This window comes from Haliotis asinina, chromosome 11 (genome assembly GCF_037392515.1).
Source record: "Haliotis asinina isolate JCU_RB_2024 chromosome 11, JCU_Hal_asi_v2, whole genome shotgun sequence".
Taxonomy (NCBI): domain Eukaryota; kingdom Metazoa; phylum Mollusca; class Gastropoda; order Lepetellida; family Haliotidae; genus Haliotis; species Haliotis asinina.
In genome coordinates this window covers 40,203,712-40,329,491 of record NC_090290.1, presented here as the reverse complement: position 1 = coordinate 40,329,491, position 125,780 = coordinate 40,203,712, and the positions used below count along the sequence as shown (strand labels likewise).

Genomic DNA, 125,780 nt, shown 5'->3' with positions numbered 1-125,780 from the left:
TTCCAGGGTAGAAAATTAATTTGGACCCGTCCCAGCCCTAATATGTTGGTTGCTTATTGGTGTGTTCACGGATGTATAAGCTGTGAAGGAGATAACGTTGCCTGTTTTGAACGCGAGAGAGGTGTATGCAGAACTGAACAAGCTCATGCACTTTTTTTTCTATATTTGCATGTTTTATACCTAATGCGAGTTTTCCTTTTTCTTTTGGTTTAGTATGGAGCAGTGTTGAAGCTGTGTTTCCTCGGTTTTGTTACGATTCAGTAGAAAGCAGTGATGGGATAAGTACTAAAGTTACTGAGTGACCGGGCTCGCGAAGGTCCGGGTTTAGACTATTGACATCCAGTAACCCATGCTTGTCTCAAGAGGCGACAAAAGGGATCGGGTGTTCAAGTTCACTGAATTGGTTGACACATGCCATCGGTTCCCAATTGCGCAGATCGATGGTCATGCTGTTGATCACTGGACTGTCTGGTCCAGACTCGATTATTTACAGCCCGCCGCCACATAGCTGGAATATTGCTGAGTGCGACGTGCACCTAAATTCACGTGCCCACTCTTGTGCAGGTTACGGAAATGGGCGAGTGATGTCGATGGCGCTCGTCGCAGAATTTCCGTATTCAGACATTTCAGTCATTTAGATTTGAGACGACCCGTGAAGGTCCCGGGGTAGAATAGGCCTTCAGCAACCCATGCTTGCCATAAAAGGTGACTGTGCTTGTCGTAAGAGGCGACTAACGGGATTGGGTGGTCAGACTCCCTGACTTGGTTGACATATGTCATCGGTTCCCAGTTGCGCAGATCGATGCTCATGTTGTTGATCACTGGATTGTCTGGTCCAGACTCGATTATTTACAGACCACTGCCATATAGCTGGAATATTGCTGAGTGCGGCGTAAAACTAAACTCACTCACTCACTAGATTTGAGACCGACGGAAGTTTGTGAGATGTTCAATGCCATCTCACTGACTAATGCTTGCATGTCTGTGATGGGTTTATAGGGGTTTTAATTTACTCCCAAGAAAACTGACTCGGAATCTCCCGTAGCCGCCAGAATAATATTGTGACAGAGTCACTTTATGGCTTTCTGTTTTTCTAGATTGTAGCATTACCACTGCTTCACTTTTATTGATTTCTCGTGGGATAATTTAGTTTCCTTCACATTGTGTCACGCGCTTTAAGACATTTCTAACCTTAACTGGTCACCCCTGTCTGCCATGCCATCAATTAGCCTAGGCCAGTTCTGTTTCTGTATGTGTTCATTTACCCTTGTCGAGTCCAAATCTCATGCCAATATAATTCGATATGGACTCGACTAGGAGATCCTGTTCTTTGAAATTGGTGTCTTCTTTGGCTTGCAGGCCATCCTGTCACTTTCGGACACTCAAGTACGTGTAGTGTGTTTTAAAGACGTTTGGACCATGATAGTTTTGGTCGGACTGTGCCCAGCCCCATGTCAAATTGGAAGATGATTTGTTCTATGCTTGTCCGTAACGCACTAAGAGGATGTGTGTGTGTGTGTGTGTGTGTGAGAGAGAGAGAGAGAGAGAGAGAGAGAGGGAGAGAGAGAGAGAGAGAGAGACAGACAGACAGACAGACAGACAGAGACAGAGACAGAGACAGAGACGTAACTTGGTGATGTACGTTTGATAATGATAATTCCCCTATCTGTGAGCGTATGCCCACCACAGAGAAGTTGGCATGCAAATATCTATTCACGATTTCCTTGCCAATATACTGTACCGTTATGTAGTTGAGCAACTGAAAGTGTATAGAATGTATGTGTGTCCCAAGCAGATTCACTGTTTCAGTTGTCACAGTATTGTCGTCACGGGTCATGATCAACGACTAGCACCAAGCGACCGATTGGATCATAAGGCATGAACAGTTATCCAGGATATTTGTGAAGTCGTCAGTCGTTGGGGACTGTTCAGCACTGCCGTTGGAAGGAAGGTGAGACATAACAAATGTTTAATTATTTTAAGTTGATAATACTTACTCTTCCTCAAGCCGCATGCCACCATTGTCTATGATACAATAGTGCAGCTATGAGATATCACATCTTTCAAGTTTTAAACTATACGGAAAACATTCATCAAATTATTATAATATAACGTTTTGGTTGGAATAACCTACCGATCTCGAAGCGTTTTAGTGACAACATGAACATAAACTTGTAGAAACTAGAGACCATTCCCAAACATGGCAATTAGAGCGAATTACTTTGCCTTCCTTTCATAAATTACCTATCGTTTATTTATTATTATGTCAGTTTTCATTTACTCTTGGTTTCCCAACATGAAAGCACCATGACTTTCACGGACCTGAGAAGTGAGGGAGTGAGTTTAGTTTTACGCCGCTTTTAGCAACATTCCAACAATATCCCGGCTGGGAACACCAGAAAGAGGCTTCATACGTTATACCCACGTAGGGAATCGAACACCGGATTTGGGCGTGACAAGCGAACTCTTTAACCACTAGACTGCTCCAAAGCCCTTTGACCTGAAGGGGGAGTAAGATTACACTCTTCAAAGAAGAAAAGAAGTACATAAACCATTTTAGAAGATTTTCTTTGCATTAGTTTAAGACAAATTACTGTATGTAATTTAAGTGATAAAGAGGCGGGAATTCACACGTATATAGATAAAGATTCTACTCTGTTTACCTGAGTCCGTATGGTAAGTTCAAAGTCTGTACTTTGTACAATCACTGCCCGGCATTGTCTCGACAGAGACTGGATGAATGAAATTCTTAACATTATTTATTATTATACATCGGTTCTAATTTTCTCTCCGATCGGAGAGCGTAAAGTCGCAGGTTCGATCCCCGGCCACGTCAGTCCTAAATATGTTAACCTATGGTTCTTGTTGTTCGGCATTAATGGGTCCAACAAGGACTAGTCGGTTTCATATGTAACGTGATCACGATTAACTGTAGCATGGTATTTCAGTTGGCACTATATAATCAACTGAAACGAAATATTCTTATGCGCGAAGTCATACCCCATTTCACTTCACCTCTTTTATGGCTGTCCTACATAAAAGATCCCAAGCTTTCATTGACCTGACGAAGGAGTAATATTGAAATATGCAAGTGGAATGTCGCCTCTGTGCCTTCAGTGTAATGGCGTATTTCCTCTGGCTCGCTCAGCCAATATATCGATTTATTGATGAGTACTGCTGCCGTTTGAATTATATATATACTGTTGAAATAGCTGAAAAGGATTAACATATTCCATACTTGCACAAGTGTTGCGAGAACCTATTCGCCCATGCAACTGACATTGTCAGGTCTGTTCGTGACCCACTTGTGGCCACTCTGAAATGTGTCATGCCTGCCTGTGAACACTAGAAGCACAGTACGATAATCAATTTCTGAGCTTCGAAGTAGCTATATTGTAAGGAATTTAGTCACGTGCCTTTAAAGACTGTCCCATATCTTGTGCCACCCGCCGTGATATTGCTGGAATACTGCGAAAAGTCAGGTAAAATCATAATCACTCATTAACTCATTTACGCATCATATAAACATTTATGTTTAGTTACTTCTATTACTGCATAAATATATAAGGTAAAGATAGGTGAGGTCAGGTGAGGTCTGCCGTCTATTATAAATCTGTCCTGCAAATTGTTCTCTGTAGTGTCGAGTGAAATCACAAAAGACCAGACCCGTGAACGTCCCGGGGTAGAATAGGCCCCCAGCAACCCATGCTTGCCATAAAAGGCGACTATGCTTGTCGTAAAAGGCGACTAACGGGATCGGGTGGTCAGACTCGCTGACTTGGTTCCCAATTGGGCATATCGATACTCATGTTGTTGATCACTGGATTGTCTGGTCCAGCCTCGATTAGTTACAGACCGTCGCCATTTAGCTTGAATATTGCTAAGTGCGACGTAAAACTAAACTCACTCACTCACTCACTCACTCACAAAAGACCAAATGTTGTCGAAGTGAGAAACTATCACGTTTACTGAAATCGAATTTTGAGCCTTGAGGCTTGTGTCCTCGCCATTATTGCTGGAATATAGTTTGAAGCGGCGTAAAATTACACACACTCGGTCTCTGTCTTGAGTCAAACGTATCTTCGCTCAAACATTTCGTCTGTCGTATGGGAAATAGTTGATTTAAAGATACCCTTATATTGCAGAGTGTGAAAGTGGACAAAAATGGCTTATTCAACGACATATCGAGGCATGTTTCGAGCCTTTAGGAACCTTGCCATCGAGGAGGATGGCTATTCTGAAGACCCAGAAGGATCAGACTTGAAGTATGCCACGTTAGATTTGAGGACGAAACACCGAAGTGTGAAGCAAGCTCCACCAAAAGTAACTACTGGAGAAATGTGGACAGATGAAGATTTTCCTCCAAGCAGAGCAGAAACTGGCTGTGTCACCCGGGCACTTATGTGGTATAGACCGCATGTAAGCTCATTTGAATCATTTTAGAAGCAAACACGTACTGTGATGTAGGGTGGCTATACCTATTCTCGCTAGGTGCTACTTCCACTACTAAGCTGGTTTTCGGCTTCTTATGCGATACGAGAAATGGGGCTCAGCTTACATCCGGTACTAAAGTATGTTCATGAACCAGTTCTGGTTCCAAAGTGCGCGACCTCCTGGTCTGCCGTTGTCAAACCTGTAGAACCATGACTGGTCGTTTAAGCTTCTGAGGAGAGTATGAAGGTATGAAACGTTGCTTGTTTGAAGCACTAAGATCTCGCGTAGTGCCGTGGCATACTTATTAGCTCTACTTTGAAACATATCCGTGACAAAACGTCGACGCATAGGAGATGCGTTCAATATGCACCGTATAACATTCATTTTCAATTTCGAAGCCTTATTTAGACTAGTTGTTACATGTTTGTTTCCGTACTTAATTTCTCATGACGATCCGGGTTAAAACGCTTGTCGTAAGTGGAACTAACGGGATCGGGTGGTCAGACTCGCTGACATGGTAGACACACGTAATCGTATACGAAATGTGTAGATAGATGCTCATGGTGTTGATCACTGGACTGTTTGGTCCACATTCTAATATTTGAAGTGTTTGCTTTCAAATGTCTCGATAGGACTACACATGTGGTGGTGGCGGTGAGTGAATGTTGGGGAAGGGTCAGGGTGAGTGTGAGAGTGAGGCTCTGTCCTGTCCTAATTGGAAGCTGGTTCTGTCATTTCAGGAATTTATCAAGAATCCACAACTCTTTGTTGATGGTACAGAAAGGTATGACGTCATGCAATATGGGTTTGGCACGTGCTGGTTCCTAGCCATTCTGTCCAGTCTTGCTGACAAGCCCCGACTTTTGAATAAGGTAAGTACAGTTTGTATATATACATTCCTGATTTGAAAAAGTCATAGTCAGAAAACCTAGTGATAATTTCGTTATTTCACATGATTAACATCGGTGGCAAGTATGCCCCTTTCCATAACCTCCAAGCTATTTGACTTGTCACGGAAAAACCCGAGGTGGTCACGAATGATGACACTCATATTCCCCGAATTTAGAATGATTGTGAACAAATCTCATGTTGATAAATGTTATAAAAGCCATCATGATAATCATAGAAATGCTACAAACAATTCTTGCATTTAAGTTGATCAACACCGAATCATACGCACCTCGGACCGACGGAATCTGCCATTGCAAGCTGTGGAAGTTTGGCGAATGGGTTGACATTTATATCGATGACTATTTACCCCTGTTTCGAGGTCAGACAGGTCTTGGGCTTTACAGCGCACAGTCTGGGACAGCCTCCAACGAACTGTGGGTTTCCTTCTTGGAAAAGGCTCTAGCGAAGTATGTATGCCCCAGATGCTCACCTTCCTGCTCGCTAATGATATTTGTACTGAACATGATAACCGGGCCTTATACCTCTGCCAAAACATAATGGATGAATCCACGGAAACTGAAATGTATATTGGAACGCAATTGAAATTTGAGTGTCATTGAGCATTTCCAGCAATACAAGTCTCCTGTTGGTTCTCTTTTCCGGAACAGAACTTTAAAAACGTTCAATGTTTCTTGTCCAAACTTGGCACATAGCTAGATCTAAATGTGAACTGGTGCCTTTCGTTAGTTTCGATAGCTGAATATAATATTTTTGGCGTTCTTATGGCAACAGGTTTGACTGTTTGACTTCGACTGTATTGCGGCTGGTGCGCTTTTTCCGGAATATGCCTTTAAAACTGCTAATTTATTAAAAGAACTATTTAGCACTCCCCTTCCACTTTGTGGCTATTCAAGAACCTAATGGCATAAATCGACCGTATGCTTCTGTGTCCAGTATCAACATAACTGATGTACATCAAATTGTGGAAGCACGCAGGCAGTTTGTTGTTGACACAAGCATGCTAGTAAACGAATAGTTGACACAGATATATTTTCATTAGATCAGCCTGAGGAACAACATTTCACATAGTCGTAACGAGTTGACATATTCATAAAGAGTGTTTTGCAATGGCGGTGGATATTTAAGACTTTAAGACTTGTTGTAAATGTGACGTCCGTACCCCATTACTTGATCGCTATTTGATGTTTGGTTTTATCTGTTGTGAAAGCATTCACCCCTCAGTTGTTGCATTGACGCCAGTACGTACGTTATCCAGAGAAATGGGGGACGTTGGGGTACCCTAGTGTTTAAGCGTTCATGCGAAAGACCCGGGTTCGATTTCTCACTTGTGAAGCCCGTTTGTGGTGTCCCCGTGATATTCCTGGAATATTGGTAAAGCGGCGTAAAATAATACTCATCCAGTCACTCAGAGAAATACAACAGGCCATTTAAAATAGGATGACGTGATACGCACATGTCGACAAGCGACGTGTTGAAGAACTTCACCAACCCGGTTAGCCAAGGGGATTTGATTCTGAAACAAATAACTTCATTAACAAATGTGGCATTGGTTAAAATCAGTGGAAATACACGTGGCTATAGGTTTTTAGTATGTACATGTTTTGTTGTGTAGGATGTACGGGTCATACTGTGTGGTAAGTAAAGGTGGTTGGCCGAGCGAGGCGTATCTGGCCCTTACGGGAGGAGTTACTGAGACTGTGTTTCTTGCATATTACACATCCCGTCCCCACGATCTCTTCCAACGACTTCACAAGGCACTACAGGCTGGCGCAACTGTGTCATGTGGCATGCGTGTAAGTAACATCTCAAATGTATTTATAAATATAAATATTTTTGGTTCCTTTGTCTTCATTGTACCTCTTTCGTCATTTAATATCAATTTCAGTCTTCATGATAAAACACTTTCGACGTTAGATGCGACTAAATGTATCAGGGGAACAGGCTGGATTACATGTACTTTATAGTGAACACGCCTAACAAAAAAACAAAACAAAACAAAACAAAAACAAAACAAAACCCAAATTACAAAAAAAAAAAAAAAAAAAGTAAAAAAGAAGTTTGAAAAGTGAAAAAGTAAGAAAGTGAGTTTAGTTTTACGCCTCACTCAGCAATATTCCGGCCATATGGTGGCGGTCTGTGAATAATCGAGTCTGGACCAGACAATCCAGTGACCAACAACATGAGCATCGACCTGCTCAATTGGGAACCGATGACATGTGTCAACCAAGTCAGCGAGCCTGACCAGTCGATCCCGTTAGTCACCTCTTACGACATTAACAATTATGAGCCTGATGGGGAAATATATAGTTATCAGATACAAGTATTTTATTTACACATTAATAACAATGTCTTCTATCTTGGCCATTATGTATAGTCCGTTAGCACGTCTGTGAAATCACGTGACATTTTTCTCTCTTGACGTCATACAGTAATGTTGTCGGTATAAGCATTACTCTGAGTTTATTATTATTTTTATCATTATTTTTTCTACAGGAAATCATGTAATGTAATATAAAGTTGACGAATTCAGCCATACACCAGTATACAAAGTTTAACTGAAAAGGGTGAAAAATGGGTTCAAACAAAGGTTCAAACAAACAACTTACGGTAACTTGACCCAAATTTTACCAATTTGCTGTGGTCACAATTGGAGTATGTTATGGATTTAGTTCTGAAATAACTAATTATAATTCTTTACTCATTATAATGGTTTCTTTAGTAAACTGGATACACCTTGCTATTTTTAGCCTGTTTGGGACTTTAGTCCAGACTGAGTTCACAGTTTCGCAATTTCATAAAACTTGACAAATTTCGGCTATGACCTTCTCACAAACTGTACAAACAGGAGCGTTTATGTATCCAAACTTAAACAAATATTTTCCAACAAGAAGGATTTAGTCAGTGATTCTAAACTGAAGCCACCGAAATTAAACACTATCAGTTGATTGAAATGGAATTTCATAAATAGTTCTCCATTCGGTATCTGTGTATTGTTTTACAATATTTTTCTCCTGTTGCTGATTGGCTGATGTCTTTGATCCTAATGAAATGTTATAGAAAAGATGCAACTTAATTGGTAAAACTAGTGAGTAATATAGGATAATATCAATATCTTTTAATCATTACTTCCCCCGCGCAATGTTAAATAATTACAGGAAATATTGTATTTATTCTTGAAAACGTGACCGGAAACAAAATGATCACCCTCATAATAATCGTTGATACATTTTACCCCTGCTTCATCCCACTATGTAAGTACACACACACGCACGCGCGCGCGTGCGTGCGTGCGTGCGTGCGTGCGTGCGTGCGTGCGTGCGTGCGTGCGTGCGTGCGTGCGTGCGTGTGTGCGTGCGTGCTTGTATATATCATTCTCGTTACCCAATACCAATCCAATACGTGTTTCCTTAATCTTTGTTCAGGTTTGAAACTCTGGATGATAAGATATCTTGCTTTAAGGGATTTCTCATGTCGTTAACGATATTATTTCTCAGATAGATTCCGCAATTTAGGATGATGCAGGGACGGTAGAAAACAAATGATTAAGTTTCGCTAACACTCAGGATCTTAGCACTGTGTTACTGCGAAATGGTGTTAAAGTTCTACATTTAGGCATGTTCTTGAAATTTTTAATTACTTTAAATCTTCCGATGTAATTATTGTCAACCATATATCAATGATCGATGCCAAAATTGATACTCAGTAACATAAATGTTTCAGTCCATGCACATCTGCACTTCTTTTATAGTTTAATACGCGGGATGACCCGCTTGCAGCTAAGATAGATCCTAACTAGTTAGGACCTCCTCTTGTTAGGACAAGACCATTCTCGAAACGATCTTATTCTTGTCCTACGTTGAGTTATCAGTCCTCGCTAGGATAGCGTCCTCTTCAGCCTTAATTAAGTTGCGAATTCCTCTAAATATTATCTATGATTTATGACAATGCTATGAAAAACATGTTCTTCCAGAAAATAAGTATATATATAATAATGTTAATATTTTCAATATTGCCAACACTTTATAATAGTTACAGAAGTTCTAGAAAACGGTTTATTAACAAAAGAAGAAAAAAAGAAGATATGTGCAAAAAATATTTTCATTTCATTTGTTTGTTTATGCAAATCATGACTTGAACTCTCACAATGTTCGCCTATTACTAAACAGGAATTACTTCCATTTCCATGCTGGCCTTGACGTTGAAATTTCACATCAATATTACAGAAAAGAGCAATATTATGAATCAAAAGAGATGGAATAGGTAAGAATAAAACAATTCTCTTTGGTAGATCTAAAGAATGTGTATTGCAACACTCATGTCAATTCCTCACTGATAAATTGATAATATAAACTAAAAAAGGTCTTCTTACCTCATCAGAAGTACATTCAAATGTATTTTAGGCGAGTGTCTTAAAATCAGAATTGATGACCAAACAAGTACCACACCATGTTGATTGTCTACTGAGATATACTTAGGACAGGTCAGAACATACCCTAGTATTTGTCGTAGGTTAGAATGTCCTATCACCGGGATACTTTGTGAGAATAAGAAAGGACACCTATCTTTGACCCTAGGGTCAAAGTTAGGACATGACGAGGATCATTTCAAGAAAGAGCGTCCTATATGCTTTATGATGAAATAATCACGGACAAGCATGTCCGGTTTGACTCTTCAATTTTGCATCACAAGGATTCAACATTTCAGTGTGAGCAGAATGAAAGATCTTTTTAACACAATCTATTGTTATTGCACGGACTTGTCACGGAGAAACATTTTTTCAAATGACTGAATTATCATGATTATGACTCTCATGTAAAGTCCACAACAAACGTTGTCACTCTTCTCGTACATAACAAGCAACAATAACATCGGCCAGCTGACCTAAGGAGTCCAGTCAGTCAGGCCGTTGTCTGCACATGTTCGATATGCCTTCAACAGACACATGTGTCTCTCAGATATCGTCAGTTACTAAGAGTCGTGTCGTTTCAGAAACGTTATACAGGTGACCTGGGCCTGATTGGACGACATGCCTATACACTGAACAAAACTGCCAAGGTAAAGACAACTATTTCAGTTATAAATCATAGATCATGGACTAAAGTCAACATTTACAATCTTAGAAATGTCTTGGAAAGATGCGGTTTCTTGACACTATGACCTAGTTTGGTTCTTTAATTTCCTGTTTCCATTGCTGTACAAAGACCACCATGAACCTCTGCTGGCGGTAGAGATGTGCATTGTACATGAGGTGAACTATGTTACTTCATTCCTGTTGAGTAAAGTTCTGTAAGAAGAGTCGGCACTAATCATAGTGCACTACCTCTATATGTTGACTCCACGTACATTTCAAAATGTGAAATGTTGAACGTTAGTGTTCTCAGTTTTGGCGTCAGAAGCAACAAGAGTAACTACAGGATCTGTTACATTGTGGTTTGCGCTGGGTGTCAAATAGACAGGCGAAACATGTCATTGATGTGTTGTAGTGTTTTGTGCATAGATATTCCGACATCACTTGGGTCTGAAGTAAACGAGGAACAAATATCGTTGATGTTCTGTAGTGTTTTGTGTTTAAATATTTCGATATGAACGGATCTGAAATAACAGAAAACAAATATCGTTGATGTGCTGTGGCGGTATATATTTAGAGATTTCGAAATGTGTCGGGTCTGAAGTAAACAGACAACAAATATCGTTGATGTTCTGTAGTGATTTGTGTTTAAATATTTCGATATGAACGGATCTGAAATAACAGAAAACAAATATCGTTGATGTGCTGTGGCAGTATGTATTTAGATATTTCCAAATATGTCGGGTCGGAAGTAAACAGAGAACAAATATCGTTGATGTTATGTAGTGTACATTCTAATGTATTTTAGGCGAGTTTTTTAAAATAAAAATTGATGACCAAACAAGTACCACACCATGTTGATTGTCTACTAAGATATACGTAGGACACGTCAGAACATAATCTAGTATTTGTCGTAGGTTTGTGTCGTAGGTTTGTGTCGTAGTATTTGTCCTAGCGCGAGGATACTTTTTGAGAATAAAATAGGACACCTATCTTAGACCCTAGGGTCAAAGTTAGGATATGACGAGGATCATTTCAAGAATGAGCGTCACGTGTGCTTTATGATGAAATAATCACGGACAAGCATGTCCGGTTTGACGGTTCAAAGAAAAAATGTCTTTCATGGGTAACGTTTTGTGTTTAGATATTTCGATATTGGTCGGCTCTGAAATAAACAGACAACAAATATCGTTGATGTGCTGTGACGGTATGTATTTAGATATTTCGATATGTCTCGGGTCTGAAGTAAACAGAGAAAAAAAATATTGTTGGAATGCATAACGTTTTGTGTTTAGATATTTCGGTATTGGTCGGCTCTGAAGTAAACAGACAAAACTATCGTTGATATGATGATGTTTAGTGTTTAGATATTTCTATTTAGGTTGGATCTAAAGTGAACAGACAAAAATATGGTTGATGTGCAGTAGTGTTTCGTGTGAAGCTTTTACGATATGGGATGGGTCTGAAGTTAATGAATCTGAAGTTTTGTATAGACATTTCTGAATTATAATTGACTATAAATATCTTTGATGTGTTTTACCGCAGTGTCTTGAACGTCTGACATGTGTCTTCTATGTGCAGGTGCAGAGACACAACGGTGAAGTTGTTAATCTGATCAGATTGAGGAATCCTCATGCTACAAGTGAGTGGACAGGGAAATGGAGCGACGGGTAAGTTTGTTTTGTGTCTCTCACCGCTCTCAACCTTTCTTTCATGGGGTGTTTTACATTTTTAACTTATAGAGAACATGTTGCCCAATCGTCATAATTCACGAAGAAGTAAACGTCTCTTCAACGAGTCCAGTGTTACCGGAACTTCCCCGAGATAATAAAGCACGCACGCACGCACACACGCACGCAGACAGACACAGACATACACAGACACACAGACACAGACACAAAGACACACACACAGGCACACACAGACACACAGACAGACAGACACACACACACACACACACACACACACACACACCACTGCATCCCCTCTTCGTTGAGTAACGCTCATTGTATGAACATATTGAACATGCTGAGGAACACAAATATTTGATAATACTGCTTCGTCACAGTTTTCCTTTACTTATTCTCACCATAGGTCAACATAAGCTTTGCAAAGAGACCTGGAAAAGAATACATGGACAAAAGTACATCAGGGATTACATTGTTTCCTTGTGATGACCCATGGAAGGGCTCGAGGACGTAGTCTGATTCGAAAAGTTAAACTTTCGTTTTACAGGAGCCTTGAATGGAAGACTTTGGACAAAGGCGGAGATCTGAGACAAATGAAAGACGATGGAGAGTTCTGGATGAGTCTATCAGACTTTATGGCAAACTTTACTCAGACGACAATTTGTTCCCTGACACCTGATTTCAACAAAGATGGAGTGTCCGATCCTTTGAGTGAGTAACCCTTGAACATAAGTATCTGTAGCTGTACAGGAAATAGGATGGCCTGAAATGCTATGTAAGTGACATCGGACTGGTTTAAGCTGATCCTGACGCTGCGTAATATTAAAACTTAACACTAAAATATACTCTCTCTTTCAAAGTTGGGGAACGTGAACTTTTAATTTGCAGAGGAATTATATTAAGCATTAAGAAACATTTCAAATCATATAAGCGCACGGCCATTCATCTTCATCGCAGGATACACTAGTCATCTTGGAAGTGAAGTTACAAGAAGAGAGTGATTTTAGTTTTACTCGGCTTCACACATTGTACCCATGTGAAGAATGAAACTCTGGTTTGTGGCATGACGAGCGGATGCTTTAACTACTAGGCTACCTTACTGCCTTAAGTAGCATTTAATAGTATGATTGGCAGATGGTATGGTGAAGGGGAACACGTTTTGTGGATGGACTATTCATTGCAATATATGCGACGTTTCGATGAATGTCCTTACAAAGTCGTCAAGCACATTGTTATATATTAAAAACGGTGTTCCTGGCATGGGTTGCCCTACATCCTAATGTAGAAAGGTAAGTTCAGAACCATCCACACGCTTGTGATTACTTGACGCATTATGTTATGAAGCATTTGACAAATCTTTTCAGACTTGAAATAGTATATTTCAGACTACCCTTTAGCAACGGGAAGAATTGATGGTAAATGTGTACAGCTCAGTACAGCTGATGCCGGTACCCGATTCATCAGATGGGTACAGTTGTGTGAAGACAATTTCTGGTGCCTTTGCCATGATATTGCTAAAAGCAGCGTTAAGCAACACTCACTCATTCGCTCGCTCATACATTTGTTTGCTTTCATTACTATAAATGGTGTATTGATATCATATGGGTCAGTCTTGCATAAGTCATGAACTATCCAGCTTGAATTCATCTCTAATGTTGGACATAGTTTAATGGGATTGATATTCTGATTAATGTGGTATTCAAAAGTAGACGTTATCATATCCTTGATTTTACGGTTACATTTCACGATAATTGTATCTGAGAATCTGACGTGAATCACCAGATCAGGTGTTTTGGGTGAGTAATTTGCTGAACGGCATCATCGGTGTTCAGAATCGCCGTGACGGTATGGATCTTTGCTCAGTTTATCTGCCACATTCAGAGACCTCTGTCACAGATCAGTAAACAATCAATAAACGAAAAAACGTTATACGTTTATGGGTAGAAGTCGCAGGGAGCTGAGTCGGGTAAATTATTACCCTGTTTGGGTTGTTTTCGTGTTTAAAAGTGCCATTTGTATCAAATGTGTTAACGTTTCTTTCTTTTGTCAGACTATGTGTGGAGCATATTTGGAGAGTGGGGAACAGCAGTGAAAATCAACATCCCAAAGAACTGTAAGAAGCCTGGGTTTTCAGACAAATATAGAAGTTGTAGTGCTCATTAATTCTCTTGCTGTGATATCATTGTGTTGTGTCAAACTAACAACAAACGATAAAATGTTTTATGCAGTGTTTTTCGGCGGCTCAAAAAGACACCAGGATCTCGTGCCCATTACGATAAACAATAATATTACCGACACTGAGCGTCTTCAATCATTTGACGTTTTTTCATACATAAAGCTTTGTTGCGGAAGTGACGTCACATTTTGCATCTCTCAAACGCATAATCTCGCACGTGACCTTGAACTCAACGACAAATGCCACTTCTGAAAATGAGGAATTATTATAGATTTACATTCAAGGTATTAGTCTCGTTCTTAGATCTCTCAATACATTTCCCCCCGAGTATTCCTTATTGGAACATATGTTCTCTTCGGTAGTAAAACCGAGGGAGATGAGCCCTTATATTGTCATGTGTTTGCTCAGAGATAAAAAGACGAAGGAATGTTGTCAGGTCTAATATGTAAGAGAATATTGTTGGATGACACTATTTCTATATTTTAGATGCAGTTACACTTCAAGGGTTGTTAATGAAAGATTATTAGTATGAGTAAATGTAACAGAGCGAGAGTGTTGAGATATTACGCAATGGCTCTTGGATAATAGTTACATGAAAGTGGACGAGTAAATGTTTCTGTGACCTTGAACATCATACACTGTCAGATCGCACACGTCAAGGAACTGTCCCGGTAGTGGTACAAGTCATACAGGATGAACCCCAGCGCGGCAACTACAGCAACATCAGCTGTGACGTGTTCACCGTAAGTGATAGGAGACCTCTGGTCCTTTAAAAACGAATTGAACCGTGTAGGTCCGGGGTAGAATAGGCCTTCAGCAACCCATCCTTGCAATAAAAGACGACTGTGCTTGTCGTAAGAGGCAACTAACGGGATCGGGTGGTCAGACTAGCTGACGTGGTTGACTCTTGTCATCGGTTCTCATTGCGTAGATCGATGCTCCTGCTGTTGATCACTGGATTGTCTGGTCCAGACTCGATTATTTACAGACCATATGTTTGGAATATTGCTGAGTGCGGCGTAAAACTAAACTCATTCACTCAGAACGAATTAGCAAGACGACGTTAGTTACTGGTTCAGTAATTAACCATCCTTCTGTTGCTTGCAGAATGAAACTCAGTGGTCTGATTAGTTTCTTTTTAACTCAAAAACATCATTATAATTAAATGTTTGTGTTACATAAATTGTTTATGCAGCACATATGTTGTTAATTGCATTGTCAAACACATCGCTCCATTGCAGTGGGGTGATCGTGCACGTGTTCCAGATATTGCGGGAAATAGAGGACTGGTTTTGGAACTGCAACGTGTTTACCGCTACATCCTGTCACATGGGACGTACATTTTGCTTCCTTCAAGAGATGAACGTGGGAGCACCAAGGAGTTCCTTGTACGGCTGTTTTCACCTTGTCCAATCTATGCAAACAAGTATTAAGTGTTCTTGAGGCACTATTAAGTAGTCGGTGGATTGTACATCGAGGTTTCCACGACATTTCGGTGGAGACATGGTCATTTGCAGTATATGACGTGTCAAATATTTTCTTATTTTTTGAGATATCATTGCACTGCCCAAATCGGCTCTTCGTATAATTTAAAACGCTTTAAGAAGCAAGGCACAAGGTGCCGATACGAGGCACTTACTTCAGTGTATTTTCCTTCAATTTGACACATTTCTCAACATAAACCTTCTATTGTCTTTTGTTTGTGAAACAAAACATTCCCAGACATTGATAACAACGTTCACACTGAGTCAATGGACAGTAGAACAAGGAACATTGGACCAGAGTTTTACACCAGTTTTAGAACACTCAAACGATACGACTGGAATGTTTTGACGCAACATATAAAAACGGCTACTGTTCACCAGGAATCACAGTCTGAAGACATATTGTATCTGTGAACAGCAATGCCTTAGAATACCGAGCCACATGTGCTTCCCAGACAAGAGATAAATGTTAAACGCACATCAGTACCTATTTCTGACAATTATGTGAAAGGATAATCATGATTCTTGTGTGTCCTTGTTCCTTCGAAAGATTACATGGATGACATAGTCCCAGCCCCAGCAATTCGCTTAAGAGTAGTGTCCCCTTGGTGCTTCAGGAACATGTGATTGTGTTTTCGAACCAACATACCCACCGATTAAACGTGAAGGTATAACTGCACAGCAGGAAATAGAAACATGGTATTTGATGGTAATTTTGATGTGTTTAGGGGCGAACGGTTTAGCAAATATTGCTCCCAGCACTTTGAAGTTCTACTCATGACAAGGAAATTTGTCAGCTATAGACTTAGGCATTGTTATTTTCCTAAATCTTCTTCATGACACCTTGAAATTGTAATATTTTCTACGTGCTTCATTTCCTAATACAGAGGAAGCTCTCTAAATCGGCACTAATTCGAAGTGAAGAAATAATCCGGTTTAGACAAAGTGATGGAGTGTAGAGCTGATGGTAAATGTACAAGCCATGGATGGGGCTGAGATTTTATGCCAGTGTTGACAACTTGTTGGATTGGATAGATGCCGGTTCTGACAGCTTCCGTTGTACTGTCTTTCAAATTATGTTCATGTTTAAGGATGTTTACAGGTTAGCAAGCCGCCAAGCATTAACGTGTTATGATTGAATACTATGAATGATATAACTACTGCATTCTACACAGGACCTTTCTAATTTCATTGTATTTTGATCCTACTGGACACTATACTTTCTGATGGTGTACATTTGCATTTTAACGTTTCCTACATTCTCTTAAATTATTGCATGAAGATAACAACTTGTGCCCACTGTAATTTCGGCGTGTCGTGATTGCAGACAGTCCTGTGCGGCAGTGTTATTCATTGTAAATCGGTGTTCTCGTTGACTCTGTTCACATTCAGAGAAGGGCAGTGGTGTGCAAGGTATAACAGTTAATCTTGGAGAAAAGAGTATTAATCAAGAAGCTTCTGGAGTACCTGATAGTTATTATCAGTGACTGTATTTCTACAGTCTCTGCATTGACCTTACATACAATGGAAGCTGTCTAAACGGGCACTGAAAGAAATAATCCGGTTCAGAGAAAGTGATGGAGTGTATAGCTGATGGTAAATGTACAAACCATGGATGGGGCTGAGATTTTATGCCGGCGTTGAGAACTTGCCGGATTGGACAGAAGCTTCCAGTGCAAATTGGAAATCTCTCAACTCTTTTCAGTCTATCAACTCTTTTCAATCATAATGTCACGTGTAGATTTGTCTGAATCCCTAGTAACTGTAGGGGTGATGTAAATCCACCTAGGGTTTGAGCAGGAAGAAGATGTACCGTAAGTCCCCATAGTCTCTAGTATGGTGATCTACTTTGAGTTGTCGGCAATATGTAGTCTGGTTTCATATTGTAGTGTTCACTTTAATGATATCGCTTTAAGACAACATGCTGGTTTCACCTTGCTATCTGTGAAACACTAGTGGTGTTACTGTTCTTCGTCAACAGACTTTCATCTTGAAATTTTATTGGCAAAGGGTACGTGTAGGCCACTGGCCTATGATACATTGATTGTATAGTACGCATACATCATTGCCCACACAATTTTACATAATACAGTCAGGGCAACACGTTTCTTAGTTTTAACATTGGTAAACATATATCATTGGTTAACAAGGTTTCAATATTTGCTGGCACATAGTACAATCGTTGCAGCACGTTTCATAATTTAATAATTAGTTTAGGCCATGGTACATACTTGCATCATAGCTCAAGGTGTTTCGATATTTACTTGCTCATTATACACACATTACAGCACGTTTCACCGTGCACATACCTATGTGGTACAAACACTTTTCTAAGATTACTGTAAGCTTTAACTACAAGAAGAAAATAAAATCATCTAATTTCTTGGAATATTACGAGGAATGAGAACTACAACTACAACGCCAATGCTTTTCTAAACTTTTCGATGTTTAGTGATTGTGGATAAGGTTCAACAATGAAAAACGTCTCGAATTGAAAATGCAAACGCATTTTGGGCTATTTTCCAGCGCAGAATGCCAATTTTTGTTCGTAAATAGCTTTTAATCTAAATTCGAATTCTGCCAGAAACGAGTCAGAGAAATCTACATTTTGTCCTCCCCAGTTATAGCCAACCCATAAGTATAAAGCAAGGATTTAATTTTAGATGCCCATTTCGTCTTCGCACGAGAAGCCTCGAGAAACAACATATCATACCCTTTCCTAGGATACTGAGAATAGAAATATTGAAAAGTTTACACCAGCGTCCTAAACAACATTTGAAGAGTGAAACATAGATGGAATATCCTCCATACTCAACGCGAACACATTGGTCGGCTGTAGAACTAAAATAACTTGCAAGTCAATAAATGAACTAATTCTATTCTATTCTCACTGTTATCTAGTCCCCATACTTCAGTCCCATATAAAAGGATAGGAACAATCTTTGAGACAAATATCTTGAACAATACGTTATAATCTATCGGTTTAACATTATTTAGTGACCAGTTTACACAGAATAAAACTTTTTGGCCTGCCGTTAAACATCAACATGATGCTTATTCCTGCTCAAACTTGGAATCTTTGGGCACTGTGCAATCAACTGGCATCCTATTTGATGATACTTATTACCAAGTCCAAGTATGCGCTAGCTAGGGTCTGTGATGGTACCAACGCTCTCTCAATGTGGCACTAAAATGCATTCATATAGTTAGGGTTGATGGAATACCACGGACTTTCTCTTATTCAGGCAAAACATCTTTACAGCTGTGTTAAATGTTTGCAAGAAGGTGGGTATAGCAAACCCCTGTGTCACTGTGTCAGTACAGTATGGTGTTTGTCAGTTTTTTGCACTTAAATCTACAGGTTGTTCAGCTTGAACTGATCAAGTGAATACTAATGCATCGCGTGACCGTGCCACAACTGGATTGGTCTATTATATTGTGAAGGGGTGAACACCCTGCATTGGTTGAAGCGTTTGATTGGGTCTATTTCCCATGCAGTACACAATGTGCGGCTCATTTCAGCAGCGTGATGTTGCTGTGAAAACAGTGCAATGAAAACATGAAATGGTTGGGGTTTTTTTCAGAGAGTTGTTTTCCGAATCCATATGCATGTTTCACACCTAACGCAACAACAATATTATCTGCTCCCCTTTTTAATGACGTTAACTCGACCAGCCGTTTGTGCCATTTGATCCCCGGGTCATGCGTATGTACATTCGCTCAGGTCAAGCTGAACACCGTGCACTCTACAACGGCAATTCGAGGAACCAGTCAGATTACGAATTATATCGTAGGGAATGTTCACTCACTTTTCGTAGTACTTGTGATCTGTAGTGTTTTGGCAACACGCATGCAATATTTTTTTCTTGCAAGTCACAATCAAACAAAACATTTTGCTAAATATTTACGTTGTTTTTGTGTAGAAACAAGGGCGCTTTCCTTTGAACGTCATTCTATGTTAATCTTCAACGCGTGTGTCTGTATTTAATATAGGTATATTCCCGTTGTTACTTTGAAATCTTAAACATTAATAAATCTGTGTCTTTAAACATGTATTAAGGAGACGCCAATTTTCATTGGATAAATTTTGCATAATCCCGGTGACCATTCATGTCAATAAAATACATTTAAAAAGAGAGACGCAAAACAAGCAAAAAGCCCAACAACAAACAAACAAAACACACGCACACACACAAAGTAAAGACAACAAGCAAATCGTCTGAATGGAATGTTATTCAGATTAATTCAGGAAAAGAAGTCAGTGAGATCTTTTTCGATGTATTGTTTTGCTGAATATAGAAAATATGTAGCAATTAACTATACTGAGTCAAAAAAGAAACTTCACATGCTTTCTTCAGGGCACTATAAAAGAACAAGAGATGGTAAGATGGTTAAACTGTTATTATTGTATTGCTGGGATCGGTGTGATGTACTAGATGCACTTACAGTGCGACAATCAGTACCTTTAGTCTACACCGCCGTTCCAGAAGATGGGTATACAGAATGTCAAGTCACAAGAATAAAAATTACAATGGAGACTGGCAGCCCGCAACCGATTTCGAATGGTCTGTGAGGACAGTCGGCCTCTAAACATCTCAGCCCTGGTTCGTGTAGCCGGCAGAAATCTGTCAAGTAGGTGACGTAAGACGGTTTGACGGTCTTCTGATCGTGACGTCATACGGGGACGACCCGACCTTGGGCGATCGGATGTGGTGCCAGTTTGCTGTAGACGATCTCGCAAGTCAATCACAGTACAACGGCTGCATCCCATTGCTCTCGCGACGTCAATAACTGATCTTCGCGCTTGCAACATGCCAACGGTATGTTCACGTTGCACATTTGACAGTCGTGGTATTTAACTGTGGTTTAAAAGTGTTTTTCAATTCTTGAGGCAAATGCAAACACTAACGGAACTAACGTCATTTACGCGACGAATGGATGGGATTGAGTGGGTTTTGCGAACGTTTTTCTGGAGTCGAAAGATAGCGATCCCATTTCGGACACATAGATATATTTCAGGGAAAAACTATTCATTATTTTTAAAAATTATATTTTGTGAAGTTTCTTTTTTGACTCAGTATAGATAGACCGTATTTCATATCTGAAATTTCACAAGATGATACAGTTGTGGTATTTCTGAAATTTTAGAATATTCAAATACCTGAAGAGTACTATCCAGTCACTATTTTTCACTTTTTACTTTATGTATAGTAACTTAAATATACCATTGAAAACAAAAATGTGCCCAAGAAACACTTAATTTTCTTTAAGCAACACTACGGGTTGGATTAATGTTGCTGACAAATACCATCAGTGTTGTTATTGCTGCACACACTCCTCTAAATTTGTACTGCATTTTTGTTTGTACTGACATTGTGTATTGTCTGGATGTGGGAATACAACTGTAAATATATAATATATATTGTATATTGTTGGTTTTTAACACACACCTAGTTCTTTTACACACTGATTCAAGCTAGGAACCAACATCTAGCGATAATGTTTGAAAAAGGGGTATACGTGGGGAGTACGGGTGAGTAGTGGCGGCTACATCAGCATATGAACCGGATAGCGATAAGGCTCTGGATCTTTGACACAGAAAACTTACTTGCCATGTGGCCAACCATATAATCAGAGTTTAAAATAATAAAAAAACAGGATTGGAAAGCGGAATTAGGCTAATGTAGAGGGTGTAAAAGTGGGACTACGGAATCGGATCCACATTAAATGTTAAAACATTCGGGAGCATTTACGGAGTGCAAACTCTGTTTCATAATATTTTCTTCTCCTTATGTGTACATCACATTATCTTTAATGGAGTGTATCTGATATCATAGTATAATTATACACTGGAAACAGATTACATGGGTATTGGCTCTAAGCAGTTATAACCTACTAGTATAACCAGCTCTTTATAACAAAATGACAAATCGCATGCGTAAAATGCATTAGCATTTATCTACATAGAATGATTGTGGCGTTACACTTCCGTCACAATAAACTATAACAGATGATGAAAATATTTGTTTCTATTATTATTATGTATTAAACATAGTCTGACTGCGGTAGCTTTCGTCAGGTACAGATTATGTATTTGTATAAGTGGCCCCGAGGCCAATAGTACATGTGTAAAATCACAACAGGAAAATCAGAAAGCACAGCTACAGTTGGATTGTGTTTTGGTTTATGAGGGAAAGAACTTTTCAACATATGTTACCAAATTAAGAAGATACAATATCATTTATAGATATGAATCCATATGTTTCTCGACCAGGCAGGGAGTGGTGGGGTGCCCTAGTGGTTAAGGACGTTCTCTCGTCACGGTTTCGATTGTGTGAAGCCCATTTCTTGTTCCCCTTGATGTGATATTACAGGAATATTGCTAAATGCAGCGTAAAACCCAACTTACTAACCCACTTGGTCATGCAGGGTAATTTGTTCGTTGAGATAAATTTCTATAAATGATTTGTATTTTATGAGCATTTTATGAGAATCGGTATTCTAAGATATATTGCAAGGAGTCTAAAGTATATTGCATGAGGTACAGACAATGTGGGTGGTAAATAAATTATTCTCACTCTGAATATGAACTGGTCGGTCCCCAAAGGCCGAACCTGCAGCTCAAAGCAAACGTTTTCGTCTGAAGGAAAATGTAAGACTCATCAATATCTCTTTCATAAACCACAAATCTTAGGTTAGATCAGTATTATATAATTACGAGCAATTTTGCAATAATAACTAACAATATAAATAAATACAACGTATGGAACATAATATACAGTCAGCAAAGTAAAGCTCTCCAAACAATTTAAACAAAAACACCTTTGAAATTTATGTCAGAGTTGTATGTTCCGCATTTCGTAATAAACATACGGAAACATATTACAATAGTTTTTCTTAGAGCTTCATGACCAAAACATACAAGTAACAAATATCATTCCTAAACTCCTCCGGGTCCATCTTCGCAATCATCATGGTGACAGTAGCATACAATTCATCGATAATTTCCTGCCATGAAGCTGTGGTTGCTCCTGTTCCGGTGGGCCGACACCATCATTTCGGCAAAAGATGTTGCCCCAATGCCAGGACTTGGGATCCCTCAATTTCAAATGGTTCTCGTATTTGATCAGTGTTCCTCAAACAGCATGGGAAATTGGTATTGATAAACTCATGTCTTGCGATTTTACCAGAGATTGTAAAAGATTTCCATACGTCTGTCATCAGAGTCACTAACTTCTCTCCATAGTGTCTTAGTCGACAAGTCTTTTGATCCATATAAGCAGCAGGCGATCCAACAAAGAGTACCCCACCTTCTCTCAGTTCCCTACTCCTCATCAACAAGAATTTCTCCCAGTCAGCCTGGGCTTGCCTCCTTAAAGCTACCTTTTCTTCCTTAAGACTCTCGTAATAAACGTAGATGGAGTCCCTGTAAACTGTGGGCAGTTGAGATAGCCAGTGCACGGACATCATGCACATGATGAAATGCATGGAATTAGAAGGTACACATTGTTTGTAGAAGTCCGTTCCACAAGCAAAAGCATACACGTTGTCCATTGTCAGAAGGTAGGATGGTGGCTCAGGAATAATTCCTGTCAAGCGTCGGAAGAGAGAGTTGAAATCATTTTCACCCTGATCTTCATGAATAACCTGAAATTGGGCATCTGCTGCGCCATAATCCCCTATGGTGAACACTGAACCTTTTCGAAAAGGAATAGACAGGGCTAATTTGAAAACCTTTGAGTGTATTGGCTCTATATATCCAGCATGATGTTTTCCGGGAGTAGCCCCAGAGCTTCCAAATCCACCTTCTGCAAAGGGAACAAACACGGCCTCTTTAGCTTTTGTTGGAGAACATTTTGCAGACGTTGATACATTGACAGTTGAACTGAGAAATCTTGCAGACATGTCCGATGCTTGTACTGAGCGACACACACACTGTTGATTTGCTTCAACAATTTCATAAGCTGAAAATGAGAAATGTTACATGTGATATGGATCACAATTGCTTGAAGAATAACCAGTGGAATTCATATTTGGGTACATAAAATAACGATAAAGGTACAGAAGATACAATTATACCTCTGTCATTTACCTGGCTTGAACGTCTTGTCTGTCGCTGTGACATGATATGTGTACTTACATGTTTATAATTGAAACATCATTGAAGATCAAGATTACAAGTGGTCAAGAGAAGTTAGCAGTAAAAGATCATTTATTGGGGCATTTGCTCAGTCTACGCAAGACACTCTACAGTTGCACAGATCAATTGCTTGTGGTTGTCATTCACAGGTCGCTGTCACAATTACAGCCTTAGTATTGGTGATTGCTGTTTTAAACTGTTCAAATGTTTAAGCATGTCAATGTCTGAATGGCAAGCATTTAAATTTAAAAAATGAAGCTAAACTAACCTGTTTCTCTGGAGGTAAGTGTAGACCTTATAACTGTGCATATATGCCGTGCAGATGTCACAGACTAGTTATTTGCAATCATGAAATGTGATGCACAGTCACGTCCAGAACTCTTGCACAATGTATACAAAATGCATAGTTGTAGTGTTCTTTAAAGGATAGATGCATGATCTTCAAATACTGTTTATTCAAAGAAGAAGAGTATTTAGTATATATAAGTATGTCATGTCGTTTCATTGAGTGGTGTGTAATTAAGTGATTGCCAAAACACACCGTCGTTATGAATATGGACACGCCCTACTGGTATTTCCGATAGTATGGGAAACATTAATAAAAATCATAAATATCCGACAACTACTCAACATTGGATTCAACGTTATGCAAGGGAAAATATATCGGCATCCTGACAGCGTCTCCTCATCGATAGCAGGAGTTTACGAATAAAGGCATGGAGAGATTGTTTCATGGATCTAGCACGGCGAGTTTTCGAATGTTGGTCACGCCTAGGTCCGGAAAAGCGGAAATGTGCCCACCAATCGCGCACCACACGTGCCCTATCGGATTATGATCAGATCTAATGCTTGACCAATCGAGTTAAATGTCCTCGTAAGGTTGTTAATGACCCAGGCACGACGAGGGCGTTCATTGTCGTCCTGGTAGATGCGCGCAAAATGAAGATGGCATGCACAAAAGGCTTGCTGTTTGGGGTCAGCCAGAAGCTACTAAAATCTATGGAAGGTGCAGAACACGGCTGCGAGTATCATCAGTCAGATTCCCAAACATCAAGGCAAGAAGTGACTAAAGAGTCCTCTGCTTGACCAACATGGCCCTTCATGGTTTAGCTCCCCAAACTCCCAACCTGCTTACTCGTTACTCAAACAAACGCTGCCTTTGATCATTTAATCAAGAGCTTCTGTTTGTGCCAAGCTTCGGGATTAAAACTTTGGGAAACCGGACTTTGTCACATGCAGCCCCAACCTTGAGGAAGTCACTCCGATACAATTTTCTGAGAGTAAATCAGGGCCCAGCACATACCTGTTTTCAAAGTATTATTACTAACTCTATTTGGAATGTGTACATATTGCTTTAGGCTCTTTTAATCTGAGTTTGTTGCACCCTAAGCATATGTGCTGACGTGGAAAACGCAAGAAAAACATATTTAGAGTTATCTCCCTAAGATTTGCATTCGCAAAGTGGTGATGTCAGATGTTGTTTTGGATGTGGCAGTGGTGGTGTGGATGGTGGCGATATTTTATTTTGTCATGAAAAATATTTTTTGAACTGAAGCGAGGAAAGTACGTTGCCACCCTTTGATCACTTTGCTCGCATGTAAGAAGACTGGTCATTTACTCTATGCTGCGCAACCCTACACTTTGCCTGTGCAGCAAAACAGCAGCTAGTTAAGGACGGCACACTCTGTGGCCCTAGTCTTTTTCAGCATCCCCGAGTAGGCCCAATGCTGACTGCACTTGACTGGTAGATTTAGGTGGTAATGATGGGGATAGGCCCCCTCATGCATGCCCTGCATGATGCGGTCTAGAGATGGCATAATTTAGTGCTTACCCACCATTCCGTCCTTCTGTAGGTAGTTCCCAGACAAGACAACTCCTGCATGGTTACTTTGAGAGGCAGTGTACTGGCCAACTGCGACCACCTGCTGGTTAAGTATTTCAGTATTTCAGTTTAATAATACTTAGATTAAATCTTCCTTTCACGATCTGACATAGTTGTTTTGCATTCAGATTTGTGAGGATAACCGAGTGGTTCAAGAGTGGTTCTTGACGCTTCAAACAACCCTCTTTCGTACCCATATGGGTACCATGTGTGAAGCCAATATTTGTTTCCCGCTGTGATACTACTGGAATACACTAAAAGCAGTGTAAAACTACATTCACGCAATGTGGGAAGAATAAATGATGTAAATTATTCCTTACCTGTTTTAGTAGGAGCGTCGCCCAGGAAAGCAGCTCTTTTTATTCAAACTATCTTTTGAAGAAAACATAAAATGCCTCCTTGTTTACCAAGACGTGTATTACAAAGTTACAACTTGTGTTTCAGGTTTGAAATTTTTCAACTGTAGGCATATATCTTGCATTAATGGACACAGTAAGTACCAATGATGTAAATATGTATATACCTTTACTATTAGGACCGTGGACATCCTGGGGTCAGAATTGGACCCTGAAGTCACCCAGAAGCATGACGACTGCCAAGAAGACATTCCATGTACAGAAGTGGAACAAGGACTCTTTTGGTGGCAGGACGACAGTGGACTAGGCAAGCAGATTTTCAAATAATCTTTTGAACACAGCATAAAACATATCCCTGTTCACCATGATGTTATGTTCATGTTACAAGTTGTTTCATTTAACAGCGTCTCTCACGAACAATCATATACATGTACTTTTGCCATGCAGTATCAATGTAGTGAGTATGAATGATGTGAAACATTAAGGTATTCGTTATTCTTCTTATTAGGACCGTGGATGCCGTCGTCCTGGCAGTAGAATTGGACATTGAAGCTTGTGCTTGAGGTTACAGCTGTGGCTTGCGATATGTGATATTTCATCTTGGCTTCTCGAAGGGATAAATAGTCTGATCGGATCTGGGCATAGGCTTCACGTGATAGTTTGGTTCCGGGCATTTTTGGTTATGCCATATACCTACAATATCTCTAATATCACTTTTGCTGGGTGATAAAATACGGCTCATAGTTACTACACATCTGGTTTTCCATGTAAATTTGTAGGTCATACGGCTTTGCAGATGCAAAGGTCTTGAAGCTCGTGCTATAAGTTACAGCAGTTTTCAAGAATAAGCATATGCTTTTGGCATCCATTAATTTATGTATGTAGTAAGTATCAATGATGTGAAACATAAACATATTGGTTATCTTTACTATAGGAATCGTGAACATTAACGTCCTGTGTGCAGAATTGGTCCTTGAAGCGCCCCTGAGGCAAGACGACTGCCAAGAAGACATGCAATGAACAGAAATGGACCAAGGCATCTTCTGGAGGCAGGACGGCCGCCACGGAGCTAACAGAGCACAAGGTAGGCAGGGAACTTTTGAAGACAATCTTTTAAGACAGCATAAAAGTATCAGTGTTTAACGATTATGTCATGTGCAGATTACATTTTCTGGTTTAGGTTACAGAGTTTCTCACCAACGAGTATATACATATACTATTGGTATTCATTATCCATGTAGTTAGTGTCAGTGATTTGAGATATCAAGCAATTTGTTATCATTACTATTATGTCCGTGGACACCAACTTTCTGGGGGCATAATTGGGCCTTGAATGCCGTCAGAGGCAGGACAACTGCCAAGAAGTTATTCTATAGACAGAAGTAGACCAAGGACTCTTCTAGAGGGAGGACGACTGCGTGAGGCCTACAGAGGTCCAAGCAGGCAGGTTTTCAAACAATCTTTTGAAGACAACATGAAAACAACATAATATTGTTCACCAGGACGTCATGTGCAAGTTACAGCTTGTGTTTTAGGTTACAGCGTTTCTCACAAACGAGCACCTACATGTACTTTTTGGCATTCATTATCTATGTAGTAAGCATCAGTGATGTGAAAGACTAAATGCCACATGCAACTTTGGAGATTCTGATACCTTTTGATATGGACTTATAGTGAGAAATCATCAAAAATGCAAATTCTTCTGATAACTTTGAAATATAACGTGATGAAAAAGCCCCGCGAAGTTCAAGCGATTCACAAATTTCAACCCAGCACTGGGATGAAAAGTGGTTTCAGCAGCTATTCTCTGCTGCTCGCATAGCACATGCGCAATGATTAGGTTCGCGTGACTTGAACCAGGATGCCTCGATGGTTTATTCCCAAGACGGCAACTCGTAAAAACATAGTACGTGATGCTTGCAAAGATCATCGCTGTGGTTGAAGTTGGAGAACGAAAGGTGTTTCTTGTGATTACAAGCATCTTTGATCTGCAGTGAAAAGTTACAAAAAATACACTGATCCCACACTTTTACTTATTTGTTACACATTTTGAATTTGAGGAGTTGGTAGATTTACAACAACGTTTCCAAGAATGTTTAGCATTAGAAATACTGATATCATTATTAAAAAATGCTAAGCTTGAACACTGAAATGGTTTCATTCATGCATATGGAAACGTAGAAAACAACAGCCTCTGTCAAAGACCAAACTCAATGTCGGTTGTATTGACACCTATGTGCTTAGCTTTTCAGAGAAATGAACGTCTGCATGTGCGCTGACCTATTACCTATTACATCCTCCAGCTGATAATCTTCTGCCTACAATAGTGTCAGAAACGTGTTTCAACATTGCAACTAGTGAAACAAAATGAACTTAACTTTCTTCGTGGTTTCGCTTCTGGGTATGCTGCAAAGGGTGCGTTTCCACTTTCCCATCGAAGGCTGAACTCTTGGTCAACATTTTTTTAGGTTCCTAAGGGTTAAATAAATCCGATACATGATTACCTCATAGTTAAATTAATTTGATAGTGCTCTCAGTTGATGCGTCACTATCTGACCAAGTTAGCAGTGCCACACAACTCCTACACAGGAATTCCCCTTGATCCTCTGGGTCAGTCGGGTACTCTGGTGGAGAGGCCGTTCCCCCGTTATGCTGAAGACCTTGATTTCCCCACTTGGGTATAATGTGTGAAGCCCATTTCTAGTGTCCCCCACCGTGATGTTACTGCAGTGTTGCTAGAAGGGGCTTAAAACAAAGTTCACATACCCATTGAAACTTGATACTAAACTTGGTATATTCTGTCGGAAACGTTGAGTGAGTGAGTGAGTGAGTGAGTGAGTTAATATTTAACGTCATATTTAAAAAGGTCCATCATAGTTCTTCATTTGAAATAATTGTCCCTTGTGATGGAATATTCAACACAGTCAAGTAAGACATGCTGGACTGTGATTCTTTCATCACTAGGGATGCAGAACGGAGGATCCTCGCCTTTCAATAGGTATTCATGCGTATACCTGGTGTGGCCAATACGACACCGTCGTATAATGACCTCTTCATATCTGGACCGACAACCCAACTAGGTGTAACCGACATATGGTTTCATTGCATGTAATTTATTAATACCTACCAGGGTGTCCCACTTCTTCTGCATCAGATCACGGATGTAAGATCTACTGGCAGCTTTATAATCTGAATATGGAATGAGAAGTGGGGTCACCGATTTGTTGAGTACTGCCTTGATAGCAAGATCAGCCATTGTGTTCCCATAAATGCCAACATGGCAAGGTAGCCAACAAAAGACGATGTCGTATTGGCCAGTAGCAAGATTATTACACAGTTCAATAATTTCTTTTAAAAGTCAATGTTGTCAAGAAGCATTTTTAATAGCCCGAAGGCAAGAAAGAGAGTCTGAATAGATTACATACTGTTTATGTTTGGGGTGTCTTTCAATATATTTAGGAGCTGTTAATATGGCGTTTGCAGTATGGCTTTAATTGATTAAATTCTTGTTTATATTGTAATTCACTAGTCTCTGATTTTTTAAATGATGTCAGTGTAAGGTCAACTTGTGGCCTCACCAACTGCCAAGGAGGAGAAGACAGTCAACGGGAAAGAGCTATATTTTCTAGCTGAATGCCAGCAGCAGAAAGGAAAGGTTTCACTCTTATGCCGAGAGGTGGAACAAGGGAAGACTTCTTTTTTATACAAATCACCATACAAAGGATTAAAGACACAGCTATATACAGGGTTTGATTTGTTGGGACACAATTTTGTTACATACTGTAAAGTTAATTTTATACGGCTTTGATTAAGAGATGGTTGATCAGCCTCGACATAGAGGCTGGCGACAGGTGATGTTCGAAAAGAGCCAAGGCAAAGTCTGAGACCTTGATGGTGAACAGAATCTAAAAGTTTTAGGAAACGCAAGAACAATAAAGTCATTTATGTACGCAGTCTTTGTCTGTCGACAAACAGGCATGTATGATGAAGCTTCCGCGATTGTATAAAACAATTGGGGGAAACATGATAAGGTTCATGGTTTGAGGAGTTGGGATCAGGTGATTTGGGATCATCTCTGCGCTCGGACCGTCACGGCCATGACAGCAGTGGCAGTCAGCCGCTCCTTATTCCAACTAAATGCCAGAGAGACTGAAAAGTCCATGATCCAGACATCTGTCATCTGTATATATCACATGTATGTGGACAGGTATCACTCTACGTTTCTTTGCAACTAACTGGATCGGTTGGTCAGGCTTGTTGACTTGGCTGAGACGTGTCATCGGTTCCCAATTGCACATATCGATGCTCATGCTGCCGATCACTGGATTGTCTGGTCCAGATTCGATTATTTACAGACCGCCGCTCTATAGGTGAAGTATAGTTGAGTGCGGCATAAAACTAAACTCACTCACTTACCCTTTTATATACGTATAGATTTAGCAATCCCCATGGTTCATTTTTACCTTTGTCTCATAGTGACCTCATGAAGACGTGTCCGCTACAAAAGTTGCTACTTGCATTCCTGTTGTGGAATTATTTTCTTGCAATATGTAAAATGTCTTATGGCACCAGTAGACCCGGGACCTACTTTATTGTCACAGCTTTGACATCTTATTACTTTTGTTGTCCTCACATATACATAAACCTAATGAAGGAGTAATAACATAATCCAAAACATTGGGTTCTGGGTTCCCACCACAGAGAAGTTGACATGCGAAAATCAACTCGATCGCCGTTTCCTTGCTAGTACACTGTGCCGTTATGTAGTTGAATAACGAAAGGTGGAGAGTGCATGTATTGAAGGTCTGTATGTGTGTCGCAAGCAGATTCACCGTTTCAGTTGTCATTGTATTGTCGTCAAGGGTCGTGATCAACGACTAGCCCCAAGCGACCGATTGGGTCATAAGGCATGAACAGTTATCCAGGATATTTTTGAAGTCGTCAGTCGTTGGGGACTGTTCTACGCAGCACTGCCGTTGGAAGGAAGGTGAGAGATAACAAATGTTTAATTATTTTAAATTGATAATACTTACTATCCCTCATGCCGCATGCCACCATTGTCTGTGATACAATAGTGCAGCCATGAGATATCACATCTTTCAAGTTTTAAACTATACTGAAAACATTCATCCAATTATTATAATATAACGCTTTGGGTTGGAATAAGCTACCGTTCTAGAAGCGTTTTAGTGAAAAACATGAACATAAAGTTGTAGAAACTAGAGAACATTCCCAAACATGGCAATTAGAGCGAATTACTTTCTTTAATAAAATACCTATTGTTTATTTATTATTATATCAGTTCTCATTTACTCGTGGTTTCCCTACATAAAAGCGCCATACGTTATACCCAAGTAGGGAATCGAACACCGGTTTTCGGCATGACAATTGAACTCTTTAACCACTAGACTGCTCCAAAGCCCCTTGACCTGAAGGGGGAGTAAGATTACACTCCTCGAAAATGAAAAGAAGCACATAAACCATTTTAGAAGAATTGTTTTGCATTAGTCTAAGACACATTACTGCATGTAATTTAACTGATAAAGAGGCGGGAATTCACACGTGCATAGATAAATATTCTACTTTGTTGTTGTGTTTCTGTTTACCTGAGTCTGTAAGATAAGTTCACAATCTGTACTTTGTGCAATCACTGCTCGGCATTGTCTCGGCACAGACTAGATGAATGAAATTCTTAACATTATTTGTTATTATATATCGGTTCTAATTTACTCTCCGACCGGAGATCGTAAAATCCCAGGTTCGATTCCCGGCCATGTCATACCAAATTATGTTAAACTATGGTTCTTGTTTTTGCCTGCCTGGTGTTCGGCATTTATGGGTCCAACAAGGACTAGTCGGTTCCATATATAATGTGACCATGATTAACTGCGGCATGGTATTACACTATAAAACCAACTGTTGGCACCATAAATCCAACAGTTGGCACCATAAAACCAACAGTTGGCACTATAAAACCAACTGTTGGCACTATAAAACCTACTGTTGGCACTATAAAACCAACAGCTGGCACTATAAAACCAACTGTTGGCACTATAAAACCAACTGTTGGCACCATAAAACCAACAGTTGGCACTATAAAACCAACTGTCGGCACTATAAAACCTACTGTTGGCACTATAAAACCAACAGCTGGCACTATAAAACCAACTGTTGGCACTATAAAACCAACTGTTGGCACTATAAAACCAACTGTTGGCACCATAAAACCAACAGTTGGCACTATAAAACCAACTGTCGGCACTATAAAACCTACTGTTGGCACTATAAAACCAACAGCTGGCACTATAAAACCAACTGTTGGCACTATAAAACCAACTGTTGGCACTATAAAACCAACTTAGGTCTGGGCTGGTACATACCGCCACACATAAACACGCATGCACGTCGTCAAGTGAACGACATATTCTTAAGCACGAGGTCACACCCTATTTCACTTCACCTCTAATTTACGTCTGGCTTTCCTACATAAAAGATCCCAAGCTTTCAATGACCTGACGAATGAGTAATATTAAAAGTCACACAGTGGCAAGCCGCCTCTGTGCCTTTATCATAATTGTGTATTTCGACTTGCTCGCTGAGGCAAATATCGTTTTATCAACGAGTACTGCTGCTGTTTAAATTATTACACTCTTGAAACAGCTGAAAGAGATTAACATATTTGATCTCATACTTACACAAGTGTTGCAAGGGCCTATTCACTCATGCCGACATTGTCAGGTCTATTCCTGACGCACTTGTGGCCATGTAGAAATATTTCATGCCTGCCTATGAACACTAGAAGCACTTCAAACAGTACAATAATTTATTTTTAAATAGGGGTGGCCAAATGTTTAAAGCGTTCGCTCGACACGCCGAAGGCCCGGGTGCGATTCCCACATGGGCATAATGTGTGAAACCCATTTTGGTGTTCCCCTCCGCCATATTGCTGGAATATTGCTAAAAGCAGCGTAAAACCCAACTCACTCTCTCACTCACTATGTCTGAATAATTATTATAGAAGAGTCGCACATTTCTGGAGGAAAAGGACGCATTTACTACGGTTCGTTTCGTTTCGTTTCGTTTCGGAATATATAATATAGCCATCTAGCATAAAAAATGCATAGTTGTGGACAAAGAGTCGATTTCCAGACATTTTAGAAATGTTTTTAAAAGGATAATAAAATGATAAGAAAACCGAACAACTGAATTTGGAGATTGGTTTTCAGTATACAGAACCGAAGTCAAAATACCGCACTTCTACTAATACCGGGTATACAATTTCACACCTACATGACAATTTCATAAACGAATTAAACTTCTTTAAATACTACATGAACAAAGTATGTTGAGAAAACTGTTTGTTGAAAATGTATTCTATCGTGATTATTCTCAGATCTTCGTGTTTTATTTAAAAATGTTTATGTAAATAATGTCTTAAAGAATAAAATACGTCCATTCAGTATACAGTGGAATCTGTCTAATCCGGCACTCACTGGTTGTGGGGAAATAATCCGTTTTAGACAACGTGCCGGATTGCAGAGGTGATGGTAAATGTACAAGCCGTGCAAGAGACTTAGTTTTGACAGCTTCTACTGTAAATTACTTTCATCAATTTCCGTTGCCATTTAGGTATCGCGGATGAAATATTTGTCCTTGAATAGGCAATTGCTATGATGTTAATTTTAGATGTGGTAGATCCAAATACAGGCCACATTTGTCAATGTAAGACGAAATAAATGAAAAACATTTAGAATTAGTATGTTCTGAGTTTGGAATTACGGAATGGTTTTCCAAGTGCCATTGGGTATTTAAGCCTAAAAGCAATATGAAACCTGCCACTGTCCTGATGTTTGAATTTCCAATCGCTTAACGTCATAAACGCCCGAAAAAATGTTTAAATGTCAGTTTGTAAGATTAGCGGTTTTTGATGGAAAATAATGTACTCATAAAAACCATGTCAAGGAAATGTGTCTGATAAACCTAGATATCTGTATACATGTATTTTCTTTGTGAATCGGGGATTCCTCAAATCCGTAATGTTTATCTATGATGTTAACAAAGCATCATTTAAGCGGCTATTTTGTAGTATGGCTTTAGGAAAACTCTGGAATTGCGTCCCGTTATTGATCTGGTAATGAGCTCGAATTAGTAACTGTCTCTCATACTGTTTATATATTGCTTCGAAATAAATATATTGTAAGAAATTTAGCATTTTTCTCTCTCTGCTTCCTTCAAAAAGCATTAATGCGTAGAACACTGTTAATAACATACACGTGCCTTTAAAGACTGTCCCATATCTTGTGTCACCCGCCGTGATATTGCTGGAATACTGCGAAAAGCCAAGTAAAATTATAATCACTCATTATCTCATTTACACATCATGTAAACATTTATATTTAGTTACTTCTATTGCTGCATAAGGTAAGGTAAGGTGAGGTGAGGTGAGGTGAGGTGTGTTCTGCCGTCTATTATAAACCCGTCCTGCAAATTATTGTCTGTTATGTCGCGTGAAATCTCCAATTATTGCTGGAATGTTGCTTGAAGTGGCGTAAAATTACACTCACTCGGTCTTTGTCTTGAGTCATGCATAACTTCGATCAAACATGTTTCCTGTCCAATTGGAAATAGTTGATTTAAAGATTCCCTTATATTGCAGAGTGTGAAAGCGGACACAGATGGCTTATTCAACGACATATCGAGATATGTTTCGAGCCTTTAAGAACCTTGCCATCGAGGAGGACGGCTATTCTGAAGACCCAGAAGGATCAGGCGTGAAGTATGCCACGTTAGATTTGAGGACCAAACACCGAAGTGTCAAGAAAGCTCCACCCAAAGCAACTACTGGAAAGATGTGGACAGACGAAGATTTTCCTCCAAGCAGAGCGGAAGCAGGCTGTGCTACCGTTACACTTATGTGGCGTAGACCGCATGTAAGCTCATTTGAATCATTTTAGAAGCAAACACGTACTCTGATGCGGGGTGGCTATATCGCTAGGTGCTACTTCCGCTACTAAACTGGTTTCCGGCTTCTTATGCGATATGAGAAACGGGGCGCAGCTTACTTCCGGTACTGATATTATGTTTAAGAACCAGTTTTGGTTCCAAAGTGTGCGACCGCCAGATATGCCGTTGTCAGACCTGACCAAGTGTAGAACCATGCTTGGACGTCTCAGCTTTTGACAGTCGTTAAATTTGTAACTTGGGGAGAATATGAAAAGGTATGAAACGTTGTTTGTCACCGGAAGTACTAAGGTATCGCGTACTGCCCTGGCATACTTATTGGTCCGGCCCTATTTTGAAATATATCCGTTATATATCCGTGACAAAAGGCCGACGCATAGGAGATGCGTTTAATATGCGTTTATTAACATATAACATTCATTTTTTTATTTTGAAGCCATATTTAGACGCGTTGCTACATGTTTGTTTCCGTACTTTGCTACTCATGAAGATCCAGGTTAACACTGCTTGTCGTAAGAGGAACTAACGGAATCGGGTGGTCAGACTCGCTGACTTGGTAGACACACGTAATCGTATCCGAAATGTGTAGATCGATGCATATGGCGTTGATCACTGGATTGTCTGGTCCAGACACGAACATTTAAATTGTTCATATATGATATCATTGTTTGGTTTCAAATGTCTGGATAGGACTGCACATGTGGTGTGGCGGTGAGTGAAATGTTGGGGAAGAGGGGAAAGGGGGTGTGGTGTGGGGGTGGTGTGGGTGGGTGTCCGTGCTGTGAGGTAGCCCTGTGGTTAAAGCGCCGAAGACCGACACGGGGGTAGGTCTATTGAGTGAAGTTGAAACTACTGAAGCATTGCGATAATCTCACTCACTTGTATTGATATAACTACTCCACGCAATCGTTTGTTATCTCACGCACGTTCATCCTCTTACAATAATCAATTCTGTTCTGTAGGCGTGGCTGGATAATACAAACGGAAACACAGTCGACGGGAAAGATTGTCAACGATTATCGATACAAAACCTGTTTTTTCAATAATATCGTATATTAACGTATGTGATAGAGAGTTGAAATATTTTCACACAATATACCAATTTCCTCAAGGCCTGCTCCTAAATTATGCTCAGCGCGCCGTTACAATCCATTACAATCAATAATCCATGCAAAAAATGTCACCACTCATCGATGTGTAATGGATTCATTTCTTTAAGACATTTGGCATTCGGGCCCAAAGTTATATCTCCGATATTTATTGATAATCGATATTTAGTGAAGGATTATTTTGTTTGTTTGTGTATCCAAGTTAGTTCTACGATTTCAGAACAATCTCCAGTATCCACAGCGTGTTTCACATGTTTATCTGTCGCCGTGATGGAGAAATCGCTGCCCATATGGCTAAAGATACAAATGGCTAAAGTCCGTGTTTGTCCAGTCCTAATTAAGTTTGTTCTGTCATTTCAGGAATTTATCAAGAATCCACAACTCTTTGTTCATGGTACTGAAAGGTATGACGTCAACCAAAATGGGTTTGGCACGTGCTGGTTCCTAGCCATGCTGTCCACCCTTGCTGACAAGCCTCGACTTTTGAAAAAGGTAAGTACAGGTCATATATATATATATTTCTGATCTGAAAAAAGGCATAATCTGAAAACCTAGTGATAATTTCGTTATTTCGCATTATTGACTTCATTGGCAAATATGCCCCTTTCTATAACCTCCAATAAGACTTTGTTGGCTTGTCATGGAGACACCCGAGGTGGTCACGAATGATGACACTCGGCATTTTCCCCGAATTTGGAATGATTGTGAACAAATCTAATGTTGAAAAATGTCATAAAAGCCATCATGATAATCATAAAAATGCTATATACAATTCTTGCATTGAAGTTGATCAACACCGAATCATACGCACCTCGGACCGACGGAATCTGCCACTGCAAGCTGTGGAAGTTTGGCGAATGGGTTGACATTTATATCGATGACTATTTACCCCTGTTTCGAGGTCAGACAGGTCTTGGGCTTTACAGCGCACAGTCTGGGACAGCCTCCAACGAACTGTGGGTTTCCTTCTTGGAAAAGGCTCTAGCGAAGTATGTATGCCTCAGATGCTCACTTTCCTGCTCGCTAATGATATTTGTATTGAACATGATAACCGGGCCTTATACCTCTACCAAATCATAATGGATGAATCCACGGAAACTGAAATGTATATTGGAAGCACAATTTGAGTGTCATTGAGTGCATTTCCAGCAATATTTCCAGTCCTCTGTTGGTTCTCTCTTCCGGAGCAGAACTTTAAAACCGTTCAATGCTTCTTGTCCAAAGTTGGCACATAGCTAGATCTAAATGTGAACCGGTGCCCTTTGTTAGTTTGGATATCTAAATATAAGATTTTTTTGCGTTCCCATGCCTAGAGTTGGGGTTAGTTCTCTTTTTCCGGAATAAAACTGCTCATTTTTTTAAAAGAACTATTCAGCACTCCACTAGTCTTCTTGTTTTTGTGATCTCTGAGCCCCATTGGTTGATCGCAGAGTTTAGGTGTTATTTGGTGTTTGTTTTTATCTGTTGTGAAAGCATTCAATCCTCAGTTGTTGCATTGACGAAAGTATGTAGGTTATCCAGAAAAATAGGGGACGCAGGTGAAGCCTAGTGTTTAAGCGCTCGGTTGTCATGCCGATGACCCGGGTTCGATTCCTCACATGGGTATACTGTGTGGAGCCCGTTTTTGGTGTTCTCGTGATATTCCTGGAATATTGGTAAAGCGGCGTAAAATAATACTCACTCAGTCACTCAGAGAAATACAATACTATGACGTGATCCCGTTACGCACATTTTCGAAAAGCGGTGTGTTGAAGATTATCACCAACCGGGTTCTGAAACGAATACCTTCATTAACAAATATGGCGTTAGTTAAAATCATACACCAGTGGAAATTCGTGTTACTAAAAGTTTTGCCTTTTAATGTATATATATGTATATATCTGTTGTGTAGGATGTACGGGTCATACTGTGTGGTAGATGAAGGTGGTTGGCCGAGCGAGGCGTATCTGGCCCTAACGGGAGGAGTTGCTGAGACTGTTTTGCTTGCATCTTACACATTCCGTCCCCATGGTCTGTTCCAACGACTTCACAAGGCACTACAGACTGGCGCAATGGTGTCATGTGCCATGGTTGTAAGTAATATCTGAAATGTTTTTACAAATGTAAATAGTTTTGGTTCCTTTGTCATCATTCTAACCAGTTTCGTCAATTAATATCAATTTAAGTCTTCATGATATATAGATTCCCAGCAACACGTTCGACGTTAGAGGCGACTAAGTCTATGAGGGGAACAGGCTGGATTACACGTAATTAATGGAGAACACGCCTAATAAAAAAAACTACTTTCAAAATAACTCTGTGTTGACTGTTATCAATTATGAGTCATATGGAAGGAACTGAATTGCTGTGGGCTTGACCGTTTGAGTCATTTCAACTTTGTCGCTGTGAGTCAACTTAAATGTTGTAAACACAGCTTTCATCCACAGTCACAAGTCGTTGGAATGATCCTCTCTGAACCACCTTAAACAGGATTTGATCCGGAGAGACATATTGTCGATGATGTCCCAGAAGCTTTTAATACTCACGAGCCGATACTAATTATCCGAAATTTCAGTGATACTGTATGAGAGTGAGTGTGTGAGTTTAGTTTCACAGGTTGTACCCATGAGGGGAATCAAACCCGGGTCCTCGGCCTGCCGCGCAAACGTTTAACCACTGAACTACCCAACCTCCCCTACCGCTTAAGAAACTGAAGGATGTTTGGAGACAATGATGGGAACGAAACAATGTAAACACGGAGGAAGATACAGGGGAAGACAATCAATTCTATGACAGTGTCTGCTCAGTAAACTGCCAATACTTGGTAAAGGGATTCCAATATGTCTACAAGCATGTTTACAATTCTGTAAAGTTTGTATCGAATTTAAACAGATGTATATCCTGTCTACGTAGAAAGGCGCCAGAAGCTATAAACATATCAGTGCTACTGCAATGTTTTGTGCGTAAAATAATTAGTATAATTCTAAAAAGGTTTTGAGTCAGTTTAAGTACCGTGATATTTATACTGATGAACAGGCCCAGTTTCCTTATAATCAAGTAATACATGAAGACAAAGACTGATTCTATTTTCTGAAATCAACGGTCATTTCCAGGACTGTATTCACGTCCGGGTCGTATCATCACCGAATATAATAGCAGCTGTTGTTAATAAAAATATACGTTTATTAAACAAGATGGGAGAAAGAACACATCCCTGTGGAACACCCGGGACTGTGCAGGCAGCAGCAAAAGCTGCTCTCGCGTCATTAAAATCCTCTTTCCATTGAAAGGAATTTATATCAAAATTGCAATAACTGACAGGGTGAAAAATAAAGTAATCAGAAACAGCTGTTTTATTTACATGTTAGTTAGAATGTCTGCTATCTTGGCCATTATGTGTATTCCGTTAGCAAGTCCGTGCAATCACGTAACATTTTACGCTCTTTACGTCATACAGTAATGCTGACGTTATACGCATCACTCTGTGTTTCTATTTCTCATGACTTGTTATTGATTGATTTATCCAGACCAATAGAGTTGACACAAGAGCTGATACCAGTTACAACGTCAAAAAGCTTTTTAAAATTATTACATTTTATTATTATTTTTGTACAGCAAATTATGTAATGTCATGTATCATACAATCATTCATTGACGGATTCACATAGAGTCATAAAACAATATACAAGTTTTCACTGAAAAGGGTAAAGGAATAGAAAGGTAACTGGACCAAATTTTACAAATTTGCTGTGATCACAATTGGAGTACGTTATGGCTTTAGTTCTGCAATAACTAATTATAATGCTTAACTCATTATAATGGTTTCTTTAGTAAAAGTGGATACGGATTTCCACCTTGCTGTTTAGCCAGTTTGGGACTTCAGTCCAGATTGAGTTCACAGTTTCACAATTTCATAAAGCTTGACAAATATCGGCTATGAACGTCTCACAAACTGTACAAACTGAGAGTTTATGCATCCAATCTTAAACAAATATTTTCCACCAGGAAGGATTTAGTCAATAATTCGAATCTGAAGCCACCGAAACTGAACACTATCAGTTGATTGAAATGCAATTTCATAAATAATTCTCCATTCCGTATCTGTACATTGTTTTCCAATATCTTTCTCCCGTTGTTGATTGTCTGATGTTTTTGATCCTAATGAAATATTATATAAAGTTAATCTAGTAATCTTTATATATGCGTAATAGGTAAGAATATTTTGTCCAATATTTCTGAATCGATGTAACATAACACACTATGTATCAAATATTTCATAATATAAAACTGGAGATCTGTGAGTGTGTGCTTGTATATGTATGTAGCTTAATTGTACAATATGTGAATAAATGAAGATCTGCAACCTTGAATTATTGCTTCGCATCGAGGTAGCTTAAACAAACACTCAGTCCCCTATTGTTCCTGTTAATTGGGAAAGGACCACCTTTGGCATGAAGGCGAAAACGAAATTCGCTCAATGTTTATACACGCCGAATGAACCAAGGATTTCAACCTGTGAGTCCAGTCAGGCCGTTGTCTGCACATGTTCGATATTCCTTCAACACATATACGCATCTTTCAGATATCATCAGTAAGTAAGTGTCGTGTCGTTTCAGAAACGTTACACAGGTGATCTGGGCCTGATCGGACTACATGCCTATACACTGAACAAAACTGCCAAGGTAAAGACAACTATTTCAGTTATAAATAATAGATCAAGGACACATTTACAGTCTTAGACATGTCTTGTATAGATGCGGTTTCCTCTGACATTTGGACCTAGTTTACGTCTTTAATTTTCTGTGTCCATGCTGTACAAAGACCATCATGAACCTCTGCTGGCGGTAGAGAAGTGCATTGTACATGAGGTGAACTATGTTAGTTCATTCCAGTGGAGTAAATTTAAAGTTCTCTAAGAAGAGTCGGCACTAATCATAGTGCACTACCTATATATGTTGACTCCACGTACATTTCAAAATGTGAAATGTTGAACGTTAGTGTTCTCAGTTTTGGCGTCAGAAGCAACAAGAGTAACTACAGGATCTGTTACATTGTGGTTTGCGCTGGGTGTCAAATAGACAGACGAAACATATCATTAATGTGTTGTAGTGTTTTGTACATAGATATTCCGACATCACTTGGGTCTGAAGTAAACAGAGAACAAATATCGTTGATGTGCTGTGGTGGTATGTATTTACATATTTCGAAATGGACGGCTCTGAAGTAAACAGAGAAAAAAAACCCCATATTGTTGGTATGCGTAACGTTTTGTGTTTAGATATTTCGGGATTGGTCGGATTGTTGATATGATGATGTTTCGTGTTTAGATGTATCTATTTACGTTGGCTCTAAAGTAAACAGACAAAAATATCGTTGATGCGAGGATATTTAGTGTTTAGATATATCTATCTAGGTTGGGTCTAAAGTAAACAGACAAAAATATCGTTGATATGATGATGTTTAGTGTTTAGATATATCTATTTAGATTGGGTCTAAAGTGAACAGACAAAAAATATCGTTGATGTGCAGCAGTGTTTCATGTCAAGCTATTACGATGTGGGATTGGTCTGAAACTGATGGATCTGTAGTTTTGTATAGATATTTCTGAATTATAATTGGCGAAAAATCTCTTTGATGTGTTTTAGCGGTTTCCCGCAGTGTTTTGAACGTCTGACATGTTTCTTCTATGTGCAGGTGCAGAGAAACGACGGTGAAGTTGTTAGTCTGATCAGAATGAGGAATCCTCATGGTACGAATGAGTGGAAAGGGAAATGGAGCGATCAGTAAGTTTGTTTCGTGTCTCTCACTGCTCTCAGTCTTTCCTTCATGGGGTGTTTTACATTTTAACTTTTAGGGAACATGTTGTCCAATCGTCACAATTCACGAAGAAATCAACGTCTCTTCAAAGAGTCCAGTGTTACCTGATCGGTCTCCTGTCAGCAACCTGTCAGTTCCCCAAGATTCTAAAGCTCACGCAAGCACACACACACCACTGCACTGCCACCACCGCTAGTAAGCATGTTTCGTGCCCTACACAGCTATCACTCCTTCTTGGGGTAATTCGCAGTTTACCAAAATATATTTTACACATTTAGATCTATTAAAAGAAAATATAATCATACACCAGATGCACTATGTGCAAACATCAGTTGTGAAGATTATTATTTAACAAGCCAGAGCTTAGTGCGTTACATGAGCATTGGACATCCACTCTTCGTTGAGTAACGCTCATTGTATGAACATATTGATCATGCTGAGGAACACAAATATTTGATAATACTGCTTCATCACAGTTTTCCTTTACTTATTCTCACCATAGGTCAACATAAGCTTTGCAAAGGGACCTGGAAAAGAATACATGGACAAAAGTACATCAGGGATTAGATTGTTTCCTTGTGATGACCCATGGAAGGGTTTGAGGACGTAGTATTGAATGAACATACTGAACATGTATGAACACTGAGGAACACAAATACTTGCGAATACCGCTTCACTACAATTTTTACTTTACTTGTTCCCACTATTGGTCAACATAAGCTTTGAGAAGAGACCTGGAAAAGAATACATGGACTTCAGGAATTACATTGTTTCCTTGTGATGACCCATGGAAGGGCTCGAGGACGTAGTCTGATTCGAAAAGTTAAACTTTCGTTTTATAGGAGCCTTGAATGGAAGACTTTGGACAAAGGCGGAGATCTGAGACAAATGAAAGACGATGGAGAGTTCTGGATGAGTCTGTCAGACTTTATGGCAAACTTTACTCAGACGACAATTTGTTCCCTGACACCTGATTTCGACAAAGATGGAGGGCCCGATTCTTTGAGTGAGTAACCCTTGAAAATAAGCTTATGGAAATAGGATGACCTGAAATGATACGTAAGTGACTTCGGACTGGCTGAAATTGATCCTGACGCTGCGCAATATTAAAACTTAACTAAAAAAATTGGCTTCACTTATTGTACCCATGTGAAGAATCAAACTCGGGTCTGTGGCATGACGAGCGGATGCTTTAACTACTAGGCTACCTTACTGCCTTAAGTGGCATTTATAAGATGGTAATATTATGAAGAAGGGGAACATTTTTGTGGATGAGCTACTTCTTCATTGCAATATATGCGACGTTTCGATGTACCTTCTTACAAAGTTGTGAAGCAAATTGTTATATATTCAAAAACAGTGTTCCTGGCATTGGTTGCCCTAAATCCTAATGTAGACAGGTAAGTTCACAACCATCCACACGCTTGTGATTACTTTACGGATTATGTTATGAAGCATTTGACAAATCGTTTCAGACTTGAAATAGTATATTTCAGACTATACTTTAGAATTGATGGTAAACGTGTTTGCTCGACACGGGTTTGATTCCCCTCATGTTGCCAATGTGAAGCCAATTTCCTGCTACCCCTGTTCCGGTATTACTGGTATATTACCATCAGCGGCGTAAAATCTAATTCCCTCATACAACGGGTTCCATGAAGATCACTGGTTTGATTTAACGGTCATTGTGAGTATTTAATGGATTAGGTGATTAGATTAGATGATTTGGTTAACTGTGTGTCATTGTCACTGGCATGGATAATTGTTCAGTATGTATTTTTTAGATCATCAGCGTTACGCATTGTCAAAGACGAAAAGTTCTTTTGGAATGACCACAAATTTCCATCTGGTCAAATATATTGTCTAATATTTTAGTGTTTGTCAGTTTCATCCATTGAATCCCCTTGAGGCTGCACGGTTGCAACAAAAATATATTCCTACATTCGAAAGGGGTAGTTAAAGTATTCGCTCGGTACACCGGTACCCGATTCATCGCATGGGTACAGTTGTGTGAAGACTATTTCTGGTGCCTCTGCCATGATATTGCAGCGTTAAACAATACTCACTCACCCACTCGCTCCTACTTTTGCTTGCTTTCATTACTGTAAACGGTGTATTGATATATGGGTCAGTCTTGTATAAGTCATTCACAAGAATTGTTTTTTGAGAATTTGATGTGACTAACCAGATCAGGTGTTTCGGGTGAGTGGTTTGCTGAACGGCGTCATCGGTGTTCAGAATAGCCGTCACAGTGTGGGTATTTGGTCAGTTTATCTGCCACATTCAGAGACTTCTGTCACCAATCGGTAAACACTCAATAAACAAAAATATATAACAATAATAGATGATTTAAAACGTGTATGAGTAGACGTCGTAGGGAGCATATTCAGGTAGATTAATATCCTGTTTGGGCTGTTTTCGTGTTTAAAAGCGCCAGTTGTATCAAATGTTTTAACGTTTCCTTCTTTTGTCAGACTACGTGCGGAGCATTTTTGGAGAGTGGGGAACAAGAGTGAAAATCAACATCCCAAAGAACTGTAAGAAGCCTGTGTTTTCAGACAAATATAGATGTTGTAGTGCTCATTACGTCTCTAGCTGTAATGTCCTTGTTTTGTGCCAAACTATATAGCAACAAACGATAAAATGTTTCATGCACTGTTTCGTTTTTCGGCTGTTCAAAAGGACACGAGGATCTTACGATAAGGAATCTTCGAAGCAATAATATTCCCGCCACTGAGCGACTTCAAACATCCGACATTTTGGGGGTTTTGTTCATACATAAGCTTTGTTGCGGAAGTGACGTCACAATTTCCATCTCACAAACGCATAACCTCGCATGTAGCCTTGAACTCAACGACAAATGTCACTTTTGTAACTGAGAAATTATATTACATTTACATTCAAGGTATCGGTCTCGTTCTCGGAAGTTCTCTTCGGTAGTAAAACCGAGGGAGGTTAGCCCTTATATTGCCATGTGTTTGCTGAGAGATAAAAAGACGAAAGATGTAATATGTAGGAGAATGTTGTTGGATGACACTATTTCTACATTTTAGATGCAGTTACACTTCAAGGGTTGTTAATGAAAGATTATTAGTATGAGTAAATGTAACAGAGCGACAGCTGCAGGATTGGTAATAACAAAATGTTCAAATGGTGCCAACGAACAATATCATATTCTTGACTAACGCGTTTAGAAAACATTTAATTTTTTTAATAGAAGGGACATATTTTTAAGAAACTGTGAACTTACTGTGATAAAAAAACTATGTGTGATGCACAACTGCGAACCCTTCATTAAGTGGTTATGAACATGTTATGTATTGAGAAGTTATGCAATGGCTTCGGGACGGGTAAATGTTTCTCTGACCCTCAACATCATATCCTGTCAGATCGTACTCGGGAAGGAACTGTCCCGGTAGTGGTACAAGTCATACAGGATGAACTCCGGCGCCGCAACTACAGCAAAATCAGCTGTGACGTGTTCACCGTAAGTGAGAGGAGACCTCTGGTCCTTTAAAACGAACTGAACCGTGTAGGTCCGGGGTAGAATAGGCCCTCAGGAACCCATGCTTGCCATAAAAGACGACTGTGCTTGTCGTAAGAGGCGACTAACGGGATCGGGTGGCCAGACTAGCTGACGTGGTTGACTCTTGTCATCGGTTCTCGTTTGCGTAGATCGATGCTGCTGCTGTTGATTACTGGATTGTCTGGTCCTGACTCGATTATTTACAGACCGCCACCATATGTCTGAAATATTGCTGAGTGCGGCGTAAATCTAAACTCACTCACTCACTCATTCACTCAAAACGAATTAGCGAGACGACGTTAGTTACTGGTTCAGTAATTAACCATCCTTCTATTGCTTGCAGAATGAATCTCAGTGGTCTGATTAGTTTCTGTTTGACTCAAAAACATCATGATAATTAACTGTTTGTATTACATGAATTGTTTATGCAGCACATATGATGTTAATTGCATTGTCAAACACATCGCTCCATTGCAGTGGGGTGGTCGTGCACGTGTTCCAGACATTCTGGGAAATAGAGGACGCCTTTTTAAACTGCAGTGTGTTTACCGCTACACGCTGTCACATGGGACGTACATTTTGCTTCCTTCAAGAGATGAACGTGGAACGAGCAGGGAGTTCCTTGTCCGGCTGTTTTCACCTTGTCCAATCTATGCCAGCAAGTATTAAGTGTTCGTGAGTCACTAATAATTGGCCGATGGAGTGTACATCGAAGTTTCGCTACATTTCAGAGGAGACTTGGTTATTTACAGTATTTGGCTTATTTTCTTAACAACTGACATTATTAAGTCGGCTACAATGATGGCACATATTATACAGTAACTTCAAATAATTTACAGCGTTTGTAGAGACAAGGCACAAGGTGCCGATACGAAGCACTTACTTGGTGTATTTTACTTCAATTTGACAAATTCTTCAACATAAACCTTCTATTGTCTTTTGTTTGTGAAACAAAACATTCCCAGACATTGATCACAACGTTCACACTGAGTCAATGGACAGTAGAACAAGGAACATTGGACCAGAGTTTTACACCAGTTTTAGAACACTGAAACGATACGACTGGTATAATTTGACGTAACATATAAAAACGGCTACTGTTCACCAGGATTTACAGTCTGAAGACATATTGTATCTGTGAACAGCAATGCCTTAGAATACCGAGCCACATGTGCTTCCCAGACAAGAGATAAATGCTAAACGCACATCAGTACCTATTTCTGACAATTATGTGAAAGGATAATTATGATTCTTGTGTGTCCTTGTTCCTTCGAAAGATTTCATGTCACATGGTACAGTCCCAGTCTCGAAATTCTCTTAAGAGTAGTGTCCCCTTGGCACTTCAGGAACCTGTGATTGTGTTATCAAGTCAACGTTCGGCCTGATTAAACGTGTAGCTATAACTACACAGAAGGAATTCATGACATCTGATGGTGATTTGGATGTGTTGGCGGTGGACGGTTTGGCAAATATGGTTTGGCTTCGAAACTCTACTTGCTCATGAGAAGGAAAATTGTCAGCTTTAGACTTAGGCATTGTTATCTTCCCAAATCTTCTGCATGACACCTTGAAGTTGTAATGTTTCTACGTGCTTCATTTCCCAATACAGAGGAAGCTTCTAGAATACCTGATGGCGGATGGGTTGGAACCTTCAATAATGTATCTATGCACAGTATATTATATCCCACATTACACTGAGGTCATCAGTATATAGGGATTTACGTTTCACCTTGGATTCTAGCCTGGATCTATTTTGGAAGCTTCCCACCATTATGTGAATGTTATTATCAGTGACTAGTTCTACCGTGTCTGCATTGATCTTACATATATTGTCCTTGCACCTGTACAGTAATAGGATCTGTGACGCAATTGAGTTTGAACTCATTGTAATTCCTCTTGTACTGTCATTGTAACTTTCAAAGTAAATTTTACCTCTCAACTCTTTTCGATCGTTGTATCAGTTTTGTATTTGCCCGAATCCCTAATAACTGAAGGGATGATGTAAATCCACCTAGGGTTTGAGCAGGAAGAAAATATACCGTAAATCCCCATAGTCTCTAGTATGGTGAGCTACTTTCATTTGATGGCAATATATAGTCTGTTTTTATATTGTAATGTTCACTTTAATGATATGGTTTTAAGGCAACATGCTAGTTTTACTTTGATGTCTGTGAAATACTAGTGATTTTACTGCTGTCCTTTAAAAGACTTTAAAACTGAAATTTTATTGGCAAAGGTTGCATGTAGGCCATCGGCCCATGGTACATTGATCGTGTAATACGCACACATCATTGCCTACCTAATTTGAATATTTGCTGGGACATAACACGGTCCGTGCAACACGTTTCATAGTTTCAACATCAGTAAACATATATCATTGGTTAACACAGTTTTAATATTTGCTGGGGCATAGTACACACGTTGCAGTACGTTTCATACATTTAAAAATTAGTATAGACCACGGTGTTTAATATTTGCTTTCTTAAAATACTAACATGACAGCACGTTTCAAAATTTCAACGTTAGTATTGGCTGTGGTACAGACATCATGGACCACAGAGTTTCGCTAAGTTTCTCGCACATAGCACAAAATCTCGTGATTTCAACATTAGTATTAGTTAATGGTAGATATCTCTTTGGTCCGTAGAGTTTAGAATTTTGCACGTACTACAAACATCGCATCTCATTTCATAATTTCAACACATAATTGGACAGTAGGAAGTTAAACATATGGATTACAGCGTATACGGAATATTGATGTGGTATAAAGAGTTTTCTGGGATTACTGAAAGCGTTACATGCAAGGAGAAAATGAAATCATCTTCGACATTACCATTATTACAGAGTTTAGAGATCCTTGGACGTCTTGGAATATTATGATACCTTCTCGTTACGATGTTTATAGAAAGAGAACTACATCTACAACGCCAAAGTTTTTCTAGGGTTAGCGACAGTAGATAAGGTTCAACAATGTAAGAAGTCTAGATTGGAGAATGGAAACACATCTTCGGTGCTATTTTCAAGAGTAGAATACCAATTCTGTTCGTAAATGAATTTTAATCTAGACTCAAATCTATTATTCGAATTCACATTCCTCGAGAAAGTGACCCCCAAGTACTTATAAGAATGAACATACTCTATCAACTTGTCACTATGATACCATTTTTCATACCTTGATAGAAGTCCATCATTTTAGAAAACGACCTTCGTTTTCTCCAGATATACAGTAAGTCAATATCTCCGGCAGAACTCATATAAGCATTTATCCTTTTTTTGGAAATCAGTATTTGCAGTGATAGTAAAATCGTCAGCAAAAAGAAAGAGGAACAACTGAACCAATTCAGGGTGAAACTGAACGCCTGCGAAACATCCTAACTCTATTTCCTTAGCTAGCTCATTAATAAATAAGATAAAAATGAGGGGGCTTAAGAGGCAGCCTTGACGGACACCAAGGTTACACTCACAGCTCTCTGAAAATTGATTATCAAACTTCATGCAAGAAGAGACACGATTATAAATGGAACGGATGCAAGTAAACATTTTAGGCGAGATTCCATTTTTCCTTCAAAATCAGCCATGGACGAGATCTATCAATACCGTGGAATGCTTTGGAAATATTGACATAGAGAATGTACATCTTTCCTCTCTTCTTACACAGATGCCACTTGTTGACTGTATGAAGGGTAAAAATATTGTCAGTACCGGAGATTCCTACACAAAGTCTATCTTATTAAAGGCATCACACTAAAATCGCAATCTTGTATTAATGATGGATGTTATACGTTGTTCACTGGTCTCGATGTTTGACCAGTGAAGAACGTAAATTTATTTACCTTATCCAGCACCTCAATGTTAATTTTGAACTGTTTGAAAAATGGTTATCGGATCGTACATTTCAGTCAACCTGTGTGAATCAAACGTTTCGAATCTTGCATCTTTCTGTTATTCCCGGAGGTATTGTCTTACTAAAGTCGCCGCTGTGTAATTCCACTTCTTAATATTCACAGTTACCACATGTGTTGAGACCGTTCAAATGCGAATGGATTTCACCTATGCCAGTTTTCAGTTTCTAGTTTCCTAGAATCTCATTTCATTTTTCACTGAACGGAGCACCATTGTGTTGTAATACTGTTTATTTTGCTGGTTGCATCTAAGCTTTACGAGTAAAGGCCAAACCTTATATTCAGCAACAAACTTCTGTATATGCTTACACCTTCTGGATCAAAGCATATGCTGTATAAAAGTCATCCTTAAACAGTTCAGGATCCATTTTTGCAATGTCCATGATCACATTAGCGTACAAATCATCGACAATTTGTTTCCTGTCTTCCTCTGAGCGGGAGCCTGAGAGGCCTGCCATGAAGCTGTGGTTGCTCCAGTTCCTGTGGGCCGACACCATCTTTTCAGCAAATTGTTTCCTGTTATCAATTCCCTCTTCGTCTTTCTTCTGTTTCCATGAAGAATAGTAAATGTTTTTATTAAAGATTATTTCGGATGACAAAAGGCGTAATCCTGATGCTACGATCTGAGAATTCTCAGCTTCGAATGGCTCTCGCATTTGCTCAATATTTCTTAAATAAAAGGAGATATTTGTATCACTGAATTCTTGTCTTGTGATTTTGCCAGAGACTGTAAATGATTTCCATACGTCTGTCATCAGAGTCACCAATTTTTCTGCAGAAAACCTTTCTTGACCAGTCTTTTGATCCATATAAGCAGCAGGAGCTCCAACAAAGAGTAACCCACCTTCTCTCAGTTCCCTACTTCTCATCAACAAGAATTTCTCCCAGTCAGCCTGGGCTTGCCTCCTTAAAGCTACCTTTTCTTCCTCAAGACTCTCGTTACAAACGTAGATGGAGTCCCTGTAAACTGTGGGCAGTTGAGATAGCCAGTGCACGGACATCATGCACATGATGAAATGCATGGAATTAGAAGGTACACACTGTTTGTAGAAGTCCGTTCCACAAGCAAAAGCATACACGTTGTCCATTGTCAGAAGGTAGGATGGTGGCTCAGGAATAATTCCTGTCAAGCGTCGGAAGAGAGAGTTGAAATCATTTTCACCCTGATCTTCATGAATAACCTGAAATTGGGCATCAGGTCCGTGCTGCTCTTTAAGGATTTTTAATAGTCCTCTAAGAAAGTCTATGGAACTACCACCGTCTGCTGTGCCATAATCTCCTATGTTGAAAACTGAACCTTTTCGAAAAGGAATGGACAGAGCTAATTTGAAAACCTTCGAGTGTATTGGCTCTATATATCCAGCATGCAGTTTTCCAAGAGTAGCTCCATAGCTTCCAGATCCACTTTCTCCACAAGGAACAAGCACGGCCACTTTAGCTTTTGTCGGAGACGTTGATATATTGACAGTTGAACTGATTAATCCTGAAGGCATGCTTGAGGGTTGAACTGAGCGACACATTTGATTTGGTTCAGTTGTGTTACTTTTTCATAAGCTGAAAATGAATATTAGATAGGGTGTAAATCACAATCGCTTACATTCAAGAGTAACCAGTGGCTTGGATACATTATATTTGGAAGCCTTAGCTCAAATAGCTCACTTGAAATGGGCATTTCTATTTTCATAAGTTTAACATCAACGAAAACCATGATTACTATATCGATCTAGAGAAGCAGGGCATGGCAAAAAAGGCCATTCACAGAATTAGGTAGTGAGGCCATGGATCATGGTGTCAATCACTGGTTTATCTCTTCCGAACTCGATTATTCACAGATCACTGTCACAAACCTATTTCGGAGTGTTTTTATACTACAATCAATTTTAAGTTGGACATTCCCGGGGTTGTATAGCGAACTACAAACATCATAATAGACATTCAGTCTGAAATACATGATTTTAACCGTAACCCAATGTAAAATGCGACTAAGACGAGCGTTCAGAGAAGAAAATAACTCACCAGCCCCTTTCCATGTATGGGGAGACACTGTATCATTGAGCACAAACCGAGTAGGTGTCAATGACTTATGCATAGATGATTTTAAAAATGGGTGCACAGGCACGTCAAGGAATCTTTCCTAACGCCATCTTGCTCAAAACTCACAAGATAAACACGTAATTATGTTATGAGGGATCCATACTAGCGTTCCAGGGCTCACCAATGACTTTGCATCGATAACTATATAATATATGAATATTGCCACCGTGAGTTTAATGGCGTTTGCCGTTTGTGTGTACGTATATTGCTTCTGTAATCTATATTGAACCGCAAAAGAAACGTAAAAAAAAACAAACTATGTCGTCAAAATGTATTTACTAAAGTAATGTTGGGGCGAGAGTTTCGTGCGTATTTCACGAATAGGACAATGCTCGTGCATCCCGACGTGTTATTCCTATGAATGGATCTACCGGCCATGCATCGTATCATTCACTGTTCGACAGTAGCGGCATGTCACGAGTATCAAGGGAACAGAGGGGGAAAGCTTGATAGGACGACTGAATATAGCCAGACTGTAAGACATGTTGCAAACACATTTTCTGTTCATGTTCGAACAATATACTGCCTGTAGCACACGAGCCCAAAGCACTGGTAAGCACAGCAGACCATCATCGCTGTGGAAGACCGCCTGTGACAACGTTGAGGCAAACTCGGCGTATTGTCCGTAATCACCTGCAGAAGCGTTTCGCTAGGGCCACGGAAACTTCACGGACAAGTATTGACAATCACCACAGATCAATCAGCGCCGACACAGTGCGAAGGCGTTTGAGGCAGAGAAACGACAGATGTCGGAGGCCTTACCGGGGTCAGATCCTCACTGTTCGACATTGTCGTGCTCGTCTACAGTGGGTCACACAACATAGGAATTAACGTCACTGGGAGTTGCAAACTATAGTCTCCTCCGACGGAAGCCGGTATTGCGTCTAATGGCAGAGTGAGTCACTGTACTTCAAAACATTTATTGAAGTTTCGGATAGCATCCTGAATTGTAACATTCTGGATAATATTGTAAATTTACTGAATTATACCATGCACATGCACATGCACATCAAACTACAGCATTTTGTGTGTACATTCCACACTCATAAATGAAAAAGAGCATGACACGATCGATCCACATAGTCTCGATGAATGGGAGATGTTTTACGCCGCACTCAGCAACGTTCCCGCTATTTAACCTCAGTCTGTTACTAATCGAGTCGGAACCAGACAATCCAGTGATGAATCGAATGACCATCGATCTACGCAATTAGGACACGAGGACATATGTCAACCAAGTCAGTGAGTCTGACCATCTGATCCCGTTAGTCTTACGACAGACATGACTTACTGAAGGCCAAGTCTAGCCCGGATCATCACAGGTCCTCATAGTCTGAAGCTGCTGTATGCATAACCATAAATTGCCAGGCAAAGAAAGTCAACAAACATTTTCGATGCTGGTTAAACTGAAACAAACGCGACAGATGATCATTCAATGGAAAAGGACTTGATATTTGTTCCATGGTTTTGTTTAAATCTTGTAATGGTTTGATGACAATTACTCACTATCGTAATATCGTCGACATCGTACATCTTGATATCACATCTGGTTTATGTGTGTGTCACAGACTAAATCGTTTCAATAAGTTTCCTTAAAACTTCATTTATTCAAACGATCTATTTGTTTCAATATAAGTCCAAAGTGCACCGAAATTCTATCCCCTATGTCTATGTAATGTATTCGGCAAACATTCGGTGTATCCCCTCTTATCATAAACCCCCCTCCAGGCAGGACCCTTAATTCTCAAACGCTATCGATACATGCCAATCAACACCTCCCTACGTCGGCGAATCTTACGTATGTACATGTGCATGGGCCAGTGACCTTGCACAACGTGGCGTAATGGCCCTGTGTATAAAAACCTGACTGATATGGTCAGTCGAGAGACCAACCAGTGGAGAGACCATCCAGCGAAACCAACTAGTCAAGAGACCATCCAGCGAGACCAAACAGCAAGACCAACCATGGAGACTAGATCATCGACAGAAGTGTACGGATTGTGCCTCTAGTTGGGGTGTCGGCCTAGGCCGTCGCCCGCCCCCCCCCCCACCCCTTACGGCTACGTCGACGACGAAGAATCGGACCACTGCATTTACCATTTTGACCATCCTTCGACCAAACAATGATAAAGCATGGCTGCTGCTGTCTTCATCTCTACCGCTGACTCTAGTCTGTCTTCCCTGTCTCTTGTCCACCATCCTAAACTACCACCCGAGAGCGACCACCACGACGGACGCTCTTGGACATGTGTAAAGGTATGTTTAAAGGATTTCTTTCACACAGACAAAAGGTAAATGCTCCTTTTGCGGTATTGTCAAACCTTCTGGTTAACTGAATATATATAGAATGAAGGTGTCAACGGATGATGAAATGTGATTGGAATCTTTGGGTACTGTTTAATCATTTGACATCCTACTTGAGAGAAGTACATAAGATCTGTTATTACCAAGTATGCGCTAGCTAGGGTCTGTGATGGTACCAACGCTATATCAATGTGGCACTAAAATGCATTCATACAGATAGTGTTGATGGAAAACTACTGACTTTCTCTTTTTCAGACAAAACATATGCACAAATGTTAAATGTATGCAAGAAGGCAGGTATATCATATCACTGTCACTGTGTCGGTGAAGTATGGTGTTTGTCAGTTTTTGTCACTTAAATCTACAGGTTGTTCAGCTTGAACTCATCAAGTGAATACTAAAGCATTGCGTGACCGTGTCACTACTGGTTGGGTCCATTATACTGCGAAGGGGTGCGCCTTTGTCAGATGATTGTCAACATGTCAGAAAAGCCAGGAAGGTCACCGTTTGACATCTTAGAGTCGAGAAACCGTCACCAATGTCCTAATTTTCTTTAATCAATTAGCTACAGATGGTTTCATGTTTCTAATTCGTCCTTTTAGGCAGAGAACAACAGTAATGAACCGGATTCTGAAAGTAACTGAATTTACCTTGTAAATAAGCTTACCACTGTAAAACCAATGCAATTAATACATGAAATGAATGTGTTTTTTTTCCAGAAGAATTCTTTTCCGGGACAAGTTCTGTAACGAATCAGTGTAAGCATGTTTCGCGCGAACGCAACAACAATATTATCTGTTCCCCTGTTTAATGAAGTTAACTCGACCAGTCGTTTGTGCCATTTGACCTCCCTGGTCATGCATATGCAGAGTAGCTCAGCTCAAGCTGAACACCCTGTAGTGGTTGAAGCATTTGCTTGGGTCTATTTCCCATGCGGTACTCTATGTGCTGCTCATTTTAACAGCGTGAATTTGATGGAATACTGCAAAAGAACCGAAAATCCGTTCGCTCTCTCTCAATCCAAACTGAACTTTGGAGGTTTCGCCATGAATGTTTTATTTCATGAATAATCTGCCCCCAAATCAAATTTCGCATATTATTGTCACAACCAGGTGTAATATGAAACAGTGCAATGTCATTTGACGGCCATCTGGTCTGAATATCATCAAGTTGTATGATCCCATGAGAGTGTAGTACGATCCGAGATCGGCAGTTCCAGGAACCAGTCAGGTTATGAATTGTATCGTGGAGAATGTTCACTCACTTTTCGTAGTGCTTGTGATCTTTGGTGTTTTGGCAACACGTATGCAATATTTCTGTCTTGCAAGTTACAATCAAACAAAAGATTTTGCTAAATATGTACGTTGTTTTTGGAGGAAAGAACCTCAACGCATTTTGTGGCAGAGGTGCGCTTTCCTTTGAACGTCAGTCTATGTTAATCTTCAACGCGTGTTTCTATATTTAATATAGGTATATTCCCGTTGTTACTTTGAAATCTTAAACATTAATAAATCTGTGTCTTAAGCATGTATTAAGGAGACGCCAATTTTTATTGGATAACTTTTGCATAATCCCAATGACCATTTATGTCAGTAAAATACGTTTAAAAAGAGAGACGCTAAACAAGCAAAAAACCCAACAACAAACAAACAAAGAAACAAACAAAACACACACACTAAGTAAAGACAACAGGCAAATCATCTGAATGGAATGTTATTCAGATTAATTCAGGAAAGTCAGTGAGATCCATTTCGATGTATTGTTTTGCTGAATAAAGGAAATTTGTAGCAATTAACTATACTGAGAAGAAACTTCACATTCTTTCTTCAGGGCACTATAAAAGAAGGAGAGATGGTCAGATGGTTAAACTGTTATTATTGTAGTGCTGGGATCTGTGTGATGTACTAGATGCACTGACAGTGCTACAGTCAGCACCTTTAGGCTACACCGCCGTTCCAAAACATGGGTATACTGAATGCCAAGCCACAAGAATAAAAATTCCAATGGAGAGTGGCAGCGCGATTTCGAATGGTCTTTGAGGACAGTCGACCTCTATACAATAGTCAAGGTTCGTGTAGCCGGCAGAAATCTGTCACGTAGGTGAGTTAGGACGATTTGACGGTCTTGTGATCGTGACGTCACACTTGGACGACCCGACCTTATAGTGCCAGTTTGTTGTAGATGACCTCGCAAGTCATACACAATACGATGGCTGCATCTCGTTGCTCTTGTGACGTCAATAACTGATCTTCCCGCTTGCAACTTGCCAACGGCACGTTCACGTTACACATTTGACAATCATGGCATTTAAAGTACCCTCGGAACTGTGGTTTAAAAGTGTTTTTCAATTCTTGAGGCCAATGCAAACACGTGCAAATGAAACTTCGATTGCGAAGATCACGTGATCGACTGCAAGTGCTAAACCTGATTTGGCACTAACGTCATTTGCACGACGAATGGATGGGTTTCAGTGGGTTTTGCTAACGTTTTGCTAGAGTCGAAAGATAGCGATTCCATTTCGGATACATAGATATATCATCACAGAAGAACTATTTATTATTTTTAAAAATTATATTTTGTGAATATTCTTTCTTTGACTGATATAGAAAAACCTTATTTTACAAGATGATACAATTGTGATATTTCTGAAATTTTAGAATATTGGTCTGTTTTCAGATACCTGAAGAGTACTATCCCGTCACTATTTTTCACCCTGAAGAGTACTATCCCGTCACTATTTTTCACTTTTTGCTTTATGCGTACTAACTTATGTATACTATTGGAAAAAAAATGTGCCTGAGAAACATTTAATTTTCTTTAAGCAGCATAAGCTGTCTGATCCTATCACTACAGGCTGGATTAATGTTGCTGACAATAACCATCAGTGTCGTTATTGCTGCACACACTCCTCTAAATGTGTACTGCCACATTGTTTGTACTGACATTGTGTATTGTCTGGATGTAGGAATACAACAGTAAATTACAGTATATTCTTGAGTTTATTGTCGGTTTTTCACCAATAATTGATTGATTCAAGTTAGGAACCAACTTCTAACGATAATGTTTGAAAAAGAGATATAGGTGGGGAGTACCGGCGGCGATATCATCATATGAACCGGATAGCGATAAGGCTGTGGATTTGTAACACAGAAAACTTCGGAGCACATAGTCAATAGACCTGCCATGTGGGCAACCATTTAATCAGAGTCTAAAACTATAAAAAACAGGATCGGGAAGTGGGATTAGGCTAATTTAAAGGGTGTAAAAGTGGAACTGATGGAATCGGATCCAAATTAAACGTTAAAACATCCGGGATTTCACAATATTTTCTTCTCCTTATGTGTATCTACACTGGATTGCACAACATCTTACCTTTTTGTGAGATCATAGTATAATCATGTACTGGAATCAGATTACATGTGTATTGGCTTTAAGCAGTTATAGCCTAATATTATAACCAGCTTTTTGGAACAAAATAACCAATAGCATACGTAAAATGCATTAGCAAATATCTACTTAGAATGATTATGACGTTTTATATGCATCAGAATAAACAAAAATAAATATTGAAAATATTTGTTTCTATTATTATTATGTATTAAACATAAATTGACTTCGGTAGTTTTCGTGTGGTACAATTTAGTGAAATTCAGAATACAGCCAGATTATGTCTTTGTATAAATGTCCCTGAGGCCAATAGTACATGTGTAAAATCATAAACCCAACTTACTCACCTACTCGGTCACTCACAGTAATTTGTTTGTTGAGGCAAATTTCTATAAATGATTTCTATTTTATGAGCATTTTATGAGAGTCAGTATTCTAAAATATATAGCAAGAGGTCTAAAGTATATTGCATGAGGGACAGACAATCTGACATTCTCGATGTAATGTTTGAGTACAGTAGGTGGTAGGTAAATTATCCAGTCTCTGAAAATCAGTCCAGGCTAGCTATTCTCGAAACGATAGTGGCCCTACGTGGTCAATACTTAACACATTGGCTACGATCAAATTTAAGAATTCTTTGGGCTACGAACGTTTCGAGAATAAGGGCCCAGGACTTCATCACTCTGAATATGTATTGGTCGGTTCCAAGAGGCCAAAACTTGCAGCTCAAAGTAAACGTTGTCGTCTGAAGGAAATGTAACAGTCACCAATATCTCTTTCATAAACCACACATCTTGGGTTAGATCTGTGTTATATAATCACGAGCAATTTGCAATAATAACTAACACCATAAACAAATACAATGTATGTAACATAATAAACAGTCAGCAAAGTAAAGCTCTCCAAATAATCTAAACGTAAACACCTTGAAATTGATGTCAGAGTTGTATGTTCCGCATATCGTAATAAACATACGGAAACGTATTAAAGTGTTTTCTTAGACCTTCTTGACCAAAGCATACACGTTACAAATATCATTCCTAAACTCCTCCGGGTTCATCTTCGCAGTCTTCATGGTGACAGTAGCATACAATTCATCGATAATTTTCTTTTTCTCTGCTAGTGGACGGGCATCTGAGAGACCTGCCATGAAGCTGTAGTTGCTCCAGTTACGGTGGGCCGACACCATCATTTCGGCAAATTGTTCCCTGTTATCAATTCCCTCCTCATCTTTTATCTGTTTCCATGAAGAATAGTAACTCTTTTTGTTAAAGATTATTTCGGATGACAAAAGACGTAGCCCCGATGTCAGGACTTGGGATCCCTCAACTTCAAATGGTTCTCGTATTTGATCAGTGTTCCTCAAACAGCATGGGAAATTGGTATTGATGAACTCCTGTCTTGTGATTTTACCAGAGATCGTAAATGATTTCCATACGTCTGTCATCAGAGTCACTAACGTTTCTCCAGAGTGTCTTAGTCGACCAGTCTTTTGATCCTTATAGGCAGCAGGCGATCCAACAAAGAGTACCCCACCTTCTCTCAGTTCCCTACTCCTCATCAGCAAGAATGTCTCCCAGTCAGTCTGGGCTGTTTCCTCAAAGCGTCCTTTTCTTCCTCAAGACTGCCGTTAGAAACGTAGATAGAGTCCCTGTAAACTGTGGGCAGTTGAGATAGATAGTGCACGGACATCATGCACATGATGAAATGCATGGAATTAGAAGGTACACATTGTTTGTAGAAGTCCGTTCCACAAGCAAAAGCATACACGTTGTCCATTGTCAGAAGGTAGGATGGCGGCTCAGGAATAATTCCTGTCAAGCGTCGGAAGAGAGAGTTGTAATTGTTTTGGCCTTGATCTTCATGAATAACCTGAAATTGGACATCAGGGCCGTGCCTTTCTTTACGGATTTTTAATAGCCTCCTAAGAAAGTCTATGGAACTACCTCCGTCTGCTGTGCCATAATCTCCTATGATGAATACTGAACCGTTACGAAAGGGAATGGACAGAGCTAATTTGAAAACCTTTGAGTGTATTGGCTCTATATATCCAGCATGCAGTTTTCCAAGAGTAGCTCCATAGCTTCCAGATCCAATTTCTCCAAAGCTTTTGGTGGAGAATATCTTGCAGACGTTGATACATTGACAGTTGAACTGAGAAATCTTACAGACATGTTCGATGCTTATACGGAGCGACGCACACACACTTTATTTGCTTCAGCTGTTAAGATTCCGTAAGCTGAAAACGAGAAATGGTACATATGATGTGGATCACAATCGCTTCAAGAGTAACCAATGGAATTCATATCTGGGTACATGAAATAACGATAAAGATACACCTCGGAAGATACAGACTTAAATCTGCCCTAGTCATGTAATTTACCTGGTTTGAACGTCTTGGCTGACGCTATGACTTGAATCTGTAGTTTGACTTGAATATGTTTGTAATTAAAACATCATTGAAGATCAAGTAGTCTAGAGAAACTGACAGTAAAAGGTCATTTACTGGGGCCTTCGCTCAGTCTACGCATGACACTCTACAGTTGCACGGGTCAACTGCTTGTGGTTGTCATTCACAGGTCGCTGTTATTTATCTTAGTGTTGCTGACAGCTGTTGTAAACAACAAACCGTGCAAACATGTCGATGTCTGAATGGCAAGCATTTAAATTAAAAAAGGTGAAACTAAACTAACCTGTTTCTCTGGAGGTAAGTGTAGTCCCTACAACTACGCATACATGCCGTGCAGATGTCACAGACTAGTTATTTGCAATCATGAAATGTGATGCACAGTCACGTCCAGAACTCTTGCACAGTGTATACATAATGCATAGTTGTAGTGTTCTTTAAAGATACATGATCTTCAAATACTATTTATAAGTTTAAGAGCATTTAGTATATAAGTATATCATGTCGTTTCTTTGAGTGGCGTGTAATTAAGTGATTGCCAAAACACACAGTCGTTATGAATATAGAGAGGCCCAATTGGTATTTCTGTTAGTATGGGAGATTTGATAAAAATCATAAATATAGTGGCATCCTGGCAGCATCTCCTCATCGATAGCAGGAGTTTTCGAATAAAGGCATGGACAGATTGGTCCATGCGTCTAGCACGGCGAGTTTTCGAATGTTGGTCAACCCTGGTATATCACGCCTGGCAGAAACACGCCTACCAATAGCACAAAAGACTATCGGATTAAGATCTAGACTTGTACTTGTCCAATCGAGGGTTTAATGTTACGAGGGGATGTCAATAAGTTTTGAGCCTTGCATAGAAAAACACAAAATATTGGTATGAACCACATTTATTTTTCAACATAGTTCCGTTGTGAGTGAAGACACTTGTTCCATCTTTTCTGCCAGGCGCTGATGCCATCTCTGTAGAAGGCGCCATTTTGGTCCTCAAACCAAGCCTCAGTAGCAGCAATAAGATCATTATCATCCTGAAATCAACGACCACGCAAGTGTTTCTTCAGATTTGGGAAGAGATGGTAATCACTTGGTGCCAGGTCTGGAGAGTAGGGCGGATGCAACGCGAGAGGTGTGTACTGGAGCATTGTCTTGATGTAGAAGAATAAGTCATCTTGCCCCGGATTGATTGAGTGTCGCACTTGCCTCAACAAGTTAGCGTAATATACCCCATTCATTGTTCTTCCTTTTGGTAAGTAATCTATGTGGATGACGCCGTTGCTTTCCCAGAAGACTGTCGCCATTACCTTCTGCACTGATCTGGAGGCTTTGAACTTTTTGGTCCTGGGGGAAGTGACATGTTTCCATTCCATGGATTCTTGTTTGCTCTCAGGATCATAGTGGTGGATCCAGGTTTCATCACAGGTTACTAGCCTAAAGTGAAAATCTTCTGGATTTTTGTTGTATCTGGTTAGCATGGAGTTGCTTATGGTGACCCTTGTTTGCTTCATTTCATCTGTAAGCATTCTTGGCACCCATCTTGCGCACACCTTAGACATGGCGAGATGTTCATGAAGAATTGTCTCGATGGATCCGTTTGAAATGCCTGTGGTCTCCTCTAACTCGTGGAGTGTGATTCGACAATTTTCCAGCACATGTCTATGCACTCTGTCAATGTTTTCCTGACTAGTGCTTGTTGTTGCGCGACCTGGATGGGGGTCATCTTCAAGACTCTCTCTACCATGCTTAAATTCATTGCCCCATCGTTTGATGGTAGCAGATGAAGGGGAAGACTTCCCATAAACTGCGGAAAGCCTTTCTTCAATGTTCTTGAGTTTCCTTCAAGAACTAAAAACTTAATTACTGCTCTATACTCAATTTTATTCATTTTCACTGCCGTGAGGGGGGTCTCTTTCTGTCAATGTGAGCTGTTCAATAACTTCTGAGAGTAGGATACCAAAACCTATATATCACATCAGCTACACCATAGGCTGTGACACCTGGGTATGAAAAATGCTCAAGGCTCTAAACTTATTGACATCCCCTCGTATGCTTCTTGCAAGGTTGTTAATGATCCAGTCACGACGACAGCGTGCTTTGTCGTCCTGGTAGACGCGCGCCAAATGAAGAAAGGCATGCACAAAGGACAGCAGAGTGTTCTCGATGACGTCACGCCTATACCTCTCTGCATTCATTGGATAATTGGAGAATGTTTCTTGTGATTACAAGCGTCTTTGATCTTTAGTAAAAGGTAAAAAATACACTGGTCCCATACTTTTTCTTATTGGTTTAACATTTTGAATTTGAGGAGTTGGTCGATTTAAAACCACGTTTTCAAGAATGTGTAACAGTAGAAATACTATTATCATTGTTAAAAAAGTCTCAGCTTGAAAACAGATATGGAAACGTAGAAAACAACATGTTGATTCTGATGAGCAGCCTCTGCCACAGATCAAACTCAATGTCGGTTGTATTGACAGCTATGTGCTCATCCTTGTTTTTTCAGAGAAATGAGCGTCTGCATGGGCGCTGTGTCCTTTCCCCTCTGTAACCATCTGTACGCCTTGAGTGTATTCACCTTAACTTAGCTTTTAGTAATATTCCAACAATATGACCCCGGGGGATACCAGAAATGAGCTTCACTCTTTGTACCCATGTAGGAAATCGAACCCGGATATTTACCTGTTTAATATGACAAGTAAAGCATGATGTGGACCAAAGACTATATTGCCAATGTTTTCAATAGCGAGGCATTATTGCAATATGATACAAATAACATAAAATATTCTGCTATAGAGAAGTTTCACCTCGTCAATGTTTTCAATAGCGAGGCACTATTGCAATATGATAAAAATAACAGAAAATGTTCTGCTACAGAGAAGTTTCACCTCGTCAAACCACTGTACACTACTGCTGAAAGATAATTTCCCCTGAACCTGTTGAGAATCCATCATTATTATCCACATAAAGGGACGATATGCCATTCATCTATAGCTAAAGAAACCTGTTCCATGCCTTGTGTATCTTAACAGTTTAATACGCGGAAAGGTGAGATATCGTGGTGGTGTGTCGTTTCATTAATCACCCAAGATAACACACATGTCGCCATTATTTACAAAAGCAATTTAGTTAGTCACTGATGAGAAATTACTTATTAGCGGTTAGTACATTGAAGGAAGGACGTTACTTTTATGTATTCCCGATGTGGCCCTTCCCACATATATATTAGTGCTGTACAGTACACTACAGTAGAATTAGCTTCATAGCACAACATTTCTTTCTTCACATTGTCAAATATCATGCTGTTCACAAGTATATAAAGTGATCAAACTAAGCATGCATATGAAGTGTTACATGTTGGCAGACTTTACCTCAGTAGTAGAGTACAGTAAAGATAGTAGGCAAGTAGAATGACCAAACTAGACGTGTATATGAAGTGTTACACGTTACAGAAGTCTGTTGATAAAGTTTAATTATTAGCAAGTAATGTATGGAAGGAATAGCAGAAGCTGAAAAATGTGGCATAATTACAAATAGAAAAAAAGTATCATTTTTGTTGCTTCATGATATTTGATGATTTCTACTTTAACATATCTATTATTCACCGTTTGCTTTTTGTGTAAATAGCTTCTTTAGCATGCAGAATTACAACATTCAGTAGATTGTTGCGTTTACAATATAATATATTAGATATTATAATATTCTCTAGTGAAAAACTAATTTCACCCTATAATTATATGTTGGTGGAAAGAATTAATCACACCCTGGCATTATTCGACTAACATCAATGGTGTTCACACACAGCACGCTGGTAAAGTTGCTTGTCTTGACTACAGGAAAACACTAAAAGGACAGTTTCAATCACTGTTTTAATAATGGTTAGTGCACAACAATAACATCATCTGTTTTTGCTAAAAGAAATACCTGTTACATGTTTGACGCCAGTGAAAGGAGCAGGCAGATGAGATATTAACGTGTATTTGTACCCTGGGGACGCTGTGAATCAATATTTAGTGTACAAATCAATATCTCAGCAGCTTCATAGTGAGGTAGACTTTGAACAGACTTTTAGCTGTCGTCCTATACAGTCCTAAATATGCTCCAGGAGGATCCGACGAGGACCTGTGGCTGCTTTGTTAGAACAATGTATGCTCTGGTTCCGTTTTTGCCTTGGTAAAAGCCAAAACAAACGTACTTGTTGGTCATGATCCTTCGTAGAGGATGTCTGATCACCCTTCTGGAGTTACATCCCCAAACATTCAAAGTTAATTAAAACTATCCAGTGTTTTAATCGTAACAGGTGGTGTTTGTTTCTGTATGGCCGTATGTGTCTAAATTGCCAACAGGTGAAGGGTGGGTGTAAATCCAGCTGGGGCCTATGCAGGAAACAAGTGTACTCAGTCTGTAAGTTCCCATCGCCCCTACGATGGTGATCTACCTTCAATAGTTGGCGATCTATAGCCCATTTGTATGTTGTATTGTTCTTATTAGTTAAACTGTACTTACTAGTTTTAAATGGACATCTTTGATATATTAGTGGTTTTACTGTTCTTCGTGGGTTTTCTTTTCTAATTTTATCTATGTACAATGTAATTACTAACAGTTCTCGAGATGATATGGCTAAAAATAGTGTGACGATACACATCAAGTCTTTCAGACACCCTGGAGTTACACCCGGCTCTGTTCTCGAGCATGATGTTTTGCAGTAGTGATTTCGAGCAGTGTGGCAAATGGTTTACGTCGACTGAGTCTCAATATTGCCCTGTTTTCCTGATATGACGTCACCCTAGGTCCTACAAAACATGAGAGATCCTTCAGCTCATTGTTTGAAACGTTTGAACAATGTAGTCATTTATGTACGCAGTCTTTGTCTGTCGACAAACAGGCATGTATAAGGAAGCTTCCACGATTGTATAAAACAATTGGGGGAAACATGATAAGGTTCATAGTTTTGAGGAGTTGGGGTCAAGGGATTTGGGATCATCCCTGCACCTGGACAGTCGCGGTCATGACAGCAGTGGCACTGAGCCACTCCTTATTATTCCAACTAAATGCCAGAGAGACTGAAAAGTCCATGATCCAGACATCTGTCATCTGTATATATCACATGTATGTGCATAGGTATCACTCTACGTTTCTTTGCGACTAACGGGATCGGTTGGTCAGGCTTGTTGACTTGGTTGAGACGTGTCATCAGTTCCCAATTGCACAGATCGATGCTCATGTTGTTGATCACTGGACTGGTTGGTCCAGGCTCAATTGTGTACAGACCGCCGCCATATGTCTGGAACATTGCCGAGTGCGGTGTAAAATTCAACTCAACTCACTCACTCTCTTACTCTTCTTTACGTTAAAATTGTACTCTTCTTTAAGTTTAGATTTAATAATCCTAACGGTTCATTTTGTACCGTTGTCGCATTGTGACCTCATGAGGATGTGTCCGCTACACAGCAGTCTGCTGCTTCCAATATGTAAAATGTCTTATGGCAGCAGTAGACCCGGGACCTAATTTGGCATCTTATTACTTCTGTTCTCCTCACATGTACATAAACCTAATGAAGGAGTTATAACATAATCCAAAACATTGGGTCCTGGGTGATAAATAAGTTGACATGCAGAAATCTTCCTTGTATAGAGAAACAATGCCGGTCAGATACATAATTGAAAAGAATTTCAGTACGCCTTTAATTACGACTAACGACCTGCAGGTGAATTGCCACAATGTTTGCCACAGTGCAAACTGCTGGTTATTGCCCTCACTGGGTCTCCATTGTTATCTTTCTGCCACCTGTTTTCCTATGTCTCCGCCAATTGTTTGACAATACTTCTGTCGGTTCAACCATTATACACGTGATATAACTGAAAGAGAAACATGTAACGGATATGTCAAGGATATGTGCATAGCCAAATTGACAATATATTCATAAATAAAAGTACCTAGCAATAATGTACTATAATTAAGGAGAGTGTTCAGTCTCTGGTTTTGCTGTACACAACGGGTAGGGGTGACAAGTGATTAACACTGGGGTGAGCGTGACAAGTGCTGTATAAATGAAAATGGCTGATGACCCATGATTGGATATAAGCCAATCCCAATCAACCAGGTGATCATTACAAATCATATAACTGACAGAAAGATAGAATAACCTGCTTGCTCTATGACCTTGTAATGGAATGATCACTGTCGCCAACAGATCTTATTGTTGTCAAACGCGGTAATCAATAACACAAGACTCAAGCCAACGATGACATGGATCATACGCTATAAATAGTTTTCTGGGAAATTCCTAAAAGCGAAAGTCGTCAGTCCTTCTGCGCACTTGTCTATCATATACAGCGTCCCAGCTTTACTGCCGTTGGAAGGAAGGTAAGAGAGAACAAATATTAAATTATTTAAAATTAACAATATTTATCATTCCTTACGTCGCAAGCCACCGCATGTATAAGATTCATGTAAGAATGGTGTAGCATCGAGATGGCTGACACTTTCAAGTTTTAAGTTCTACTGAATGTATTCATTGCATTGTGACGGAAAATGGCCTTTTGGGTGAACTGAGCTGGATTGGTTCCGTTCTTCGAGTGTGTGAATGAATTTAAGGGTATATAAGAGTAAAATACGCCTATTCAGTGTAAATTAATTTCTTCAGTTATCGCTGACATTTAGTAATCGTAGTGTGATGCAAGACAATAACACAACATATGCAACAGTAAGCAAATGCAATGTACAACGCTTATGCATGAATCATGAATCAGGTTATAACATGCGTACCCTGTGGGTGACACGGGAGTGTTGTAACAGGCTATCCACCCGTCACATACTACAGGATTGTGAAACCTGAGCCTAGATTTTATAACTCATGAAATATATACATGTCACGTGACTGAGAATAGTTCCTACACAACAATTAACTGATATAATACACATAATTTCCAGGAAAGGTTTACTTCTTTATGTGAGTTATATAAATAGGCATGACCCAATCACGCTTGTAATTCAAAGTTATATAAAATCATCAACCATACGTTCCTGCATGAGAGTATTCATACATTTGGTACTTACATTATCATAAATAGTTTACTAAAAATGCTTACTTAGAATACTTAGGTGTGCATAAATTAAATTATCTAGAAATAATGTACTATAATTAAGCAGAGTGTTCAGTATCTGGTTTTGCTGTACACAACAGGTAGGGGTGACAAGTGATGAGCACTGGGGTGAGGGTGACAAGTGCTGTTTAAGTGAAAATGGCTGATGACCCATGATTTGAAATAAGCCAATCCCAATCAACCAGGTGATCAATACAAATCACATAACTGACAGAATAATAGAATAACCTGCTTGCCCTATGACCTTGTACTGGAATGATCCAAAACAATCAGAGATCTGCATTAATCACCTAAAATACTACTTGCTGACAACTACTCAATGTTAACACAATGAAGTCTGTTGACCCAAAACAAAACAGATGTATATACATTTTGATAAAAATAACGCAAAACATGAAGTTAAGATAAATGTTTTTATTGCAGCCTATTACAGAATGACGGAATGGTGTCTCACCGGTAACTGTGCACATATGCATGTAGACAAAGTGAAACACAACCACACTGTTCCAATGTCTCTCGCTCCTGTATTTTCATAAACGTTGATAAGTGTTTAAATTTAAGTTGGATGTCAATATGGGAAAATCACATATCTATACTCACCATGTCCATGTTATATACATAACCAAATTGACAATATATTCTCGTTATGAATCCTTCAGTCATTAATGGCAATCTACGATGTTAACAAAGCATTATTTAAGCATCGATTTTGTAACATGTTTTGTAAGAAAACTCTTGAAATGTCTCAGGTATTTAATCCTGTAATGCGTTTGAGGTATCATAAAATTTGTCGAGTCTTTGAAGGGCATTTAGAAGTGAAATACATAAGAATGAAGATTTTTATCAATATCAACTTCTTTATATGAGAACACATAAAGAAGTTAATATAGCTCTGTACCCCATTCTCAATCACCCGATGAAGGAGTAAGCATTAACTCCGAAACGTTTGTGTTCTCATATAAAGAAGTTGATATCCATAAAAATCTTCATTCTTATAAAATTTGTCATTCATACAAGTTATATTTAACTTCGATTCATAACACTATTGCATGGTTTTATGAATCGGTTACATTAATCAGCCAGTGAAATCTAGTCAGTGGTAGGTTATGAGTGAATGTCAGTTTTGATAGTTTGATAAATATAAGCAACTATTGGTAAACACTAATAATGGTGAAATCAACACATTCACATTTTCACTAGTGTTGTCTGAAATATCTAGCAGTTTAATACAGACAGGGTCCACTTGCACAAAGCGATCTTAGCGCTAGAAGGATATTCTCCAACATAGGCTTAAGTTATTCGTAGCGTTAAGATCGCTTTGTACAGGTGGGCCCAGGTCAATAAAGGTGCATTCAAGACGCTGACACATACGTGCCTCACATTATGAATAAATGTAAATCCCCTTCCCCCCCCCCCCCCCCCCCCCCCCGTGCATTGTCCTACCCCGTCATGCCTGGTTAGCAATATTGCGTGAGTAACAAGCTATATGCAGTTTTCCAGGAAATTCCTATAAAAGCGATTATCTAGCCTCATGTAGGAATGTCGAGTTTTGATTGGTCCACGTGACTCTGATAAAATACCATGTACATCCATCACGATCCGCCAGCGGGAGTATGAAAGTCGTGTACTCCCGCTGCGAAAGTCGTATCACCCCGCTACGCCTCGGTGACGACGCGAAGTGAGAAAAGTGTGCATCGACAAGCCTTTGGTAACGTGCGGTGCATTGAGGTCAAACTATCAGCTGGTGTCAACATGGCAGCAAGTCGATTCGATGCGTGTTGTTTTGTTTTGAGTTAGTGAAAACATTCAGCTAGATAAATGCGTTATCACATCGTGTCGAGGGAAATACGGAGTTTTATCAGTCCCGAGTAAGGTTGTATTCCCCGAGCCGACAGTCTTTATGGGCAGGTGGATATCGCCAACAGTGTTCGACTCATAAATGCATTATTTTTGTAGAGTGTGAAAGCGGACAAAGATGGCTCACTCATCACCATATGAAGATATGTCTGGAGCCTTCGGTAACCTTGCCATCCGAGACAGCTATTCTGAAGACCCAAATGGATCAGGCTTGAAGAATGACACGTTGGACTTGAGGACCAGACATCTAAGTGACATGCAAGCTCCACCAAAAGTGACTAGGGGAGACATGTGGAGCGATAAAGCTTTTCCACCAAGCACAGCCGTAACTGACTGTGTTGCAGAGACACTTATGTGGTACAGACCACATGTAAGTTCATATAAACCATGATAGTACCACAGCCCATGATGTGATAAGGGGCGGCAGTTTTAAAACATATGTGACATAAGATCTGTTAGAACATTCTAATTTATGACGTTATTCAAGATCTGCTCCTCTTCAGAACGCTGTTTTGTTAATGATCCATGCAGAAACATGTCAATAATCACCAGAGATGTGAAATATATTATTTTCTGATACTTTCGGCATTATTGAGAAGTATATATCACAGGCTTTATGAGGAAGTATTCGTTTGGACACTTTTTATTAAACCGGATTTGGGGATAAAAACACTAAACATCATAATTTTGCCAATTTGATATACTAGCCACTTAAAGAAACTGTGATGTGGCAAAATATTATCCTAGTTGATAAGTACGATTATAATGTCAAAGGTAACTTTAATGGAGGGATCATGAGAATAACAGGTCAGGGAAATTTCAATCGAAAAGTCAACCACAATGACGTCACGAGTCCACAAACGGGACAGGGGTCACACGACCATGCCACAAGCTCAATAACGGATATGTCCACCATCGGCATTGAGACGACGCATAAAGCCTATCAAACGTGCAAGGAAGGCTGGTGGGATGTCACGCCAGATTCTCTCAAGTTCTGTTGGACATAATCTAGCCTATGGAGAAGTTGGCGAAGACGTCGTTCCATCTCGCCCCAAACATGCACTATCGGGGATAGATCCGATGAATTTGCAGGCCAAGGCTGTAAGTCAACGTTGTGGTGTTGCAGGAAATCCACAGCAACCCTTGCCTTAAGAGGGAGGGTATTGTCCCGTTGGAATGTTAATCCAGGGGTATGACGTTGCAGGAAAGGAATTGCCACAGGTCGAAGAATCTGATCCCTGAAGCCCACACCAGTTAAGTTGTCCTGAACCACAAGGACTTGTATCGCTTAGAAACAGCACTTGAAAGACATATATGTGCATAGACCCTACCCTAGTACTATATAAAAGGAAAGGGATGCAACGAAGAAACCACCCCCTGTTCGATCAAAGTTACATGTCACCGGGTAAAATATCTTTAAGGCAATGTCGAGGCCAACGGATCGAACGTCACATGATTTCCCTACAAAACGAGCCATCAATGGTCACAATCGGATCATTATTTCAAAAGTTATACGCTACGAATCATCGAAAACAGCTAGTTCCGCAATTTCACGCCAAAATCATGGATCACCAAATACGGCGTAAACTCACTTTTTAAATTAGTTTATTAATTCCAGACACGCTGACAGCACCAGCGTTGGGCTGGATTCGATCGGCTGCAGCATTCCGTGGGTCGGAAAACTTATTGCAACATCTACATGTCATTTTCTCGACAGTAGGCAAACATTTTCACCAACATCGCTGGCAAACCTACTCACTTGTCGGCCATAAGAGACCTTGACATTCAAATAACTGAGCAGATCCGCGCAAACAGACTCGGGCCATCCGATTGGTGGGAAATAAAATATACAGCGGCAGTGGCCAATCGGATGGCCCTGTGCCCTGAACAATCACCAAAGGAGTTCTTTGGCGTGCTGTTATTTCACCTCAAATCACCACGGAACAATCACCAAAGAGATTCCACTCCAAGACACAGGCCTGCACATGCCGGTCTTCCACGTTGACGTCCATCACTATGGGGGAGTTAAACCTGGAGTCATCTGTAAAAATAACATTTCTCCACCCAAACAAGGGTCTGCGAACATGATTTCGGCGAGCATATTTGTCGGCGAGCTTGGCCATGACGTTGTGTCAGTATAGGTCGTATGGCGGCACGTCGTGGTCTGATCCTGCGTTGACGTAAACATTGTCGAACTGTGTCGGGGTGAATACGGCAAGGTCCTGGGATGCTCCGGGTAGTCATTCTTTCAGTCTGAAACCTGTGGCGAAGATGGGTCACCCTTACAAATCTGTCCTGGCATTTCATTGTTAAACGTGGATGTCCAGAACGTGACCGATCGATGACGTCATTTGTGTTCTGGTAGCGTCTCACCAGTGCAGAAATGGTTTTTTGGTGTACAGCCATCCGTCGTTGAGACGTTCCCCCACGGACCATCCCAGTGACCTCATGACGTTGTGCAGACGTTAGCCATGGCATGCTATGCGTGTCAATAGTTGTTTAACTTTTTGAACGATCTTAAGGGCAGGGGTTGAGCTTCCAATGTGACAGTATTGTGTCGCATTCATTTGCTGTTTCACTTCCCCGGAATGCACACGGAACAACATATTGCGGAACGGACCGCGAGCGTGCATGTTGGATATATGTCACTAATCTCTGAGTTTAAATCCTTATGTGTCTACACAGGTTTGATAAATTTAGATTTTAAATTTTTGCATGCACAGTTTCTTTTTGTGCATAGTATACATTGTCTGTGTCTGTCCTAATTATAAGTTGCTTCTGTCATTTCAGGAATTTCGCCAGAACCCACAACTCTTTGTACGTGGAACTGAACGATATGACGTCAAACAAAATAGGTTTGGCACGTGCTGGTTCCTATCCGTGCTGTCAAATCTTGCTGACAAGCCTCGACTGTTGAAAAAGGTATATCCACTTTACATATTGCTTTTTGTATTCCTATTTATATTGACAACTATGCTATAGTCCTGATCTGAAACGAATGAAACAATAACCTTTAGTGATAATGTCGTTCTTTCACAAGATCTACTTCTTTGGCAAATTTGACATGACATACATCCGCTGCCGTTAAGAAGACGGACACGCAACAGATTAAGAATGTAGGCAGATCTAATGTCAGTCATGAAAATGCTGCAAATAACTGTCCCATTTAAGGTTATCAATAAGGGATCATATGCTCCGTTGGCCAACGGAATCTGCCATTGCAAGCTGTGGAAGTTTGGTGAATGGGTCGACATTTACATCGATGACAGATTGCCATTGTATGAAGGACGGAGAGGCCTTCAGCTCTACGGAGCTGCCTCTTGGACAAACTCCAACGAACTGTGGGTTTCCCTGCTGGAAAAGGCTCTAGCGAAGTACGTATTTCTGTCCTGCTTGACTTTTAATTAAAATGCACAGGATAACCCTGTCTCACTTTGTCTGCCATATTCCATACCGAAATGTATATTGGAAGCCGAATGTGAGTGTCACTCCGTGTATATTCACCGATTCAAGTCGAGAGCATCTGATTTTATGTCTGTTGAAAGACTATTAGATCTTGGTAAGTATTGCTCTTCAGCAACCCATGCCTGTCGAAAAATGTGTCGGAAACACGGGCATTGGATTCTGAAAGGTGAAGAGTCAGTAACAAATATATGTGTCATTAGTTCATCAGTATAAATATAACTGGTTATATGTTTGTTTTAATGTATACATTTTATTGTGTAGGATGTACGGGTCATACTGTGTCGTGGATGGAGGTGGTTTGCCGAGCGAGGCGTATCTGGCCCTCACAGGGGGTGTTGCTGAGACTGTTTTGCTTACATCTTATAAATCCCGTCCCCACCATCTGTTTCAACGACTTGACAAGGCACTGAAGACTGGTGCAATGGTGACATGTGGTATTCTTGTAAGTAATATCGGAAATATCTTTTTAAACACGAACGTGTTCGTGACACGTAACCTTTCGGTGTAAGGTGTTAACAATTAGGAAAGGAACTGATATGTTCTGGACTTGACCTTTGAGACATTTCAGCAAACTTTGCAATATTGACAGGCGTACAAATGGTGCAACTTGATGAACGCGCAGTGATGGAGTTACTGCATTGTTTGAGTGGTAAACCTGTTACGGTTCATAAATGGCCGTGGGAAAAGGTATACGAAATTCCCTATCAAGCTGGAGACACCAGAAATGTGCTTAAGTAGTATAGCTATGTTGGGAATCGAACCCGGGTTCGGTTTTACTCCTAGACTACCTCAAGTCCCGTACACAATACGAAACAGGCGGGCCCTGCTGAGTCTTGGTACGACCAGAACGGATAAACTTTCTAGTGCGGTCACATACCTAATGTTTTATTTTACAAACACATGGGGTCCCATGGGGGTAAAAGTTAAAACATTGAGGAAGATATAGTAAACCTAACGCCTATGTGCATAAAAATGCACCAGAAGCTATAAAAGGTAAATTATGTTGCGTTGTGTTCACATAAAATCACCATTAGAATTGTTGAGCCAGTGTAGGTAAAGCGATGTTTACACTGAACAGTGACACTTTTTATTATTATCAAATAATATCTCACAATATTCTGAAATCAGCAATCATTTCCTGCATTGTATTCACATCAGAACGCGTCATCAGCGATGTTAAAAAGCAAGTAGTCGTTGTTTATACAGTTATATGTAATATCAAATGACCACGATGAAAGAACACACCCTTGTGGAGCACCAGGGACTGTGCGGGCGACTGAAGATCGAAAATGGTTCACAGTTCACAATTTATTACCTTAGAACTTGATATTATTATTTAGTCAATATGCTCATTCCATTTCCCATCTGCCGAAAACGTTAGACGTAAGTGTTTATGTTCATTCATATCATAAATTCCACATCCAATAAAGTATAAAGTTATGGTATCAGTTGTATTTTATTGGTACAAATGATATATTCTGTTTTGTTTGGATCGTATTTAACCAGCCAAAGTTTTCCCCAAGAGTTCAGCTTCTGTAAGTTGGCGTTTAACGTAGACTCAAGGAGCCTATGGTCTGTTGATGAAATTCAAGTGATGTATCATCAGCATACAGCCTTGTCAACCAATTTAATTCTTTAGCAATGTCATTTATGAAAACAATAAAAAGAAATGGCCCCAGTACTGATCCTTGGGGAACACAAGGTGTCAAATATATCGGCTTGGATAATGTTCCATTCACTGGTGTATGCTTTCTTTTAAACCATACATTTCCAATTTATACAGAAGACCCCTGTGCCAGACACGATCGCAGGCGTTGGAAACATTACAAAACACCATACATAATATTTCCTTATTATCCAGAGACAGACACATTTGATTATACGATTCAAGCAATTGATGTACAGTTTAGTGGCCTGTTTGAAAACCAGCTTGATACTTGATACATTAAACAATTACAACGAAAATAATTATACAGATGTTTATAGACTACCATTTAAAATACCTTTCCCACATAACATGAGAGATATTGGTCTGTAATTTGAAACAATGGAACGATCACCTTTTTAAATAATGGCATGATACGTGCTATTTTCCAATAACGGAGACAGGTAGCCGATTGCAATAAAAAATCGATTAAGAGGCATAAAACTTTACTTGTTGTATTAACTGTTTTCTTGAGTAACGTATGGCCTATTCTATCTGAGCCATAAGCCTTTTTCTCAGGTAAACATTTATTAATATCGGACATTTCCTTTTGAGTTATAACGATTTCACATAAAATCTCACTTTCCCAAAGTATGGTAAAGTTTTATTGCCCTCTTCCAACGTAGCAATAGACTTAAAATATTTATTCAAACTGGTAGCTGTTTCAAAATCAGCGAATAAGGATAGTCCTTCATCATTGTCATTATTTTTGAGTGGTGATATGTCGGACGTTATTTCTGATTTTTTAACAACACGTCGTAGAGTTTTCCAGTGTGATGATTTATTAACAGTGTATAACTGTGTGAGTAATTCATCCAAATCTCCATAAAACTTTTCCGTGGCATAATGCGTATATTGTTTACTCGGTTACTTTGTTTTTTTCCTTTTCTTTTCTTTTTTTTTTTTGTATACTAGGATGTCCTGGTTCTTTGTTTTGTTTTCCCGGCGTCTACATTCAAATATAAATTCTGAATTAAGCCATGGTTTGTCGTTTAGTCTTACATTAACTAATTTGGTTTGAATACACTTTCTAATCATCTAGTCAGTACACGTCATCTACATTTTCATAACCGTTAAACAATTCATCTCAGTGTAAACCATCTATAACGATATAATGAAATTCATAAGTACATCTCCTATTACTCATGACTTGTTATCAGAGTAGATACTGATTATTTTATCCATCACAATAGAGTTAACATAACGATTGATACCAGTTACGGTGTCAATAGAATTGTTTATGTCACTTCATGACAATTACAAATTATCCGAAGCTATGAGGTTCTTGAGAGACATTTAGAAGTTGATCTTCTAACATAAGACCAAATGTTATGGATGTCAGCTCCTCCTTTCATAAAATAAAGAAGTTGACATCCATATAATTTTTTCGTATATCCAAGGTTCTTTCAGTTCATATGACGAATCTGATGACCACATTTCTTACTATTCACTTCTAGCTTTTCGGTTTGTGTATGTAAACTGGTGTCAGATGAATAGTTTCGTAACCCGATGTTCCGACTAGAGTCCTGGCATATGACTAGCTGGCACTCTTCAGATTTTTCATGGCACAGGTCTGCTGCATTATTGTTTATTTAGGGCACTTCATACTCTAATGATGCTGATAACCCAAACAATTTTGCCAGTATTCTGGGCGTTCCTATCGGCAGGTATTGGTGACCCGAATTGTTCATTTCAAGAGTAGTGCTATTCACCAAGGCCGCTATGTAATTAAACACATCATTCTCTGACTTCTTACTGATATTTCGCACAATCTTCCACTTCAGACAGATGTTTACATAAGATCAAACTGGTCTCGTTGCGATTCAGTCGCCAACGGCTGAAGTGATGGTAGGATCCATGCAAGAACAAACGTACCGTAACGTACCGTAACGTACCGTAAACTTACCGTAAGACCTCAACCTTAATAAGTGACTATGGTTTTCTACCTTCAGTTGTTGACAATTTGTAGATTGTGTTTCTGTGTTGTATATTCTATTGTCTTAGAATAACATACTGACTTTATTCCCGTGTGTCTGTTTTTCCTGGTGGTCTTAATGTAGACAATAAATTCTGCAACGTGATCATAATCTTGATCTATGTTTCATGAATGTACAGTCTGTTTTGACCACAGTTTGACTAAGATACTGCCAATGTGATCACAAATCTCAACAACCTGTGAGGCTGTAATGTCATATTCCACATACTTAAATATTCTGATGATTAAACATGAAGTTTTCATGGTGAATATTGGTCTTTTCGTTTCAGAAAGATTATGTAGGTGATCGGGGGCTGTTGGGACCACACGCCTACGCTCTGAATAAAACTGCACAGGTAAGGAAAACCTTTTCACTAATAGATCATAGATAATACTAACTTTTTAAAGCTGTTCACTGTTCAAGGGGATAGGAGTTGATGTACCATCTTTGTCCGTTATAAGCTTTATGTTCTCTGAAAACACGTGAACAACGTATTTATCTTCCCGAAAAGCTCAATGTTAAAGTTCACATGCAACCAAACAATCAAAAATAATTAATATACAACTATCAATTATTCATAATATATACTATACATTGCTGCGTGTATAAATAAGTAAACAAAATTGTAAGCGTACAATCACGATTCAAAAGAGGAATATTTTGTACTTGGGCTTACTTCCCTCGAAACGAAGCCTTCGGGAGACCGAACCCAGTCATAGCGCATGGGGGTGCACTCAAATGTAACGATGGGTTCCGTTTGGCTGGTTCATTTGCTGATACGCTGATGGCTCATTGTGTGTACAGAAAGATGATCTGTTTGATGGGCATTTTAGAAGTATGGCGAGTCACTGGAAAGTGAGATTCTTTATGGATAACAACTTCTTTTATTGTACTTGATGCGTCCTTTCAGTATGGATTCATATACCATTGTCAAACAAAATCATATGCACTAGAAGAAGTTGGTATCCATAAAGAATGTATATAAAGATGTTGGGTTTTGTAAATACATGGTCTCTGAATTTGTGTTCGATCAAGTCAAAAATCATGTCCGTAGAGATGGTGAACTACTGAGCGGCTGGAAGCTGTCATTCGTCCAAGTACAAAGCAGGACTTGAAACTGACAAGAGTTTGCACCAGTTTCCGTCAGATCCAGTCATCCGAGAAAAATAGATGTACTTTGCAACCAACAGTCACAAAAACATGTCATGTGTACAAGTAACACACCTGTCTAATTACATAATGTAGCAGAGACAGGACTCGGGTGCACGAGTCATAAATCAATTTATTTTGTTTATGGCGTATAGTCTGATTGGTGTCAAGTTCAAATTACGTGTGGTCAATGATTGAAGCTGTGTATTGCATATTATCGTTAGCAGACAGGCAGGCAGACATATAGGTGTCAATAAAATAGACATTGAGCTTTCTCTGTGACAGAGGCTACTTACCACAATCAACAAGTTCTTTTATGTAACGAGTAGATTATTTACTTGTTTGTGTGCACAACCAAGATTAGACTACTGCTTATACTCCGGGTATTGCCAGACTACCTCATACTCCGGGCAGGCAAACTGTTTCAACCCCCGCGAACCTATTCACTGAGCATGCGTCATGGGCGCAGCGCGGAACAGCTGCTGAAACCAGTTCTTCCCCCAGTGCTAGGGGAAATTTAGTGAATCGTTTAATCCGATTTCGCGGGCTTTTTTTCATCGCGTTTTTAGGTTGAATTGGCATTTTTGATGATTTGTTTCGGTAAGTGCACACCGAAAGGTATCAGAATCTGCAAAGTTGTATCAAAGTTGTATCAAAGTTGTACACTACAATGATAACCGTATGACCTTCACATATTGATTAGGGTCAGGGGTGAAGAAAGCAGACAAAAATATGGTTGATGTGCAGTAGTGTTTGGTGTTTAGATATTTAGGTCGGATCTGTAATTACTGACGAAGGATATCTTGTATCTGCTGTAGTCGTTCAAAGAGACTTACCTTGAATGACCTTTGTAACTTTACCATATGAAATGTGTAGGTGCGGAAACGGGACGGTGAAGATGTTTGTCTGATCAGAATACGGAATCCCCATGGAACAAATGAGTGGAAAGGCGACTGGAGTGACAAGTAAGTTTGTTTCATGATTAACACAAATGTCAACCTTTCTTTCTCCTGGTGTTGTACAGTTTTGGGGTACATGTTGCCCCGTCATCACAATTCACGTAGAAATTGGGAAAGAGCATTAGACACGCAAAAGCGTCCTGCGTTGCATGGAAATCCACTATATGCGGAGTTACGCTCGCTGTATGCCCAAAGTTAATATGGGGATAACAATATTTGTTAGTACTGCTTCATCCCAGCTTTCCTATATTTCTTATCTCCATAGTTCAACACACAGTTTATAAAGAAACCAGATAAACATATATCGACAAATGTATTTCAGTGTTTCCTTTCATTTCACTTCATTTTTCAGGAGCCCTGAATGGGATACTTTGGTAAGAGGTAGAGATTTGAGAAGAATAAGAGACGAGGGAGAGTTCTGGATGAGTCTGTCCGACTTTATGGACAAATTTACTCAGACCACAATTTGTTCCCTGACTCCGGATTTCGACAAAGATGGACAGTCCGATCCTCTGAGTGAGTACCCGTTGAAGACAAGAATGTGTATCTGTATCTGTAAGTGTACAGAGCCTGTGTGAATCAAATATAAAGTTTTCTGAACTCTTTTTATGCTCGATCCTTCGATCGCGCAGCTGCTGTATTTTGAAACTCTCTCTGTTGTAACCTCAAGAGACCACTTCATATAACTGTGTTTAAAATCAGAATTAAAATATGACTATGGCATGACAAATCCAATTCAAATATAGTATGACAGTTAAATGTTTTGGTAAGGATATTATTAACAATGGTTTCTGAGCTGGGGTTTTGTGGTTTGTTTTTCATGATTAATGTATGCAGTCAGAAATGTGCCAGCCTTTTGGCTTCGATCAGTAAATAATTATATCTTGAACAGACAATCGCCATCGTGACCATTCCCCAGTCACCTCTATCGACACTCGACATGATTTATTTATGTACATGTGTACAGTATTTCCTTGTTACAATATTGCAACAGATGTGGCATTTCGGTGTAGATCCTAACATGGTTATCAAATAAAATGTTATATGAATAAATGGTGTGCCCCTAATTGTTGGACACTTTGTTTAATTATTACAGTAGGCCCTGATCTGGACAGGTAGGTCTACAGCCATCCACATTTGACTAGTCATTTCAGACTCGTGACAATATATTATGGACTACCCTCATGTAACCAGGGTAGGTGGGGAAGAAGTGTTTTAAACGTGTCTGCTCGTCACGGGTTCGATTCCCCACTTGAGAACAATGCTGGAAACAGATTCTTGGTTACCCCCTTTGCGATAATGCTGCAATATTGGTAATGGTGACGTAAAACAACTCACAACATGACGAGCTTTTGATTAACGGTCATTAGAAGTATGGAATGGATTTGGCCATTAGACGGGCTAGGTTGGTTAATCGTTTGTCATTGTATCCGATTTGCGTGGATAATTGTTCATAATATCAATCACAGGATTGTATCATAGTGTGTATATATTTAATCATCTACGCATTGTATTGCCAAAGATGAAAATTTTAAAGCATCTTCTTAGTGATCTTACGTTTCAGTGTGATCAGTTATATAATTATATTGCCTAATTGTTTGCTTACGGTATGAAACCCCTTGAAACTGCACGGCTGCAAAGAAAATATGGTCCTACATTTATTAACCAATGCTCACCCACTCCTATATTTGTGCGATTTCATAATGGGTCAGCCATCCATAAGTCATGATCTAACCATGATCTAATTCTTCTATTCTATATGAAATATTTTAACGGGACGGATACATCGATTAATATGTTATTCAAAGTGCAAAAGTAGAAGTTATCAAAACCTTGGGTTTCTTCGTACATTTATACACGATTTGTAATCTAGCATTGAGAGGTGATTAATCAGATCAGATAATTTGGGTGGGTAATTTGGTTGGAGGGCCTCATCTTTGCTCAGAATGGCATCTTTGCTCAGAATCTCTATCACCGCATTGACTGGACCATTTAGCGACTGCCGTCAAATATGAGTAAACATGCTAAAAACTTCATTTGATGTGATATAACATGTGTATGAGTAGAAGTCGTAGGGAGCAGAGTCAGGTAGATTAGTATCCTGTCGGAGTTGTTTTCCTGTATAGACATGCATGGGTTGTATGAAATATTTTCTCATGTCTTTCTTTTGTTAGACTATGTGCTGCGGATATTTGGAGAGTGGGGAAAAACAGTGAAAATCACCATCCAAGGGATCTGTAAGAAGCCGTTTTATTCCGACAAGTATAAAGGTTGTAGTGCTCATCAATTCTCTTACTTTGATATCCTATTTTATCATACAATGGGTAGTGTTCTTTGTAGGATAAAGCCAACGGATAATTTCGGTATCTGTTGGGGTCATATACAGATACCGATGCAAATTTGAGAGGTCAAATTGCAAATTTTATGAACTACTTTCACTCTGTAAACAAACATGGCGTCACGCCCATCTATTGGCGATTGTGTCCAGATTGACGGCCGTGGTTACGTTACTGTGAGTGTCTTGATTAGAGAAAATTTATTTGCTTAGTTGTTTTAAACTAAGTTAATATTTGTTGACAACAGCACGCTCTTAAACATAAAAGCATACATGACGTAACGCTGTCAAATGATTGATCAGCAGAAAACTGCGTCACCGAGCTTGTGACGTCACGTATTACTACGCACATATTTGTGACGTCATAGATATGCGGGCACATCTCAGGAAGTTTAGTTTCATGATCTGTTGCAAATGAAATCACAGTTTTTTTAATTTTAAAGTAAGAATGACATTGTATGATAAATAGGTTATCACACTCGTGTGTTTTGGAATGGTTAATATCCTGCATGGGGAATCAACATTATGTATTTAGCTCGCCAAGGCTTGCTAAGTACAATGTTTATTTCCAAAGCAGGATATCAACCGTCCCAAAACACACTCGCGTGATAACCTATATTACGTTACAAACTCTCAACAAACGATAAAAAATTTTAGGCTTTGTTTTCGTTTTGACATTTCAAAAAGACACTAGGAGGTCGCGGGACAGAACATTATGACAATACTATTCGTGGCACTGAGCGTCTTTGTCCATTTGCCTTTTTGTTATACATAACATGTAGATGAAGTGTCGTCACAGTTGAAAATTATCACTTTCTCGCATTGTGCTTTGGTTACAAGCATATTGTTCAACACAAGACAATACGACAAATGAAAGTGTATTTTTGACCTCATTTTGCTTGTGCTTGCAACGGTGAAAACGCATCTCTTGTCCCTCGTAGGCGACCATGTTTACTGGAATGTTAGTGACAAATACAAACGGTGCCAGCGAACATTTTTTTATGTTCTGCCATAATATTTTAAAATTATCTCTTAAATATGTGACATAGCTTTGTTGGAGCATGATATTCCTGTATAACACGTTGCAAAAACATATTTTATATATTTCAATTGTTGGGAAATATATTCAAGAGACCAAGAAAGTCTTTTCATGAAAATGAATCTGATTAACTATTGTAGAAACTTAAGAAATGTTATAAAAGTTTATGTGTTAGGATATTGTTTCTCTAAATGGATTGGGGATAGTTGTTAGATGATCGATGGCCAACTGTTTCTCTGACCCTGAACGTCATATACTGTCAGATCTTGCACCGGGAGGAACTATCCCTGTAGTGCTTCAAATCATCCAGGATGAACTCCGGCGTGGCAACTACAGCAACATCGGCTGTGACGTGTTCACCGTAAGTGAGAGGAGACCTCTGGTCCTTTGAACCAACTTAGAGAGTTTACTTGTTACTGCTTCATTCAGGGGCGTAGCTACCATAACGAAAACAAAAAGTCCGGTTTACTCACGATTGTTGCTGAAAAGGCAAGCCGTTATTTCTATCTAAATAGGAAGCTTTGTAACCAATCGGGTTTACAAGAAAAACATGGCTTGCTACACGCCTGTCAGTAAGTAACCGCCATCCTCTCGCTGTGCAGAGTGAAATGCATTAACCTCATATGTTTGTAGTTCTTTTAAAAAAAACTACGTGATCATTAACTGTTTAACATTAACATCGCTTTATTGCAGGAAGATGGTCGTACTGTTCAATACACTGAAAGAAAGCCTCCACTCTCTGATGAACTCGAGCGTGTTTTCCGCTACAACCTGTCACCTGGGACGTACATTCTGCATCCTTCAAGAGATAAGAGTGGGACCAGCAAGGAGTTCCTAGTACGGTTGTTCTCACCCTGTCGAATCTATCCAAAACAGTAATATGTGATCATAAGTACATTACTGGTGATGGATTGTAGTGGTGTGACGATTCATCGACATGCATCACTGCATCGATTCATGGGCTACCGATACAGGGTATCGATACAAAGTTTTACATTGTTGTACATCTCGATAAAATACTTGAAATGGCCCACGATACACCGAATGTCAATTGACTTTGAATATTGCCGAATCGCAATATCCGTCAAGTAAAAAGACTTACTTTTGTTTGAGGATTAAACTATATGATTACTTATTTTCCCTTCATAAGTAAACGTTTTCTTGAACATTCTTGCGTCAAAAACTGTGTCAGACATTGCGCTCGCATATTACTAACATTTACATATTTACGTATATGTCTCGCTTCCGAATAGACATTGTACAAAGTTGGCGAAATTGGGTAAAGTACTTAAAAATTGGTTTTGTTTTGATGTTAAGGTGTTTTATATTCAGTGTTACAATTAAAGATTCATCTGCTATTGTGATACGTATCACATCGTTGATTGTAGCCAATGGATACATCATTCACTGTAAATGCCATACGATACGTATTCCGATATAAGGGCGGATACAACGTTAACGCGACATACGTCATATTTAACATTTTAGTGTTAGTAGCTTTTGTGGTACAAAGCGTTTCAATGGCGTACTTAGTTCTATACATATTTTTTTCTCTTAAAAAACTTTAGATTTACATACTTGTTTTACATCTCTGTCTGTGACAATATACTTCTGTTTACTGTTTCTCCTTGACAGGTTTTTAGAAGTTAACTTTGTATATTGTGAATATGTAAAGTGTTTTACTAAAGATATGGCTTAAATACTGCCGATGTGAATCGTTACTCACTACCTTTAGTATACAACACCACGACCTTTACAAACACGTTACGATACTCTTTGACTTAATTGGAGGTGATTAGGATTATAGTTTTGGAAGTTGTGGTGCTGTATTCTACAGGTACTCCCATTTCTCAATATCTTAGAAATGTCCCGCCTGTCTTTTGCTTGCCATCAGTTGATTGAAAATATTCCTAGATACTGATCACAACACCTTATCAAAAACAAACACTTCTTAAAATGCATTTAATGAAATGATAATGATTAATTTAGAGAGGGAGTTAACACATGTATGGATAATATTGTTCGTGTTTTGAAAAAAAACCTGGATGACTTCAGTCTTGCCTCACAACGAAGCACACGTGACACCGGTGGTCTAAACTGCATCTGTTCACCCAGGAATGAGTGATATATATATATCACAGGGATCGACACCAGCTAACTAAATGTCGATCGCTAAACATTGGCGATGTAACTATAAGCAATGATACCAAAAATATCTGAAATATATGAATATATTTTACATCACCCGTGACTGCTGACATATGTTTCCATGGCTTTATTATTATTAATTATTAACAAAACATTATTCTGGACATACTTAATTTATGTTCCAGTGATGGACAACAGTACCACACGTTATTCTTCAGGACCTTATCTGTTTAGAGCGCTGAGGATACATTTTGCGCAAGTTAATATCCATATCATTCATCCCACCGGGTACCCATTCACTCCTGGGTGAACAGATGCAGTTTAGACCACCTGTGTCACGTGTGCTTCGTTGTGAGGCAAGACTGAAGTCGTCCAGGTTTTTTTAAATGTTATATATATATATATATATTCCTATTTATTTGCATTGTTTCTGCTCTACGAAAACCCCTTGGTGCGTAGTCGACAAAAGATGAGACAATAGTGTGAGCTACATAAATATGAGTAACATAATTTGACATAACATGGATGTTATGTTTAGCTAATAGCACCGTGAACTGAACCATTGCGGTGACATTTATAAAGAATACATTACCTAATGTTATTTCAATATAAACAGAAATGCCGGTGAAGTAGACATTTGCCTCTGTGGACGTGTCCATTTTCCAATGATTAATATATGTATAGTATATTTCCCGTTTTGTGTTAAGGATGGCCATGTTGTTCTGAATATTTGTTGTTGTTGTAAGCATATAAACATGTGTAGATGCTTGAGAATAAATGTTTATAATGGTAATAAAGTATATTTCCCGTTTTGTGTTAAGGATGGCCATGTTTTTCTGATTATTTGTTGTTGTTGTAAGCATATAAACATGTGTAGATGCTTGAGAATAAATGTTTATAATGGTAATATAGTATATTTCCCGTTTTGTGTTAAGGATGGCCATGTTTTTCTGAATATTTGTTGTTGTTGTAAGCATATAAACATGTGTAGATGCTTGAGAATAAATGTTTATAATGGTAATGCAGCAGCCACGCATTCATTGTCTGTCCTCTTTCATCATACGTGTCTCACCCGTGTCTGTCCCCTTTCGTCATTCATGTCTCACTCGAGTCTGCCTGTCCTCTTTCACCATACGTGTCCCGGTCGTGTTATTCCACGACAAGCCGAGTAAACGATTCCTGCCCTTCTGGAAGCATTAATTTCCATACTGGCGTAAGAACATGGAACTACTTTACGCAAGAACGGTAGCTCTGTTTCTGTTTAAGTCCAACACAACCATCACCATTCGTCCATTTCCGTAACCTCCTAGAAGACTCGCCCCTCCCGATGCATGTAATGTGCAAAAATCTGACAAACCATTCAGAACGCGCGTAATGATTGTGGTGCTGTGATAAAAATAATGCCGAGGACTTAAATCCTTTCTGGCACTATGCGCGTGGTTAAAAGAATAATCTTGAAAGATAGAGATCGTCCTAGTAACAGATACAGCAATATTCCATCTATATGACAGCGGTCTGAGGATAATCACGTCGGTGCCATACAATCCAGTGATCAAAAGCATCAACATCGATCTTGTCAGCTGGGATACGATAACTTGAGTCAACCAAGTCACTCGACCCCGTTAGTCGCATCTTACGACAAGCATGGGTGGTAGTAAAAAACATAACACGGACCCTCACGGGTGTTATGTAAAACATTCTGCTCCAAGCGGCGTCGAACAAAACCTGGAATAATGAATGGAAACACCAGCGTCACATCCGTAGATTTTAATACACAACATATATACAAGATGCATACAGGTACACAAGACGAGAAATAACACATGCCCAGCTTCCGGGCGTTTCCGTCGAGTGACACACCCTGCATGTTGTCACCCACACACATGCCGTTAGGTACAAGGCAATGCCTTTGTGAATGTCAATAGCAAGTATTACAAAGTCAAACGAACATAACACTTTAACATGAATGTTGCGAATTGCTCATTCAACAAGTGGGGAATAATTAATTGGAATGCGAACAAAACTAACACTAGATTCGAACGCTTGGTTTGTTAGTTAACTTCGCACGCAGCAATATTCTAGCTATGTGGCGGCGGTCAGAAAATAATCGAGTCTGGACCAGACAATCCAGTGATGAACAACATCGATCTACACAGTAGGGATACGATGACATGTGTCAACCAAATCAACCAGCTTGACTTCCAGATCCCGTTGCCTGCCTTTTACGACAACCATGGGTGCTAAAGACCATTTCTAACTCGGATCTTCATCGGTTATAACACAAAATGAATTTTAGAAATACTTATTTTTAGCACAATAACGCAATGAATGATCATCATAGGGTGAAAACGCTGGAGGAATACTGACCATATATATCTATGTGCAAATACCTGGCATCACCCTTATTAATAGTAATTCAGAATAGGAATTATATAATCGGAATTGTTAAATGGGCTCTTTTTAGCACAATAAAGCAATGAATGATCATCAAAGAGTGAAAACGCTGGAGGAATATTGACCATATATATCTATATGCAAATACCTGGCATCACCCTTATTAGTAGTAATTCGTAATAGGGATTATATAATCTGAATTGTTAAATGGGCTGTTGTTTCTAATGATCAATACTTCTCCCTTATAGTAGCGCTTTTATCGATTTCTTGGCTGCAGTAAGAGTTAGATAATAGCAGGAAATATAAAAAGAGGCACTGCCTTTTGTCCTACTGAAGCTGAGATGCCCTTAAAGTATGCTACACACATATATCAAGCATAACTCAACACTTTAAGATGAGGCTAATTTATGCCAGCAAAGTACATGCAGGCTTCGTGTTGAGGTGATTACTGTTTCAGATCTGAAGTCCCTTATAGTTGTAGAAATTTGCTCAGCGTCTTCCAAAAAAGTTTTGTTGTTGTAACACAAAGTGGAAATGATTGTTTCTATACTGAATACTTTTTGGTCATATCTTACACTGTACCCATGGATGATGTATGAGTGCACGAGCGGAATTAATTTGAGTGAATTAGTGAGCATATTTTACACTGCTTCAAATAATATCACAGCCACTAGGCTACCCTACCGTCCCAGGATGAATTTGATGGGACTCAGACTTTTGTTTTATAGTTGGATGAAGTATTGTCCATATTACATGGGTGCATACTTATCCACTTTGTGTGTGCATTTCTTGATTGGTGTTTTAATTAAATTTCCGTTTTGGAAACATTTCCCATCTATACTCATTACACACAAATGTCGTGCAAAGGTGCTTTACATCTTTCTAAGGATTAAGTGAAGAATTTGGTTTTTAGCAACACATGTCTTTGTCGGGAAACCTGATGAACACTTGATAGTTATGCATGGGGGATATTAGGAGAAATATTTTTAATGTAATACTTACTGAAAATGTGTTAGGTATTTCAATTTCGAAGTGATAAACACAAGGAAAAGAGTCCGAAACCTTGTATTCGTCATAACGGAGGAGTTAACATAATAAAAACTCACTTCCTCATGAAAGTATGTTGTTATAAAATCAATTTGTTTCTTTGTCGCGTCTGCAGAATCTCCTGCTGTCCCTTGAACATGCCTGAAACCTAGAAGCTGGGGTTTTAGTCGTTATTCCGTCCTACAGCCGGAACTCGTGCTGGTGGGCTGCAATGCAGTGGTAGAGGTTTAAGCCATGCATGACGTCGAGCTGACCAGCTTGTTCTGACACCACGGAATGATATACCTTGAACAGTGTTCAAAGCGACATCAGAGTTCACTCTGTCACTCGGTCATGTAACATGTGGACACTGTCATGTTTGACATCATTCATCTGTTATGGGATCAATGCTCTACCGGGACTAATGGCGCCGTTACTGCTCCAAGACTAAGTCTGTGTTGTCGTCTATTTGGCTAAAATAACAAAACATGGTTTGGAATGTAGCACATGCCTTGGATGTGACGAGAGGAACCAACTACCCTCTTCACACGCACGCACGCACACACACACACACACACACACACACACACACAGACACAGACACCGCCCCCAAGATTTTGAGCGATCTTTTGAGAAACGTTTGCATTATCGACAATTGGTTGCCAGAATCCTTTTACGAAGCAGTTCTCCAGAATTTACTGACTACCAAAAAAACTGCGACGGTCTGTAAATAATCAGAACATCCAGTAACCAACAACATGAGCATCGATCTGTGCAGTTGGGAACCTATGATGTGTGTCAACCAAGTCAGCGAGCTTGACCACTCGATCTCGTTGGTCGCCTCTTACGACAAGCATAGTCACCTTTTATGGCAAGGATGGGTTTGCTGCAGGCCTATTCTACGCCGGACCTTCACGGGTCCAATACAACGTGAAGCGATATAATTTTCTGTTCGTTATTAAGAGTGCGAGTAAGTTCATTTATACAATGTGAAATCATATGGGTATTTACACAACGTGAAATCATAATAGAATTTATACAACGTGAAACCATATCATCAATGCAGTGTAAAACTGACAGATTATATGAAGTTACCTGCAGTCGGACAGTGGATATGGTGAATACACCCGTGCTAGATACTCTCTGTTTCCTTCGCGATCGCCTGTCGAAGGAACCAGAATGTAACGACCCGGTGTGAGTTGGAAACGGAATGTACGCTGCCTCATTTTAGCGTAGTGTGTACCATCCTGCTCCCTCTTCACGTTAGTAACAACTGTGTCATCGTCAGGACTCTTCCTCTGAAAACAAACATATTTTTTGCAATAAGGAACCAGTTATTTCATTTTCAGTGGACTGAAACAGCAGCCATTTAGTAACGTAAACAGAATATTCATTGTTATAGAGTAACAAATGGTTTCCATTATTATTTATGTGTTGATTTGTTTGTTTGTTTCTCTGTTTATGTGATGAAGGGGACAACACGAGGACAAAGGATTATTTCCAGCAGCAAGACACCTCTTTTCAAATATTATAACATAACTGAGTTATGAGATGACCAGAAAGAAATTTGTCACGCGACAAGAAGTGAGATCAGTATGTTTTGCAATGTCATAATGCTTAATGATCTCCCTTTTCACATGACTGATAAAGGGTACAGTTGAGTTTGTACAGTATGTAAGGATCTCACGCTTCACAAAAACATACATCATGGTATTAATTGGATTTCTAATGCATCCTTTGATATAGGTGAAAAAGTTGTGAAATGTAACGGGATATTCAATAACTATTCCATTTACCAGAAATGCTAACGTAAACCGCTTGAATGATAACACTGATAACACTGATTATAAAGACATTGTTAGGCCACCCCCAGTGAATGTGAAACCGTTCATTTCTGTGCCGGTCCACTTAATGGTTCCTTGAACGTGACGTAAAGGTCCATTGCCACTACACATCAGAGTGGATTGGTCACACATTCAGCGTTTTCGGTGTTCATTTACAGGTCTATATATTCGCATGTGGTATCTACACTGGCTACTGCATTGTACGGCGTATTGAAACAGATGACCTTCCATATTGTACATTTTGACGTCACAGGTAACTTCACTGTACACTACTTTAAACAGATGTGACCTTAAGTGACATCGCTATTGGCAATGCCATTGTACACTGGACCTATCTCTCGATATAGATAATAGAGATCGATAATCGTTAACTAAATGACGATCGATTATCGGTGATGTAACTTTGAACAACAATGCTAAAATGTCTTTCCGAAATGAATATATTTCACGTCGCTTGTGATATGTTTTCATGGATGATTAACAAAACAACAGCCTGAACATAATTTAGGACAAAACTTGAATAATGTCTTAAACTGATACACTGTGTGAACCAATCAACCTTTCTTTCCATCACAAAAGCTGATATACGATATTACTGACACCACAATTTCATATCGATAAGCATCAATAATACATTTTATCGACGATTATTTTAATTATCGGGGGCCAGTGGGGTAGCCAAGTGGTAAAAGCGTTCTCTCTTCACGCCGAATACCCGGGTTCGATTCCCTACATCGGTACAATGTGTGGAGCTTATTTCTGGTGTCCCCGGTAGTGACACTGTTGAAATATTGAAGTAGCGTAAATATAATCTCATTCACTCATCCATTCAACTGACGATCATTTTAGCCAGTCGTACTGTGCACCTACTTTCAGAAGATGACATGTTATATATCTCATCAGCACAGGCTATGCCATTGTACATTTACCTTGAACAGGTGACATTCAATGTTGTACATTTCATCCCCACGGTCAGCTCGCTGGATGATGTGTACGACGATAGGTACAGAATCTGTGAATCAGGACAAAAATCATCCAACTAATCTAAACAAACACATACTGTCTCAATTTGGCTTCACTACTGTGACCATAATTTAGGACACACTTATCTCCAGTCGATCCAGGAAACAGTCTCAACATGCTTCTAGATTATATGGTTCAAGATTACAGACGTACACATGGATCGAGGTTTCCTAGTTAATATGCCCGTTTCGAGATTACAGAGGTATCGCGGATCTCGACGAAAACACCCACACATTTTCGTATAGTGTTGCCGCGTGAAGCTAACATAAACAAAAAGTAATATTGTAGGGATACGGGACAAAGCATTGTAACATTGCAGCACTTTGAGAAACGTGAAATTGTTTTCATTAACCCATGCTAGTCGTAAGACGCGACTAACGGGACTGGGGGGGCGGGGGGGGGGGGGGGGGGCGGTAAAGCTCGCTGTCTTGGTTGACTGTGTTGTTGTTGATCACAGAATTGTCTGGTCCAGGCTCGATTACTTACACACCGCCGACATGTAGCATGAAAAGTGCGGCGTTAAACAACAAAGTACATGAGTGCTAGTGGCCCGTGTTTCGCGAACACCTGGTGTCAATACTGATTTCCGTTATCCACATACTGATTTCATTTCATTTTACGTTAACGTCTGTTTTGCCAGATTATCATCAGTGATATGGTTATTGTCAATGACAGGCGTGTTTATTCATGAACACATTTGTCATTGCAAGCCTCATCAGCTAACTTAGAAGATGATGAAGCATATGACTACAGGATGACAATTAATTGTTTTTAACGTAGATTACCATTTCGACGTTTCCCATCGACACGTCGCTCTGTGCAATGTGTATTAAGACATTATCTTGGCTGTTGGCTTCACTGCTGGCTCACCAAACTGATGTTGATCAAACAGTTAAACTTAAAGGGCATTCGCCCTCACGTTCACATATTTTCAAACAATTTTCGAGGTACATGTTCCCTATCATACCTTGAAAGCCGTCTTCATGAGGAACCGTGAATGCCAATCTTGGATTGTCTTTGAGTATCTGCCCAGCCGATTGATTATCCGTGGAACTTCCTTTCCACTCGCTGAATATCCTCAACACGTAATCTTTGAAAGATTAAAAGAATATTAATAATGAAAAAGTAAAATGCATTAATGATATTACTTTAATCATGTTAGAATTTCCCCAATTTAAGAAAGTGACCATGAGCATGAGCAAATACAGTGAAAGCTGTAAAAACCGGCATCTCTCCAATCCAGCAAGTTGACAACACCGGCATAAAATCCAAGTCCCTTCCGTGGCTTGTACATTTATCATCAGCTCTGAAATCCGGTACATTGCCTAAAGCGGCTTATTTCCTCAGTCCAAGTGAGTGCCGGATTAGACAGCTTCCACTGTACCATAAAAACATCTTTTACAATTGTCTTTGCACTCACGCAACTGCTCCGCTTTTCCGTTAATGTCGAAATCTGGCGTTAGCGAACACACTGTCGTAATGAAGAAAATCTCTATGAAATGACGCAGTGCCATCCAGAACTCCCCGTCATCTTTGTCCTCTAAAAGGTTTTTCCTGTCCAAATCCGTTAACTTCTTCCAGTTAGAGCTCCTGGAAACCATGGCGACCAGGTGGAAATAGTAAGTAAATGAATTAAGCAAATATGACAGAAATTGTAGAACAATGTAAGTAGGGATGGCTAACATGATCGATAATCGAACCTATCAATCACAGGAAGTATTATTGTTATGGATTTAAGAATTGTGTTATCGAGAATATTGAATATTAACTTATGTGACAGAAAACCGTTTTGTTTCTCACACAATATGAAATATTTATGACTTTATGATTATTCACTCTCCTCTTCTAATTTGTCAGTTAGTATGTACAACGCACTAAATAACAGAATATTGGTCGCAGTGACAAACGACAAGCAAGCGATAACATTTTCTTATAATCGAACACTAACGATTTTGGAACTACAGTTATAGTGTTTGAAGCACTTGACAATGAAACATACTTTAGGAGATGCCAGGGCTTGAAAATATGTTTACTTCTTAGAAAAATCATTACCCAACCGAAATGTCATGACTGAATATTTGTAAATACAATTTATGTTTCAGTTTCTGATTAAAAGAATCAAAACACACAAAATATATATCCGTGCAGAAAACCACGTTTTACATATCTGCAAAAGCAACCTGAATAGGTTAAATCTGAAAAAGACGCTAACCATTGTTTACAAAATTATTAGTTGTTGATAGTGAACCAATCATCAGTTGTGAGATTTTATTTAATTACAAATACTACATCGCATCATCATCATCATCATCATCATCATCATCATCATCATCATCATCATCATCATTCTTCGTCGTCATCGTCATCTGTATTCCGCAGGGAGGCCACAAGCCCATGTACATATTCAAAATAGATTTGAACTCGTGAACGAAAAGAGGAAACAATAGTGAAAAATATCAGTAACATATAAACGTATAACTGCACGGCATTTTTTTAGAACTTTAATACATATTTCTATTTTTCTACCTTTTGTCTCATTGTGTCTGCATTATACATAAAACGAGCTGGACAATACGGCAAAAGGTGATATTCATCTTCTTAATCTACTCTGGTTTCTTTGAGATATATTAATATTTTGCCACCTTCCAACGTTATCCTTTAATGTAAAACACCAACTCGGAGTTTGACTTTAAGGAAAATTTAATCAAAATTTGAAGATAAATACCTTATATTCTGTATATAACTTATGACGTGAACTGTTTCCAAAAGTAGATGTCCAATTTTGGTAAAACATGTTGATCAAGCGTTTTTCATAAAATGCGAATAAACGCGCACGAATCACCGGCAGCCTGTAAAATATGCAAACAAAGAAATCCAATCAAATGTCTTTAAAATACCAACTTGTCACTCCACTTCCCTGTCCATTCTTCCGACCCCCATGGGTTCCGCATCTTCAAGAGGAAAACCCTCTTTCCGTTCTTTTTTGTAATCTGTGGGGAAAAAAAGAAGTTACAGAGAACGCCTTCCTCATGTGGTCCCAGCGCGGGAGATGCAAAATTAGGATAACAAGCTTTTTCATTCAAAACTGTGTTCTACAGGAGATATCGTTTGTTTGAGATTAGACGATATCTCCTAGGAGATATTGCTTTGACAATAGTCTTGCACAATGCCCAGACAATGTTATGACGTCATGAACTTGACGACGTCACAATGCTATGACATCGTTGCACTGCAAATCTAATGCCAGAGATGTTTAGAGATGTACATTTTCCAATGAAAACTAATGAAGAATGATTTTGGATGAAAAGTAGAATCTCACCCTCGTGTCTACTGATATCAATTTTTATCAACACTCGTTGATACAGGTAAAACTATCACTTTATAAACTCGTGTTGATATATTTGATATCAGTAGGCACTTGGGTGAGATTCCCCATTAATGTTCCGTGCTGCTTCTAAGCTATATTATGACACGTGTTTCGACGACCTTTGCCTACAAAACTCTCTCCGTGTTCTTTGGACATATCTGCCAAATGCAGAGTAAAATGTGCAAATTTGCGCCTGTCATGGGTTTGTTGGCTGGTTTAATGTTTATACCATTTGGACCGGACAATCCAGATGTAAGCATCATGAATATCGATCATCTCAAATGGGATAGAATTTCATGTGTCAGTCAAGTCAGCGAGAATGACCAACCGAATCCCTTAGTCGCCAATTACAACAAGCATGGATTGCTGAAGACCAATGCTTTTTATCCGGATCTTCACGGATTTTAACCTCAAAGGATAAAAGCTCGGCGCGGTAGCGTGGCATCAGTGTGGCGAGTGAATGTTGTTTTATGACAAGTACATGTATATACTGATAGCCACTAGTCAAAGTCTAGATCACGCAATATAGACAATTGAGCATGACATGTGATCAAGACATCGGGGATGCCATGGCATTGAATCAACTGAGTCTGATAAGTGGCTCAAATTTAATCAAAATTTCTCAGTACTATCTCTACTACGGAGTCAACACATTGGCAATAGTAGAACACGTTCTATGTCAATGCATCAGAGATCATTAATCAACTACAGGCCATAATTACCTCGTTTGCCCTTATCACTGAGTAGGCGTGGCCTGGAACTATTCCGTTTGATGATGACGTGGCCTGAAATTTGCAGCAAACGTTGTATGAAGGAACATTTTTAGTTTACATTATTTCTCCGCATTTACTAAACATAGTAGCAGAACTACATATATATACCATCCCAAAAACGGTAAAATGACAGTTCATACAAGCAAATGCATGATTAATATAAATGTACTATACACAATTCGATGATTCGGATCTTTGAGGTGGGTACAAGTCGTTGGTTTTCATCCGTTTTCAAACTTACAAAGTCTATCATCAGGATGAAGAGAACACAAAAATGGTGACGTCGTAATACAGTCAGCGCAAAAAGATAAGGAACTTACTTTCGAGGAGCAGGTCACAAAGGCTCCACACTTTAATGCATTGACAATTCGTTGAAACAAGACGCTGTGATTGGTGTATTCCATGATTACCGTCTCTGGCACACCTCCTGTTAATGCCAGATAAGCATCACTTGGCATTCCTCCTTCGGCAACACTGTACGAGTCGTGACATCTGTTCAAACAGACATACAGTGACATATTGCAAAGTAAGTAATAATAATAAGGGTATTTGTAGAACGCTAGTTCCACATCACTGAGGGACATGCTCAAAGCACGCATCACATATATGCATATGGGCGGACAACAGTAGGTACAGTTAGTGGTAGCGTTGGAAGAGATACGTTTTTAGTCCAGATTTAAACTCAGATAGCGTAGGTGCACCATTGAGGTTAAATGGGAGAGAGTTCCATAATGAGGCAGCTGCATGTGAGAAGGATCGAGCCCCAAAATATTTCAGTTTATATTTTGATACAGTCAAGAGCAGTTGATCAGCTGATCGGAGATTTCAATAAACGTTCAAGATATAGAGGACATGCAAGGTACACGGTACATAGCACATCTAAGATAACAGCGAACATTCAATGTACAATGAACATCCAAATTACAGAGAACATCAAAAGTGCAATGAACATCCGCAGTACAATGAACATCCGCAGTACAGTGAACATCCAAAGTTCGGTGAACATCCAAGGTACAATGAGCATCCAACATACAGTGAACATCCAAGTTAATGTGAACATCTAATATTGGAACGTAGAACATCCAAGGTGCAGAGAACATCTACGGTGCAGTAGAGACATGTAATTGGAATGCGCCGACACTGAATTGGAATGTGGTGGTTGTTTTTGATACGTACCCTTCATGTCCACGAAGACATGAGACGTTTATCGACCAGTTTTTATTGTAAGTGATACACATAAAGCGAATCATTCTTGATATCAATTTCTTCAGACCGAAAAGAACGACGTTTCGGAATATATATATATGGTTAATGAAGAGGTGAGAACATATACCGAAGCGTCGTTTTCCTCAACATAAGACATCGATCAATTTGTTTTACTTTCATTTCTTATTGTCTGCAACTATAAAACGTCAAACTCAGACGCAGCCAGTCTCGAATATCCCAAGGAAAACAGTCAGCAATCAGTGTTTATCAAAAGAGACAAGAAGCAGGCCTGAGAGGTTTCTGTAAACCCTTAGAAGAAGTTATTATTATGGCTGGCTAAATTATCTATAACAGAAAATATCGTCCATAGTTAATGTTAACAATAATTACAGATATGAAAATATTTGTGGTCTGTTAGATTGGTATTCTAGAAGTTATGGATAACAACTCCTTTGGTAAATGTGAGTGGACGTTTCGGCATGGATACTTATACCGCTGTCAAGCGAGAGTTAAGTACTACATCACAGAACGGACTGCAGATATGAATCAACGGGATTATCGGCAGCAATGGATGATGATGATAGTGAAGTGTCAATAAGGGGAACTCAATGGTGAGGCAGAACCAAATATTAATGGCTGACAAGATTAATTAGTAATGAGAAGGAAACTTGTGTTCTCACTACTATCGTATATCCACTTTTGTGATACAAAATGGTTAAAATACTTTTATATACACAAAGAAGGCCTGTTCCTAAATTATGTTCAGGACGTGGATTTGCTAAGAGGCATGCAAAACCATGTCACCAGTAATCAGTGATATGAACTATTTCTTTCAGACACTTGGTAGCATATTTAGTCAAAGAAACGTCTTATCAAAATCTGATAGCTGTGTAGTTATCCAATGGCATTTATTTATCCATTATCGATCTCTATATCGATAGGCAGCCCTAGTCGTTATTCATACACGTTTAATGTCCACTTCTTGTTCCACCTTCAGAATGCCGCTGAAAGACTTCCACAAGAACAGTTTGCATTCTACACTTCTCTGACCTACCCTGCAAGAGCCTTCTCCATCAGCGACACCCACATTTCGTTAGTTCCTGATTTTGACTGAGCTCCAAACAACTCATTTGTTCCTTTTATTACAGGTAGAATATCATCAGTGTACACGTCGTCCCATTCCCCGAACCTCCACAGTCTGCAGTGGAAGATTCCGTCTGTCTTAGGCTTGAATGCATTCTCATCAATCACCTGAAAAATAGTTGCATCAAATCAAATCACTTTTCAAATACAGTAACTCACCATGAATGCAGGTTTGTATGACCACTTGTTTAGACATTGCTTGTTTGAATTTGCGTGGTTGGTGTTGTCATGCAGGACGAAACCTCTGCTATTGGACCATTGGCTGCTATAAAACACATCTGGTTCATACATTCAGAAACAGAGTTCAGACCGTGTGTATGCATAGGTTGGTTGTTTAACCCTGGAGTACTCTTGCTAGATAACGGGTGTGTGTAGATAATCGAGTCTGGACCAGACAATACAGTGATCAACGGCATGAGCATCAATATACTCAATTTGGATACAATTTGTATCCGAGCCTAACTATTCGATTCCACCAGTCGCTTTTAAGACAAGATGGGTTGAAGATCAATTTTAACCCGGAACATCGTCAAGGGTTTGTGAATTATGACAAACACATGAAGTGTCAACCATGTCAGCGAGGCTGACCACCAGATCCCGTTAGTCGCCTCTTACCACAAGCATAGGCTGAAGAGGTCAAGTCTAACCCGGATCTTCGCTGATGTCATTGTTTCTATATATGACACTCGTGACTACAGGACAATACAATCTAGTATGTGACATCCGACCCGGTACCGACAGTAAACATACATTGTCAGCCATTTGTGTAGGATCATTTGTTGGAATTTGATAAATGAGGACAAGCTCACATTGTTTGCCGATAACTAGAGGTACGAAGTTCGTGAAACATCTTTCAGTAGAATTGCCGTATTATATGATACGTTGCCTATAGAGTATATACTCGATAGTATACCTTGAGCTACGGATTCATGAAACAGTTAACTTTTAAGTATAAATTCTCTAGCTTGTAGCATACAGGTCTTTGAATGGCATTGAGAAGTGACTAGTGATACGAATATGGAAGAAATCTTTTATGGATGTCATCCTGATTAAGTAGTAAGGATATACTCTTAAACCCTGCGTTCCTCATTATAGTCTCATCCTAACGAGGTACCCATTCACAGCTGGGTGGACTGGGACACATAGTCACATTACTTTGCCCAAGTTTACTGCACGTTGCTGTACCCGCAACTAGGTGTATGCACGTGTTCATGTGGTCACCATCTGGTCATATACCAACGGATTCGTGGGTTCTTTTAAGTGCGCAGGGATGTGTACTGTACACTAGAGGTCGTGACAACACGGAAAGAGTCTGTGCACAAGTTTCACACCCAGTCACAGGTGGGCTCGATCCCGACACCTCAACCTCGCTGGATCACTAGCATGGCGCTTTAGCCAGTTCGCCCACCGCCCCCAGAATGGTATTTAGTGGTAAGCGTAAGGGAGCGAATCATCCTTATGAAGAAGTATGGATACGCTCAGAAATGTTGTGTTCCTCATTATAGATGGTCCTTATTGCACGCACTGAACTATGACAAGTATGTACTCAATGCTTGCTGATACGTCGAGTTTCGAAGTTCGTGTAACATCTTTAAATCGGCCTGCCATATTAAAACCGTACTTTATAGTATACACTATGTACATAACCTATAACAGGTATATACCCAATGGTTGCTGATACCTCGAGTTCTTGTATCATCTTTAAGTAGAACTAGTGTATTAAATCTGTAGCCTATAGCATGCACCATACATAAGTATACTAAATATATGGCCGATGGAACAGACATAACCACTCTTTACTCTCATATTCATTGTTTGGAAAGATTTTGCATGACATGTTTTAGCATCCTCGCAACATGTTGCCTGTTTTCTGTTTTCTTGAAATGTAGATTAAAAGATCGGCGATCATTTTGGTGAAGTAGTAAATTTGAATAGTAATTAATGGAATATCAGGATAAAGATCATTCCTCATATCATTAATATTATGTTTTGACATCACACATACATATCAGATCACTTCCGTCTTAAACCCATAACGAGGATTAGTGTGAACGGTACTTCATGACGGATATGATACAATCCGAAAATCCTTCCTATTTCACTGACATTAATGACAATATATAAGGTCATTTGAGAACATAACGTCATGGTGCTTTGATATATCATCGCATGTTTCTCCGGCTAGAAGAGTTCGATATCAAAGTTCCTGTACTTTTGGTTCAACCGACCTTGCTCTGAGATATATTTAAACCCGCATACGTATTACTTATTTACGAAGTATGAAATGTGGAAGAATGCTAGTAAAAATCAAGAGATACCTTTTTAAGAAGTTCCGGTTTTTCGGCAAGGTTTGCCAACATTGACAAGAACCAACATGTCCCAAACGTGCCTTGGTTGACATCCCCGATGCCAGCATCGTCATGAAACAGCACTGGATCCGGGACAATCTCCTTGTATGACAACACATAGGACAAACAATTAGGTGTATAGTTTAGTTAAGACGTTTATATGGATCGACATATCATACTCCCTTGTATGAATGAAATTTAAAGTTTAAGTTTGTTTGTGGTTTTATAGCCGTACGCAGTGAGTGAGAGAGTTTGCACTTTTAGAGTATTCGAGTCTGGACAAGACAACCCAGTGATCAATGTGATAAGCATCCATCTTAGATGACATGACGCAAAGGGTGTATGTATGTATGTATGTATGTATGCATGTATGTATGTATGTATGTATGTATGTATGTATGTATGTATGTATGTATGTATGTATGTATGTATGTATGTATGTATGCGCGTTCATGTGTATGTACGAACCTGGATGTATCTGTATGTATATGTAATGGAAACTTCTTTATTGTAATGAGTACAACGTTTCGATGTATGTTATAACGCCGTTGTAAAGTAAGTGATGATACTACCCTAACACGTCAAGTAAGTCCACTAACAAACTCATCACTTGCATTATAACGGCGTCGGTACCAACTACGAAATGTCACACTCATGGCAATAAAAAGGTGACTATCTACAGAACATGGCTTTCCTTCATCCTTACAACTTTTAAAATGCCTCTAAAGGAAGTAATACTCACATATGATCTTTTCCATTCTACCAGATGAGCAGATTCATTAACTTTTATTACCGCCGGTTTCTCGAAGTTTGGATCTGTCCACTCCTGACCTGGCGCAACTTCCGGACGTTCTGTCTTCCGCGGTGCTGGGGCTGTCCTGAAGTCTTTCGTCCAGAACTTGAGTCCAGAACCATCAGGATCCTCCTCGTAATTCATGTTTTGATTTGATGGTCACCTGGAATGTCACTTTTGTAAATAAATAAATAAATGTGGTCATACGGAAATAAGTATATAGTACTGAAAGAAGGATACATGGTTAAACATATGTGAGTCAATCAATGACTGTGTGAGTGTATGTGTGAGTGAGTGGGTGAGAGAATGAAGGAGTGAGTGGTCGTGGATGAATGAGTGAATGAGGGTGTGAGTGGTTGAATGAGTGAGTGAGTAAGATCTATCAGGTTGTATCACTGTTACAACATATCAACTTAGTATAAAGAGGAAGCCGAAGCAGTGTATGTCTCGGGACTTTATTATGTGGGTGTAAACCGCAAGCACGGACGAGGTCCTGCAAAACATGAACATACTCAGGGTGAATGAAACCACAATCATAGTTTCCGGGTGGGTCAGTCGGCGGTGCTTTAGACGACTGTGGCACCCGTTTAAAGAACCTCGAAGTGTTCCCCTTTCTTTGTGGAAACATTGCAGTGTACAAACCACCAACAGACACCTATTCAACTTTGTTTCACACTGTCACAGGTTATTTAATAGTCATACGACCCTTCATGTGTTTGTCAGAATTCACAAAGCAGCGAAGATCCGGGTTGGATTTTCAGCAGCCAAGATTTGGTGGGATCGAATGGTCAGGTTTGATTGTTGATTGATTTTTGTTTAACGTCGTACTCAACAATATGGCAACTATGTTATGGTAGCCTGTAGATAATCGAGTCTGGGCCAGACAATCCAGTGACCAGCATCAGGAGCATCGAGCGATACTATGTCATGTCATAGTATCGTAGCTGCATAGATCGAAGGTCAAGCTTTTGTTTGTAAACGGTTCGGTTCATCCTAAACATTATAAGGGAGACGGTTCACTCGAAACATATTCATACAACTAACACCACTGGGCGAACCTACGAACATTGATAGTTTCGAGAATGTCATTCTGTTGATGCGATATTATCACACCTGCAAGCTTCGGCATTGTAAATATATTGTATATATCAAATTCTGAATAGAACATACGTGACTGAAGACGAATATTAAGCAGGATCTTCCAGGGTCTCTAACAAGTCTTATTGCACATGTAGGCCATGATACAATGGGAATTGATACGAGTCAAGGGAAGCCTCGATGACGCAAACTGTAGAGAGCATCCTACACAAAGATTACGTGTGTAGTCGGAAAGTCAACGCACCATATCTTTAAAGAGATTCCTATAGCCAAGGTGCGTCGAAAGATGAATCAGCGTGTAATATGGAACAACTAAAGAGTAACTTGCTTAAGGGGCCTGGGTGTTTCCTATTATACTGAGTGGAAAGCAATACGGACATCACTATACCTGTGTAGGTGTGCTTGTAGTATTTTTATGAAGATCTGTACTCCCAAAGTTTAACTAATGTGCACCTAAAGCAGAAACTTTGAAATAAATAAATAAATAAATAAATAAATAAATAAATAAATAAATAAATAAATAAATAAATAAATAAATAAACGTGTAGCTACGTGTTTTGTGGACAGTCATGGACTATTTTTAGTACTCGAACAATGGGCAGTCTTTCAGCCTTTGTGTACAACATTCGGACACACACCGCTATCCGAAGGCAAGTATTTGGGCCTTCCTTGAACACCATCCATATCAACGAAAGTACAGAACAATATATATCTTATCGACTTGAAATGTGGACAATGGAAAGTGTGTTTTTGTGTACACTTTCCACGTCTCACTATCCTTTGGTGCTGACATATTGGTAACTCTTTACGAGCTAGGTGAATAAAGAGAGATACAACGTATTAAACAGTCTATCGCTTAGACATGAATAATTAGTTCCAATCATTATTTGTACAAAATGGTTTATATATTCTCACAGATATAACACAATGCTTTCTGTTAGAAATAGGAACAGCATGAATTCCCAACAATCACGAACAGCTAAACTTGACCCTTCACTCAAAAACACTTCAAAGCATTTTAATAGAATAAATAAGGAACTCGTATAAGCAGACTCTAGATACGTAAAATACTTAAATACGCTATTTCATGTTTTTACACACTTGACAAATACATAGTAAAATAAACCAGACGTTACCTGAGCTAGAGAATGTCCTATCTGGCTGTAGCGTCTGCCACAGTCAAGTGTGTTACTAATGTTGGTTTTGTGTTTACATGGCCTTGAGTTTGACATGAACTTTGACTAATCTAGGTCATGAAAGCCATCCAGTACATACCTCACGATAGCGTCACAGCAGACACCTGAACCGTTATATGAAACAACTATCTCAGCAGCTGCCTTGATTACAACAAGCGTGCGCCTTCCTTCGATATCTTTTACATATCCTGTTCCCCAGCGCTTCTGTCCTACAGGTACAATGCAATGCATTCTTGATCCCTATGCTACACGACAGGTGACAGCTATTCATAGCCAACTGCCGAGGTATTCAATCATGGGGAACATTAAGCATGGACTCTCAGCCCATCAGAGCGTAGAGTCGACGCGGGCCTGTTACCTTGTCGAGAAAGCAGGTTATCATACGAATGTAGCATGATAATACCGAAAATATATTTACAGGGTACGAGATACATCTGACATACATTTTTGTATTACTCACCCGTAATTTGTTCTGATGTTCTGTTCAATGACATACAGCTGCTGCATACATATAGTGCGTATCGCTGTCGCGTGTTAAAATGACTGTATTTGCTCACATAAATGCATCCGGTTTTGTCTATGACGAAATACCTGCTTGATAACATCAAATGCGTATTGACTTACGTTTGCATGTGAACACTCCCTAACTATTGATATGTTGAGTGATTGTGGAGTGATGTGATCTTTCGTGTTTCTGATTGGTTTACGTTGGATCACAATGGTTCGTTGTGCTTCACTAACAGTTGACAAGGCAGTATTCATACATTCCGGAACTACTTTCGAGATGGGGATTCCCCGGTATGTTGTTCTAGTACAACTTTAAGAAAATGTCTTAAAACAGTGACTCCGTGTATTGCATGCAATATCACACTTTAAAAGCACTATACAAATAGGAAAGCGTTATTATATGGTTTGACATCGCAACACATTAATTGCACTTTTGCGGATGTGAATTGCCTAACATGTCGTGATATACTGAAGATATAACGATCAAGGTTCCCAGTATGCTACAGTTTATCGTCAAATTTATTAAAAGGATGGGGAATCCTAAATTTTACATTCAAGTTAATGAAAAGGACGAGGTTCCCTTCACTTTGCATTCAAATTAATGAAAAGAACGAGGTACTCTTCAGTTTAACGTCAAGATATTGAAAAGGACGAGGTACCCTACACTTTACCTTCAAGTTACTTCCTTCATTCTCAAAATCTTGACTTGCTGCATTTTCAAGATTTGCGTGAGCTTTCTTGGATATATTTGCCTCAGGGTTTGTATGACAGACTAAACTTTGCCGTCATGTTAATGAAAAAGAACGAGGTATCCGTCACTTTACGCAGAATTTCTTGTAAGCTCATGTTTATCTTCAAGTTAATGAAGAGAACCAGGTACAGGACAACAACGTGCAATATATTGCATACAGTCTTATGCATTTTTATATTGTTTCAAATGAAGACCATTCATACGTTTCATATGTATTGTATTGTATGTAACGATGAACGTAGTGGATGCTCTTGACAGGATAGTATATGCTGCAGTTTAATGCAGTATTTAAGCAATTCATTTCACACATCATTACCAAACATGTCATGTGTTTTCACATCGAGTAAACCCGAGTCATTTCATTGTCTGAAGTTCATAACGTCTAACTCCATTCACCACAAAATTAGGTCCAAAGGGGTTCAGAATCTGTGACAGCGATCTGTATTTTTTCCGTTTAACAGCATGTCTGTCCTGGACTAAAGGTGGTTGTCATTTGATTTTAATTACTAATATTTGGAAAATTTCACTTTGAGACACAGACTTTAGAACAGATGTATTACATTTTTTCTGCTTAGTGCTTGGTAACATACTTTCTAAAGAAATATTGTCAGGTGAAGTGACATTCATGAAGGGTTAGATTTCATTTCAGATAATCAAGGCATTTCTGTCAAGTCGCCGCATAAAGAATTCAGCTTGAATGATATGTGCATAAACATTCGGAGTGAACAGAAAGCTCTTTCTATGATGGAATGTAAAAGTATAAACTACAACTGTATAACTGTCTTGTGTAAAGAAATGCATCTGGACTACATAGTCAAGTGATTGATAACATGCGCATTGACTTACAAAACTGGAGTGCACTGAGCCTTTCAGGAAACCTGACCGACTGATCTTGTCATTCAATATAGAGCTATGAAGTGCTGAGATAAAAATATACTGCGAGGCTAAGACAATATCAATGATTATAAGAACTGTCTTTGTGAATATCATTTGTTTGTTTGTTTGTTTTGTTTGTTTGTTTGGATGCTTGTCTTCATTTTCGAAACAACCACTGGACAGCGCAATATTTCAATATTTCAGTTAAGATTTTTTCTCCCTAAAATGCAGTTTCATGACGTCACACCATGTTGCCCAATATCTTAATCGTTGTGACCGAATCCGTGGTTTTGTGCTTAGAGCGTCCATCCGGAGAGCAGAAGATCTCGGGTTCGCTCCCCGGTCGGGTCATACTAAGGGACGTTAAAGTGTGGTATCTGTTGATCCCTATCTGGTGCTCGGCATTATTGGGTACAACAAGGAATGGTCGGCTCGTCGTCAGTATAATTTGTCTAAGTGCGGCATTGTGTCTCAGAGAGCTAGCACTACAAAACAAGCTCAAGTCTGGTCTATAGTACTGGCTACTAAAAGCTGGTCTGATAATGTTTGCTAAACCATTTTGTTGACATATGATGTCTTGTGACATCCCGAATGGCTACACACAGTTGCCATGATAGAAGTTGAAAGATCACTAGATAACGTGGATCTGATAGACTTATCATGATCGAATAATAGTCAAGTTGGAAATAGGTCAGTGAGGTTTGTTTTTACGCTGCTTATAGCAGGATTATGGCGAGGGGTACCAGAAATGCGATTCAGAAATTCTACCCACGTAGAGTCGAACCCGGGTCTACGACGTGACGAACGAATGCTTTAGCCACTAGGCTATTCCACCGTCCAAGATTGGAAGTGAGCTTGAAGTAGCTACAGGTGTTTGGTTGAGGGACAGACTATTCGTTTCCAGCTACACAAATGGAACCTTCCCGACGTCCACGTATCGTACAAGGATTAGCAGAGCGTCACCTGACTGAACGATGTCACCGGTGTCAATCTTCCCTCGCCATACCTTATGTTTTGGGATAAATCAAGGCTTACTTTGAACTTCCTTGACAGGAACAAGTGGTGGGGCGTAGACGGAGTGGGCGTTGTCATGCAGTTAAAAAGTTGGTCACGATAGTAATGGTGTGGGGTGTGGGGTGTGGGGTGTGGGGTGTGGGGTGTGGGGTGTGGGGTGTGGGTGTGGGGTGTGGGGTGTGGGGTGTGGGGTGTGGGGTGTGGGGTGTGGGGTGTGGGGTGCAGTCACTGTGACTGGAAATATACATTTACATGTTATTAACGTTAGTGCCACTCCCAAGGACTATAGTGACAACATCCTGGAGGCAAGTTGCATTTGCAACATGTACATGGTCTTGTGTTTCAGGCTGACAATGTCAGAGTACACAGGAATCGTGTTGCATCTGAATTACCATGGTCAGCGACCATACCTGGCACATCGTCACCGTCGACAATCATTTATTGCACTCAACAAATCGTGGCGCTGTCTTGCAGGGAGAATAGGCTGCAATGAATCAAGGTTACATTAGACCTTGAAAAACAGTTTGCGTCATCATATCGACTCCTTGTTTGTTTTGAGCTTTGAGGTGGATTTACAAATAATAAATACCTTGGAATGACTATGAACAATCTTACAGAAGCTATCTGACGTTTAACAAGTAATTTAAATTATAGCCAAATATCACTGTTGCACATCTAAAATGACCGTATTTATGTCACCCTTTTCTTGAACATAACTTTCCTTTTGCATCTTTGTATGTCATAAGGAATTCTCTCTCACAGCCTGACTTCTTTGAAATACTTTTGAATTCCTATGGCTGCAGTTTGTTAAATGTGGCAGGCAATAAGGGTACCTGTGTCCCAGTCATTGCCAGCTGCAGCTTCATTTCATAGTACGACAGGACCTTAACGACTCTACCGCAGCCCCTAAACTCATGATGTTTCAGGTCTTGATGACTATATGAAGTTTGATACCCGACGTTTAGTGACAAATGTCCTTTGCTGTACTACTTAAATAGTTCTTAATAGGTCACTTGGTAGCAATACACGATGTGGCATCACTGAAACTCTCCAAGGATGCTCTGGCATCGTATCAATGATACATGAATGAGTATCATGTTTCCTCGGGTGTTCGTATTTTTGCTGGCTTTTGCATCAAATTGCAATCAATATAATCGCCTTTGAGAAGATTAATATATATTTTATTGTGAAAGGGGCGCATGGCACATGAAGGATTAATCGGTAATGAACCCAACGTCACCCAATTGTACACAAAGTTTATGTCATTGGGTACTTTTGATAAGACAAGACATGAAGGAACTTCTGGGAAGAACGTGTATTGCATGGTGCTTTTCATTCATATGTGTTGCAAGTGAATTGGTGATCCCGGAGCGCCTGGGGGTGCGCCTGTGTATGGTGCAGTGTCTTAGATACAACCGCTGTTTCGGTATCAAAATGAATCTAGCTTCGATGACGTGTACGCTGCTCAACAACAGACATACCGATGGCAACATCATGGACTTCACCAGGAGCAGCATATTACAGGTAAGTACTGTTGGACGCATTTGCAATAACATATTGGTGATTATCTTCAGTTTTTCGGCATTGTCAAATATAATACTCAGATGTGCCACATGTATATCAGGTTTGATTTTCTACCTGATGGTCTGGGGTTCAGAGATTTGATAACACGAGGGTCAAGTAGCTTCATCGCCATTGCATTGAAACACCAAACTCCAGAATGCGCTACGATACGTTGGTGTCTTACGTGTATGTAAGGCAGGCAGGCAGCATGTGGCAGCGTGGAGGTTGAAGCGTGTTCGATTTTCCACATGTGTACAAAGGTATGAAGCTCATTTTTTTTACATTGCTGGAACATTCTAAAATCAGCTTAAACCCAATTCGCTCACTCACCCAACACACACAAGTACTCAGTTCAAAGGTAGTAATCATGAGATACTCTAATAAGGAACAGAAATAAACTCTGATGCCATTATTTTATTTGTCTACGGAAAATGCACTTTTAAATCGTAAAGTGGGCCGTCTTTACCGCATTTATGCATTTTAATGTGTAACTCCTAATAACGTCCAGAATAAAATAATTGAATGATGTCCAGAGGGGCGTGTACCCCTTAGAAGTAGTGTTAGAAAGATATATAGGTGCATAGATGCACACCAAGTGCAAAATAAAAGGAAAGGGATGTAAAGACGAAACCACCCCTTCTCAATCAAAGTTAGATTTCACCCCGTGAAATATTTTTAAGGCTCTGCAGAAGCCTAACGCTTGATAATTTTCCTAAAAAAATGAGCTATAAATGGTCACAATCTAATCATTATTGCAAAAGGTATACGCCACGACTCATCGTAAACAACTACATCACGCAATTTTACTCCCTCATAATGGATCACCCAAGACAGCGAAAATTTAAACCTTTTAACATGGTTTAAATAATTCCAGCCACGTTGACGTTGACAGCATCTACGTGGGGCTAGATTCGATCGACAACAGCACTGCACGAGTCTTAAAACTTACTGCAACACATACATATCATGTCCTTGACAGTAAGCGGGAATTTTCTCCAAAATTATCGGTATAATAATTGTCGGTCTGCTTACTATATTTTGTTTACACGTCATACTTTCAATTGTTTTACATTTACAGGCTAGTGCAGCGATATAGCTGGAATATTACTGAGTGCGGCGTAAAACTATACTCACTCACTTACCTACAAGACAGTTGTTCATTTACATCTGTGATTATCGGGGTTATAAGTTGAGAGTACTTGAACGGGTTTTTCTGTCATGAAAGTGTAACGTGTTTTGGTCGCTATATGGCTGAAATACTGAATACATGACTTGAAATCTGAACACCCTGATTGATGTTATCTTTCAGACAATGCATACCGGACGTACATGTACTGCATCTAAACATTACAGGCGTCTCTTCTGCCTTCTCAACACCAAGGGACAGAGCGTAGACATCACAGGTGAGATAGAACGATGGATGGGGAGACAGACCTGCCGGGTAGGGAGACAGAGTGAGTGTAGTTTTACGCCGTTTGAGCAATTTTCCAGCAATATCACGATGTGAACACAAGAAGTGGGCTTCACACATTGCGCCCATACGGCGAATCGAACCCGTGTTTCCGGGTGACGAGCGAATACTTTTACCACTGGGCCACCCCGCCTCCCCATGAAACTTGCAGTCAGTGGTATTAATTAAATGCTGTTTAGCCTAAATTCGATTTCTGAGATACAGCAGTGAGTTAGTGAGTAACTGAGTGAATGAGTTAGGTAAATTCCTCTTTGACCGGTATTCAGTCTAAGCATTAATATTCGTGTACACACCTAACGGTCATTTATAGGATAAAGGTTATCTTTCACAACATGTGCCTAGTCATCCATGAAGATGCTTGTTAGAATTGATCTTCAGTAACCCGTGCTGGTCGTAAGGACGACTAACAGAGTCTCGAAGACTTGGTAGACACGTGCCATCGAACCCCTGATGCGTAGATCGGTGCTCATGCTATTGATCCCTGTGTTGTCTGGTCCAAAATCCAAGATTCCTTAACTGGAATATTCCTGTGTGCGGCGTAAAACTAAACGCACTCACCTAATTCCTGTTCTTTGTGGAGTTACGCCCCTGCTATTTGTTATCTGAATGAACGAAAATGTCTGTGCGTCAGCAGAATTCTGAAGATCTGTTCTCATCGAGGTTCAGTTTGTTTTACATTACAAAATATACATCAATCATATAATCCTCCACACCCTGTCCAACTTAATGATACTTTTGAATAAAACTTACTTACTTGCATTAAACGTTCAATAAAGCAAAGACATCATCTACATGTTGGTACACGTGCGTACTAGTACTCGTCGCTGTTGTGGCGAGTTCTTCCAAAAGTCTCGAATAATATTACCTCACCTCATTGTCATGTACACTGTGTTCAGTCGTGGCTCACCTTCATTTCAGACCATACGGCTCCGCCTGAAGACACGATCAACCGTGAGTAATGTAGCTGATGGACAATAAAGTTTACCTTGCATTCTTTTTATTAACCTATCTGTTTATGTTTTCCCAACGTAGAGTCTCTGAGGTATGATTTCAGTCTTAAAAATGTTTGTTCGATTCAACACAATATTCCAGGAGTATGGATGTTGTCTGTAAGTAATGGAATCTAGACAATCAAGTGAGTGATTTGATCAGAACAGTCCACGCTGTCAGCAGTGGGCTTGGCATCCCGGTCTAGTCGCCTTTTACAAACATCTACCACTGGAACAAATTAAAGGCACGCCCGACTTTTTCATACTACCCGGGGCGGTCCGATAGCCGGGGCGGTTGTTAAAGTCTTCGCTCGTAACACCGACGGGTTCGATTCCCCACATGGGTGCAATGTGTGGAGCCAATGTCTGGTGTTCCCTGTCGTTATATTGCTGGAATATTGCTGAAAGCGGCGTAAACCCTACTCACTCATATTCTCACATGAGTGAATGCCGATAGTGAGACTACTACTACTACTACTACTACTACTACTACTTCTATATTAAACATGTGGTATTTACTTTGAAACCAGGTATCTGATAACTCGAAGCAGGAACTAAGTCTTTATTTTCCTCCAGATCAAACAATTTATTTAATGCATTAAATTTTCAGGTGGCGCCTTTACGTTCAAGAAAGCATCACTACATAACTGTAGATTTGAAGTTGGCTGTTTTGACATAATTCCTGATTCGGCTTACTCCCGGCTCCACACCAACAAGACATTTGTCGGCATGATAGACAGCGGCATTTTCCCCGGAACAAGGCATTTGATAAACTGGTTTCCTCTGTTTGTGCCTCCGTCCTTTCATGCGGCAGAAAACATAAAGCTTTACACTGTAGCAGTGACAGATACATCACCTGTAAACTTCAACCGCATGGACTGGAACATCACCTACATCTATGATGTCACTTCCGGGAAGTATGAAGCACAATATAATGGTTTTAATCGGTCAGAAGTGAAAAAGAATATTACCCGACTTGGTTTTTTCATGTTGTTGGACAGATCATCTGCAGGGGATGTTTTTCTGGATGTTGACACTAAAACTGATACTGTACAAGGAAGGGCGCTGGGGCCGAATCTGAACCAGACAATGTGGATAGTAATTCAACTGTACCTTCCAGCAAACGTAAGAATGTACACTCCGTATGTTGCTACCTGTAATATCGAGCAGGTGCTGTATGGATGGTACCAGCAGCAATTCATTTAGAAGACTGTTCCAGTTATATGCTGAATAGTAAACGAAACACTATTTTGTTTTTTGTTAAGGTTTAAGCAGAAGACATAAAAATGAAAGCATATTTGGTCGAAACGTTTCTTTTCTGTTCAGTATGCCTTGAAGATGTACAAATGTGACGTGTGTTGCCTGTTTTTGGTCATAACCGTTCGTGAAACACGTACCGTGTTTATACTGCTAGGATCAACATATCAAGTTTCAACTTCTCAGCCATAGAATTACATCACGTTTTAAAGAAATTGGTCTTCATGACAAGATGTAACTTTCGCCAAATTTGTCAAGATTATTTTATCATACCTCGTCCAAGATCGCAAAATATCCTACAGCTCTGGGTGTCTTGGTTTGTTTTTGTTGTTGTTGTTTTTTGTTTTGTTAAGGTGCCGATTAAGCCTGCTACCAGCAGTATTCCACGTACATGGCTGCGGTTTGTAAATACCTGACTCTGGACCAGACAATCCAGAGATCATGAACATGGATCTACGCAACTGGGATACAATGACATTTGTCAATCAAGTCACCGAGTCTGGGCCCGTATTCTCGAAAACGTCTTAGCTAGAAGGACCAGCCAATTTCGTTAGTCACCTCTTACAGCAAGCATGGGTTACTGAATATCAATTCTATCCCAGATCTTCAATGGTTACGGTGAAACTTGGGTACTTAGCACGACACATATTGAATCGCATTTGCTATAGATTAATTCTATTCCGGAACTTCACTAGGGTTGGATAAAGCTCTCGTACTTGGTGCGACGCATATTGACACTCACTAAAGATCACTTCTATCCTTGATCTTTACTGGCTACGATGAAGCTTTGGTACTTAGTACGACACATATAGACTCTCACATGGGCGGTCTGGTCAGCTCGTTGCCTGAAGATTAGTTTGTCCATCTGAACATCACTTTTTTCACTGGTCACGATGAAGTTGTCGTCCTTAATACGACACATACTGACTCACATTTGGTAGATATCAATCCTGTCCCGGATCTATACTGGCTACGATGAAGATCGGGTACTTAGCACGACACATGCAGACTCTCACATGGGCGGTCCGGTTTGTGATGCAGCCTGTTGTATGAAGACTAGTTTGTCCATCGGAAGATCAATTTTAATCTGGATTTTTCACTGGTCACGATGAAGCTGTCTTACTTAATACGACACATACTGACTCACATTTGGTAGATATCAATCCTGTCCCGGATCTTTACTGGCTACGGTGAAGCTCTGCTACTTAGTACGACACATATAGACTCTCAGATGGGCGGTCTGGTTTGTGATGCAGCTCGTTGCCTGAAGATTAGTTTGTCCATCTGAAGATCAATTTTAATCTGGGTTTTCACTAGTCACGATGAAACTGTTGTCCTTAATACGACACATACTGACTCACATTTGGTAGATATCAACCCTGTCCCGGATCTTTACTGGCTACGATGAAGATCGGGTACTTAGCACGACACATGGGCGGTCTGGTTTGTGATGCAGCTTGTTGTATGAAGACTAGTTTGTCCATCTGAAGATCAATTTTAATCTGGATTTTCACTGGTCACGATGAAGCCGTCTTACTTAATACGACACATACTGACTCACATTTGGTTGATATCAGTTCTGCCCCGGATCTTTACTGGCTACGATGAAGCTCTGGTATTTAACACGACACATACAGACTCCCACATGGGCAGTCTGGAGAGAGAGAGACATTCGTGATGCCCGGAAAAACCCACTTGCCACCGTTATTATGCAGCACGGCGCCTGAACAGTAATGTGTCTATCTGTTCCTTGTAAAAGAGCATACAGAGTGACCTTTCATTAGCTATTACAGCTGTCCCATCAGAAAGTGGTTTCTAGTCATCCAAGCTGTCAGCATACACAATAGGCGAACTCAGTGGGGACCAGTGCGTAGACATCTCATCGTTTATGTTCCGGACGACAACACTCTGTATGTTTTTAATCATGTTTTACAAACGTATTTTTATTGAAGGACCCATACCACAGCATAAAATATAACTGTAAGGAATATTATGATTACGTCCTTTATAGTAAATTTGTATAAATTAATTATGTTGAATTGTATCCAAAGGTCCTTGTAAGAATGAAAGCGGAATTTGAACCAATGTTCATTATACCCTGTTCAGGGATTCTGCTTTGCAAGGGAAATTACGGCGCCTTTTGATAAATACAAAAGCTTGACCTCCCCTAACGTAAATCCATATGGCATCTCATCTGATAAAATGTAATTTAAATATTGAAAATGTAGGCTGGCCATTGTTGAGCGTCACCATCAAAAGTGTCAGTCAATCTTTATTTATAGTACTGAAGAGGCAATAGGCGTATAATACATTTTACATACAGTAACAGAGAGTGCAATATAATGAATATAGTAAATAATATCACATCTGTAATCTACAGGATCTCATATTCATGACATGGTATTTATACCTTGCAAGGTATTTTGTGACTGTTTGGTTTGAGGGTGTCATGAGGGTATAGAAATTTTCTATTCGGGGGTTCAAGTAGAAATATTTATTTATGAAGTCTTTTTCTGATTCCGATGCTTCCACTTGATTTTCACGTTTTGCTTCTTTGATCCAGTGAACAGGACGTCTCGCTATCAGGACGGTTTTCGAGTGAAGCCAAACCGTCTGGATAAACGGGGTTCGACTGTATTTGCAACAATAGACAAACAAGCAAGAAATGACATTCATCTTCTACCTCCTGATAATTACTGTAACATTCGTTATTCTTCCACGTGGTATCCCTAAATACCTACCCTTTTCTATTGGAGGATCATGGGAACTACATCTGAAACGGGCCAGTGCTGTTCTGAACTTCATTGATATCTGATAGATATTTTCTGTTATAATGAATGGTTTAAAACAGGAGTAGTGGTTTAACTTATTGCATAAACAGTGAAAAGTGACACTTTGAAAATACATATCTTTTACCCTTTGTGTTCTGTAAATGTCCTGGTGCTGTTACATTTTGTTCTCTCCACATCTAATCATAGCTGAAGTATCTTTTTGACACCAGGTGTCTAGTTATTTTTACCTGTCATCGTAAAACATCATCATGTTATAACATTCTTTTTTAATCTGGTGCTTGGCACTTTAAGCAACCGTATCCAGTATTTTATTACATTTATGTAACTAAATATATGCAGAGATTATCTCCCACACTATCCATAATCTGTAACGTTTGGTGTGTTGGAGTTTACACGCATATAGGTGTGTCATTGCGCGAAATGTATTGATCAATAAACTCTGTTAAAATAAAATCACAAGTCCTGTATATTTAAGTTCTTTAAATGTTGAAATTGATGAGAAACGAAATTTGCGAGTGTCGACCTGTAGCCCGATCCGTCATGCCTTCAAAGTGAGCAATCCTGTTTGGAAGTATGTAAACTGTCAACAACAGATTACAACACCGTTTATCGGTTAGCACGATTAGGGTGATCACAGTCTGACTGTTTGACATGATAGTAACATCACTTGCTATGTTGAGAAACCTTACTGCAGCTTTCTCGGATGCTCTCTGACTTCCATGTGAGAGAGAATAGTTTTCCGCAGTTTTCAGCAACATTCCAGCAATGTAACAGCGGGTGATATCAGAAATGGGCACATTGTACCCATGTGCTGAATCGAACCCTAGTCTTGCGCGACGAGCCAACTAAGCCACCGTACGAGCTTCCCTACCGCCCCTTTCATTGTGATGAAATCCGGGAATGACACTGATCCCGTCACCTACAACGGTTGCACAGGTTCAAAGGGCAGTTACACTCGTGTGCAACATTTTTGGTTCTGGATAAAAATGTCTGTTTCACAGCCATGGCTGTAATATCACGAAACCAAAATAACTCGATGTAATTGAAATAGTCGAGGTCGAACACCCAGAGAGCACATACAAAATATGATTTTGTTGATCTGAATGGCGCCTCGTTCTTAATATAACCGTATAACGTCACTCTGTTCACACTGGGTACCCGGTAGGATGAGCTGGTAATATGAATGTAACAACTTACGTGGAGCACAGATGGTATACTCCCGAGGGAACCTTCAGTGGAACTGACCGTGGCAATTATCTCTCCTAAAAGCTGTAAACATTTGACAGTGATAAGATATCCATGCCTATCCCGAGGTTTACGACTTAGTAGAATTTTACGAGTGTTTCAGTGACTATTTTCTCAACTAACCTCATTCATCCTTTATTCAAAAGCTCCCATCAAAAGTTTAGACTCACAGAAAGCACTCACTGAATGCTCTTAACAAAACTTTATAACATAACGCAACTGCATACATGCACGGTATTTACATATGCTTATAGTTAAATGCATGATCTTCATCTGCAATTCATCTTCCTAATGTTTGCTGTTCCTTCAGCCGAGTTAGTGAAGAAATTTATCTTATAGTTAAGAATTCCCCTCTTTCCTCTGAAGTTGATCATTTATTGAACTCGTGACAATTTCCTTTTCAACGTTACGATACTAAAATGCATCAATGCATGTGTCAACAGTACCTTGATGATGACACCAGCTGCAGGTTCCATACGAAAAGAATCCCTCTGAAGTTTCTATGACACTAGCGGTGTTTCTAATCTTCCTTTCAGTTCTTTCGACCATTTGTTTGCGTTACTTAAATTGAGATTTATGCAAAATATTATTATTTTATCATCATTATTATTATTCTATATTTAGTTTATCCCCTTATAATCGTATTGGGGCAGTGGGATATCCTAGAGGTAAAAACATTAGCTCGTCACACCAAAGCCACGGGTTCGAGTCCCCACATGGTTACAGCTTGTGAAGCCTATTTCGGGTGTCCTTCGCGGTAATTTTGCTGAAATATTGCCAAATGTGGCGCAAAACCAGACGCGCTCACTATAATCCTATTGGGAAATATAGTCTTAAACCAGGCTCAGGATGAAATACATCAGAGGGCTTATATTAATTAAATCCTCAACCTTGAGGTAAATTGACAACTTTCCTATCCAATGTATGACAGGTCAAAGGAAGCGTGCTTTATTCCAGGTACATAAGTTTTTGAAATACATGTACCTCAGGAAGCGGATGTAAAATATCTGGAAAAGGGATTGTGAAAAGCAATGTGCTTTAACAGCGCCACTGTGCAGATCAAGCAAGAGCAAGTTAATACGTTGAAACGTAAAGAAGACACCTGTCCTTCGATTATAAAGAGGTCTTTTCTATGTATTATCCCTGGGACAGACGGTCTTTCAATGGAGAATCTATGTGACTTCTCTAGAGTACGTCTGTGACAGAGAGACGTCCTACTGAATATGTCTATGACAGATACACTTTTTATAGAATGTAGTTGAGACAGGGGCATTCTATAGAATATTCTGTCGGCATACGGAATTTCTATAGAATGTATCTGATCATAAGACAGGGAGAATTTATATAGAATATTCCCTTTGACAATGGGACTTTGTACATAATATCAAAGAGACAATGGGACCTTCTATAGAATATCCGTTAGCCAATGGGACTTTCTGTAGAATATCTTTGAGACTGTGGGACTTTCTATAGAATATCCATGAGACAGTGGGGCTTTCTATAGAATATCCCTGAGACAAAGGAACTTTCTATAGAATATCCTTTAGACACTGGGACCTTCCATAGAACATCCGTTAGACAATGGGACTTTCTATAGAATATCCTTAACACATAGGAATTTTCTGTATAATCCACCTGAGCCAGATGGGCCTTCTACAGAACATCTCTGGGCCCATGAACTATTGAGAAGAAAGCCCCATTTAGTACCTAGATGGGTGACTGTGTTTGATTCCTTAGACTTTCTAGGACTTCGGTCCTACCCCACAACGAAGCATATGTTAATCATGTGATCTCACCTTGTGAGTTTGTTCAAAAATGCCTCTGTCTACACAGCAGAAAATGGGTACCCGGTTAGATAAAGTCATGTCACTATAACCCTCTATCTTGGGTCATCCGGGGTACTACTAATGATCGGAGTGTAACCCTGTGAACATGCCTCTCCATGGCGCATCACAAATACTATTATTATGATTAGTATTATTACTACTTTACAACAGTAAAGGTCTTTTGAAACAGTACACGTGATCATAACACGTGATGCATTTTAAATAATTTTTTAAGCTGACACTAAAATGCTGAATATTAATGAGCAGAGTCCATGTGCTTCTGAAAGGGGTTCGTTTTATGAGCTGAATGTTTGACAAGTGACAGTCACGCAGTGAAGATACCGACGACTAAACAAACAAACATTTCAAATCCCAGTCCGACAAACTCGAGAGGCAACGACCGTTCGACCGTTGACTGTGTCGTGTTGCCTTTGCACGGGTACAGTTTTCCACGCTCATACATGAGCCCAGTGTGACAACCAGGCTTTGAGAAAGGAGCTATGAATAGTGGCTCTGCCCACTGAAAAGGGGGGTATGCACTCAATGCAAAGCCAGTGCAGTCAGCGTGACAAAGGCCTGACTGGCGTGTGATAAAAGCGTCTGTTGTGACGGTTTAATGAAAGCACGCAAGATCGGAAACCTTGACGATCGATTCAGATTTACCCTGACAGCCCCATCTCGAATGGTTCGAACACTCCGTATTCTGGGGATTTAACTCGAAGGGTTTCCACATGCAAGTATTGAGTGTAAATGCATTAACCTTTGCCTATGTATTGTGTATCCGAAATTGGTTTAAGGGGGTGTATGTCATGGATAACTGTTGTTTGGGTGAAATGGACTTTGCTCAATAAAATATGTAATATGACACAAGAGGGGTTATTGAAATGGGGATTTAACCTTTAAAAGCTGACATTGTGTGGCAAGCACTGTACCAGGCAGGGGTGGGTTGAGGAGGAGTGGATAGAGGAGGCGAATTCGAAGAGTTGGGTTGAGGAGAGGTGGGTAGAGGAGAGGCAGGGGTCGGTTGAGGAGATATGGGTAGAGGAGAGGCATTGGTGGGTCGAGGAGGTGGTGGAAGGAGAGACAGGGGTGGATAAGGAATGGATGGGTTGAGAAAGGTGTATGTAGAGGAGGGGCGTGGGTGGGTTGAGAAGGGATATGTAGAGAAGGGACATGGCAGGGGTGGGTTGAGAAGAGATGGTGGGTTGAGAAGGGAGGAGAGACAGGGATGGGTTGAGAAGGGGTGGGTAGAGGAGAGCTGGGGTGGGCTGAGAAGGGACAAGGTTAGAGGAGGGGCAGGATTGTGTTGAGGAGGGCAGGGGGTGGGTTGCAAAGGGATGTGTAGAAGAGGGGTGGGTTTGGAAGGGGTGCATAGACGAGAGGTAGGGGTGGGTTCGGGGAGAGATATGAACGTTGTCACCACTAGGCCAACCTACTGCCAAGGAAATTATCAAACGGAAAGGAAAGGGAGGTGAAATGTTTCTGAAATAATCAACCAAGCAGAACAGTGTACTAATCACACATTGTTTGGAACAGAAGATGCGATCTTTCTGGGTTTTTTTTGTTGTTGTTTGGGTTTGGTGTTTTTTCGTTGTTGGTTGGGATTATTTTCATGTTCTATAAATCATAATGCATCACGGCCAGCATATTATATATATACAATATATTATACAACACCCGACACAGTATATACAGACACAGTCAGGCCCAACCAACCGTGTTATACATCATGTATTATCTGACAGATATTACATATAGGTCTTATCAAACATATGTTATATATAGTATCACATCTGATATATCATGCACAGTCTAACATCAGACTGAATGCGTATTGTATATTTCGCCAACATTTAACTTATTGTGTTTTACATTTCATCATATAGCCACCCTATAATATATGTTCCCAGTGGTACATCAGTACACTTATTATATAGTGGTTAACTGATTAATCAATATCTAACTAGAACAAATGATATTTATTAAATTTTTTGTATTTCAAAAGAGGAAACAGATAAAGACTTTTCTAACGGAAAATTGCAAAAAAACACCAGAAGTGTTTAAAATATTCATTTCTTTCACACATTTTGTTTCATTCTCCCTCAAAGTTACGTAATTGATCGATATTTAGTTTACGGTTATATCGGTAGCAACTCCTAACATACGTGGACATTGTTTATGGTCCTGTGACCTGCATGCTTCTTACAACCTTTGACCAGTCCTATCACGGAAACCATAGCATTAGTGAATACTGTGGAATCATATGGGTGGCATGTTGGCCGTATTTCATGGAAAGACCTTCTATCACTGAACACGGATTGTAGTTGACTGAATAAAGTTTACATAGTGGTTATCGACTGATAACAGTTTGTATATCTTGGCGTGTAGACTGATAGTGTTTACAGCCTGACAACTGTGGTTGGTATAATTGATATAATGTGTTATACATGTTAGGTAGTAGTAGTAGTAGTAGTAGTAGTAAAAGTAGTAATAGAAGCAGTAGTATTAGTAACAGTTACAGTAGTTATACTAAAAAGTAGTTGCAGTAATATTACTGAAAGTAGTAGAAGTACTGAAAGTAGTAGCAGTAGCAGCAACAGTAATAGTACTGAGACTAATAGTAGTAGTAGTAGTAGCAGCAGTAGTATTACTGAAAGTAGTAGTAGTAGCACTGAAAGTATTAGTAGTAGTAGTAGTAGTAGCTGTAGTAGTACTGAAAGTAGTAGTAGTAGCACTGAAAGTAGTAGTAGTGGTAGCTGTAGTAGTACTGAGAGTAGTAGTAGTAGCACTGAAAGTAGTAGTAGTAGTAGCTGTAGTAGTACTGAAAGTAGTAGTAGTAGTAGTAGTAGTAGCAGCAGCAGCAGCAGCAGCAGCAGCAGCAACAGTAGTAGTAATAGTAGTAGTAGTAGAAGAAATGTTATATACGCCTTCTGTGGTGCTCCAACAGGACCTGTGAGTCACTTCCAGCCACAATATCTGAGCTTATTCTTCATAGTAGCCCTCCACTTCATCTCGGCACTACTACTACTACTACTACTACTACTGCTGCTGCTGCTGCTGCTGCTGCTGCTGTCATCGTATCCCATTTAAGTAGATCGATGGTCATGACGTCAGTCACTGGATTGCCTGGTCCAGACACTGCTATGTTATTTACAGACAGTCGTCAAAGTGCTAACCAATGCTGACCGACGTTAAACAACAAACAAACACAAACCATATAGATGATGACGACATCTGATCAGTTCTTCACGCTTCCAAATGACCTTCGTAATGACCTGCAAGGACGCGATGTCTGATGGTTGGACGTAGGATGATGTCTTTGGACACGTGGTTCCGCGTCTTCCATGACGCACGTTCCCACCGTTGTACGTCGTTCGACAGATTTGAAAGATCTCCGATATCCCGATGGGTGACAGGTTGGCTGAACGTGACGCCAACGGCAACTCGGGTGTGTTATTGCCGTCGAGAACGTCGTGGACATGCCACTGCTTGTTGTATCTTACTACTGAACTACGGAACTACTATTAGTTCGCCGATCAAATGTCTTCCTTCAATCTAACATTCACCCATGGCATAACGATACCGCACGCGCAAGGGCTAACTTCTCGTTCACCATCCCGCGGATGCACTTGCACACTTCATCAGATTGTAACGATTTCATTTTGTCTTTGCATTTCGTATTTTGATCTCTTACTTTCTTAAAACAATATTTCTGACAAGGTTCATGTTAAGAAATTTGTTAAGAAATAGCTTATTATCATGCATTTAGCTCAGCTTTTTGGTACAATGTGGAAACAACTTCAAAAGTAAATGTCCAGTCAAACTGACATATGAGACACATAATACGCGTCTAAACAAGATAGCAACATAAAATAATGGACGGGCTATGAAGCACAGATTTTTAAAAATTTCATTTCAGCGTTTCCCACATGTTCTTTTTCATAGCTGAACTACCATCCAAAACATCTAATTTATTTTGAGTTTCACCAGTGAGCTCCCGCTTGACGTGTTTCTATATCTGTGGACAGAGCCCAGCCAATATTGGATTCTGTTCAGTTCATACCATATTGTACCATACTGCTTCACTATGACTGCAATCAGTACGTAGTTAATTGGCATCTTTATTTCATGTGTGGATTTCTCAAGCATTTGCTTGTTCAGGCCTTCTACCTCAACAAAGCTTTGTTAAACAACATGCGTCATGAAGATCATGTCACGAGTAGTAGAAAAGCTTGACCTTTGGGTAATGTAATTCTAATCCCAGGTATTAAATGTCTTGAAAGAAGTGTGTATAAAGTGTGAAGAAATCAAGCAAACATCATGCATACAGATGAGATCCATGTTCTTCCAACATTGCATGATCTAATTACACGGAAGCATTGGGTAGTCTAGTGATTAAAGCGTTCGATCGCCGAAACCCGATTCGTCCCCTACATGTGCGCAATACCTGAAGTCCGTCTCTGGTGTCGGGTTATGATGCTGCTAGAGCATGGCTGAAAAGAACACCTCAATCGTACTAATTATATGCCAGCTCTTGGGCTGTTTAATGTGGATAATTTTATTCCGTTTGATATGTTACTTTTCACAAAGATTCATAAAAAGTTAGTGATTCCGCTAAACTTTCATCCTTCCTTTTACGGGTCTGGGCTGCTTGCTCTCGCATTGTCGCAAACTGTCAGGTAAACCGTTCAAACAGGGACCTTATCACTGAAACTGATTTTCAGTAACGTTGCGATACCCGCTGCCTCGAGGACACGTCCTGAAAAGTGCACATAAGGTGAACCCCGAGCCACCACTGACACCAGGACAAAGTAAAGACATGTAGAGTGTGTTCTTGAGTCAATCATGTGCAGAGGGGTAGCCAAGTGGTTAAAGAATCAACTCGTTACGCCGAAGACCCGGGTTCGATTTCTCACATGGGTATGATGTGTGAAGCCCATCTCTGGTGTCCCATGTCGTGATATTAATAACTATTCAATATCTCTAAAAGCACCGTAGATGCAAATACGTGTGTATGGAATGTCCTTGACATATAATGGCACGGTCGTTTTTATGTACATTTGGGAAAGGTCGTTTCAGCTTCTTTTCGAGATACAGAAGTCAGATATGTTGGACTGAATGCTTCGCGAGTCCGTACCGAGATGACTCAGAGCTGATTATCTAGCCTAGGAGAGTTAACCTCAAAACCTGAAGGTGTCATCTGGTAACCAGGCAAAGAGAAGAGTCTATATATATATATATATATGTGTGTGTGTGTGTGTGTGTGTGTGTATATATATATATATATATATATATATGTATGTATGTATGTATGTGTGTGTGTGTAATATATATATATATATATATATATATACACACACACACACACACACACACACACTTGTGTGCCTTTCGAAAAACAGTGCTGTCTGAGAATAACCAAGTCCGAGTGGGTGAGTGAGTATGTCTTTATGCCGTTTTTGGAAATATTCGAGCACTGTCACTGCAAGGGACACGAAAGAAGCGGCTTCAAATATTATCCATATGTTGGGATTCAAACCCGGGTCTCAGGCATGCCGAGCAGATGTTTTAACCACTGACCTACCTCACAGTCCATGTACTTAATTACGCATGAAGATTCAGGTAAGATTGATCTACAACACCCCATGGCGACTAAAGGGATCGGACGATCAAGTTTGATGACTTGATTGGCACATATCATCGCATCGCAGTTGAATAGACAATGTCCATGATAACAATCACTTGATTGGCTTGTCCAGACGGTACGCGTTTACAGAAAGCCACCATGCAGTCAGAATATCAACTACTAAAATGCAAACAAACAAAACCTGATTAAACTGTCAGCTCCTTGGTGACGTCAGTGTCTTTGTATTGTCAGCATGTCTTGTGATGTTACATATGTCACATTTAGGATTTCGCTACGTTAGTAAAGTACAAATTCTAGTACTTTTGGGGTTGCGTCCCATCCGGGATTCGAACCCGCACTCTCAGAGTCAGGCACCAAATCACCAGCACACCCAGTCAGCTACCTAACCTGCTCAGCCACCACAAATTCCACATGTTGTATCGACTTCCACATGTTGTGATGTTAACAATAAGTTGACAGTAAACACGAATCCAGAATCCAAACCCACAATACACGCGACTGATTCTCTAAGTTCAAGCACTGTGTAATTGATGTGTAATTCCTTACATTGTCATTTCTTAAAGCAAACATGATCCATCGCGTATATTCATCGGTCCTTGTGAATTTTATCCAATTGTCCATGTTCAAGTTCTATTTGCTTAAGGTCTTTTATTCAAAAGTAGATTTTCTTATCCCATCAGGAAAATGCTTTATGTTTTAATTTTTTCTCACGGAGTAAGAAAAACAGTTTCAGGGTACTCCGGCCTCTACTCGATATAACGTTGACAATGTTATGTAGGTGCGCACAGCGTTTGATGAAAATATTTTCTTTGAGAACTATAATAAATGACATCTCCGAGGTTTCATAAAACACACACAGTCACACACACAGATAATCATAATAATACAAAAATAGCTTCAAACACGTTCATGCCTAACACGTGAGAAATAATATGGTGATGAACCTCTCTCCGTTAGTGGTATGTAAAGTTAATGATATTGTTGCTGGAATGTGAGTTATTGTTATGCGATTGATAGTTTAGAACTCCGTATGTTTTGGAAATAACTATAAGTGTTTTATATATTAAGGGTATGTATATGCACATACGCGCTCGCACACACACACACACATATATATAAGGGGGACTGAAGAATAGAGTGATGCGTGACATGTGCTTGGTGAGATAAGTCATGTGACTTCTAACCTCCCAATATAATAACCAAATTCTGACTTCAGTGTCCAGTGACCAAAATGACTAATGGATGCTATGCACAATATAAATGATTTATTACATTTCTTATTAGGTTGTTTGGGGAGGGGCATTGAGAATACAGGGGTAGATTAGCTGTGGGAGGCTGAGGGCGATAGATAGGGGAGAGAGTTCGTACCTTACAGGTCGCAGGTACGCCTAAAATCTCACAAGCCGATCCCCGGAACAAAGGTTGTTTGAAGGAATTAGTGTTTGTTCGTATTTTTGTTTAACGACATTTACCAGAAACGGGCGTGGACATCACCGATTCTTTACGACAGCTGACCCCGAACGTGAACACTGAGAAAGTGACCCCCGTGCGTGACTCTCTCCAACAGTGCCCAAAAGTGGTCGAGCTGTGACATTTAGAGGTACATCGTCAGCTGGACCTATAGGGACATGTTACCTTGCTCCGGATGAATGTTGTGTTTTCAAATGTTTATTCAGAGCACTTGATACGATGTACAACACAAAAGAGTTATTGAGCATAACCTTTCACCATGTGTCTAACTAAACACGCTTAATTCTGGAAGTTTCAATGTTAACCAAAATTTGAATTATAGCCCGCCTAACATTCCACTGTAATGAAATACCACTACAGACCGTCAGTAACACAAATGCTTCTGAAGTTCATCCCGCAGTTTAAACTGTTAAATGATTCAAATATCTATTTGCTAGTTATACGTAACAGATATGTTCATTATTTAATTTACCAAACCGTTTGAAACGACGGAGGGATGTGTTTGAACGTTCATTTCGCGAAACCTCTGTGTAGATTATGAAACACAAACATCGCTTGAGAAGGGTGATCATCATTTAACTTCCCAGTTTAATCATATTCGCGTGTCATATCCCTGTATGATATGTATGACATGTGTTCACAATCCAATCATTTCCGTGTTTCATGACCCTTTGATATATGTATGAAATGCCAGCGATACGTCCTTGAAAAATATTTCAGTACTTCAACAATCTTTGTAAACATAAGAAGCACAAATGTCACTGGTGGAAGAATGTCAGCATTTAATTTTTCAGTCCAATTATGTTCGTGTTTCTAAATGCTGTGGGATATGTGCATATGTGCACAATTCCCGAACCCTCTTGGAGACTATGAAACAAGAGTGAGTGCGTTAGTGAGTGAGTTGCGTTTTATGCCGCACTCAGCAGTATCCCAGTTACATGACAGCGGTCTGTAAATAATCGAGTCTGGACCAGACAATCCAGTGATCAACAACATGAGCATCGATCTGTGCAACTGGGAACCGATGATATATTTCAACCTAGTAGGCGAGCCTGACCACCCGATCCCGTTAGTCGCTTCTTACTACAAGCATAGTCGCCTTTCATGGCAAGCGTTGTTTGCTGAAGACCTATTCTACGCCGCACCTTTATGTGTAGATTACGAAGCACATGTATCACTGGCTGATGTCATAACAAAGACCTCAAGCATGAATGACTGACCAATGGGGGAATATCACAAAGGTTTCACCACTCTACTTGAAAAGGGGTTGTAAATTAATCCAGATGAAGTAGTACACCCCTACCCCCAACCTTCCCATTACCCTGGGAATGTAAGCTCAATAAAGAAGATCATTAATTTTCACATGACACCACTTCATGAAGATCAAACCCAGCGGCTCTCGAACTCTTCATTCAAAAAGACTGTTTACCTCCTGTACGTGCCTGGAGGTTCAAGTCGCCGTGTAAATAATCAGTAATTCTGCAGTGGGTGTCTTGGTGATATCACAAAAACAGCAGCAATAGACCGTTCGATACACAATTTGTCCATTTCATACCTTTTCCCCTACCAGAACCTCGCTTTCACACTCATTGTATATTATGATAAAATAAGGTCTTTGAAGGGCATTCAGAAGTGAAATACATAAGAATGAAGATTTTTATGGATATCAACTTCTTTATTATGAGAACACAACGTTTCGGAGTTAATGCTTACTCCTTCGAAACCCCTGATGAAGGTGTAAGCATTAACTTCGAAACGTTGTGTTTTCATAATAAAGAAGTTGATATCCATAAAAATCTTCATTCTTATGACAACATAACCCTCAACGTGAATATGTGTTGTACGAAGCTAGATTGTGAAATCAGTAAATACAAAAGGAATATAAAACAAATAATTATACTGAAAGGCAAAAGAAAAGTCTTAATATTTGAAATGACATTTAAGTATCAATGGTATATTTGAACCTATGTTTTTGTTTGTGTGAGTGGGTGAGTGAGGTTTTGTCTAGCGCTTTTATCAATGTCACGGAAGGGGACGCCAGAAATGGGCTTCACACATTGCACACGACCAAAATCTAACCCTGGTCTTAGGCGTGATTAGCGAACACGCAAAAAACACTAGACTACCCATCCTCCCCATGGATGGCTTAGACACTTTTTGAAATAGTTACCCCTTAGATCACCCAGAATAAGGCAGTTGGTCCAGAAATAAAATAGGCAAAAATGCCTGTGGCATTGAAACTGCATATGCTACTCTCAGATTGTGAAATCAGTCATATCGGGAAATGTCTAAGAGGATCAGCCATTTTGCATCATTCTGTGTACCAACAATTGACACCCTTCAGTCACTTCATGAAATTTCACTTGATAACGTAATCTATCGAGTGGATCACAATATCAATATCACTTATTTTCACTAAAATAAGAGTTAAACTACTGCGACAGTAACTCTTGCACTTCCTCTAGGCTATGAAGCATTTACACCTGCATGTTTGACACTTGCTGTGTCCACAGCAGCCACACCTCACAAAGCCTGGAGCCCTCTCCACCACATGTAAAAGAAATGAAATTTCATGAAATGACTGACAATTAATTGTTGTTGACGGGAAATGACAGACCCTCTTAGTCATTTCACGAAATGATTGAAATGTTTGCAGCTGTTTCAGCCTGACGTAAACTATTCCACATATGAATGACCCGGAGGTCAAATCGCGCACACGGAAGGTCGAGTTGATTTCATTAAAATAGGGGTGCAGAGGATGTTAATAATGTTACGTTCGTGCGAAGCATGCTTAC

At 39.7% G+C, this 125,780-nt stretch overlaps 6 protein-coding genes and 1 pseudogene across 10 annotated transcripts; 3 read left to right on the top strand and 4 right to left on the bottom strand.

The window, feature by feature from the left end:
* The first annotated feature begins 1,877 nt into the window (after positions 1–1,877).
* Positions 1,878–15,841, top strand: LOC137256319 (calpain-1 catalytic subunit-like). The gene is made up of 11 exons (XM_067794080.1): positions 1,878–1,951; positions 4,146–4,419; positions 5,175–5,306; positions 5,590–5,792; positions 6,959–7,139; positions 10,336–10,401; positions 11,996–12,084; positions 12,650–12,813; positions 14,153–14,248; positions 14,924–15,012; positions 15,520–15,841. Exons 2-11 carry the CDS (start codon positions 4,165–4,167, stop codon positions 15,709–15,711), a joined length of 1,467 nt encoding a protein of 488 aa, XP_067650181.1. The 5' UTR covers positions 1,878–1,951; positions 4,146–4,164; the 3' UTR covers positions 15,712–15,841.
* Positions 15,842–22,815: 6,974 nt separating this feature from the next.
* LOC137255427 (uncharacterized) lies at positions 22,816–23,667 on the bottom strand. The gene has a single exon (XM_067792870.1). It carries the CDS (start codon positions 23,665–23,667, stop codon positions 22,816–22,818), a length of 852 nt encoding a protein of 283 aa, XP_067648971.1.
* Positions 23,668–34,815: 11,148 nt separating this feature from the next.
* Positions 34,816–46,201, top strand: LOC137255426 (calpain-1 catalytic subunit-like). The gene is made up of 10 exons (XM_067792869.1): positions 34,816–35,070; positions 36,571–36,702; positions 36,997–37,199; positions 38,102–38,279; positions 40,806–40,871; positions 41,884–41,972; positions 42,849–43,012; positions 44,481–44,576; positions 45,396–45,493; positions 46,010–46,201. The coding sequence occupies exons 1-10, from the start codon at positions 34,816–34,818 to the stop codon at positions 46,199–46,201; spliced, it is 1,473 nt and encodes a 490-aa protein (XP_067648970.1).
* Positions 46,202–49,739: 3,538 nt separating this feature from the next.
* Positions 49,740–50,927, bottom strand: LOC137255245 (uncharacterized). The gene has a single exon (XM_067792683.1). It carries the CDS (start codon positions 50,925–50,927, stop codon positions 49,740–49,742), a length of 1,188 nt encoding a protein of 395 aa, XP_067648784.1.
* A 7,289-nt stretch (positions 50,928–58,216) lies between these two features.
* Positions 58,217–59,393, bottom strand: LOC137255243 (uncharacterized; annotated as a pseudogene).
* A 6,537-nt stretch (positions 59,394–65,930) lies between these two features.
* Positions 65,931–82,580, top strand: LOC137256534 (calpain-A-like). Of its 2 annotated transcripts, none has more exons than XM_067794390.1 (11): positions 65,931–65,993; positions 68,690–68,960; positions 71,381–71,512; positions 71,762–71,964; positions 72,317–72,497; positions 76,026–76,091; positions 77,762–77,850; positions 78,197–78,360; positions 80,019–80,114; positions 81,482–81,579; positions 81,912–82,580. In XM_067794390.1, exons 2-11 carry the CDS (start codon positions 68,709–68,711, stop codon positions 82,095–82,097), a joined length of 1,467 nt encoding a protein of 488 aa, XP_067650491.1. In that variant the 5' UTR covers positions 65,931–65,993; positions 68,690–68,708; the 3' UTR covers positions 82,098–82,580. The 2 variants fall into 2 exon arrangements, with proteins under 2 accessions (XP_067650491.1, XP_067650492.1); XM_067794391.1 differs by having other exon boundaries at positions 80,019–80,081; positions 81,912–82,187.
* Positions 82,581–85,118: 2,538 nt separating this feature from the next.
* On the bottom strand, positions 85,119–102,351 carry LOC137256212 (calpain-2 catalytic subunit-like). 4 transcript variants are annotated; one of them, XM_067793934.1, is made up of 12 exons: positions 102,202–102,351; positions 99,233–99,446; positions 98,461–98,592; positions 96,054–96,250; positions 94,114–94,285; positions 93,743–93,805; positions 92,555–92,643; positions 91,074–91,243; positions 90,621–90,743; positions 89,560–89,642; positions 87,882–88,084; positions 85,119–87,259 (listed from the first exon to the last, which is right to left on the bottom strand). In XM_067793934.1, exons 2-12 carry the CDS (start codon positions 99,425–99,427, stop codon positions 87,220–87,222), a joined length of 1,467 nt encoding a protein of 488 aa, XP_067650035.1. In that variant the 5' UTR covers positions 99,428–99,446; positions 102,202–102,351; the 3' UTR covers positions 85,119–87,219. The 4 variants fall into 4 exon arrangements, with proteins under 4 accessions (XP_067650035.1, XP_067650033.1, XP_067650036.1 ...); XM_067793932.1 differs by having other exon boundaries at positions 102,038–102,234; XM_067793935.1 differs by lacking the exon at positions 102,202–102,351 and adding an exon at positions 101,657–101,764.
* Positions 102,352–125,780: the final 23,429 nt, after the last annotated feature.

Excerpts from the sequence above, each read along its gene's own strand:
- LOC137256212 (XM_067793934.1), bottom strand. The coding sequence starts at position 99,427 with ATGAATTACGAGGAGGATCCTGATGGTTCTGGACTCAAGTTCTGGACG. Across the intron at positions 91,244-92,554 it reads ACAGGGAAGTGGAGTGACAA|GAGCTCTAACTGGAAGAAGT; the intron begins GTTGGTATTTTA and ends CATGGTTTCCAG. Across the intron at positions 87,260-87,881 it reads TATCCACTGTCCGACTGCAG|CCAAATAGACGACAACACAG; the intron begins GTAACTTCATAT and ends TTGTTATTTTAG.
- LOC137256534 (XM_067794390.1), top strand. The coding sequence starts at position 68,709 with ATGGCTCACTCATCACCATATGAAGATATGTCTGGAGCCTTCGGTAAC. Across the intron at positions 71,965-72,316 it reads CTGGAAAAGGCTCTAGCGAA|GATGTACGGGTCATACTGTG; the intron begins GTACGTATTTCT and ends TTTATTGTGTAG. Across the intron at positions 72,498-76,025 it reads TGGTGACATGTGGTATTCTT|AAAGATTATGTAGGTGATCG; the intron begins GTAAGTAATATC and ends TTTTCGTTTCAG.
- LOC137255427 (XM_067792870.1), bottom strand. The coding sequence starts at position 23,667 with ATGTCTGCAAGATTTCTCAGTTCAACTGTCAATGTATCAACGTCTGCA.
- LOC137256319 (XM_067794080.1), top strand. The coding sequence starts at position 4,165 with ATGGCTTATTCAACGACATATCGAGGCATGTTTCGAGCCTTTAGGAAC. Across the intron at positions 12,814-14,152 it reads TGGAGTGTCCGATCCTTTGA|ACTATGTGTGGAGCATATTT; the intron begins GTGAGTAACCCT and ends TTCTTTTGTCAG. Across the intron at positions 14,249-14,923 it reads GTTTTCAGACAAATATAGAA|ATCGCACACGTCAAGGAACT; the intron begins GTTGTAGTGCTC and ends ATACACTGTCAG.
- LOC137255426 (XM_067792869.1), top strand. The coding sequence starts at position 34,816 with ATGGCTTATTCAACGACATATCGAGATATGTTTCGAGCCTTTAAGAAC. Across the intron at positions 37,200-38,101 it reads TTGGAAAAGGCTCTAGCGAA|GATGTACGGGTCATACTGTG; the intron begins GTATGTATGCCT and ends TCTGTTGTGTAG. Across the intron at positions 43,013-44,480 it reads TGGAGGGCCCGATTCTTTGA|ACTACGTGCGGAGCATTTTT; the intron begins GTGAGTAACCCT and ends TTCTTTTGTCAG.
- LOC137255245 (XM_067792683.1), bottom strand. The coding sequence starts at position 50,927 with ATGCCTTCAGGATTAATCAGTTCAACTGTCAATATATCAACGTCTCCG.